Genomic DNA, 141,828 nt, shown 5'->3' on the forward strand with positions numbered 1-141,828 from the left:
GCCGTGCCAAGGGGCACCAAGTGCCTTTTGTAAAAAGAGGGCGACTAAATTACCACCTCATTGACAGGGGGATTGTGCGATAGATCTCCAGGTTAACGCTGCGCTTCCCAGGAGTCACGTGTACCCCTTGTCACAGGAGGAGACGGCGGCTATGGAGACATATGTCACGGAATCCCTGGGACAGGGGTACATTCGGCCCTCCATCTCACCCGCCTCCTCGAGTTTCTTTTTTGTGAAGAAAAAGGAGGGAGGTCTGCGTCCGTGCATTGATTACAGAGGTCTAAACGCTATCACGGTGGGATTTAGTTACCCACTACCTCTCATCGCTACGGCGGTGGAATCATTTCACGGAGCACAGTTCTTCACAAAACTGGATCTCAGGAGCGCGTATAATCTGGTGTGTATCAAGAAGGGAGACGAGTGGAAAACCGCCTTTAGTACCACATCAGGCCATTATGAGTACCTCGTCATGCCGTATGGGTTGAAAAATGCTCCAGCCGTCTTTCAATCCTTTGTTGACGAAATTCTCAGGGACCTGCACGGGCTGGGCGTGATTGTCTATATCGATGACATTCTGATATATTCCGCCACCCGCTCCGCGCATGTGTCCCTGGTGCGCAAGGTGCTTGGTAGACTGCTGGAGCATGACCTATACGTTAAGGCTGAGAAGTGTGAGTTTTCCAAACGAGCCGTCTCCTTTCTGGGTTATCGCATTTCCACCACGGGGGTGGTGATGGAGTGTAACCGCGTTAAGGCCGTGCGTAATTGGCCGACTCCAACCACGGTGAAGGAAGTGCAGCGGTTCTTAGGCTTTGCCAATTATTACCGGAGGTTTATCCGGGGTTTTGGCCAGGTAGCGGCTCCCATTACCTCACTGCTGAAGGGGGGGCCGGTGCGTTTGCGATGGTCGACGGAGGCGGACGGAGCCTTCAAGAAGTTGAAGACGCTGTTGACCGACGCACCCGTGTTGGCGCACCCGGACCCGTCTTTAGCATTCGTAGTGGAGGTGGACGCATCCGAGGCTGGGGTGGGTGCCGTGCTATCACAGCGCTCGGGTACGCCATCGAAACTCCGCCCCTGCGCTTTCTTTTCGAAGAAGCTCAGTTCGGCGGAGCGTAACTACGATGTGGGGGACAGGGAGTTGCTAGCGGTGGTCAAAGCCCTGAGGGTGTGGCGACACTGGCTTGAGGGGGCTAAGCACCCCTTTCTCATCTGGACCGACCACCGAAACCTGGAGTACATCCGGGCAGCGAGGAGACTGAATCCACATCAGGCAAGGTGGGCCATGTTCTTCGCCCGGTTTAGGTTCACCATTTCCTATAGACCGGGTTCCCTGAATACTAAAGCCGACGCGCTGTCCCGTCTCTATGACACGGAGGACCGGCCCATCGATCCAACTCCCATCATTCCAGCATCTAGGCTGGTGGCACCGGTGGTATGGGAGTTGGACGCGGACATCGAGCGGGCATTGGTGTTGGAACCTGCGCCTGCGCAGGTGCCCGTGGGGCACATGTATGTGCCGCTCGGTGTTCGTAATCGTCTGATTCGGTGGGCGCACACGCTACCCACTGCCGGTCATCCTGGTGTGGCGAGGACAGTGCGGAGTCTAAGGGGGAAGTACTGGTGGCCCACCTTGGCTAAGGACGTGAGGTCTTATGTCTCCTCCTGTTCAGTGTGCGCCCAGAGTAAGGCTCCTAGGCATCTACCGAGAGGGAAGTTACAGCCCCTCCCCGTTCCACAACGACCATGGTCGCACCTGTCCATCGACTTCTTGACAGATCTTCCCCCCTCTCAGGGGAACACTGCGATTCTGGTGGTTGTGGATCGGTTCTCTAAGTCCTGCCGTCTCCTCCCATTGCCCGGTCTCCCTACGGCCCTGCAGACTGCGGAGGCCCTATTCACCCACGTCTTCCGGCACTACGGGGTGCCGGAGGACATTGTCTCTGATCGAGGTTCCCAGTTCACATCCAGGGTCTGGAGAGCGTTTATGGAGCGGCTGGGGGTCTCGGTCAGTTTGACCTCCGGTTATCACCCCGAGAGCAATGGGCAGGCGGAGAGGGTGAACCAGGAAGTGGGCAGGTTCCTGAGGTCGTATTGCCAGGACCGGCCAGGGGAGTGGGCGAGGTATATTCCCTGGGCTGAGTTAGCCCAGAACTCACTTCGCCACTCCTTTACTAACATGTCACCCTTTCAGTGTGTGTTAGGTTACCAGCCGGTCCTGGCACCATGGCACTGGAGCCAGACCAAGGCTCCTGCGGTGGAGGACTGGGTACAGCATTCCAAGGAGACCTGGAGAGCCGTCCAGGACTCACTAAAGGAGGCCAGTGCGCGGCAGAAGAGGAGTGCTGACCGCCACCGCAGTGAGGCGCCCGTGTTTGCACTGGGAGACAGGGTCTGGCTCTCGACCCGGAACCTGCCCCTCCGCGTGCCCTGCCGGAAGCTGGGGCCGCAGTGTGTGGGGCCCTTCAAAGTCCTGAGGAGGATAAACGAGGTGTGTTATCGGTTGCAACTCCCTTCCTATTACCGTATTAACCCCTCGTTTCATGTGTCTCTCCTCAGGCCGGTGGTAGCTGGTCCCCTGCAAGAACGTGAGGTGCCGGAGGTCCCTCCGCCCCCTCTGGACATCGGGGGTCCCCGGTGTACAGCATACGGGCCATTCTGGACTCGAGACGCCGGGCGAGGGGCCTGCAGTACCTTGTGGACTGGGAGGGGTACGGCCCGGAGGAGAGGTGCTGGGTGCCGGCGGAGGACGTCTTGGACCCATCTATGTTGAGGGATTTTCATCGCCTCCGTCCGGATCGCCCTGCGCCTCGCCCTCCGGGTCGAGCTCGAGGCCGGTGTCGGCGCGCTGCGGGAGCCGCGCGTCAGGAGGGGGGTACTGTCACGATTCCCACCGACGGTGGCGCCCCCTCCTGCTCAGGTGGCGCTCGGCGGTCGTCGTCACCGGCCTATTAGCTGCCACCGATCCCCTTTTTGTTTTTCACTTTCTTTGGTTTTGGGCACCTGTGGCCAATTAGCTATTAGAGGGGGTATTTAGTTTAGCTGGCCCGTCCGTTGTTTGTGCGGGATTAATTTTGTTCATTGACGACGTGTTGTTCGTCGGCTTTGCCTTGTCGCCTATTTGTAATTATTCCCTATGTTTGGGAACTTTTGTTTATCTCCAGTGTTATTAAAAACACCGCTACCCTGTGTTCGCTGCTTCCTGCACCTCATTCCTCCTACACGACTACCGAAGCCATTACAACCATGCTCAAAGGGATACACAATGTCTGCTTTTTTATTTTTACCCATCTACCAATAGGTGCCCTTCTTTGCGAGGCATTGGAAAACCTGGGTTGAATACTTATTAACTCAAGACATTTCAGCTTTTCAGTTTTTATTCATTTGTAAACATTTCTAAAAACATATTCTGGGGTAATGTGTATAGGCCAATGACCTTTTTTTTTTTTTTTTTACATTTGATCAATTGTAAATTCAAGCTGTAACACAACAAAATGTGGAAAAGTCAAGGGGTGTGTAAACTTCCTGAAGGCACTGTACACAATAATACATGTGAATATGTTCATATTGTAAGAGTAGATTAGCATTTACAGATGAACCAATATTTATATGTGTTGAGTATTAGGCTACTGTACAGAGAATGTTACTCACACAGACTGGAGTTTGAAATAGACCTGACATGCTTTTAAGGCCAAGGTTTATATATCAAACACCTCTTAGGATTTATAGCTGGCCCTCTCTGTAAAGAGCAGTGTGATTTTCTCAGTGTTGCTCACAGGTGATATTAAACAGAAACTCTTTCCTGAGAAGGGAATACAAGGTCCTGAAGACATCACGCTGGTGTCTGCCATTTGAAACAGACTGAGGCAGAGAGGCCTAATGCAGCCAAGCTTTAAAATTCCTTTCACTCCCACCCAGAGGATGATCTCACTGGAGAGCAATGCAGCGCACAGCTTGGAGTCAAAATCCTAAACATACAACAGAGGAAATCGATCCGTTCCAACATTATATAATCTGTGCAGCCGATAAAACAAACAATAGCTTCAATTCATAGTACATTGGGTAAAGCTATGTTTTTAGGTTCAAGGGCAAAATACAACAACAACAAAAGTATATTTTATGTGTTGTAGTTAGTGGGGCATAATGCTTGCAATAGTCCATACTATTCATTGAGTTCACGTCACCTGAACAAAGGTATTCACCTCATCATGTATCTGTCTGACCAACAGGGGGCCAATGAGGTAGGTGAGATGAGGTGGTTGAGAGGGACGCTGAGGTCAGTGTTCAGCCACCTGGCCCTGGTTCAAGAGAGTTACTTAGTAGTGACAGTTATAAACAGTAATCAAGAAGAAGGATGGGCAGTGGGCACAGCACTGGATTATTGGGAATCTATTTCCTGGAAGGTCTTACCTTCTTGTTGGGTGTCCACTCAAGTCTTCAAGTCCTTGAAAAGCTTTAGTTAGTCAGCAATTTCAAAATCATTCACACACACGCACGCACGCACGCACACACACACACACACACACACACACACACACACACACACACACACACACACACACACACACACACACACACACACACACACACACCTCTTTATACTATTTATTTATGTTAACAAGCCCACTGTGGTTTGTGTGTTGTAATTCTCTTTCAGGCAAATTAGATTTATTAGTGCTTTTCCCTGTGCCTACCTGTATGTCAGTAATTAAATAGACTAGCCCTGTTAAATTCCTCAATCCTGTTATTTAATGCCCATTCTTACTGAAATTAACTTAAATAGAGTTTCAGGCAATGCCTTGCTGTGGGTTTTGCAGTTTTTTTTGTGGCTGGTGTGACTGGTGCCAATTTGGAGATGGGCACCACTCCTAGGACCAAAGTTTGGGTTATGAGAGTTGTTGTGACATTATTTTCAGAATCAAAGACACAAATGGTGAATGGGCTGTTGTTATATGGAAACAATCGCACAACTTGTTGCAAACGAAATGTATGTAGCCTACAGTATATGTGTCATTACCAGTTGGCTGAAATGATAATTAATATCAACCCAAAAATAAACCAAAACCTTCAATAGCGTTCTTGAAATATTTATTGATGAATAACACATTTGAGTTCACATAAGTCATTTTTTCCAAAAAGAAAATGCATTACTTTCCTATTCTGTCTATTGCCGGTAGATCATCCGTTTTGAATCCAAAGAATCCATGTTAGCGCAGCACAAAATGGGTTAAATGTTACGTTGTAGCGGGTGGTATTATCACTCCAGAGTCCAGGCTATAAAACGCGTATTTGAAGAAAGAACAAAGAATCAGAACCTATATAAGAGCCCACAAGAAGCTGCGCCGTCACTCTTCGGCTGAAGAGAGAGCTGAAGAAAGAGCTGTCCACGGGTCCAGAAGGTGATGATAATGATGCAGACTTCTGTCCTATCTTGCGTCTTTACGCTGCAATGCCTCCGAAGCATGCATTGTTCGCCAGTGCCCGAAGCAATCAGGTACAAAGCGACGCCGGTGAGTGCAGAATACTTTAGTTGTATTACTTTTTCTTTGTTTGATAATATCGTTCAGCAGACACAAATAGCTTGATAGTGTAATTACTGGAAGTTTCATCGGTGTTGCAAGTCACTGCTAACTATTATTCGTGCATTCCCAATTCACCTGCTATTTCAAATCATGCACACATGAGAGTGCAGAAGTTTTCTTAGTTGTGAATCTCAGTTTTCCAGACTTTCTCGAATGTTCAGTGTGCTATACCCACACTGCGGTGTGCTTGCATACAGTTATGATTGTGCTTTGCCCTGGTTGGCCGACACCAACCTGCTAAATGTTTAAAACCCATCTGTCAAAACAGATCATTTTGTAGATGTTATGCTCAATATTATTAGAAGGGCTCTATGTCAATACTTAGTGTTAAGATGATGAACCTGTGCAGTGGACAAAGTGTCATATCTTTCTAAGATGACGATATGAAATGAGTATATTACAACATAATATTTTAAAGGGGCAATCAGCAGTTGCTACATCCATTTTTGGATTTATACAGTTGTGATATGTATCCATTGATTTTTGAAGAATATAATTTATAAATGACTTATGAGTTTAGATTAAGGTACCCGATCAAACCCTAAAATATAAGCTTTTTACCGAAACAGGGCTGGGAGACGCTTTATTATTGTTTCAATTGCTGATTTGCCCTTTAAACACTGCCTCATTAATCCTAAACAAAAATATTTATCTGTCAAACACATAACCTTCCCAGGATGGGACTAAGTCTAAGCAATGTGGCATTTAGAAACTTCACAGAGCCACTGCCACAACATCAACACTGACATCAAAAATGCTTTTATTTTCAACCTTCATGCAATGTTAATTGATCTGATATGTAACATCTGTGCTACCATGGCACAACTGAAAGTCCTGCAGGGTCTGGGCGTGTGGTAAATAGAGAAGGTAATTGAGTTCTTGTCTCCGCAGGGCAGGAAACGATAATAACTGGTCTGTAAAGACATTTTGTCAACAACTCTGTGAATGAGAGGATAAAGAGGGAAGCTCCACATTGCCATTGGGGGTGTTTTATTGTCCAAATTGATGTTTTAGATTATATATTGCTGATAACTTGCAATATTAGCCTACTGCCTCAATGACAGAGATTATCAGCTTCTTGATGAAAACTGGAAAAAATGCAAACTCATTCATTTGAGAATGTCTGAGGTAGCCTACTGTAAACCAACTGTATGAAGGACCAAGTATGACAAACGTCCCCTCACTGCCATGGAGGAAAAGTTGTTAGTTTAGTTTCTACTCTCTTCCTTTACCGAAATGACTTGCACCATACAAATAATAATTAATTGTTATGTCTAGTTGTTAACTGAACTGGAAAGCCTAATCTGTAGTTTTGTCAATTTGTTTCCCATTGTTGACAAAAGAGTTAGTGATTATACAAGCAGGGACAAGTTTCTCTGTATCTGGGTCAGGAAACACAGCGCCTGTTTGCTCTCACAGGGAAAATGGAGGGAAAATAATACGATGGGCTTCAATGTTTGGATATCCCTTTGTGAATAAAAGCCATGTCCCTTGTTTTTTCTTCCTGTTTTGCTCCATTAGTTCTGTCCTCTGGCCAAACTGACTGCCAGACACCCATGAGACTGGAAGTGACATCAGAGATTACTAGCCTCAGTTCCCATAGCATCCACCTATTGAATTAAGTCACAGCAGGTGACACAAAACCCAGTTAATGTGTGATCAGGTCATGCAAGGTGAGGGTGGCATTATCCCCCTGATTCTCTGCTCAGCAGACAGAGAATCTGGAAGCCTGAGGTCTCAGGGGAGGAAGTTTGTTTGCCAGGATAGATAAGAGAGCACTTTAAGAACCCAGGAGATTTGTAACCTATCTTCCATTGCCTGGTGTTACTGATTGTGGCTGATGTATTGGACTAAGGAGGATAAGGAGGCAGATACCATGGCATGTGTTGATAATGGTGCATCTATCTTTTACCTCATCAGTTGAATCTTCTATCCTGTTATAGTGAAACAGTTTGTCTGTATTTACTCAGTAGTATACATACCCTCTCCAAATCAAGACCATATCTGATGCATTGTGTAAACATTACCAAGTTGCTCCGTTTGCAGACAATGTCCTCTAGTAGTGTTCCTATATGAAAGGGTTTAAGTGTCCTCCTTTTTACAAATTCTTACAAGAACTGACAGAATGTCCACATGTTATAATGTCTAGGCTTTAGGATACTTGTGTACTTGTACAGACATGTTGAGTTGTGCTCTTTGAATACCACTCTGTCACTCCACTGCAGTGACTCACAGATCTTGTCATCACTGTAACCAGAAGCTAGATGTGTCCATACATGTAATGGATCCCCCTCCCAAAACACTTTGGTTCACAACCACAATGATAAAACATCCTGAGTCACCTAGAGGCCTCTTTTGGAGGGTGAACTACTTCATAAATGGCATCTTGCACAGTCAGCAGGACTGAAGATGATGGACTACCTGCGTCTCCCAGGGCTTAGCTGAGAAACATTGTGCCAGAGACTCCAATAAGGATATCCTCTGTCTGCTCTCAGATGATGTGAGAACACGCAAGCCGGCTGTAGACAAGTCAATATTGTCTGGGGAACTCTGCTCCTCCAATGGCTCTACTACCCAGAGTGGTCATCTAGGAATCTCAAGCCACTGTTGTTGAGTCCCGGCCAGAGCAGTGAAAGCACAGAAGACACCACTGAACACCACGTATTGGGTATACACAACATATGCACAAATGTAAATATGTGTCCAGACTGTCTGCTCAGTGGACATACATGCAGAAGAGCATATGCAGTACATGCCGTAAATGTAAACAAAGACAGGCAATTTAAGGACGGTCAAAGCTTTCATAAGTTCATGGTTCAACCCCTGTGACACCATGGAAGTGAACTTTGGCCATTACCATGTTGCAATCTGAGGGGAGGAGCTGTGCTTTCTCTCACCTCAGGGGCTAGACTGATCCATTTGACAGATGGGAGGGAGTTATTGTCAGCAACTTGTCAACAGCACTAATTTCTCTTCTCATTTCCCTTTTTGAAATATGTTGAGTGCACACTCCTTCTGCTTCTTAGCCACGCTTTACAACACACTGTAGACAGCCCAGACTCCCATTCTCATGCAGTTAGGTATACATCTTATTGCCAAACTAGATTATAGTGCAAGCCCAAGATCCATATATTAGGGTTAAATTACAAAGTGAAATGCAGGCGGAATGACTGAGAGTTCTGCTGCCTAGTGTTTCTTCCTTGATCGGGGCACATAACTCAGGGTAAGGCCCTCTCGTTTTGAGGTCTGGAGCACATTCCACGAATCCTGCTGGGCATTGTTCCCATTATCCCACAACTCCACAACACTAAAGCCTCACAAAGCAGTAGGCTACCAGAGGGAGGGCTGGCTTGACACAATGACAGAATGATTAGGACTTATGTCTGATTATCGTTCATCTAGAATACGCTACACTCTTAGAAAAATATTTGCTATCTAGAACCTTAAAGGGTTATTCGGCTGTCCCCATAGGACAGCGATCATCAACTAGATTCAGCCGCGGGCCGATTTTTTCTGGAGCGGATGGTAGGAGGGCTTGAACATAATTACAAATATTTTGTAGACTGCAAATTGACCGCAAGAAGCCCAAACAGATATAATGTTAGACTAAAACATAATCATTTCAAACCTTGCTTACATTTGTATACTGTCACATGTCTCTCTATTATGCATGGGAATTCTTAAATTAAAATCACTTGGAGCTTATTTCCTGTTGTTTTTACAGTCTTTTATGTCCAACAATGAAATTCCACAATGATTATTATTATTTTTTTACTCAGAAAACTTGGGGGGCCTAATAAAACCACCCGGCCCGCACGCCGCCAGTTGGGGAACCCTGCCATAGGAGAACCCTTTTGGGTTCCATGTACAACTCTTTCCACAGGGGGTTCTATATGGAACCCAAAGGGGTTCTACCTGAAACCAAAAAGGGTTTAACCTGGAACCAAAAAGGGTTCTCGTATGGGCACAGCAGGAGAACCCTTTTGGAGTGTAGAATACGCTACATCCTCGTGTTCTTAGTGCATTAAGAAATCCAACGTGTTTTAGGTAGCAGTGTCAGAGGAAATGTAAAGACTTTTGTGATCATGAGAGCACCCCAATGCTTCCTGAATTGCAAAGCTGTAAAAGGCCTTGAATTGTACAACTTCAAAAAGCCATGGAGACGCTGTGCCACTGACAGTTCTCCTCTCTGTAATTTATGCTTGAGGTAGGAGGTGATGAGCAAAGTAATTTCCTCTGGGTTCTGCAGGGGGATATTTACTGTAATAATTCCTATGTGTAATGATAACTGACAGTAAAGTAAGCTACAAGCCCACTCCAAGTCAACAAGGGAAAACACTCTCTGACGGGCAATTTTTGTTTGTTTACTTATTTCCAGTTATTGTTGACCTCTCATACTCCAACTCTCAGAGATACTAGCAATCATGTTAAAGGGAAACTTCAAATTTTTTCAACTTCATATTCATAATCTCCAGCACCACCCCAATATCAACATATGTGAAAATGGTGCGTTTCTAGTAGTAAAATAGAATGAGAAAGATAAGTGTTTCCAATGACATCATCGGTGTGCATCATGTGATTTTTACCAACCGAGGAGTAGGCATTGCCTACTAATTGCCTACTAATTGTCTACTAATATTTCTCTATCTATTTTACTACAAAACATAGGAATGCACCATTTTCAAATATGTTGATGTTAGGGTGGTGCTGGAGATGATGAATGTGAAGTAGAATGTTTTTTACATTTCTCTTTAAGGCAATGTCAGTGCATGCATGGATTCCAAAAAAGTGCAATGCATTGGGATACATATTTGCACCAAATCTATTGTTTTCTAATGCGTTTTAATTAAAGATGTTCATCCTTATAAGTGACACTTTTGTAAACATGTTTTCTAATAAATGTTGCTCATGATCCTGCTGTTTCAAAGGGATGGCTCCAGAGGTTTGATCTCCACGACCTAAAGAAGAGAGGAAGAGTGGCCCATCCTCAGGACACACTCAAAGACACAGCCTTGGCCATAGGAGACCCTGTAAGAGCAGCACTGGTAACTAACAACACTGAGGAGTCTAACCGCCCCCGGTGTGGCGTCCCTGACTACCCCATACTGAAGGATGTCATCTACACGGGGAGACAGAGGCAGAAACGCTTTGTCCTGTTTGGGGGGCGCTTGGAGAAAACTGACCTCACCTACAAGTAAGGATAATAATATTATTATTATTATTGTTATTATTATTATTATTATTATAGCATAACCACACTCATGTACAGCTTGTGTTCAATGAAAAGGAGTAACCTATTATGGTATTACTTTTCCTCCTTCTGAGACTCACTGTATGGATTGTCTGGGCTGGGCTGTCTGTCGACTGGCTGCTGCCTCTTTGTCTGTGTCTACTCTGGTTCCTCTCATTGTGGTTGTTCTTTATCAAAATGCAATGGAATTTAAGAAGCCGTTCAGAGAGAGGAGAGGGGAAGCCATGATGGGCTAATGAGACTTTACAGATTAAGTAAACGGGAAGGAACAGGACTATGATACACTATTATTTTACAGAGCCTGAGGGTCTATGTAACAGCACACTTATCTGTTGATTTGATGGTTAGATATCAAATGAGAGGGAGGTTCTAGGTATGCAACAAGGCTGGTGGTCTCTGGTGTGTTTCTACAGGCTACAGTGTGTGTGTGTGTGTGTGTGTGTGTGTGTGTGTGTGTGTGTGTGTGTGTGTGTGTGTGTGTGTGTGTGTGTGTGTGTGTGTGTGTGTGTGTGTGTGTGTGTGTGCACGTGTGCGTGTGCACGTGTGCACGTGTGCATGGAGTTTACGTTCTCTGATTTATATCTGTTTATAACTATACATCTTTCTTCCTCAGAGTGGTTCGTTTCCCCTGGCAGATGAGTGAAGACAAAGTGCGGCGTGTCCTGCTGGAAGCCCTGAGAGTGTGGAGTGAGGTCACACCCCTCACATTCACTGAGGTCAGCAGTGGAAAGGCTGACATTGTCATTGACTTCACTAGGTATGCATGTGTGTACATTATGTGTATTCAAATGTCAGATTTTAAGTTACTGCTCAGCCAGCACTTTCCTGCTATGGATCTCTACTGTAGTTACTGGCATGGAGATAACCTGCCCTGCTATGGATCTCTACTGTAGTTACTGGCATGGAGATAACCTGCCCTGATATGGATCTCTTCTGTAGTTACTGGCATGGAGATAACCTGCCCTCATATGGATCTCTACTGTAGTTACTGGCATGGAGATAACCTGCCCTGCTATGGATCTCTACTGTAGTTACTGGCATGGAGATAACCTGCCCTGATATGGATATCTTCTGTAGTTACTGGCATGGAGATAACCTGCCCTTTGACGGCCCTGGGGGCATTCTAGCCCATGCCTTCTTCCCCAAGACCCACAGGGAGGGCGACATCCATTTTGACTATGATGAGGCGTGGTCCCTTGGCAACTACATGGGTGAGTGTTTTCTTGGCAGGGAACATGCAGGAAATATGGAGAGTTGATTTACATAGAGCTCTATGTAAAATGAGTAAAGTCAGGAGGTATTTCTACGGTTGTAGTGTATTATCCCTGGAGGTGTGACCCTCGCCCTGACTCTACTGCAGGCACAGACCTCCTCCAAGTGGCTGCTCATGAGTTCGGGCATGTTCTTGGCCTGCAGCACTCCCAGGAACCGGGCGCAGTGATGTCCCCCTATTACAGCTTCTCCTATCCCCTGGAGCTGAGCGAGGATGACAAGCTGGGGATCCAATACCTGTATGGTACTCGTCCACATGTCCAGCCCCCATCTCCACCCCAACCACTGCCACAAATCACCACAGATACCAATGAGATCATTAGTATTATTGTGAGTGTGAATCTCGCCATATTTTTCTTTGGAGGTGCTACACAGGCAAATAATCACAATATAAGACACACAATACAACTGAGATACTAGCCACACACGAATAAACGTGACATGACAGTATGGAAATTGCACTACACTCTTAGAAAAAATGGTTTCAGAAGGATTCTTCGGCTGTCCCCAGAGGAGAACCCTTTTTGGTTCCAGGTATAACTCTTTTGGGTTCCATGTAGAACCCGCTGTGGAAAGGATTCTATATGGAAACCAAAAGGGTTCTACCTGGAAGTAAAAAGGGTTCTTCAAAGGGTTCTCCTATGGGGACAACTGAACAACCCTTATTGGTTCTAGATAGCACAGTTTCTTCTAAGAGTCTAGTGGTCCTCTTTCTGTCTCCAGCCTGACGCATGCCAGACAGACTTCGATGCTGTGTCTATGATTCGCGGAGAGCTGTTTTTCTTTAAGTCACGCTATGTGTGGCGCATTCGGGAGGGGCGGCTGGAGGCGGGCTACCCCGCGCTGGCGTCCCGCCATTGGAGGGGGATTCCAGAGAGCATTGATGCAGCCTTTGAAGACCAATCAGGGAATATCTGGTTCTTTCAAGGTGGGTGACAGCGATATTGTTCTGTGGTTAGTTATATTTTATAAGTGTAGGATTAGGTAAGCCCCAAGTTGAAAACAAACAGGTTAACATACATGTAGGCAGACAAGCAGGAAAACAACTGCATTATAGCTTTATTAACTTTTTGGTTAGCCAGAAAAGTGTTCTTCTGCAACTTTAAGTAGGGCATGTCAAGAGTGACAAGAGTGTTGATTAGCCAAGAGTTATGGAAACTATGAAAACATAACCCAGACCCCAGCAGGGGCATCTACATTATGAAGTTTTCTCTCTCTCTCTCTCTCTCTCTCTCTCTCTCTCTCTCTCTCTCCTCTCTCTCTCTCTCTCTCTCTTTCTCTCTTTCTCTCTCTCGCTATTGCAGGTCAAAGCTACTGGGTGTTTGATGCAGAGAGACAGATCACAGGGCCAGACTCTGTGCAGAGCCTCGGCCTGTCAGTCTCTCACATCCAGGCAGCTCTGCGCTGGGGCCAGGACAACAACTACAACACCTACTTATTCAAGTCAGGCAGCTACTGGAGGTTTAGCCCCAAGGAGAACCGCGTCGACTCTATCTACCCTCGCAACATGCAGGACTGGCGCGGCATCCCCAGTGATGTAGACGCAGCCTTCAAGGACCAATATGGTAATATTATGAGTGAATCACCTAATCACCTCAATTTGGGAGTGAGTCCGACATTGAAAAGTTAGATCATAGGATAATTATTGAATTGTATTGATGAATAGATTTTTTTCCCATTGACAGGCTATGCCCACTTTATCAGAGGGAGGCAGTACTGGAAGTTTGATCCTGTGGAGATGAATTCACTACAGGGGTATCCTCGCTATTTTCACATGGACTTCTTTGGTTGCAGAAATGTATGAATATCATTATGTGATAATGCTCTCAAGATCAAATTCAAGTCCAAGTCAAGTCCAACCATGCTCTCGTCCTTATGGTCCTTTCAAATACAACATTATAATGTTGTGCATTTTGGGGAACAAGACCATTTTGCGTAACAAGACCAGAGACAAATTATTTAGGTGAAGACTTTATTACTTCACTTGAGTGATTTCCACAAAATGTTTGCTATTCCTCAAATATGTTTTTGTTTACTCATTATCTTAACACTGAATGGACGAGATCCTTTTTTCTTCTCAGGAAAACACAAATTCAAATGTTTCCTCAGAGTTTGGACTTCATGTGCAGCTATATAGTTGTATTTATTTGTTGCTGGGTTGGGTTTTACTCTCTGGTGCTATCTAGAACCTTAAAGGGTTCTTTGGCTGTCCCCATAGGAGAACCCTTGTTGGTTCCAGGTAGAACCCTTTTGGTTCCAAGTAGAACCATTTTGGATTTAATGTAGAACCCTTTGCAAGAGTGTACGGTCAGAAGAGGCGTTGGTAAAGACGGTGGGCTGAGAAGACAGTGCCATCTGCAGGAGGTTAGTAACTGTATCGTGATGTCTAATTTACTCCAGAGATGTTGCAGTTTGTTTTCTTCTTAAAGGGAAATATGTTTAAGGCACTGCAATTTTCTATGAAGTCTTTTTTTCTTTTTCTTTTTACTAACTAAGGTGCTAAATCTGGAAATCACTGACAATCAGGGACACTTTTTGTCCTCTAAAGTTATGAACACTTACTCACAGTCTTACTTGTATGACATCAAGTATGCTATCACGGTCACATTTATGTTCTCTTTAAGATAGCTGTGCTTAATTCAATAATGGTCCATCCATGGTGCTCTCAGTCAGTCCAAAGGGATGGAATGTTCCATCCTTGCTGCTGCATCATGTGAATCTAAGCCATGAGGATAAGTTACTTTTTGGAAGGGCCATTCATTGCATTTTGTAAGTGCAGGGCACTGATATGTTTGTTCTTCTTAGCCAGGACGCAGCCTGAGATCCTCTGGTAGGGCACTATTGACCATTCCAAAATCTAGTGTAGGTTGAAAACGAAAGGAGACTGGGCGTTTTCCATTAGGGCCCCTAGCCTTTGAAATGGTCTTCCAGAGGAGACGAGGCTGCAGATTCAGTGGCTCTTTTTAAATCCCTGCTGAAGACACACTTTTATAAAGATGCTTTTAATGTACGATTTAAATGATTTTAATTAGCTATTCTTTCTCCTGTATTTGTTTCTTTGTTAGTACTTTTATTTTATTATTTTATGATGTGAAGCACTTTGTTACCTGTATTGAAAAGCGCTGTACAAATACAGTTATTATTAGTATTAGTATTATTATATCTGCTTTACTGTAAAATATGTATTTGTGATATTTTTGTCATTGTGTTTGACAGCCAATAGCTGCAGCCTGGCAGTGGCAGATCTCTTCTAACGTTTTGGGTGTTGACTATAGAGCTCAGAATCATTTCAAGACATAATTGTCCTTTAATTAAAATAGCCATTACTGTTCTGATTACATACCTTTATGTTTTAACATGTTTTTCTACTCAAATGTCACATTTACTATGCAAATACAAAAATATTAATAATGCACTGCGTTTTGGAACAAATAAAATATTTAATCTTGAGTACATTGTGCATTTTTGTGAATCAGATAAATAAATAGATGGATAGATAGATATATAGTCTGATTGGCTAATATAAGTAGGGGCGTGCCATGACTATTATAATGTCGCTTTCGTGTTGCTCTGTTAAAGGTGCATCGCTGTTGTACCCGGACCTAACGGATCAACAAATGTATCAAGCGTCATAGGCAAAAACTAGTATCTTCTGACCATGGCTCACAGCTTCACTCAAGAATATTTCCAGATTCCTTCCGTTACCAGAGCGTACACTACAGCTTGCGTTTTGACTACAGCAGCGGTGGTAAGCGACTGACGAGTGGCATCTATTTTTCAGCAGGCTTGCAGTAAACAGCACGCCGACTGTGCACTGGATGTTTTGGCGTGTTTGGTTAGAGAAATAATATACAGATACTCAAAGATGAGAGAAAACAAATCAAGGGACATAACACATTTTCACTATACGTTATTTAAAGGTATACCATATTGAAACATTTTAACTGTTTCTGCTGATGAATTCATACATTCAATGTATTATCTTTCTTTGGGGTTGTAGCAATTGGAGGTAATCACCCCATTTCAGCTTTATTTCAACCCAGACCTTATCATTAGAAGATACCAGGTAAGAGATAACCTCTGTTAATAAACACAACGTATACCTCATACTTAATGGGATAGTAAACACAAATTACAAAATTATACATTAGGTTTCCTTACCCTCTAAGCAGTCTATACTCTTAGAAAAAAAGGAGCTATCTAGAACTTAAAAGGGTTCTTCAACTGTCCACATAGGATAGCCCTTTTGAAGAACCCTTTGAGTTCCAGTTAGAATCCTTTTGGGGTCCGTGTATAAATCCCTTTCCACAGAGGGTTCTACCTGGAACCAAAAAGGGTTATCCTATGGGGACAGACAAATAACCCTTTTGGAACCCTTTTTTCTAAGAGTGTATGGACAAGGTATGACAGCAATCTGTGTTTTGGATTAGTTTCCCTGTCATAACTTGTCCATAGACTACTTATAGGATAAGGAAACCAATGTGTACTTTTGTAATTTGGGTGAACTATCCATTTAATATTACTTGCGTTTTCCCTCTCTGTTTTGCAGATATGGCGGCTGATCACCAACTTCCTCTTTTTCGGCTCACTTGGATTCAGTTTTTTGTTCAACATCATCTTTCTGTATCTTTTGTCGGGACATCTTAAAAGAAAAACGATTAATCTAAAACTCTATTTAGTTTTTACAAAAGATGTTAGAAAGAAAACATACAACATTTGTCATCCTGAACTCAAAACAAATGGAATATTCCTAGTTCATTTGTGAACCCCTGGCTCCCTCTTACCCATGTCTATTGTTTTGTTTTGGAGTTATTGCGGTTCCTTCCCTTTACCAGACAAACAGGTATCGTTATTGTCGTATGCTGGAGGAAGGGTCTTTCCGAGGCCGCACTGCAGATTTCGTATATATGTTCCTGTTTGGGGGTGTCCTCATGACTGTATCCTTTACATTACAACTGACACAATGTACCTAATGCACCGAGGTATTCAAGTAAAAAATGGCATCCAGCAGTTTCCTGTTCTGTCACAGCTGTAGCCATACTGTGCATTCCTGAAGAATAATATATTGTAGTCTCCAGTTGTTTTTCCAGTTAATAACCTCCTTCTATTGTGCAATGTTCTAGGTCAAATTGTATTAGTATGTTTTTGTATTGTGATGGGCAGCAATACATTTTATGGGTTGCCATGTGTTTTGAGCAAAGAGAAATTACATGTCTATTCACCTGGTATAATCTCAGGTTGGCATATTACAGGTGTAGCTTATGTTTCTACTGGTGTCTTTAACTTGAAGGTCTACACAGCTGTTTGGGCTCTTTGCCAACCTATTCTTCCTGGGCCAGGCATTCACCATCATGCTGGTGTATGTGTGGAGTAGAAGGAATCCTTACATACGCATGAACTTCTTCGGCCTTCTGAACTTCCAGGCACCGTTTCTGCCCTGGGTGCTCATGGGATTCTCATTGCTGCTTGGCAATTCCATTGTCGTTGACCTTCTAGGTACAGTATGTTATGTGTCTCACACATACTCTGAGATGGCAGTGAGGAACAATATGGGTTTTCCCCTACTTTAACCAAGCTGTCAGTCTACAGTGTTTATCTCTTGTATCTACAGAGCATAGGCTCAAATATGTCCAGACAAACAATAAGGATGTGTCCCCCTGGACACTGTTGTCAGTTCCTGTATGTTTAACAAAGAGGTCAGTCATTGCCAGGCCTATTTATTTTGTGAAGTCATGTCATTAACTGTAAATGCTACTGGTTTGCTCCTCCACCTCAGGAATCGGAGTAGGACACATCTACTACTTTCTGGAAGATGTGTTTCCAAACCAGCCTGGAGGCAGGAAGCTGCTGATGACACCAGAACTTCTGTGAGTATCAATATCACTAGTGTTGTTGACTAGTGACTCTGCCCTTTTCTCAAGTTACATTTGGGCTCTGGCCCCTGAAAGTGTCCCTCAGTGTCTGATGTTTCAAAGCGATGTCAGTTGATGCACATTGCACACTTGTTTGTTGTTGTTGCAGTCGAACCGTGTTTGACACCCCAGAGGAAGACCCCAGCTACTTCCCACTCCCTGAGGAGCAGGCTGGAGAGTTTTGGCAGGACCAAGGTGGAGACGGAGGGGAGCCCAATGACCAGGGGCAGTAGCATGGGGACCATCTAACCCCATATAAACCCAAGATATACTCCCAGCCCCACCGAAGAAACCAGGAGCCATCCAGCTGTAGAGGGTTTACTCCTCAGAGGGATGTGGATGAAGAGCGCAGCAACGTACCATCTGTACAGTTGTGTGTCCACTGGGAGCCACCGTAGTGAGTTTATGTTGCAGACTTCTCTTTCACCGAGTGTTGTAACTAGAAATGTCAAATGCAATCAGAGGCCAATGAGCATCGCAACCTTTCCATCACCACATGCATTTCTGGCTGTGGTACTAATGGCACACAACCATTTGCCATTTCAAACAGAATCACACCTTTTAAATACAGGTGCAAACTAAATTCTTGCCTCGTCTGTTATTGACCTGCTGCTCGACTCATTCATAAATCTGCCGACTATCTGGAATCCTGTTACCGAGGGAACCTGCACCGTCTGCACTTTCCAACTATTGCCTTTGTGCGTGAAGCACTGCTGCCAAATAGAAATAGCTTAGCACGCCACCAACAACTGGGTTGTGCCGGGTGTTGTAAGCGTGAACAAAGCATGCAAAACAGCCCAACTACTATGTAATAAGGCGGCAAACTTATTTTTCCTCCCTAAATTAGTTAAATAACCTTTCATTTGATTGTATGGTCACTATGATTTAATGCAATTTACAAAGACATAACACTTATCAAAAGCAATCAAGATCATTTCACTTTTATTTTTGTAAGAATTATTAAAATGTACAAAAAGACAACAAATACAACATAACAGAATATATTGTCTGAGTTTTCCTGTGTTTTGTCACTCCTCTGTGGGTGGGTAGAAGAGTCAGTGGTCAAAGTGGGAACAGGTTCACCACACAGGGGAAGGGGAGGGAGCACATTGTAGGGGGTGTTTGTGGTGGAGCTTTGCTCAAATAAACACATGGAGGGGTGGAGGGGATGTAGGCTGTGGAGAGCTGAGGTGATCGGTGAAGAGGAGGACCTGCTCTGGTAAACAGGCTGAAGCAATGCCTGTATTAATGCTGTTAGCATAGCAAGTCCCAACACTCTCGTACTTCATCAAATGGCCTACTGTCGGTCTTGTTAAAGGAGCAAGACATTCCGCTTGCATCAACTACCACGTGTTTGCCAGTCGTCTCATGCGCCTGCAATGCAAATGTACACAGAGAGTCAATATCAGTAACGACACAAGAAACACATTTACCAAACTTTCAAACTCTGCGTTTAGACAGGCAGCCCAAATCTGATCTTTTGTTCACTAATTGGTCAATGACAAGAAGCTGCCGCATGTGGAAAATTGGTCTCGTTTCAGCTTGTTCTTGATATCCGGTATTGTTTTGACTGGATGCCTATGCTAATATGGCTAAAATTTGCTTGCGAGCTCACCAACAACTAACGATGTATTTGAGAGACAAGTGCTCATTTATTGAAAATATTCATTTACACAGACATTGGAAACAAAATATAGTTTACATGTTGTCAACAATCTAAGCCCACCCCGTCTGTTTTGCCAGTCGCTGGTTTTGTTGCTAAACAACCAACCCGTCTATAGATCATGAAGTATATTTTTAGGACAGTAGTCCAACGTGGCACCACCCACCGAGTGTTTCGATCCTGGTCCCTGATCTTCTTCTCCATCTCTGCGTCTGTCAGTGTCTCCAGCAGTGGGCACCACTGGTCAGCTTCACCTGTGTTCCGGATGGCTATCTCTACCGTAGGCAGCGGGTTCTCACTGCACAGAGACAAAGAGCCACAACAAATTACTTGCACAACCATGAGACACAGCCAAACAGGAAAATAGCATGTTGCTGAAAGGGATATTTTAGGATAGGAGCCCAACAGAAGCAGAGGTCAGTGTTACTGTCTGGGGAGTTACTTTTCACCCAATTCATACATTGCTTCACAAACAGACTCTACAAAGTCAAGAACGTCTATTACATTTCACCCAAATACAAAAACTATTGGAGATAGATCAATCCTCTTACCAGCTCAGCTTTAAGTATTTGCTATACATACAGTACTCATTCAAGGGTTTTTCTTTATTTTACTATTTTCTACATTGTAAAATAATAGTGAAGACATCAACTATGAAATAACACATATGGAATCATGTAGTAACCCAAAAAAGTGTTAAATAAAAATGTATTTTGATATGTTTAAGATTCTTCAACGTAGCCACCCTTTGCTTTGACAGCTTTGCACACTCTTGGCGTTCTCTCAACCAGCTTCATGATGAATGCTTTTCCAACAGTCTTGAAGGAGTACCCACATATGCTGAGCACTTGTTGGCTGGTTTTCCTTCACTCTGCGGTCCAACTCATCCCAAATCATCTCAATTTGTTTGAGGTCGGGTGATTGTGGAGGCCAGGTCATTTGATGCAGCACTCCATCACTCTCCTTCTTGGTCAAATAGCCCTTACACAGCCTAGAGGTGTGTTTTGGGTAATTGTCCTGTTGAAAAACAAAATTATAGTCCCACTAAGCCCAAACCAGATGGGATGACGTTTGCTGCAGAATGCTGTGGTAGCCATGCTGGATAAGTGTGCCTTGAATTCTAAATAAATCACTGACAGTGTCACCAGCAAAGCACCCCCACACCATCACACCTCCTCCATGCTTCATGGTGGGACCTACACATGCGGAGATCATCCGTTCACCTACTCTGCGTCTCACAAAGACACGGCGGTTGGAACCAAAACTCTCAAATTTGGACTCATCAAACCAAAAGATCGGTGGAAATCTGTCCAATGTCCATTGCTCGTGTTTCTTGGACCAAGCAAGTCTCTTCTTCTTACTGATGTCCTTTAGTAGTGGGTTCTTTGCAGCAATTCGATCATGAAGTCCTGACTCACACCGTCTCCTCTGAACAGTTGATGTTCAGATGTGTCTGTTACTTGAACTCTGAAGCATTTATTTGGGCTTCAATCTGAGGTGCAGTTAACCTATTGAACATCTCCTCTGCAGCAAAGGTAACTCTGGGTCTTCCTCTCCTGTGACAGTCCTCATGAGAGCCAGTTTCATCATAGTGCTTGATGGATTTTGCAACTGCACTTGAAGAAACTTTCAAATGTCTTAATGTTCCGTATTGACTGACCTTCATGTCTTAATGATGGACTGTCATTTCTCTTTGCTTATTTGAGTTCTTCTTGCCATAATATGGATTTGGTCTTTTACCAAATAGGGCTATGTTCTGTATACCACCCCTACCTTGGGTGGCTACTTTGAAGAACCTCAAATATAAAATATATTTAGATTTTTTAACACTTTTTTGGTTACTACATTATTCCATGTGTTATTTCATAGTTTTAATGTCTTCACTATTATTCTACAATGTGGAAAATAGTAAAAATAAAGAAAAACCCTTGAATGAGTAGGTATCTCCAAACTTTTGACTGGTACTGTATGTTAGAGACCCGTTCCGTATAGACTCGGTTGGATCCAGACCCGGTCCAATCCCAGTGAGGGAAGCAACATAAAAGCCAATTTTTAAGCTACTTTATTATCCGGAGCTGAGCGATTAGATACCTCCTAACTTATTTTACCACACACGGAGGCTCTATGACTGTAGTGCCGCTTTGATGACTTATGATTGGCGGACAACAACAAGCTACACGTCACTCGTGAAAAGCAAGAGCAACAACATAAATGTAATTCTCTCTTTCTTTACTGCAGCAGTTGTGTTCAGGTCTGTACGGGTCCTTAAAGGGAAACACGTTATGATTGTCACGGGTCTCAGGTATGTGTAATTATATCAGATTGGACCCAGACCTGTGAGAAAATGTAGAATTCGGGTCCCGGATCGGGTCTTGGGTGTGAAGACCAATCTGTATATATTACCTGAAAGCGTATGTCCTCTGGTGCCAACTAAGTTGTCCTCGGATGCTGTAAGCAATGGTGGTGACAAACTCTCCCCCTAGGCCCAGCTCCGAGCACAGTTTCAGGGCAAACTTCTCTGGGGAGTTCTCCCTTTCTGACATATCCCACTCAAACTGGTCCACGAGCGAGATGTTTCCAACGTGGATGTTTAGCTTATGGTAAAGATAAGAAATCATGTTTTAACTAATCAGTTAAAGGTCCATTATGTGATTTCAGATAAAAATGCGAGTTATAGATCTGCCATTCTCATTGAAAGCAAGTCTGATACGCGGCATGACCTTTGTGATAGTTCTATGATTCCCCTCCGTAAGTTTTAAATTAGCTTCTTTATACTTTCGTTTTTTTTTTACATCGGGTTCAAACCGATAAATACAATATTTTTGGTTATTCTAAATATATTTCACAGCAATTTAGATAGTATAATGATTCTCTACACTATAAATTTATTGTTGTGTCAAACTAAAATCAGCTGAACGTTTTTGAAACCAGGAAGTGGTGGTACTATTTATACAAATTGCACCTTTTAATTATCAGACACAGTCTAAGTTCTGTAACTCTGGTCTCACCACATTGTTGCACACACAGTAAGTTAACATGACAATCTTGGTTGTACCTTGACGATGACCCTCTGGTCAGTCTGTTCATCCAGGATGCTGTCTGTGGGATAGGACTCTATCTGCTGGCGGATGGCTGAGGCGATGGCCGGGACAAAGGCCAAGGGGTTCAGGTCCAGGTCGTCACACAGGATCTCCGCAAACATTTCAGGAGTCATGAGCTTCTCTGAGGAACAACAGCATGTACGACATGAGAACTTGAACTAGGACTGAGAAGAAAAGGTGGTTGGGCAGAAGATGACAAGAACGTTGTCATGTTTAAATCATTTTGTTCTAGAAAACTAAAGAGATATAAAGGGATTCAAATACCATCGTTATGGACACCAGTTTAAGACTGAGAGCTACAATGCAATCCTACCGTTCATATTCCAGGTGAAAGCATCCCTAAGCTTCTGCCCCTCTATCTCCATGTCCAGTCGGATTGGAACCAGCACCTCAGACTGGGTGGCATTCTCATGGATCACTGCAGGATCATGGTCATCAAAGCTGTGCATGGAAGATAGAACAGTAACACAAGTCACACATTTGAAAAATTGTTTCAAACAGTTTTGTTTACATTATGATTGACTATGATAGGCCTTTACATCAGAGTTCATCTGTTCTGACAGCAGTTTAGATTTTAATCAGGCTCACCAGAGAGGGAAGGTCCTCTTCTTGTCTCGGCCTAAGCGGCTGCGGTTGATAGTGGTGGAGCAGGGGACAGCATCCAGGTGATGAGAACTGTTGGGTAGCGTGGGGACCCACTGACTATTCCTCTTACCCTTCTGCTCCCTGTTGGCAAGACCAGACACAGTGACACATAAAGACAATATATGAAACAAGATTTATTGACTACAATACCTAGACCATCAAGGACCAGGCAAACCATTTATGAGAGAATGCTGATGACAATACCTGAGGTAAGCTGGGGGCTCTGTGCTGATGGAGATAGCTTTGTACTTCTCATCGTTTCCTTCGAAGATCTCCTCAACCTCTGATGCCTTCAGAAGGGTCACACTGGTAGCTAAGGTTGTGTAACCATGATCTGATAGTAGTGAAAAAAGTGCTTAACAATTAACCACATTACAAGAGTATGTCTTCGTTATCCCATGTTATCGTTTCATGGTAATTAACTAACTAGCTTAGTTACTAACCGTGTGATGATTCCACTATTTTCTTCCGCTCCTCCACTGATGCCAGTTTCCTCCATAGTGATGGGTATCTCTTATACAAGGAACCTCTGAACATACGCAGGTAATTTCCTACCTAAAATCAAAAACGGCAAATTGAGAAAACGTAAGGGCTTACTAGCTATAGCTAATTTACGAGGGTAGCATCTGTTACTGTTATCGACAAGCTAGCTACTGTTAGCTGCTATCTCTCGCCTCGGCTAGTTGCTAATGTTACCTCCGGTAATTATCAAGCAAACGCACCAAACCGTCGTAACTAACGTTGGTTATACTATAGCTAAATTACACTAAATGACTCATCTTAAAATATACTATAACCAAAGAAAATACTAACCTCTGACCCAATCATATAATAATCCCCATCTTCTTCAAGCTGAAATTTGACAGGTTTTTGTCCAAATGTCTTACTAAGCGCCATATTGGAAATGTAACAACAAAGATCAGCGCGGATGAGCATGCGCATTGTGTAAAAAACTAACTGGCGCTGCGAAATGACGTCAGTATAATGGCTTCCTTATCTAACTTCCTTTGCTTGTCTCCTTTCCTTCGTGGCCAGTCTGAAGCACCAGAGAGGACATTTTACATTTGTACATTTTAGTCATTTAGCAGACGCTCTTATCCAGAGCGACTTACAGTAGTGAATGCATACATTTCCTTTTTTTTTTTCCCCATACTGGTCCCCCATGGGAATCAAACCCACAACCCTGGCGTTGCAAACACCATGCTCTACCAACTGAGCCACATGGGACATAAAGAATTCTGTAGTCCAGTACTGATAAAATACTGTAGCCTATTATGTGCATCATCTTAGATGCTTTCCTGTGAATATTCTTCTATTGCTTTCATTTATTGTGTTGGCTGTAAGTTAATACCATGGGGTGAGCGTTACTAGCTATCATATCTGCCAAGGAAGGAGCCATCTTCTCACCTCACTTGAACTAAATTACACCAAAAACGTTAAATAAATGAGTATTTACTTTTGTAAACTTAAGTGTTTATTTGTATTTACATGAATATATAATAATCTATAATTACACAAGAGAGGAAATAATATACAATGCATAACAAAATCTTTCTGTACAAACCAATAAATAATGCCAGGTCAACAAAGACATAAACAAAGACAATTCCATATAGTATGACATCTCAATATTTTGTTAATTCATTAGGAATAGAAAAACATGAGAGACAAGACACTGCAAACACACAAAGGTTTTAACTCAGTTATAATGGCAAAGGCGACAGATACTGCAAATCTGCAGAGGACCAGTCATTCCAGGCCAAGCAAAGCAAGCTCCAGTAATTATGAATAACACCACAAAACAATCAGTCAAGTGGAAGTAAACACAGCCACTTATGTAAAGCATAAATTATACTGAACCCATTCTTTGAAAAGAACCAAAGGACTGTTACTATTTAGGGAAGTGGTGCAGTTTCTCCAAGGGTAACCAGTAGTAACCGCACTGCCACCTAGGCTTGAACAGTGTATCTGAGGTTCTTAGAATGATGTTGTAGTGTTCAGAACATAACACTCAGAAATGGTAAACTCCCCTAGAAAATTCAAGTGATAGAGAAATGAAACAAATATTGTCTTTTGAGAGTGACAGGCCCCCTCATCTCTTTGGCACATATAGTGGTAATCCAGTTGTCTCCTTTTCTCCATGCCCTGAACACATTTCTACCACCACATGGACCTCTATCTATTCTCTGTCAGGGTTGACTTTTACTATTTCATTGTGTCATAATGGAGAGCGAGACAGAGAGAGAAGGGTCGTAATTCCTCTGCTCAGACGCTGCTGATGCATGACAGATCTTACAACGCTTAGATGGGTATTTTATGTGTCAGCTAACCAAATCATATGTTATAGCAATCTGGTTCCCAACTGCACAGCCAATGATGTGGCACGCAACCATTGATTGATACATGCAACGTCTGAGCAGAGGAACACAACCAATGTGTGTTCACAGTGTTCAGCATAGAAGGGAGCCAATCAGAGTGATCGGCAAAGACCCAATCACAGTGTAAGTAGCAAATTACAGTGACAAAGCACAGCAGAGACAACCAATCATTATGCTATGTATGTCCCAAAAGAACAGCCTCTTCTCCGCCCCTTCCAGGCCATGCATACAAGAGGTCTGGATAATCCCCATCACAGGGGAGTTTCCACCATATTGCTTTCCCCTACCTCTATGGTTCTATCATGGTCATCAAGGAAAGGACCGTTTTAAAAAGCCATTTAAAGGGGTTGGGACCAGCATGCAGCACTGAGCAATAAAGGCATGTAATGTCAGTGAAATGACAAACAACTTTTTGTCTGTATTTTCCATGACAAAAAACAACCACTGGCATGCTTGTAAGAATCTCAGAGTTTGTGTCATTACTCTCACTCTGTCTTTAAGATTGTAAGTAAGAAGAAGCTGGTGTGGGCTAGTGCACTGCTTTTTGTTGTGAGGCGAGGACTGTTACCTCCTCTTGCATGCATGGAGCAGAAATTGGGCAGCCATAAGGAGAATCATTGGCAGTTACAGATTATACATGATACCACTATCCCACTGTTAGTACAAAGATGTAAACCATTGTTTTCCATACAGAGATAGTCCAGTAGGGACGGGTGGTATGAAATGCTGTCATCGGAGAGTCCTAACGTCATGCCTGTCCTCACCACCAAAAACGTTTGTAAAAAAATAAGGTGAATTATTGACCTTTTATAAAATGTACATTTAGCAGCTGCATAGCAAAGTAAAGAGTACCAAACAAATAGCCTAACTGTAATGGTAACATCATCAAACATAAAGGTCCATTGCAAAGTAATGCTGATATTATACTGTGTTGGTATTTTGTAAATATCTATCACTCCTCACTGTTTATCTGTTTTTTGTTTTACACCAACCCTCCGTAATCTTTGAAATGTTTCTATTGAGCATATTGAGCCCCACTGCAATGTCCTTCTTCCTTGTCCTGGTTATAACTCAATAAAACAAGATGTATGTCTCTTAACAGAGTGTATACTCCCCACACCTTGTTTTCTCTGAAATGATCACACACCTTGACCCATATTCAATATGGCAGTATCTGCATTCAACTCTTCAAACTTACAATGGACCACCTTTCCATCTATTCACAGTGGAAAAGTGCCACACTCCACCAGGATAGCACATCGGGTCTCTTTGTCCAGGTCTCTCTTGAAAATGTATTTTATCTCACGAGACTAACTTGGCTTAATAAATCTGGCCATCATTGTTCTCTGTGCCTTCCTCTATGCTCCTCAGTACAACATTTACCAACACCACTCTAATCACCACACAGTCAGAGAGAGTTTATAACGTGGCCATATGTACGCTATACACTCTCTATGATATTCCCTTTGTAAACACCACTGACACAAACTTAGGCACGAAGGGATAGGGACAGCACATTGTTAAGCTCCCCTTCATCAAGGCCTGAGCCAAGAAGACATCAGTCTGATACCGGTAATTGCTTTTCCTGCTTTGCTGCCTGCTTGTGATGCATGCAGACATGATTTGTTGTTGTTTTCCACTGGGCTCCGTCTCTAGTGTAGTTCTTAGATCCTTTAGCTTAGGTGGATTTAGAGGGCCTTAATCCATCAGACTGACAGCGAGCTGGGACACTCGTCCTCAGAAGATGCCTTTGGCGATTTTTAGGCCCTTCTGCTTCATGCGGGGCAGCGTGGAGCTGGCTACACTCTTGGCCCGGCCTTTCTTGGACAAGCCACGTTTCTTCAGCACAAAGTCATAGTTGGCGGTAGAGTTCATGGCATAGAAAACGTTGGCATTGTTTGGGATCCGCAGCTCTATGGTGAGAGGAGAGGTATATATTGTTAGTAAAAACATTTGTTTTTCATTTAAGTAATGAATAAATTAGGACACTATACAAGATGAATGGATTAGAGTCAGTCAGTTGTAAGAACAACACATTAATATACTATTAATGACAATCTATTTGAATTAAAATTAAAAGTATATTTTTTGGGAAAATGAAAATATGATATTACCTTTTTCTTCTGAGATTTTCTGCATCAACTCATAGTCCTCCGTTTTCTCTCGCTCCAGGTTGTGTTTCACCATGGCTTTGCTGATGACTGCTGGTGTCTTGTCCTGACTGGTCACCTGCAACAGGAGATGAACAATACCTTTTTTTGTTGACATTTAAAACTGATTTGCCTCTTCTCTGGCTCAGACATTGTTAATTGAATCAACCACCCACTGCTAACAATTTACATTTTGAATCTATTCATCTATATTAGCTTTCTCCTCCTCCTCTCCCTCTGTCTTACCAGGATGCTCTTGTACATGTTGCCGTTGTCCACGTCTAGGCTGACTCTGATGATGCAGCAGTCATCCACCTGCTGGTTGTAGAGGGGCAGTGAGAGTGTAGAGTAGCAGGACACGGCTGAGACGGACCGCTTGTGGGAGCGGGAGGCACCTGGGAGAGGAGTGGTGGAGGACACAGAGGAGGACGAGGCGCTGCTGGAGCCCGAACCAGAACCCATCCCTGAGGTGTCTAGAGAAGACAGGGAGGTGGACTCCCAAAACTAGAGCAAGCGAGAGAGAGAGAGAGAGAGAGAGGAGAGAGAGAGAGAGAGAATGATTCCAACCATTTACAGTCCACAGAACAAACTCCTGTGTCTGCTATAAACAAATAGAATGTGGAATATGACAGTATATGAGTATGAATATGAGAATGAGAAACGGTTTGTAATATGATGAGAGTGCAGCATTAGTGTAAGGATCCCAGTGATATTCTGGGACTGGGAGAGGGGAAGTAGTGAGAGAGACAGTTAGAACAGAAAAACCCCAGTGATGAGAGAGATGGAAAGAGAAGGCTGGTGAGTGAAAGTACCGTGGAGTTGGGCTCACGAGTCTGGCTTTCTTTCCCCAAAGCAGAGACGGAATGTTTTACTGAGGATGTAGAGGTCTATAGAGGGAATCAGAGCCACAGTCAGCCACAAGTCAGACAGGTAAAGTAAGTACATGGGTCAGTGTCAATTCACATGGCCCTTATCACATAGCCCTTATCATCAACATGGCCCTTACAGAAGATGAATTCGAAGACATTGAAATGTCAGGACTGAAATTGCTGCAGTGATGCAGGAATTTCAGTATCTCAGGAAGAAAGAAAATCAAGGTGGATGTATGTGGCATGAATCATGATGAGATGCTTCTCTGGTGGGAGTGTTCTCCTCCCCCATGTGACCCTGGCCCTTCCTCCTTCTCACCTTTCTCTCGTGGGCATCCGGAGAGTCAGACAGGAAGCTGGCGTTGACATCTTCCAGGTCAGAGCCACTGGAGCCAGCTGAGGTGACGCTGAGGGTGTCCCCACTATCACCTCCCCCTCTCTGGTACGGTCTGATGTGGGACTGGTCAAACAACTTGGAATGGGAGCTTCCTGCACTGCTGCAGCTGGCCTCAGTTAACTGGCGACTGGAGAAAAAGGGAAACACATGGAGACGTATGCGAACAGGGCCCCATAAAAACATCATGAACTGTACACAGTGAAAAACTGTATGCTCAAAATAAAAATGTAATTATTATTAATTTGCAACTATAATAAACATAGGCATAGTGTGAAAAGTTATCTATACAATATGGGTCTTACTCGCTCCAGCGTTTCATGATGCCGCCGTTTTTCTTGGCTCTGGTAGTATTGCTGGATGACTCTGACAGTGGTTCAATCTCACAGGACAGAGTGTAGCTATGGGAAAAAGGCATGGAAATAACAACACTGTATGCCCATACATTTCATTATTTTAATTTACATTTCATAAAAATCTTTAGGCCTCTCCTCACCTCTCTGCCTCACTGAGTCTCTCCACTCCTGAGAACCACTCCCTGAAGAAGCTGTCCTGGGTGAAACTGTAGTTGTTGGATGCCAGCTGCAGCAGCTTAATCTGAGCTATCACCTCAAACTCCTGTAGAGAAGGGGCGGGGAGTGAGTCTCCAGCCAATCATAGCCACAATGCCGGCGATGTCTCCCTGTTTATCAACGCCTATTTATCAGTAGCATGTAAGAATTTAATTTACCTTTCGTCGCTTCTCAAAGTTGATGAGTCCACTCTGGAATAGAGAACAAATAATAATTAGATGTGAACAGAGACTAAACAAGTAGACTGAAGAGGCTACATGATCCAGAGATAGATAGAGATAGACTCTCACCTCTGTGTAATCTTTCATAGCTGTGTCCATCATGACCAGGTCAGTGAGGAAGGTGCCCAGGTAAGGAATGGTCCCCTGCATCACCCCCTATGACAGAGACATAGTCAGAGAGAAGTTTGATAAGAGCGCAGTGACCACAGGCTCCATGAGCAATAACAATGCTCTCATTTCACCACTAGATGGTGCTATGAACCCAATAACAGCACTCAAGTATACCTGGCATAAAGTGGGTGAAGTTGGTATTTCATGATAAATTATTTAACTCAAAAAAGATCTAGACTCACCAAGTCTCTCTGCTGTTGGTGTCTCCTCTGCGCTCGTTTAGGGTTGATTTCCAGGGTGGCAAATTTGGAGGTGCCCTCCTGCAGAGAGAGAGGATACTCTGGTTTTACAAAACAATCCCTAGAACAGTGCAAAAACTAGTTTGAAACACAACTAGTAATGGCCATGATTACACTTTCAGAAGAGTAGACATACAGGGCTAAACTAATTCACTAATGTATGGCTGAGAGGGTGCAGGAAGGGCTACAGCTGAGTTAGCTCTAATGTTTCTGTGAATGATACAAAACAGGGAAATTCTTTACCCAACCTAACCAGAGTTTGCAGTCCTACACAGGCCTGGTTGGGCTGGCCCAGATAGATTAAGCAATAGTGGAATGTAGGAAAAGAGGTAAGTGGGACAACGCCTTGGAATTTCCCTTACAGACTCATGCATCATCAGGGTGGGGCTCTTTTCTGTACCTGCCATCTGCCTACGACATCAGCTGGGATTCCCTCTGAGCAAGCACAGGTTTCCTCAACTCATAGCCAAAAACCCCAAGCTTCAATATTAGGGCCAATTCAAATACCTGTCTTAAAGCCTAGGAATGTGGATAGCCATTCCTGTTGGAGAAACCCTCTGCTTTTTGCAGTCATATTTCACTATTTAACCAGTGAAAGAATATGCTGCAAGTTAAAGAGTAACTTGTGCAAAATTGGCATAACAACGGCGAGGGCACTTCCTATTTCTTTGTGCAGGAATGTATTCAGGTGAGCAGATTAAATATGTTTCTCTTGGAGGATTCAGATATAACCAAACATGTTGTCTGCTATCTAATCCTATGTGGTCTTAATCAAAGAGAATCTGATCTGTCTCTAGTCCTGACAGAAGCACTGAGCCTCATGTTGAACGAGTAAAATATTCATGACTACTGCCACAGCCTACATTGCTGGTGACACACTTCTACAGGCATGCAGTTACGCATATCAAGTCCTCTCAAACCACACTCACACTGATACTTGCACTTGTGGATCTCATACATTTTAGAGAGAACACTACAAGATAAGATTCTATACTGTGTTGTACAACTCATGATGAAGGATGAGTGAGCTAGCATCTGAGAGGAGACAAGGTGTTAGCTAGCTTGTCTATTTATGTTCTGGTTGCTATGGAGACCCCGCTGTATAGATCGAGAGGAGAGTCTATAGAGCAGTAACGGGTCAGCCAGCCATATTTCCTGTCAACTACTAGTTTTCAAAACCACTTTTCACATACCCACTTCCTGTTTTCAAACGCAGTTCATATCTTAAAGATCTATTAGCTGCTGAGTAACATTCAGGTCAATTATGCGCACAATGGTCTCCAACACAACACATTCAATATAAGAGGCAGGTGGAAAAAGCCAAAACTAACACAGGGACATTTTTACACACACATAGAGTAACGTGTGGGACGACATGTAGGTCATTTGTACCAACTATTGTCTCCACATCCACTTACACATATTGGGCAGGAGGAAAAGGTCTACACAAACACAGACACATTGTACCACATACACAACAGCCCACAGTAGTTTGTACAAACCCATTACACAGATTCCAGGCTCCTGTAAGTTACATTCAGGAGTATGGTTTTTCCCTCTGATCATTGACCCACCTTGACCAGCAGCTCTCGGCTTAGAGAGTAGTTGTTGTCATCTGAGAAGATCTCTGACAGCTCACGGAAGGTGCGGAAATTCTCTCTGTTGGCAGAATGAAGTCAAAAGGTGAACCTTACATCTCAGGGGCAAAGACAAACATAAACTACCACTGCAAAAGACCTCCAAATAACAACAAAATGTTAACTTCTACCATCAACCCAACCAAAGACCCACGGCACTAATGATGTTTTTCTTGAACATGTAACCTGGCCATGAAAACTCCCTGGTCCAATTTATAATCCAATAGTAAACCCTCCAAACCGAGGCCTCAGTCACTGATCCCGTCTCACCTGGACACCTCATCCCATGTCCTCTTGAGTCGGTGGAGAGAGTTACACTGCAGGCCAGAGAGGATAGCTCGCAGGGACGAGAAGTTCTTGAGGATACGACATTCCTAAACACAGCAGAAAGAACCCACAGAGTGAGAAAAACAGCATGACCAATCATCCACAACTGAAACTAACTGCTGAGTGATTGACCCAGAGAGTGGGTCTGATGCCTTACCCTGGCCACCTCTATCCAGCGCTCCACCAGTCTAGCCCGCTGGGTGGGTTTCAGACAGGGGTTGCTCAGGCAGGTGGTGATGACACAGTTGGTGACACAGTTGAACTGGGCCACTGTGGCCCGAATGGTGGGGGCCAGGTGTTCCTTCCCCTTCTTATCCCGCTGGGACCAGATGCCCCCCAGGCAATGGTAAGGGACCACCTTCTTGAACAGATCCTACAGGGTGAGGTCAGAGGTGGGTGTAAGGGTGAGTAAGGGTGAGCACAAAGCACAACGCAAGAGCAGCTAAAATTGAAGTTACTTGAAATCGAGCAGTTAATTAAAATTGTGGGGGGGGGGGGGGGGTGTCTCACCGCATCCATGAGTGTGAACTGCTCGGCAACCATGATGGGGTCAAAGAACAAGAAGTTCAGGGCAGGAAGCTCGTCTTCAAAGCCACTCTCTTCCTGCGTGGCGAAGGGACAGCCAATGTGCTCCACTGTAAAGAAAACACAGATGAGCTAATAATCAGACTGCCTAAAGTACTGTCTATAGTTCAGTACAGGCCCTTAACACTTCAAGCATAAACAGCATCCCCATCATGTCTGATATCACTGAGACACAGACAAGCCCCAGTTGAACCCTATCCTGGCTCTCACCGTCGAGGTCGGGCTCACACTGCTGCCTGCGGTGCAAGAGGGCCAGCAGGTTGCGCGCGCGGCGCTCCAGGTCGGAGCCAGGGAAGTGGTGGTGCAGGTAGGACATCAGGTGGTGTAGACAGCTATACTGTGGAGGGCTCCAGAAGTCCTCTGAGTACTGGTCCAGCCACGCTCCCAGGATGGACGACACAGTGCTGCAGGACACAAGCCAGTAGGGAAGAGGCAGGGAATGAGGAGACGTACAGATGACAGAGAGGGAAGAGTGTATGGTACAGTACATGTGTGTACACTGTGCACACAAAAAACAAACATCAAAATGATTGATAATGCTGGTCTCCCCAGACACTTACTTTCTGAGCTCTGTGCTGTCATCCTGAGTGTGTCTGTGTACATCTATCCCAGGTTGGTTCTGTAGATTGGCATACCTAAGACATGAAGGACACATCTGTCAGCATTACACTGTGCATAGTATGTTTTTGCATTTATGTGCTTACGTGTGTACACATGCATGTGCGGTTCTAGCTTCATGGCCGTCTCTGTACCTGTTGAGTAGGAGGTCCAGCACCTCCTTGGTGGTGGCGAAGGAGCGGTAGGTGCAGAGGAAGATGGTGACGTAGGTGGAGTCCTTGCCCCTGAACGCAGACACCATGTATTCCACCAGCCTCTCCAGCGTACCAGCCTTTATGGTGCGTACTTTACACGTCTCATACAGGCTGAGAGCAGAGTCTGTCTCCACGCCCAGCCATCGCTGTCCCTTACTGGCCGACTGGTGCAACTGTACCTTCCTCAGGGTGATGGTGAAGACTGCCCCCTCTTCCACCTCCTCTCCGATCTCCTGTGTCGAGTTCTACAGGAAAAATAAGACAAAGAGATGTAAGGGTCTGTCTGAAAAACATATACAAACATCGGCCCTTCCCTCCCTCCCTACATGTGTGGCTATGAATAACAATACTGTTACATCAAACAGAGGTTGCTAGATACACAGCCCAACAACACAGGCTAAAGCCCATGCTTTACAAACAAGGAATTAACACAAGCTGCTTCCTCAATGAAAGAGGGGTCTGTACCAAACAGTTCGTGGTTGTTGGTTGTTGTCACCATTCCTTTTTTCTCCAGCTCTCCAACACAAAATGATATGGACAGTAATGGTATATTCGAGGACTTTACAGTGAGCATCCCAGCCACTTGACCCAGAAAGCCAAACAACATCGGTTTGACGACTGCTGCTTCCTCAGTGGGGTAGTGGTATGTACACTAATCAAGCATGACACAGGCATCACTCATACACCTACTTATGCATCTGTAGCACATTATTCATCAGAACCTTTTGGTAGCTAGATATACAGCAGCACCTCCAAAATACTTTCGCTGTTAGTCATAGCCTACTCTCACCTTCAATCACACAGCCACTCTGTTTTGCTTGGTTTCCATGGAGCTGAGCAGAGATTCAAATCCAGTTTGAGTGCTATATTACTAACACTCTATTTTAGAACAGAGGAGTTTACTGTACGTGGTTATAAATCATTTGTAACATGTTTGTATGGCTGTGTTTGAAAGCAGGCGCTGAGCACACAGGCCTTGGACTTCACAGTGAGAGTAGCCCTTATCAGCTGAGCACACAGATACTGCTGGCCTATCAATCTAAACCCAATGGAACACAGCCCTGTTCTTGACATAAGGCCAATCTTTCTCTCTCTATGTTAATGGCACAAGGCCTAAGACAACTCAAATCAGACCTATTCAGATCCACCAGTTCTTGAATTAAAAAAAATCTAATTATATATAAGATTATATATAGATTAAAGGGTTGTAGATAACATTTGGACTGTGTGTGAATGTATACTGTGGTGACCTGTGGCAGCCTGTGGCCTGGCCATGCCACACAGGACCTATTTACAACTGTGGAAAGTCAGGGAACTCTCAGAGGCTTTCAGAGACCAGGTTACCATGGAAACCAGGGGGAACTCCCAAAGACCCAAAGGAACAGGGCATAAGTAGGGCCAGGAAACAGACATACATGCGAGAACGGCTTCCCCCATTAAGCCTTGACCAGTCATATCCCTCTCTGCCTGAATCATAGCTTAGTCATCAGACAGAGATTGCATGGGGAGCCCTGGTAACACATACACAATAGTAGTATGCCTTTCATGGTCTTAATTCCACGTGTCTGTAGTTCTCACGCAAAAATAGACACCGACAAACACACATACACATACAATATACAACATTTGATTCAGGTAAACTAAAAAATAACTTTGTCACCAACCATCTTGTTGACAGACTTTTATTATTCTGGTTAATATTATGTGAGTACTCGACTCATTCATATGATGATTTTATCAAGTGTAGAAATTCTACTTCAGTAGATGTTTTATTAAGTGTTGGATCTTAAGTTGATTTTATCAACAACAACAAAAAAGTGTTTTATTTATTTCACCTTTATTTAACCAAGTAGGCCAGTTGAGAACAAGTTATCATGTACAACTGCGACACGGCCAAGATAAAGCAAAGCTGTGCGACAAAAAACAACAACACAGAGTATGGGATAAACAAAAGTACAGTCAATAACAATAGAAAACTCTATATACAGTGTGTGCAAATGGAGTAAGGAGGTAAGGCAATAAATAGACCATAGTAGCGAAGTAATTACAATTCAGCAAATTAACACTGGAGTGATAGATGTGCAGATGATGATGTACAAGTAGAAATACTGGCGTACAAAATAGCAAAAAATAAATAAAAACAATATGGGGATGAGGTAGGTAGTTGGATGGGCTATTTACAGATGGGCTATGTACAGCTGCAACGATCGCTAAGCTGCTCAGATAGCTGATGCTTAAAGTTAGTGAAGTAGATATAAGTCTCCAAAGTCAGCGATTTTTGCAATTCGTTCCAGTCATTGGTAGCAGAGAACTGGAAGGAAAGGCGGCCAAAGGAGGTGTTGGCTTTGGGGATGACCAGTGAGATATACCTGCTGGAGCGCATGCTACGGGTGGGTGTTGTTATGGTGACCAGTGAGCTGAGATAAGGCGGAGCTTTACTTAGCAAAGACTTATAGATGACCTGGAGCCAGTGGGTCTGGTGACGAATATGTAGCGAGGGGCAGCCGACGAGAGCATACAGGTCGCAGTGGTGGGTGGTATATGGGGCTTTGGTGACAAACCGGATGGCACTGTGATAGACTGCATCCAGTTTGCTGAGTAGAGTGTTGGAGACTATTTTGTAAATGACATCGCCGAAGTCGAGGATCGGTAGGATAGTCAGTTTTACGAGGGTATGTTTGGCAGCGTGAGTGAAGGAGGCTTTGTTGCGAAATAGGAAGCCGATTCTAGATTTCATTTTGGATTGGAGATGCTTAATATGAGTCTGGAAGGAGAGTTTACAGTCTAGCCAGACACCTAGGTATTTGTAGTTGTCCACATATTCTGAGTTAGAACAGTCCAGAGTAGTGATGCTAGTCGGGCAGGCGGGTGCGGGCAGCGATCGGTTGAAGAGCATGCATATAGTTTTACTAGCGTTTAAGAGCAGTTGGAGGCCACGGAAGGAGTGTTGTATGGCATTGAAGCTTGTTTGGAGGATTGTTAACACAGTGTCCAAAGAAGGGCCAGATGTATACAGAATGTTGTCGTCTGCGTAGAGGTGGATCAAGGAATCACCCGCAGCAAGAGCGACATCATTGATATTTAGAGAGAAAAGAGTCGGCCCAAGAATTTGACCCTGTGGCACCCCCATAGAGACTGCCAGAGGTCCGGACAACAGGCCCTCCGATTTGACACACTGAACTCTATCTGAGAAGTAGTTGGTGAACCAGGCGAGGCAGTCATTTGAGAAACCAAGGCTGTTGAGTCTGCTGATAACTGTTGAGTCTGCCGATAATTGTTGATAGGCCTACTTGAGTAGATGTTTTATTAAGTGTTGGATCTTAAGGTGATTTTATCAAGTGTTGATAGGGCTACTTGAGTAGATGTTTTATTAAGTGTTGGATCTTAAGGTGATTTTATCAAGTGTTGATAGGGCTACTTGAGTAGATGTTTTATTAAATGTTGGATCTTAAGGTGATTTTATCAAGTGTTGTACTTGAGCACACACTAATAGTGGCACCATACATTCTAATAAATAAACTTCCTTATTATGAAAATAAAAACCAAGACATTGACAAACAGGTCCTGCGCTTTCATGAGAGAGTGATGATTAAGCGAGATACTAGACAATAGTGGGAAATCCCTATAAGGAAGAAAGGAAAGGAGCCTCACACAAGGAAGAACTAAAGTCCACCAAGTCATGCAGTTTATCAGAAAGCGAAATTCAACTGGAAAGTCCGTCAAAAACGAAGGAATAAAAACTAGCCTGTAATGGACTGGCTGAGGACCTCTCCGTAACCACAACAACTACACCATTTGAATGGGTTCCGTTTCACAAGATCACTTTTTATGCAAGACTGCATCAGAATAAAAACTTCTATGGGGAACTTCCTCTATCAAAGCATGTCAACAATGAGTGGGCATATTAATGGTCTCATCTATGTATTGTACATCCCATCCATAAAAAGAATCTATCTGGAACATGTGTTAGATTCAGTCAGTTAGAAGGCTTATGAATAGCATGTACAGAAGCTGTAGCCACAATGACCACATTAACAAAGCACTGATCTTTGGACTCTGAGCTTGTGTCAACAGAGACATCCATCCTTCAGTCATCAGTGGACAGATGATCAGTTCTATATATGTGCCTGAATAGACAATGTCACATGGCACAATAACAGCTAATGCAAATGCACATAGTATCGCTATAACCATCTACTTTTCATAATTGTATTTCAGTAGTGTGTTGATAGCGTTGGCTATTTGGAAACTGTTGGCCAATTCACAACTGGTTTGATAATAATCACAATCTCCTCCAGCTGTTCAGGGAAGGCCACATAGAAAGTCCCCACCAGAAAGAGATGCTCCAAAATAGAGTACACAGCACAAACAATACACAACACAAACAATAGTGAAGTCCAACAGTGGCCCTCCAGCACAGGCAGCAGCTTCCTCTCACACACAACGACTGTAGAATGCCAATGAGATCGTGGACCGCTTAGGATCCCTTTATCTGGAGCAGAATTGTAACTTTAAACCAAAAATATACGCAAACTTTGCAGAAAATGTCCCATAGGCATCAATTTATGATTTGCACAAAACTTAGTAATGCAAGTGTAAACTGATTGAGCTTTTAGTAATTAGGAATGCAAGAGTGCATTATCTTCTTGACTTCCACATTCTCTTTTGAGTGCCACACTGTAAGATTTATTTTTTATATGTGAATTTAGATCAGGAGCTGTATCCACTAAACTTAGATTTTGAGTAGTCAGACAAACCTAATAAGTCCAAGACTACCACTTATTTGGTATTATTAAGTCTAGAGAATTTGGAATAAAGTTATTTTCCATGCTTCAGGCCGAAACATTCCACCCACTGTCTGTTTCTCTCATTCAACCTCCCTGAACCTCAGTGCTCAGTGCTCTCACTCACTCTCTCTCTTTCTAGCCCTCGCAGTTCTTTCTCTCCCTCTTTCTATCCCTCGCTCTTCTTTCTTTCTCCATTTTAATGATCTACAACAACAAAAGCTCTTCTGTGTCTGTTTCTACAAATCCACCTCCAGTTTCTTGTTACAGGACTCAGTTAAGAAGCTTCCGCCTGCAGTCTTCAGGATAAGATCCAACAAACAAAGGTCTCCTTAACATCAGCAAGACGTTTCTAGACCATTTCCAAACACACACCCCCCCCCCCCACACACACACACACAAAACAACAACAAAGTATGTAATTCACTAGTTAGAGGGAGAGTATGATTTGCTATTGACATATTTCTTTGACAAAATAATATGTCCAATATGCTCACAACCGCATAAGTGGAAATACACTTTAATTCCTAATATTTCCTAATATTTTCATTATTGCATGATTAACAATAAAACGTTTTGATCTGAACAGGCTTTTGGTCCTTCGTATTTTATCAAGGAGAATTTGTGCCAGTTCCACCAGTTTAATCTCTTGGATTGCCCTAATAAACTCATACCCCTAAATAAACTATTAGCTATAGAGTGCAGTACTTTATCATCATAACAGTGTATTTGTAACGAGTTCGCTGAGAGTCGGGAAGCAAGTTCAGGGAGTGAGTAGTTAAATAAATAAAATGAACACAAAACACAAACAACGCACCGACATGAAAACAGAGTCAATAACACCTGAGGAAAGAGCCAAGGGGAGTGACACATATAGGGAAGATAATCAAGGAGGTGATGGAGTCCAGGTGAGTGTCATGAGGCGCAGGGGCGCGAGACGATGGCGACAGGTGTGCGGGATAATCAGCAGCCTGATGACCTAGAGGCCGGAGAGGGAGTATACGTGACAATATTAGCTAGATGACTACGCTTCATGGCTATTGGAATAGGGCCTGAGGACACACGTATAGAGTGATGACAGAGTGGATCCTCCTCACTGCCCTTGGTGGTACCACTACCAGTCATTTAATCTTTCAGAAGACAGAGTGACCATAACACTATCAATCTTATGTCAACAAGCCTGTGACACAGCACTACTGAGATAGACCAAATGATGCTATATCTACAGTCTCTTACTGCTTCAGATCAAGGATAGCTGTCGTGGGGTTACAGGGGCCCTAAAGCGATCAATGACCATTGGCAGAAGTGTCACATTAATTGCAGTGTCCTGAGTTTCTTTATACACAACTGAACCATTGAATCCCAATACTGTACATCACCATACATCCTCAGCTGAAGGAGAAGAATGGCTGTGATTGTAGAGGCAGCTCCTAGCCCAATGAAAGAGGGGGATTAAGCATCAAGTAATTGTGTTACTAGAGAGGATTAGATTAGAGGAGAGAGCGAGAGAGAAATGTAGGAGTGGAGCCTGAATTGCCCTCTCTAAGCATGTGACATGTATAAATGAAGGAAACATACTGTCTTTAATAATAAAAAAATCGAATAAAAAATACAAATAACATCGTCTGAGTTCCAGCCTTTAGTTTCGCAAGCTTGGTGAAAATAAAGGCATATTTTATTCTTCAGAAGGTTAGTGAACATATTTAAAACATTGACAGACAGTGGTGTTATTGAAAACACACACACATACACATACAGGGTGTGCATAAGAATGCACTTTCCCAGAATTACCGATGTTTTGCCTGGCAAATCTTGATCTGATGTAACAACTAACCGAATAGCCAAGCCAACATCAACTCACTTACTTACTTTTCCAACATTCAAAGTCACTGTATCAATTGCGCTCTTGCCCTCATCTGATTCCATGTGATCGAAGGAGGCATTATGTAAGGCCAACCAATTTGATTAGTCATCCACATTGCCTTATTTGCTGCAACGTCTCAGTGAATGACAACTGCTAAAGGAACCGACCCACTTTATAATATGTGCTGAAGTATATGTGCTTCTTTACTCTTTCCCCACATGCCTATAAGGCCAATACTGAGCATCAGCAGATAGTAAATTAAAACCAACATATTCCACTCTTTGGACCTTCCTAGATAATTGAAATGTGTCCTTATGCAATGGGTAGTAGGCTACAGGACACTCCGGACACATTTCTAGAGAGCATGATACCAACCATATAAAAACTCTGCCACATCACTATGAACTTCAGTAGGCCTAAATTCTTTACATTTCAATAAGACACAAATCACTAGGCAACTATCACACCAAATGTTCAGTTTAGTGACACACTAGCTATAGGACATAAGCCTAAAATACTGTCTCAGTATTGATGGAGAATTCTTTACGCACAGTTCACCAACTTACCTCAAATAGTGGTAGGTCAGGGTCCAAATGTGTGAAACTGTTAAGGACCACCGGGCTTTCGTCCTCGCCAACCTCCAGCTTTACGCCATCCCAAATATTGCGCACCTTCCATGTTCCAGCATCGAACATCTCATCGAGGTATCCCGAGTTGATGCTTTGCGCATCAGAGCACATCCCCATAAAGTGGACCATTAGTAACGGATACGATTATGGCAGTCAATAGATGTGACAACCTTTCTTTGTCGTATATCCATAGTTACGTCTGCTGATAGGCTACAATACATTTCATTTTACCAGAGGACCACACAGTAAAACGTGAAGTACAGAGACGAAGCTGGCTACTGTAGAGTGCTAAAGGCAGGCGCCTCGACCTACTGTACTTAGAAATGCATGACTCATTGCGGAATGTTACTCATAGCTCCTCCTCCTTTCTTACGGTACTCGTCCCTCTGTCAATGTTGTTACTATTAGGTCGCTGTGGAAACCGTTTCCAGATAAGGTATGTTCAAGACTGAAATATTGGTCCTGTTAAAACGTTTCCAATGCAGATATCCATACAGACAAGAGGTATTAGACATCACCCCAGTAGAAACAGAAAAAGGATAGAAAAAACTAAAGCGTAGGCTATAATCCACTAAAACCTTAGAATAAATCTAATGAATAAAAAAACGCATCTGTGTTACAATTGGATGGACCATAGTCAGTGAACCACCGTGAGGGCAATTCCCTGGGAATTAGTGAGTAGAACAGCATACTTAAACGCTGGGGTATTATAATATATATATATATATATATATATATATATATATATATATATATATATATATATATATATATATATATATATATACGTTCATATACAGCAAACACATAACAATAATAATAACAATAAACATTACCGAACACGAGCTCTTTAATCTCACCCCCTCAGCCACTCTCAGCCCATCCCACCTATCACCGTAGACCGCCCTCGTTTGATGTCCATGTGCCATATATTTTTGAATTGTGATGTTGTACATTCATTTTGAACCTTTCTAATCGCATAGTATCCACAGATTGTGAGCTAAAGATGAAAACCTTTCCAACGAGTGTTATTATATAATTGATCGATTGACTGTGGTTTTCCAAATCCCCCAACACTGTTTGTAAGGTTCATTTTAAGTGAATGTTTTTTAACCATTCCTGAACCTGTGACCAGAAACAAGCTACATAGGGGCATTACCAGAATAAATGATTTAGTGATTCTGTCTCTTGCAAGCAAAATCTACAGAGCTGAGATGGTTGTATGCCCATATATATATAGCATTCTGTTGGTGGCAAGAATTTTGTATAATAATTGAAATGGAAAAACTCGGAAGTGTCGAAATTAGTTTTTGTATCAGTTCATATACCATATGCCACGGAATCGAAAATCTCTTTACATTTCTTTTGCAACCTTTATGGCACAGCTGTCAACATCTTTGTCCTCAAATGAAACTGTTATATTTTTCTATTTATGCCTATCCATTTCAGCCAATTTATATCTTTAATATATGGCAGACAAGTTCCCTACCTTCTTCCACTTCCCTCCTCCATTTTTGTGGTAATTCTGCAATCAGTTGGTTGTAATTTTGGATTGAGCAGACATTCCCATAAACACTGAATAAAAATAGTGTCTGTGACATAACTCCACCATTTCTATTAATAATATCTTTAATAAATACAATACCATCTTTCCATAAAGAATGTTTTTTTTTTTACAATCAATATATTCGAATTTAAGCATAATATTTGTTATGTATTTTCTGGAGGATTAAATTGAAATTGTAACCAGCTTTGTATGGCTTGTTTAAGAAATGGAGATACTTTAAAATACGTTTAATTTTCAATTAGTCGGAAATGAGAAGTTGTAATCTGTATAAAGGCAAAAAGGCCATTTTTGAAGACAGGATGAGCCTTTCTTGGGTATTATTACTGCTCAATTATTATTTTTCCTATTACCTGGAGGTGAGGCGTCAACTATAGCATTCAATACTTTTCGCATTTTTGAAAACAGCTGCTTATATCACAAGGATGACACGTTTGCAGTTCAAACGAATGGTATCATTGGTGTTATTTATGTCTCTTATATTCTGTGGATGAGTGCCCATGTCATCTCCAACATTGACTGGACAGACCATTTTGCTGGTATTTCTCTTGAGTGACACTCCCCTCTACTGGTCAGAATTGGAACACACTTGGAACCTCTTGAGAACCAAGCTTTACCACAAGACATTGCAAAATACAATATTCAACAACATAGAAAGAAAAAAAGAAAAACAGGTGTGAATGTGAATTGGTTCATTCGCATCTGCTTCAACAACAGGGTGTGTTTTCCCCAATACATTCCTGAGCCCTCATTTTCTCCCCTTTCCCAGCATTCAGCAGCACAAAATACAGATTCCCAGTGCTGCTACGCTTCAAATTCACAAATCTCTCCCTGAACAGCTGTATGGGATGAGGAGATACAGAAAGACAGAGAAATAGAGAGAGAGAGAGAGAGAGAGAGAGAGAGAGAGAGAGAGAGAGAGAGATGGAAATGGAAAGTTGTCAGCCTGTAGGTGCAAGCAGTTGGTGGCAATCAATGCAATGTAATTACTCTGCTACCTTTTACCCTGCGATGATTTAACAACAGTCCACCCTATTCCATTTGTCAGGCTTCCTTCTGGAATCAACAAATAACAGTGTTGTTCTACTATGGCTCTGGCAAATACCCCAACATGATTTACTACTCTCTCAGGAGAGGGACTTCATCCACACACGCACGCACACATACAAAACACACAAACTTTGCACACTCTACCTTAATTGAAATCATGTGAGTTTTCTGACATTTTCAGCCAACCAACACACTCAACCCAGTGACCACAATTCCTGAGGTTGCCATGGCAAAAAGGTTCCCATTATCCATAATTCAACAAGAATTAGCAAGCATAAATGAATCCACCTTGAAAGGCTTGCATTGTCATCAGCAAATCTACATGGTGGTATCTGTTGACTAGGAAACTTGAATGATTTCGCTGCAATCTGCTGCTCATCAAATTGCTGTTGGGCAACTCCATGGTAACAGAATGATGGCACCAACAGCAAAAACCTTCAATCTGTTACCAAACTTTGCATCTGCACTGTTCTTTAAGTAAATGTGTTTTTGTCAAATGTTCAGTGCAAATTCTAAAACATTGTCATTGTGCACAGAATTCGATGGTTTATTTAACTTTGTAATCATTGGTTTTTGCTTGGTATAAATTTGAATGTGAAAAATCTTTGTCTCAGCATCAATCTGTTACTGTGGAATTGCCCTGTTGCCGATAATTCTAAGATCCACAGCTTCAGACCTGTGCCATAGTGGGTCAGGGCCAGGCAACACAGGCCATGGTGTTTTCAGTCGCAGGTCAGTGTTACATGAGTTCAGTCCTTGACCGCTCGTCTCATGACAAGCCCCTGTGAGCTAACAGACCCAGAGAGACAGGTCTCACCATATAACAACAGGCCTTTATATCACCAGACAGACTGTTTTAACCATGAATCATGTGCAAGCTATTCAGAAGAAAGAAAAATAATGCTAGTTGATCACAACAATTCTCTGCGTGAGTTAATTGAGAGGAGACCCTGGCCTTAACCTTTTCCTTTTTATGACACTTGTCATTGTGTTTTTGGCCACTGGGCTCACCTCAGGTTGTGCAATTGTACTATCTGTTACTACTAACCTATAACTACAAAATACAGAAGTATGAGCATATCGGACTTACAGTGCCTTCAGAAAGTATTCATACCTCTTGACTTATTCCACATTTTGTTGTGTTACAACCTGAATTCAAAATAGATTAAATATATGTTTTTTCTCACCCACCTACACACAAAACCACATAACAACAAAGTAAAAATATGTTTTTAGAATTTTTCACAGATTTATTGAAAATCAAAATGAAATATCTCATTTGTATTCACACCCCTGAATCAATCAAAACACGTTAGAATCACCTTTGCCAGTGATTACAGCTGTCAGTCTTTCTAGTTAAGTCTCTAAGAGCTTTTCACACCTGGATTGTATAATATTTGTACATTATTCTTAAAAAAATTATTCAAGCGCCGTCAAGTTGGTTGTTGATCATTGCTAGGCATCCATTTTCAAGCTGATTTAAATCAAAACTGTAACTAGGCCACTCAGGAACATTCAATGTCGTCTTGGTAAGCAACTCCAGTGTATTTCACCTTGTGTTTTAGGTTATTGTCCTGCTGAAACGTGAACTTGTCTCCCAGTGTCTGTTGGAAAGCAGACTAAACCAGGTTTTTCTCTAGGATTTTGCCTGTGCTTAGCTCTATTCCGTTTCTTTTTAGCCTAAAAATGTTTCCTAGTCGATGACAAGCATACCCATAACATGATGCAGCCACCACCATGCTTGAAAATATGAAGAGTGGTACTCAGTGATGTGTTGTGTTGGATTTGCCCCAAACATAACGCTTTGTATTCAGGACATACATATATATTTTTGCAGTTTTACTTTAGTGCCTTATTGTAAACAGGATGCATGTTTTGGAATATTTTGTATTTTTTATTCTGTACAGTCTTCCTTCTTTTCACTCTGTCAGTTAGGTTAGTATTGTGGAGTAACTATGTTGTTGACCCATCCTCAATTTTCTCCAATCACAGCCATTAAACTCTGTAACTGTTTTAAAGTCACCATTGGCCTCATGGTGAGATCCCTAAAAACATAATTCCACTTTGACATTATGGGGTATTGTGTGTAGTCCAGTGACACAAAATCTCAATTTAATCAATTTTAAATGCAGGCTGTAACACAACAAAATGTGGAAAAAGTCAAGGTGTGAATACTTTCTTTAGACACTGTAGAATAGAGTCAACAAAGCCAAGCTATTGGATAATATGCCACTGTCAAATGTGAGGAACACACACATATGCACACACGCACATGCTCAGGCTCAATAAAAGCATGTATAACATGGTAAAAGAAGCTAAGTAAAAAAATATCAGATATCAAAGAAACTCACATTTCCCGGCGTAATATTAAGTGTATCAGAGTTGATGCCTACCTGTCTGTCTACCTCTCTGTGTCTCACAGTAATGAAGGCAGCCTGGCACATAGACTGAGTCCTACAGCAGCCTCCACTCCTCAGCAGTCCACAGGTCCACTGAGCCCACATCACTGCTTCCCTCAGAACCAGGAGATAACACTGGAGATGAAACCGGAACGGGACGAGCAGGGCTCAGAGTTCACCCTCCCCTCGCTCCCCACCCCAGTCACAGATTGGGTGACCACTTCAGGCCCACCCCAGTGGGTGTTTACTTAAACAGCTGTGTCAACACGCACAGAACAATAAAACATTAACTTCTACTCAAAAATAATAGGGATTCCAAAAAGCCTGTTAATAGCTTGTAAGAGTGAATACACTGTCCCTATGTTCAGCTGCACAAACCTTAACAAACTTTGCACTTTATTTCTCTGAACAGAAAAGGAAAATGAAATCACTGGCATCATGTTACCCTGAAATTCCCAGGGGTATTCCCATTCAACTAACGTTGTGACTCACTCATTTGTGAGGCAAGATCTATACAAAAGCTATTAGGCCTAACAAAATATGATTATGACAATTCTATATTGGCATCAGAAAATCAACTAATGGATTGACAAATGTAGACATGTTAGATTTCAGCTAAACCGAAAGCAAAAATGGTCAGCATAAGCAGTTAAACCAAAAGTAGTGCCACTGCCAACACAAGTACAGCTTCTTTATGCTGGAGTACGTATAGTTCGAACTATAAGTTACAGGTGTTTTTGTGGTGAATCTCTGATAAAGGTTACAGAGCCTAGTTTTATGGGGCGTTATGCGAACTAGAAGCTGAACAAAAAAGTCCACTAAGTCACAGAGCTATAGCTCTTAGAGGAACTTCCCCCTGACAGACAGAGAGGTGGCTCCTAAAGAAACCTTCCATTCAAACACAGTGAAATAACTCCAGCGAACCACAGCCCTCCTGACAGAAAGAGGCTGCTCTTATGAACGGCTGGATTTATTGCTTGCCATTATTTCAAGCAGCTGCTAGCCCATTCTGAGGCACTCCTAGCTCATAGGTCTTTGTATTTAAAAATCCTTTTACAATACCAACTGCTCTGCAGCCAACTGAGAACCATTTGAAAAGCAATCACTCTTAGGCAGTTGAACAATACCTTGAGGAGACAGCCTATCTAATAACAGGGGAAAACATGGTCTTTCTGACATGGTTTGGGGTGTCGGCATGCTTCACAGCCGAAACAGTTCGGAAGAGTTTGTGCATATATTATGACGACTTTTGTGATGTTTGTTTGTTTTGGACTTCGGTAAGTTTTTTTTCCGGTTGTTCAGGCACACAAAAAAATTTCTTGAGGCAAGCCGAAGTTGTTAGCTGAAGTCTACGCCCCTTCGTCAGTGATTGGTCAACAGTAGGGATCCTTCAGGAAAGTCTTTGTTGTCATTCAACAAGAAATTACTCCTTTTCGTGCCCATTTTTTAATTTAGAAATACTCCACCAAACATTTTTAAGAGTGCCAGAGGGAACACAACGTTTTTCTTTAAAACGCCCCCAGTGCAACGATTCTGTTTTCCAATTGTTTTTTTTCTACAGGTCATTGTAAATACACTCTAGACCAGCAGCTACCACAGGGACCTAGTACAACAAAAACAACTTCCTCTATCATTAAGTGTAAGAGAGTGTGAGACAGAAGAGTACAGCTGGAGCAGAACAGCTGACACAATGAAACACACAGAGATGCACCTGTCACAGTCAGAAGGAACTAGAGAGCAGATCACATAGTCTATTTCCAAACTCAGTGAATAACAACAACACAAAACCATCAGCAAGTATTACCATATTTATAACTATGTAATAAACAATAAAAACACATCCACATTCAACAGTGGGCATGATCAAACATGTATGAGAAAAAAAGCAGAAGTGAATGACATCCCAGGGGAATGGTTGCCTAACTAAACTGTGAATGTGTTCCAGACACACTGAACAGCTGAACCCCACTCCGGTGGTAGCATACTGTAGCATACAATCACAACCCTCTCTCAATCACAACCCTCTCTCTCACCCATAAACACACACACAGCCAAAGAGACTGCGACTGCCTCAAATTACAACAGATGAGCTCTTTCTTACCAGATCATCCAGTATGTTGACAGGGAAATCAAACATACACATCTTGACTGGCTGAGCCAGGGCTTTGTGAAAGCTGGAGAGGGACTTGGTCTCCATGCTGCTAATTTCACTCCCAGAGACAGAACACAGAGGGTTGAGGCTCCTGCAGCAACAGATCGCTACTCTCCCTTTCGCTTTAACTCTCACTCTGCATCAATGACATACACACACAAACAAACGGGAACTTCGGGCTGCTGCTGACAGAAACACCACCACTGCAGACTGGAAGGAACCCCTCCGCTCCCTCATCTGTTTCTTCTAGCCTCTCTCTCTCTCGCTCTCCCACCCTCTCTCCCTCCCCCTCTCACTCTCTTTTCAGCTGCACAGAGTGTTTCTCACAAGGGAATGTCTGTGTTCTCAGCAGCTGCCCTAGCCGCTGTCTTCTATTTCATCCTGCTGTAGGTAGAACCCCTCAGCATTCAGCAGCACATTCAAACATTAGTGGCTGATTTTCCTTCCTCAGTAGCATTGTAATGTTGTTCGCACACCTTTTCACACGGACCACAGCCTACAGAAGTATGCAGAAGGCAGAGAAAAAAAGTAATGTGAAATGCAGCAGGTATGCTCATTTCCCTCTCCTCTCTGACTGTGCTGCAGTGTAGTCAATGTTAACACTGGAGGTGCTGAAAAAACAACACATCCAGGTAAAACAAGAGAAAATAGCTCTGGGGCAAATCCATGTCGCTATGTCGGCTGCTGTCAAGGCAAAATTAGAAGTGTTTGTTTGGCTGAAAGTGATACATTAGAGGTGGAATGTGTCCACACTCAGTCCACACATCTTTCTGCATGAAGTACTGCTCCTGTAAATGCCCCAGCTACCCTCTCTAGTAGCTCACTAGGACTTCAAACAGAGAGCAGAACTCAAATGAATCACAGACATGATACTGCATTTAGGTCACACAGCTTTTAGCTCAAATGGCTAAAGACTAAAGTTGTTTTTTTTACAAGATTAGACAAATAAGTTGTTTCTCCTATGAAAAAAGCACGTATAGACTTTGTACATTTTGATTTAAAACACCCTGTTTCATAATTTACAAGAGTGAGTGTTTCACAGTAGCTGTTTTGAAATGTAAGTTTCAAAAGCATCTACATGTAGTACTAGCGTACTGAGAAGAGACCAATGAGAAGTGAGAAGAGACCAATTTGTAATCTAAACCAAATCAAACCCTAATTCGTAGATTGGGTGCAATTTAACATTGTCTATAGGTAGACAGATAAGTGGGCAGTGAAAAGAGTATGTGTCCTCTATGTTCAATAGAATGAGGGTTGAGACACTGAAAACTGTTTTCAGATGCAGTGGCTGTCCCACACTGCCTGCATAATGTAGAACAGTAGTTGTCAGGGAAACTGTAAGGCAAATATGTCCCCTCATAGGGCTAAATCGTGTGGCCAATGCGATGGCTGCATGCATGCGAGTCTTGCCTCACTGCCACAGCCAGGACAGGAAGCTGGTTGTGGCATAGGCTACACGTCCACTTCCTGTAGACAAAGGCAGGACAGGGTGGTGCACAGCACACTCAGAACCCACACCATGCAGACAACAAGGTGAGTTTGTTCTGCTTAAAAGTATAATAGTCTCTGCCACCGGGCATCATCTATTTGTTATTAATAACATCATCTTTGCTCTCCAATTTCAGCATGTTGTAAACACAAAACGTCTTTGCTCTTCAATTTCAGCATGTTGTAAACACAAAACGTCTTTGCTCTTCAATTTCAGCATGTTGCAAACACAAAACGTCTTTGCTCTTCAATTTCAGCATGTTGTAAAGACAAAACGTCTTTGGTGATATCCAAATAGTTTTATGGAACTTCCATGTCGGCTACTAGTTAGCCAGACTACATAAAAGGGATCGTTACTAACAGGACCCAAACTGTAGTTGGCCAACCTTCTTGATAGCCACTCTAGCACAGGTGGGATACAATGGGATTTGCAAAATATCTTGCAAAACAAACCACTTTCCAAATGTCACTCTTTTGTTGGGTCTTTTGCCCATTCATCAGCAAAGATAAAAACAGCATATGCTCGCCATACCTGTGCATCCCTACTTCCTGGTCACCTGTGTGCCAATATACATGTGACCAATGACCTAACATATAGTGTCCTCTAGTGTACAAATGATGTAGAATATACAAAGACAGAAACTATGGACAACATAACACACAACAACCACATACAATGCATTCGGAAAGTATTCAGATCCCTTTACTTTTTCAAAATGTTGTTATGTTACAGCCTTGTTCTAAAATGGATTCAATTGTTTTTTTTCCCCCTCATTCATCAATCTACACACAATACCCCATAATGACAAAGCAAAAAAAAATATTTAATTGCTAATTTATTAAAAATAAAAACGGAAATATCAGATTTACATAAGTATTCAGATTCTCCCATTCTTCTCTGAAGATCCTCTCAAGCTCTGTTAGGTTGGATGGGGAGCGTAACTGCACAGCTATTTTCAGGCCTCTCCAGAGATGTTCGATCGGGTTCAAGCCCGGTCTCTAGCTGGGCCACTCAAGGACATTCAGAGACTTGTCCCGAAGCTACTCCAGTGCTGTCTTGGCTGTATGCTTAGGGTCGTTGTCCTGTTGGAAGGTGAACCTTCGCCCCAGTCTGAGGTCCTGAGCACTCTGGAGCAGGTTTTCATCAAGGATATTTCTGTATTTTGCTCCGTTCATCTTTCCCTGACGAGTCTCCCAGTCCCTGCCACTGAAAAACATCCTCACAGCATGATGCTGCCACCACCAAGCTTCCCCGTAGGGATGGTGCCAGGTTCCCTCCAGAAGTGATGCTTAGCATTCAGGCCAAAGAGCTCAATCTTGGTTTCATCAGACAAGAGAATCCTGAGATGGTTGTCCATCTGGAAGGTTCTCCCATCTCCACAGAGGAAATCTGGAGCACTGTCAGAGTGAACATCAGGTTCTTGGTCACCTGCCTGACCAAGGCCCTTCTCCCCCGATTGCTCAGTTTAGTTCAGCTCTAGGAAGAGTCTTGGTGGTTCCAAACTTCTTCCATTTAAGAATGATGGAGGCCACTGTGTCCTTGGGGACCTTCAATGCTGCAGAATTTTTGTTGGTACCCTTCCCCAGATCTGTCAACTGTGGGACCTTATATAGACAGGTGTGTGCCTTTCCAAATCATGTCCAATCAATTGAATTTACCACAGGTGGACTCCAATCAAGTTGTAGAAACATCTCCAGGATGATCAATGGAAACAGAATTCACCTGAGCTCAATTTCGAAACTCATATAGCAAAGGGTCTGAATACTTATGTAAATAGGTATGTTTGTTTTTTAAGTTTTATACATTTGCCAAAATAAAAAAATAAACTGTTTTTGCTTTGTCATTATGGGGCATTGTGTGTAGATTGATGAAAAAAATGATATATTTAATCAACTTTAGAATAAGGCTGTAACGTAACAAAATGTGGAAAAAGTCAAGGGGTCTGAATACTTTCTGAATGCACTGTAAGTAGGCTGAAATGGCTCCTACAGTAGTAATGGCATAGCCTTTATACTATTGGAACAATGACAGCTTGCAAAGTAAGGTTACACACAAAGGCATTGTATCATAATTTAACTCACATTGCAACTCATTCTGATGATTAAAGGGCAGGGCGAAAAATATATAGAAGGATTTTAAGGTGCCTCTTCTGCCTTGTGCACAGAAAACTAAGGCGTGTGATAAAAAAATCCCAGATTCCTGTCACATTCCATAAAGTAGAAGGAGCCATATGTGTGCAGTGAGGCCAGTCTATTAGAGAGGAGGCCTGCTTTTTTCTATTCAGAATCAGAAATGAGCTCATATGCCACATCAAAACTGCTTAAAGTCATACAACAATGAAGAGCAAATGCATGAAGAAGATCGATCGTCTACAGTTTTGAAGTCAGGGAAGGAGAAAGACCGAGATCAAAAATGAACAGAGCCATCATTTCATGCCTTTTTAGGCATGTTTACCCCCCCCCACCAGACACAGACAGACACACACAAGCACACAGACACGTGCACATAAAAAAACAAACTTTGTGAAGCAGTTCATGATAGGTTTATGTACAAAGGAAGACCTGTGTTCCAGGAGTGACGCAGAGAGCAACATCCTGCAAAACCTCTCCCCGCCTGAAAACTCATGGTCAACAGGTGATGTTACCATGGTAACCCCAGATATTTCCTCTCACATATGTATAATATATCAAAATCCAGAGAGAGCAAACAAGTCCATTTCAAAGGCTGTTGGAGAGTTTGTTGTTTTTTGGGGAGGCTTTCTTTGCTTTCTTTATAGCCCAAAATCTGAGTTTAACAATGGGAGGTCACCCTCCCTCAGACGCTGAAGGCCAGAGGGCCTGATCCAAAAAGGATATTTCCTAGAGAACTTCACTTCCTTGCCAAGAATATCATTGTGTTTATTGTTAATTCTTATCAATGCACAGCCTGTTATAAAAACAACAAACAGAGATTTAAATATTAGGCGTCATGCCCTTTATCTTTTAATCAGAAAAGTGTGCATGTGTGTATGTCATTAAATGTGAAGGCAGCCTACACAGGGGCCTTTGTTGGAAACACACAGCCTGAGAAAGGACCGGTTATACTATAGACTAAATATGTATTGAACAGGGCCTTTGTTGGAAACACAGACAGAAACACACATGATGAAGACATTGGAAATGCAAAGAGACTCCAGAAAGTGTTGTATGTGTATGCACACGTGCATGGGTTTTCCTGTCTGTCTGTGTGTTTGTGTGTGTGTGTGTGTGAGAGAGAGAGAGAGAGAGAGAGAGAGAGAGAGAAAGAGAGAGAAAGAAAGCATGAGTGTATAAGTGAGTGAGAGAGATTCACAGAGAGAGAGAGTTTATGTGTTTCACATTCCGACCATATCTAAGGAAGCTGACTAACAGATGCTGTTGCAATGATGGATGTGAGATAATGATGTTTATTCATGCACCGGCGACGAGGGGATGATATTTCACCTTCAGCATAGTAGACCATAGGGAGAATTATCCACACATCCAAGAAAGGCATAAACATATTTGGGGTCATGGGCATGCTGACAAATTACGATTCACATGCATTCAGATTAGGGGTTTATTCAGTGAGGTTTCAGATGAAAATACTCCACCATGATCAAAATAATAATATGATGTATTATTTATTATGTGTGTCGACGCAACACTACAACACCGTGACAGCTAGTGCACCTCACATAATGAACGTTACCCCAGGTGACTGTAGTATACCTGTTTTTCCAGCATTATCATCCTCTCAATTTCATGACCTTCTTCAAATGTCTTCTCGTGCACGTTCAGAATAGATTCTCATTTCTTCTGTTCCGGCATCCAGCATTTTGATTATCCACAGTTCGTGTACCAAATCAGCGAATGGTATCCTTATGGAAATGTCCTCAGTGAGTTCAGCACCACCTTGAGTTGATGTGTAGTACGATACTGTAATAGTTTATTCAGCTATTAGTCTAAACTTCACAATCCATTGCAATCGATCTGCATTTAATTTCTAGGTCATCCTCTATCTTCATTCTCAAACCTCCCCCTGCAACCACGGGGGGCGTAGAATGCGCATTGGTCTGATTTGAACAATTTCATGATGCCATTTCTTTCTTTGGAATTGTTCATTTAATCCAGCCACAATAGTAATACAAACACTAGTCATTTAATGCCTGATCCTATCATTTTACTTTGGTGTACATCGCATCAAGCAGTGATGCGTTATGTCGACTGATGCTCAAAATAAACTTTTAAGCAAATATGATTTACAGCTGTGCGACTCACATTTTTTTAAATGTCAAATCTTTCAAATCCAGCTCGTGACCAGTCAAGAAAAAAATAGGAATTTACAGTATGCGTTAGCTCAAGCGTATAGAAAGTGTATGCTCTTGAACATCCCACCAAAACGCATTACCAAGAGCGCAAATGCAGCGTTGATACGATGTACTTGAACAAGTCCCAACGCACAGAATTGTGGGAATTTATGTAAAATTAAGATGGCAGCCGCCTGTGCGAGAACTCTCGGTAAGGTCGGCTGGCACATTTTGGAGTCGCCACCATGTCGTGCTGGGAATATTGCCTCCCTGATTCCAAGGGTCCCGCTACATGGATCGAGCAGGGCCTACAGAACAGGTGGTGCAGGATTCCGTTCCAAACTGCTCTTTAGCACACCTCTGCGCGGTGGCAGGGTCCTGGGGTGTGCGTTCCTGTTTGGAGGGGGGCTTGGCTTGTATCAAACAATAAAGCTCTCCGTCCAACATCACCTTGCTGAAGAAGATGTCAAGGTAATAATACTGGGCAAGAATATTAGATGTGAAAAATATTTTCATTACTTGCCATGTATACCCGAAGCAAAGTAATCTTATGTTTGTTAGCTAACAACCTCTGTGGTGTGCTTTTGTCAAGTAGCTTACCCAATGCTACATCCTCAAATGTGCCAAATTTTGCGATCTAAATGTATATGTAACGTTAATGAATGAAATTGACTTTTAACTGACTTCTCTGTCTTTCTCAGCCTTCTGTTGGTGACCTGAAGTTGACCCTGTATCAGTACAAGACTTGCCCGTTCTGCAGTAAAGTGAGAGCTTTCCTAGACTACCATGGGCTTCCATATGAGATTGTGGAGGTCAACCCCGTCATGAGGAAGGAAATCAAGTGGTCAACTTACAGAAAAGTGCCAATTGTGATGGTGAATGATGATGTGGTAAGATGGGACACAGACACTCTGCATGACTTGGTATTATAGTTACAACGTACAGGTGTGTATGGGATGATGGGAAAACTTGTCAGGTGTTCTCTCTCTCCCCTTCTGTGCTCTTGACTCATCAGCAACTGAATGACTCCTCATTAATAATCAGTGCCTTGAAGACACAGTTGGTGAGCAAGTAAGTAACTACATCTATGAAAAGAGTTCTTGTGTTTTCTTTTACATGAAGTGGTCTGATTTCTCTATCTCCCCCTGCAGGGATAAAACTATCTCAGAAATTCTGCGCTGTTACCCAGAGATGAAGGCTGTCAATGAGAAGGGGAAAGAGGTGATCGAGTTCAACAACAAGTACTGGGTGATGGTGAATGAAGCTGAAGGTCAGACGATGTACCCCGAGAAAGATTCCAGAAAGTAGGTGAACACATTGGGTGCCAAATTACTGCAGACCATATAATGACCAAGAACCACTCTGTACATGGATCATTCATGAAAATACATGTATGTCTGTCCAGATCTCTCTAAAGGTGTACATACATCACTACTCTTTTTAGATTATGAGATTGCTTCTTCCAGTTACAGATAGGCCAGCGCACATCAAGAAACTGACTATTAGAACTGCCAAATCCCCATGGGTAGATGATGAATTAAAAAACTATATGGCTGAGAGGGATAAGGCATAGAAAATAAGTCTGACAACTCCCAGATTAGCAAATGTAGGCATCACATGCAAACAACAAACGCTAAGCCTTCATATTCATGCATAATGGACCAAATAAGGTCCTTCCGCTGCCCAAGAATGGCAAAGCACCCTTAAAATGGTTCAAACAGCCGACCAATCAGCCTGTTACCGGTGCTTAGCAAACGTTTCGAAAAGTCGTGTTTGACCAAATACAATATTTTACATAAAACAAATGAAGACTTTCAGCATGCTTATAGGGAAAGGCACCTAATAACATGCCCGGCACTGACAAATGACTGATGATTCGCTGAAAGAAATGAATAAAAAGAAGATTGTGGGAGCAGTTTCGTTAAATTTCAGTGCAGCTTTTGATATCATTGATCATAACCTATTGCTGAAAACTGAGGTGTTATGGATTTACATTCTCTGCCTTATCATTGATTGAGAGTTACCTATTTACACTGAACAAAAATATAAACGCAACATATAAAGTGTTCCATGAGCTGAAATAAAAGTTGCCTGAAATTTTCCATATGCACGAAAAGCTTATTTCTCAGAAATGGTGTGCACATTTGTTTACATCCCTGTTAGTGAGCATTTCTCCTTTGCCAAGATAATCCATCCACCTGACAGGTGTGGCATATCAAGAAGCTGATTAAACAGCATGATCATTACACAGGTGCTTCGGTGGGGACAATAAAACGTCACTAAAATGTGCAGTTTTGTCACACAACACAATGCTACATATGTTTCAAGTTTTGAGGGAGCACGTAATTGGCATGCTGACTGCAGGAATATCCTCCACAGCTGTTGCCAGAGAATTTAATGTTAATTTCTCTATCATAAGCCTCCAACGTCGTTTTAGAGAATTTGGCAGTACGTCCAACCGGCCTCACCACCGCAGATCACCACACCAGCCCAGGACCTCCACATCCAACTCATTTACCTGCGGGATCGTCTGAGACCAGCCACCCGGACAGCTAATGAAACGGTGGGTTTGCACAACTGAAGAATTTCTGCACAAACTGTCATAAACAGTCTCTGGGAAGCTCATCTGCATGCTCGTTGTCCTCACCAGGGTCTTGACCTGACTGCAGTTCGGCATCGTAACCGACTTCAGTGGGCAAATGCTCTTCACGGATGAATCCCGGTTTCAACTGTACCGGGCAGATGGCAGACAGTGTGTATGGTGTTGTGTGGCTGACTGTTTGCTGATGTCAACATTATGAACAGAGGGCCCCATGGTGGGGTTATGGTATAGGCCGGCATAATCTACGGACAATGAACACAATTGCAATTTATCAATGGCAATCTGAATGCACAGAGTTACCGTTATGAGATCCTGAGGCCCATTGACGTGCCATTCATCCTCCTCCAACACCTCATGTTTCAGCATGATAATGCACTGTCCCATGTCGCAAAGATCTGTACACAATTCCTGGTGGCTGAAGATGTCCCAGTTCTTCCATGGCCAGCATACTCATTGAGCATGTTTGGGATGCTCTGGATCAAGGTGTACGACATCGTGTTCCAGTTCCCGCCAAATCCAGCAACTTCGCACAGCCATTGAAAGGAGTGGGACAACATTCAGCAGCCTGATCAACTCTATTTGAATGAGATGTAAACTGCAGCTCAGTAAATTCTTAGAAATTGTTGCATATTGTGTTTATTTTTATTCAGTGTATTAATGGATGTCTCTAATGGAATTCGGTTGAGGGGTGTACCAAATTTTTCCTAATGACCTTCCACTGACCTTTGAATAAAGCCTGTGTCTATATATGCTGATGACTCAACTGTGTACACGTCAGCTACGACAGTCAAATAAATGACACCCTTAACATAGAGCTCCAGTCAGTTTTAGAATGGTACTAAATATAAAAAAAAATAAAAGCATCGTTTTTGGGACAAATCACTCTCAACCCTAAGCCTCATCTAGATCTATTACTGAATAATGTGTCGATTCAGCAAGTTGAGGAGACTAATCTTCTGGGTGTAACACTAGATAGCAAGCTGCCATGGTCAAAACATATACTGTAGACTCAATGGTTGCTAAAATGGGAAGAAATATGTCCATGATAAGGTGTTGCTCTGCTTTCTTGACATCTAAATCAACCAGACAGGTCCCACAGGCCCTAGTTTTGTCACAGCTGGACTACTGCCCGGTGGTGCGGCAAAGAAGGACATTGCAGTTGGTCCAGAACAGAGCAGCCTGTATTGTACTTACTGTAGATGTACACAGAGGGAGAATGTCAGTGGTATTCATGTCAATCTCTCCTGGCTCAAAGTTGAGAGATTTGACTGCATCACGATTGGTCTTTGTGTGAGGTGTTGATGGGTTAAATGTACCGAACTGTCTGCACATAGTTCAGACACTCATCGGTACCACACAAGACATGCAGCCAGAGGTCTCTTCACAGTTCCCAGGTCCAGAACAGAGGCTGGGAAACACACAGTATTAAGTAGAGCCATAACTACATGGAACTCTCTGCCACCCCAGGTAATTCAAGCTAGCAATACAACCAGATAAAATAACATCTTATGGCAGACATTTTTATATACAAAAGTATGTGGACATCCCTTCAAATTAGTAGATCGGGCTATTTTAGCCACACCCGTTACTGACAGATGTATAAAATCAAGCACACCGCTATGCAATCTCCATAGACAAACATTGTCAGTAGAATGGCCTTACTGAAGAGCTCAGTGACTTACAATGTGGCACCGTCATCGGATGCCATCTCTCCAACAAGCCAGTTTGTCAAATTTCCGACCAGATAGAGCTGCCCTGGTCAATTGTAAGTGCTGTTATTGTGAAGTGGAAACATCTAGGAGCAACACCGGTTCAGCTGTGAAGTGGTAGGACACACAAACTCAGACAATGGGACCGTCAAGTGCTGACGAGCTTAACACACAAAAACTGTCCTCGGTTGCAACACTCACTACCGAGTTGCAAACTGCTTTTGGAAGCAACGCCAACACAAGAACTGCTCGTCGGGAGCTTCATGAAATGGGTTTCCATGGCCGAGCAGCCGTACACAAGCCTAAGATTACCATATGCAATGCCAAGCGTCAGCTGGAGTGGTGTAAAGCTCGCCGCCATTGGACTCTGGAGCAGTGGAAACGCGTTCTCTGGAGTGATGAATCACGCTTCACCATCTGGCATGTCCGACAGACGAATCTGGGTTTGGCGGATGCTAGGAGAATGCTACCTGCCCCAATGCATAGTGCCAACTAAAGTTTGGTGGAGGAGGAATAATGGTCTGGGGCTGTTTTTCATGGTTCGGGTTAGGCCCCTTTTGTTCCAGTGAAGGGAAATCTTAATGCTACAGCATACAATGACATTCTAGGGGATTTTGTGCTTCCAACTTTGTGGCAACAGTTTGGGGAAGGCCCTTTCTCCTGTTTCAGTATAACAATGCCCCCATGCACAAAGCGAGGTCCATACAGAAATGGTTTGGCAAGAACTGTGTGGAAGAACTTGACTGGCCTGCACAGAGCACTCAACCCTATCGAACGTCGACTGCTAGCCTGGCCTAATCGCCCAACATCAGTGCCCGACCTCACTAATGCTCTTGTGGCTGAATGGAAGCAAGTACCTGCTGTAATGTTCTAACATCTAGTGGAACTCCCAGAAGAGTGGAGGCTGTTATAGCAGCAAAGGGGGACCAACTCCATATTAATGCCCATGATTTTGTAATGAGATATTCGACGAGCAGGTGTCCACATACTTACGGTCATGTAGTGTATTTTGTATTGTGTTATGTATTTTACTTGTGTTTTGTTTCCTGTTTGGACCCCAGGAAGAGTAGTAATTGGGAATGCTAATAAAATACTAAATGTCAAGCATCAGTTAGGCTTAAATGTTCCTTTCTCTTATTCTCTTTCCCTTCAATCTGCTTTAGGGAGGAGATCAAATGGCGTAAGTGGGCAGATGATTGGCTGGTGCACCTGATCTCACCCAATGTTTACCGGACCACTGGAGAGGCCCTGGCCTCCTTTGACTATATCGTCCGTGAGGGCAAGTTTGGCACTTATGAGGGATTCTTTGCAAAGTATGTTGGAGCAGCTGCCATGTTTGTCATCTCAAAAAGACTGAAAAGTAGGTGGGTGCCCCAATAAAAAAAGATATTTAAAGAAAGATGATCTGCTCTATAAGGTTTTGTACATGTATACGGTTTTTGTAAATAGTTCTTGAATAAGTGGATTTTTCTGATAACCAGCCAATGTTTGGTGATAAGCTCTGTTTTATATTAAACACCTCTATCCTGCAGACACAACCTGCAGGATGACGTGAGACAGGATCTGTACAAGGCAGTCAATGAGTGGGTGGTGGCCATTGGCAAGAAGAGGAAGTTCATGGGTGGAGACCAGCCCAATCTGGCTGACCTGGTAAGAGCACCACATGTCATGTGAAGTATTATCTTAGACTTCTATAACTTGTATTTTCTTCTTTCTTATGCAGTTTAGCTGATGAGACTTTTGTTTGGCTTTTTGTTTACTATAGACAAATAGTAAATAGACAGTGTTTGCTAATTATGTCCACGACTCTCTCTCTGCAGGCAGTGTATGGGATCCTGAGAGTGATGGAGGGTCTTGAGGCCTGGGATGACATGATGGAGAACACCAAGGTGAAGAACTGGTACAGACGAATGGAGAAAGCTACAGAAAGCCACAAGGGTCAAACTGACCCTGCTCTAAATATTGACCAGCACTAGGAGATCTGATTCAATAGCACTTCCAGCCCTTACTTAATCAGGAGATGTCAGGAGATGTGAAGAGTGATTGCATTAAGGAGAGATGGGTGAAAAAAATGCTATACATTTGTCCTAAGGATCTTGTCCTCCTGTAATTCACAGAAATTGACTTCTCTAGCTAATATGGGTTAGGCAAAAGGCCAACCTCTTGATTTATTTCCTGTGAAAATGCACCCAAATGATCTGTGTTAATTTGCTTGAATAAACTGGCAGCAGCAAGCCGTTTAGTTGTAGATCCTTGGTTACTGTGGCATTCTGTCTACCTGGTGTCCCACAGTGTCAAGGCTGCAGTGACATGTGCACTGAGTATACTAAACATTAAGAACACCTGCTCTTTCCATGAGTCTGACCAGGTGAAAGCTATGAACCTTATTGTCACTTGGTAAATCCACTTCAATAGGGAGGAGACAGGTTAAATAATTTTTAAGCCTTGGGACAATTCAGGCATGGATTGTGTATGTGTGCCATTCAGAGGGTGAATGGGCTAGACACAATATTTAAGTGCCTTTGAATGGGGTATGGTAGGTGCCAGGCGCACTGGTTTGTGTCAAGAACTGCAACACTGTTGTGTTTTTCACACTCAACAGTTTCCTGTCTATATCAAGAATGGTCCACCACCCAACTTGACACAACTGAGGTAATCATTGGCGTCGACATGGGCCAGCATCCCTGTGGAACTCTTTCGATACCTTGTAGAGTCCATGCCCTGGTGAATTGAGGCCATTTTGAGGGCTAAAGGGGAGTCGACATTATGTGTTCCTAATGTTTGGTATACTCAGTGTATATAACATAAGTAAAACCAAATTAGCAGCTTTAAATTTACATTGCATCTGTGTAAACATTGTCAAATACCTCCTACACACAGTCTTAGCATTTTGGATTACATTTTTTCCCCCCATTCTATTTTACAATTTACTTGAAGGTTAAAATGATTTCACAAGCTAACATGGCTTATTTTAATTAGCTACATCTGATAATCAATATATTCTTTTGTTCAGGGTTTGAATTCCCCTAAGAAAATGCACAGTAATCCTGTTTCAGGATTCTCTTTTATCTGTTAACTTCTTGACTGATGCTAATTCTTCCTCATTGTTGTTCTTGAGGGTTCCAGTCATAGCCAGATGAATTACATTATTCTTATCAACTATGCAGGGTGTAAGAAGTGAAATGATTGTTATAATTTGGCAGCATCTGTTGGACAAACTGGTACCCAAACTCCTAACCAATTTAAAAACACCCCAATGATGTGCATACATGTACAAATGTTCAATAAAAATAAGTAAACTGATAATGTATCATGTTTTCATTCAGGAACACTACATTGTTCTATTTTGCAAGATATGGCTATAACATTTCATACTTTACAAGTTACACAAGTATTCTCTCTATAATTATTTGGTTCAGCACCAACTGAGAAATAGTGGTATGTATGTATATACACTATAAAAACATGAGAATATAACTATGTCTATGAACAAATGTTGGTGGATTACCTTCCATTATCTACGACAACACTGACTATATGACTTGAATAGTGGATGTCATGATTGTTACTGGTTCTAAAAGTAATCAACAAATAAGAACAGAAAGTCAAGGTAAAGGAAGTCGCATTCCCAAAACCTTAATGGACAGAAATCCATCCAATAAGTTGAAATCTACAAGTAATGCAATATGACTTTGGCGAACCCAAAGATTATCACTGCAGTGAATGAGAAAAAAGGAAACAATATGACAGGAAAAAAAACCTTGAACCATACTGATAATGGAATTTATATGTTTAAAGTAATGACTAAAGAATTTCATCATAAATTTGTAATATGATGTGTGTAGTTTTAGTCAGAATTAGAACCAGGACCTTTTGCTCCTTTTTAGTATGTAAGCAGGGTGCAAGTGTGAAACAAATGATAAGAGGAGCTATTGATAGACTGTCTCCACCCATGGAGTGGAGAAACTGTTAGGCTTGCAGAAGATTATTACATTTACATTTTAGTCATTTAGCAGATGCTCTTATCCAGTGCGACTTAGTGAATGCATACATTTCATACATTTTTTTTTCTTCCATACTGGTCCCCCGTGGGAATCAAACCCACAACCCTGGCGTTGCAAACACCATGCTCTACCAACTGAGCTACACGGGACCCCATGTGGCTCAGTTGCATGTTGCAGATTAAAGAAACAATATATCTGTGTAGTGTAAAAACACCGACTGTCTGAGCAAGGCGTAGCTTAAGATTTGAACTTGTTTATGTGTGAGTTATAAAGACTGTGTTTGCATTTTGATTTCAGAACGTTCTCGTGAATAAACTGTACATTTGCATAAACTGAGTCTTTGCCTAATTATTATTAAACCCAGGGTCTTACAAACCTTGGGGATTGGTCAAAGCTTATTGATTGTAAGTTATTATCATTGGGATTGAAAATTCTCGTGACACATACACAGCAAGAAGCCACATTAACTACCTTGATAATGATCTTCTCAACAAGGGTAAGGAACAATGACTCAGTAAGTTTAGCACCAAGATTAACCATTTTATCCAATGTTGCATTCATGATACTGGCCATGATAAATGCAAATTTAGTTTTGGCATACTATACAGTGCATTCGGAAAAGTATTCAGACCCCTTGACTTTTTCCACATTTTGTTACGTTACAGCCTTATTCTAAAATGGATTAAATAAAAAAAACTAAGCAAATTTGAGGAAAACACTACCCAAGTTTTACCAACACATTGACTGTAGCACTCACACTGAGAAAACAGACCACTGCTAGTCAGATTTTCAAAATGCCTACAGGGTCCTCCCCCATCCTCCCTTCGGCAAATCTGACCACGACTCAATTTTGCTCCTCCCTTCCTATAGGTAGAAAGTCAAATAGGAAGTACCCGTGCTAAGGACTATTCAACGCTGGTCTGACCAATCGGAATCCATGCTTCAAGATTGTTTTGATCACGTGGACTGGGGTATGTTCCGGGTAGCCTCCTCGACGTATACACTGACACGCTTTATCAGGAAATGTATAGGAGATGTTATACCCCCTGTGACTATTAAAACCTACCCTAACCAGAAACTGTGGATAGATGGCAGCAATCGCACAAAACTGAAAGCGCAAACTACCACATTTAACCATGGCAAGGTGACTGGGAATATGGCCGAATACAAACAGTGTAGTTATTCCCCTCGTAAGGCAATCAAACAGACAAAATGTCAGTATAGAGAAAGCAGAGTTGCAATTCAACGGCTCAGACACGAGACATATGTGGCAGGGTCTACAGACTATCATGGACTACAAAGGGAAAACCAGCCACGTTGCGGACACCGACGTCTTTCTTCCGGACAAGCTAAACACCTTCGTCCACTTTGAGGATAACACTGTGCCACCGACACGGCCCGCTACCAAGGACTGTGGGCTCTCCTTCTCCGTGGCCGACACGTGTAAGACATTTAAGCCTGTTAACCCTACCGGCCCAGACGGAATCCCAAGCCGCGTCCTCAGATCATGCCCAGACCAGCTGGCTGGAGTGTTTACAGACATATTCAATCTCTCCCTATCCCAGTCTGCTGTCCGCACTTGCTTCAAGATGTCCACCATTGTTCCTGTACCCAAGAAAGCAAAGGTAACTGAACTAAATTACTATCGCCCTGTAGCATTCATTTCTGTCATCATGAAGTGTTTTGAGAGGCTAGTTAAGGACCACCCTCTACCTTACCTGACACCCTAGACTCACTTCAATTTGCTTACCGCCCCAATAGATACACAGACGATGCAATCGCCATTGCACTGCCCTATCCCATCTGGACAAAAGGAATATCTATGTAAGAATGCTGTTCATTGACTCTAGCTCAGCATTCAACACCATAGTACCCTCCAAGCTTGTCATTAAGCTCGAGGCCCTGGGTCTGAACCCCGCCCTGTGCAACTGGGTCCTGTACTTCCTGACAGGCCGCCCCAAGGTGGTGAAGGTAGGAAACACCTCCACTTCGCTGATCCTCAACACAGGGGCCCCACAACTCCAACTCAATCAACAAGTTTGCAGACGACACAACACATCACTGACGATCTGAAATGGTCCACCCAAACAGACAGTGTGGTGAAGAAGGGGCAACAGCTGGACACCCTAGAAAAAGGGGCAACAGTGCCTCTTCAACCTCAGGAGGCTGAAGAAATGTGGCTTGGCACCTTAAACACTCACAAACTTTTACAGATGCACAATTGAAAGCATCCTGTCGGGCTGTATCACCGCCTGGTACGGCAACTGCACTGCCCGCAACCACAGGACTCTCCAGAGGGTGGTGCGGTCTGCTCAATGCATCACCAGGGGCAAACTACCTTCTCTCCAGGACACCTACAGCACCCAATGTCACAGGAAGGCCAAAAAGATCATCATGGACAACAACCACCCGTGCCACTGCCTGTTCACCCCGCTATCATCCAGATGGCGAGGTCAGTACAGGTGCATCAAAGCTGGAACCGAGAGACTGAAAAACAGCTTCTATCTCAAGGCCATCAGACTGTTAAATAGCCATCACTAGGCGGCTTCCACCCAGTTACGTAACCCTGCACCTTAGAGGCTGCTGCCCCATATACATAGACTTGAAATCACTGGCCACTTTAATAATGTTTAATATTTTTGCTTTACTCATCTCATACGTATATACTGTATTCTATTGTACTGTATTTTAGTCTATGTCACTCCAACATTCCTCATCCTAATATTTATATATTTCTTAATTCCATTATTTTACTTTTAGGTTTGTGTGTATTGTTGTGAATTGTTAGATATTACTGTACTGTTGGAGCTAGAAACACAAGCATTTCACTACACCCGCAATAACATCTGCTAAACATGTGTATGTGACCAATCAAATTTGATTTGATTAAACATTAGGCACTGTATGGAAGACACATTCTATTGTAAAGAGACAATACAGACCAATAGTCCTGTGTCTCCACCAGTTCAAATTCAAGGTCATGTGAACTCCCCACAAACTTCTCGGCCAGTTTGTAGCTGACCAAGTCCATGCCGTTATGCTGTTGGGAGGTGGACACAGACTTCCCTCCAGACACCACCGATTGCCCAGACAACAGCTTGTCAATCTTGTCAAAAATGTCGCTGAGCTTGGAATCTGGGTATTTGACAAACATGCCGGAGACAATATCAATCTCACATGTTATAGCAATGTTTACCTTTTTTTCACTGTACCATAGATATGCCAGGGCGGCAGGGTAGCCTAGTGGTTAGAGCATTGGGCTAGTAACCGAAAGGTTGCAAGTTCAAATCCCCAAGCTGACAAGGTACAAATCTGTTGTTCTGCCCCTTGAACAAGACAGTTAACCCACTGTTCCTAGACCGTCATTGAAAATAAGAATTTGTTCTTAACTGACTTGCCTAGGTAAAAAAAAACATTTGCTCTGATCACTGTCCATAACGCACAGACGCACTTGAGATCTGGCTGACAGGGATGGCGGTTGCCTTCTGGAGCTTCATTCTTACCTTCTTTTTCTGAAACATAAAAAAAACAAAGCAATAGGAATGTTGCCATTAATCTTTCATGCAGCTTTTAATGTGAAGGTGTATCATAAAGTGGGTACTGCAAGTGGGTACTCCTATAACGGCATTTCACACAAAACTAAAACATTCCTGACTTTCCTTTTATCCATCCATTTATCCTCCCTCTTCTTATAACGGCATTTCTCATTCATGCGGGATCAACCAACTTGGATATCTTTAGAGTTGTTCAGGCCTTCAAAAGACTACGCACATTGGTTAGCTGAGACCTGGAGCTCTTGGTACCACTGGTTAGCTGAGACCTGGAGCTCTTGGTACCAATGGTTAGCTGAGACCTGGAGCTCTTGGTACCACTGGTTAGCTGAGACCTGGAGCTCTTGGTACCACTGGTTAGCTGAGACCTGGAGCTCTTGGTACCACTGGTTAGCTGAGACCTGGAGCTCTTGGTACCACTGGTTAGCTGAGACCTGGAGCTCTTGGTACCACTGGTTAGCTGAGGCCTGGAGCTCTTGATACCACTCTGCTCAGCTTTATTCTGCAGGCCTTTGGGAAGAACAGAGCTTTTTATTTTTTATTTTATTTTACCCCTTTTTCCTCCCCAATTGCGTGATATCCAATTGGTAGTTACAGTCTTGTACCATCACTGCAACTCCCGTACGGACTCGGGGGAGGCGAAGGTCAAGATACACTGCTCGCTTAACCCGGAAGCCAGACACACCAATGTGTCGGAGGAAACACCGTACAAGTGGTGACCGAAGTCAGCTTGCAGCAGTGGTGGAAAAAGTACCCAATTGTCATACTTGAGTAAAAGTAAAGATACCTTAATAGAAAATGACTCAAGTGAAAGACACCCAGTAAAATCTTACTTGAATAAAAGTATAAAAGTATTTGGTTTTAAATATACTTAAGTATAAGTATAAATAATTTCAAATTCCTTATATTAAGCAAATCAGGTGGCACCATTTTCTTGTTTTTTTTTATTTACGGATAGCCAGGGACATGCTGCAACCCTCAGACATAATTTACAAATGAAGCATGTATTTAGTGAGTCTGTCACATCAGAGGCAGTAGGGACGACCAGCAATGTTCTCTTGATAATTGTGTGAATTAGATCATTTTCCTATCCTGCTAAGCATTCAAAATGTAACGAGTACTTTTCGGTGTCAGGGAAAATGTATGGAGTAAAAAGTACATAATTTTCGTTAGAAATGTAATGAAGTAAAAGTATAAAGTTGTCAAAAATATAAATATTGAAGTAAAGTACAGGTACCCCAAAAAACTACTTAAGTAGTACTTTCAAGAATTTTTACTGAAGTACTTTACATCACTGGCTTGCAGGCACCTGGCCCGCCACAAGGAGTCGCGGCCCGCCACCCGGCCGGCCAAACCCTCCCCTAACCCGGATGACGCTGGGCTAATTGTGCGCTGTCTCATGGGTCTCCCGGTCACGGCCGGCTGTGAGACAGCCTGGGATCAAATCAGGGTCTGTAGTGACGCCTTAGACCGCTGCACCACTCGGCAGAACAGTGCTTTTAAACCGATTGTTCAATTCCTAACCTTTCACTCATTTGTATCCAAACTATAACATTCCTGACTTTCCTTTTATCCATCCATTTATCCTCCCTCTCCTTACCCTTATTCTGTGCTTTCTCTTTGGCTGACAGAGCTGCATTCTTCTTCTGCTCCTCCTGCTGGGCCTGCAGCTCTGCCAACTTCCTGCGCTACTCTTCCCCTCCCGCTCCTTCTTCCTCATCGCCTGGGCAGCCGCCTCCTGCATCACCCGGATGAGTGACCTTATTTCATGCAGTGCCCGCTCTGCCACCGTCATGTCCTCCACACTGGAGAACTCCCCTTACACAAGCACACAGCCACTTACACATATTGACCAGAGCAGGGACATAAAACAGGATCGCAACAATGGAGATGTTTACTTTCCCCCATACTCTGATGAAAAACCATGATGCAAGAGTTCCACCATTTGACATGTGGTGCTATAATGTCTATTGAAAGTGCAATTTAGGCCATTCAAGACTCATGCCATTATAGATGAATGAAGAATAGGATCTCACTGACCTCAGCTGTCGTGCGCACCACCTCCGACACTTGGGAGCATAGATGGTTGGCGCGGGTGCTATAGGATGTGAGACCAGGGGTGGGGTCTGATTGGGTGGGTGCGGCCAGCTCCAGGAGCTGATTGAGTTGCAGTATCTCTTCCTGGATGGCGTTGAGAGCACGCAGTCTCTCCCTGCCCTCCAGCACTCTACCTCTCAAACTCCGTCTCCCGCAAACGCTGCTGCTCCTCCTCCCGCAGGCACAGGTTCAGGATCTGTGGAGGAGGTTTTTCCATCTTTATCTGAACACTATTGTTTTACATTTTGCTTTCTGAATTTGTAGTAGTTAAACTTTCAAAACCTTTAATCTGTTTTTGTGCTCTTCTTACAACTTCTCTTGACGCCCAAGGCTTTTTTGTGTTCTTTTAAACAAGCGAAAGACAAGCAGCAAATGAAGATTGACACGTAACACATTTTCAGTCCTGTCACAGGGACAGAAGCCTATTGGTAGGTGAAAAGGAGACCATTTTTTGAGGTAAAACAAGCAGTGCTTACTCTGTGTTCATCATGTCCCTCATACCCTGGTACTCCTGCCTCTGCTTCAGCTCCATCAACTCCTCAAAGCGTTTGAGCTGCTCTGACTCACAACTCGCCACTGATCCCCAGCATCTCCTGCAGCTCCTGCCTCAGACTCAGTTCCATCTGCACCAGAACATTCAAGGCTCTAGATTAGGTATGAAATGCCAACATAACATAACGCCATGATGGCTCCCACATATATAGTAAACAAACAGTGTTGGAGACAATATGTAACATGTGACATTTAGAAAAGGATTATTGCACGTCAATGAGCAGTATTTCTGAAGTTTGACTATGGTACGAAAGCTAGCATAAATTTGTCCAACATTAAAGCTAACGTTAGCTGAGCCGTCACTGAAATCCTTTTTGACTGAAACAATGCTCCTAACCAACTAGCTTAGGGTTGCACATCTTGGGGAATATTCAGAGGTGGAAACTTTCTGTGGGAATTAACAGGAATATATGGGAATTAACCATAAACCATTTAACTTATCATAAGTAGAAATAATTGCAAATGATTAAATCCTTCTAATAGAGGTTAAAAAAAACTATTTAGGTACGAATTGAACTTTAATTAAATGAGTTGACTTGCCACATGGGATGGTTTCACTGAACAACAAAAGAAAGGGAATACTGAATGATCCCCAATGATCTATCGCATCTCCCAAAAACGTTTTCAACATACATCTGTAAAATGATAGTCTAGAAACTAAAGCTTTGGTTGTCTTCCTGTCAGTCTTCTCCCTGGACCTCCTCAATGTCCACCTCTTGAACATCAGACTCTGAGGCCTCATCTTCACTGTCACTTTCCAACCTTGTTGAGGATGGCTCGTTGTCAGGCTCAAAAAGCCAAAAATTTGCCCAGATGGCCACCAATTTTTCAACCCTTGTATTGTTCAGCCTGTTGCGTGCTTTGATGTGTGTGTTCCCAAACAAGGACAAGTTGCACTCTGAGGCGTCTTATGTTGGTGGGATTGATGTTGATGGCTGAAGTTGCTATCGATAAGGTGTCCGATTCATCATTTTCACCTTGAATAGAAGTAGAGGGACTTTTGTCAGAGGTTGCTTGTTGTGAGCGCTGAGGGAACTTTATGCACTTGGCTAAATGATTCTGCATCTTTGTTGCATTCTTCACATATGATTTGGCACAGTATTTGCAAATGCACACAGCTTTTCCTTCTACATTAGCTGCAGTGAAATGTCTCCACACATCAGATAGTGCCCGTGGCATTTTCCTGTAAAGATTAGGAAAATAATGAGTAAAAAAAAATAATAATACAATTCCATGTACAGATAAATAGTTAAGCAGTTTGATTAAACAACTCCTTTGTAAGATAAACGTTTTCAAATGAAACATGTATGGAAACAGGTGAATTAACACTCCTCATTTAGCAGGCTCATGCAAGCTAAAACCCACATGGTAGCAAAAACTAACTGGCAGAAATTGTTAACAAGTTAGAAATGATTTAAACACACTTTGCTGTAGGCTACTACTTACTAGTTAACAAGAAAAGTATGTATGTCAAATAAAATAAATTCACCCCACCCAGTATTGTAATCAAAACTTACCAGAAAGCATGTAGTCATTGGCTCAGATAGTGAGGTAGTGTGGGCTCAATTTGCATGTCATTAGTGTGCAAGATCTTGAGAATCATCTGTACATGTGATGGAAGAGTGCACGGCATCATGTGATGGAAAAATGCACGGTGCAATGAGAGGGTTGCAATTCCATTGAATTGGGGATAGTTTAACCAAAATATGCCACAAGACCTAGAATTGCCGTATGTGTATCCCACAAAATAGTTTCACTGTTATAACCTAACTTTTTTGATGAATTTAAACAAAATTCCCCAAATTCTAGGGCTTAACTTCCCATGGAAAATTCCAGAAATTTACCAGAAAAATTCTGGAAATTTACCGGAAAGTTTCCGACCCTTTGCAACCCTAAACCAGCTACCTACTTAGTGCTGCACACACAACATTGAATCTCCCATCAAAAGATAGCTTGCAAGCTACAGTAGTTACTGGTGCTAATTCTTACATTATGAGTTTTCATGAAGCAGCTGTTCTTCTGCCACACCTAATCATTGCAGTAGTATCCCGAGTCAGCTGCTGACTGTGCTCAGCAGACCCAACAATACGACCACAGAGAAACATGCTGACCTTAATTGTGGGGATGCATGTCTACAACTTCAGGGTAATTAAAACAGGCTAAGAAAGCTTTTCATGCCAGTAAGCTTGCTAAATATAACAGTTAGCTACACAGCTGATCAAGTCACTGCACTGGTAACCAACATCCTTGCACAGAATTTGTGCAAGCCATAGTCACTGGTTTGTTTGTTGTTTATTTTCTCACAATTGCAAACTGTTAAATCACTGTCATAACGTTTTGTAATCATTTAGATCGCTAATTATTCTGCCCATTTAATGGATAGTGAATGGCGGATGCTCAATATTCAAGGTTGGGTAGGTTACTTTCTAAATGTAATCCGTTACAGTTACCTGTCCAAAATTGTAATCAGTAACGTAACTCTTGGATTTTCCAAACTCAGTAACGTAAACTGATTACATTCAGTTACTTTTAGATTACTTTCTTCTTAAGAGGCATTAGAAGAAGACAAAAATGTCACTTACCAATTGAACGACATCTATTGCAGGATAAATCAATGTTAAAGATTAAATAGCTGGCCATATATGGATGTTAACTTTACTTTATGGGTTGGTTATGTAGGCTTTTTCTAACCCATCGCTTTCTACTACATACAATAATAATAATAATATGAATAAATTATATCTTTACATTAAAAACCAAAGTCTATCAGAACTCCAGTCATTACAATACATGTTAGACACCTTGATCTTCAAGAAAAGGACTTGGAAATATTTTATCTGAGCATGTCCCCAAAACGAAGGACTTATTAGCCAGCCCTACTCTGTTGTTTATGATTTTGTTGTCATGTAGGACTGATTGGGCTCATTGATTAGAGTTGAAAAATAAATGCTGCACTAATGGAATGGCATGCTTTGAGCCCTACTGAAAAGTGCTATTTACATGTGAAAAATGAATGACATATGCTGCATTTGCTATAGGCCTATTGTTTACCTTTTAGTTGGTGTCATGACTTCCGCCGAAGTCGGTCCCTCTCCTAGTTCGGGCAGCGTTTGGCGGTCGACGTCACCGGCCTTCTAGCCATCGGCGATCCACCTTTAATTTTCCATTGGTTTTGTTTTGTCTTCCCTCACACCCTCTGTTCCCCCCCATGTCCTTGTCCGGAATTGTTTCTTGTAGTGCTTGTGTACGTTATGCTGGTGGATACCGGGTTTTGTTTGACCCATTCATTGATTGTTCTGTTTATGATGGTTTTTATGTTTATTAAACGACAACGTTGTAAATCAGTTTTTGCTCTCCTGCGCCTGACATCTCTGCCGCCAGTACGCACCCTGTTACAGAATTCCAGACCAAACCTATGGAGTCAGCAGGAGCAGGTACCCCGGGTATAGGGGTGGAGGAGCGCGTCCGGGAGCACGCAGCAATGCTCCACCATCTTGGCACTGCCATGGCCCGCGTTGTCCAGACAATGGACCGCTGAGAGACAGGTAGTTCTCCCATCGCCTCCACCAGCACAACCGAGGTCTCCACTAAGCACTCCTCCTTCTCCTGGTCCCAGTGGGATTCGCCTCTCCTTGCCCCAGGAATACGATGGGAGGACTGCGAACTGCCAGGGGTTCCTATTACAACTGGACTTGTACCTGGCAACCGTCCACCCAGCTCCTTCGGGCCGTGAGAGAGTGTCCGCCCTCGTCTCGTGCCTCACCGGGAATGCCCTGGAGTGGGCCAACACCGTGTGGAGAGAGGGAGATGCGGCGTTGGACCAATTTGAGGAGTTCACCCGCCCCGGTGAGCGCCTCTTCCATCTGAGGCAGGGGACGAGGAGCGCACAGGAGTTTGCCTTGCAGTTTCGGACCCTGGCTGCCGGTGCGGGATGGAACGACAGGGCCCTGATCGACCATTATCGCTGCAGTCTGCACGAGGACATCCATCGGGAGTTGGCCTGCAGAGACACCACCCTCACGTTCGACCAATTGGTGGATCTGTCCATCCGGCTGGACAACCTGCTGGCTACCCACAGACGTTCAGATCGGGGTCTGTTGGTTCCATCCCCATGCACCCCCTCTCCGATACCCATTGAGCTGGGAGGGGCGGTATGCAGGGAGACCGGAGGGGGTTCCAGCTCGTGCACCATCTGTGGCCGGGTTGGTTCCTCTAGGTATCGAGGCAGCAGGCAGGGCGCTCTGGCGTCACCCCAGGTGAGCCGGGCACCATTCTCACCCAGAGCCCTCTGTTGCACATATGTTTGTATGTCACTTTCCCTGAGTTTTCCCCGCATTCGGCGCTCGTCGATTCAGGCGCGGCTGGGAATTTTATTGATAGAGCATTCGCCCATAGTTTAGCGATCCCCATTTTTCCTGTGGCTGTGCCCTTCCCCGTTCACGCATTAGATAGTCGACCATTAGGGCCAGGGTTGATTAGGGAGGTCACTGCTCCTCTGGGCATGGTGACGCAGGGGGGTCACAAGGAGAGAATTAGTCTCTTCCTTATTGACTCTCCTGCGTTTCCCGTGGTGCTAGGCCTACCCTGGTTAGCTTGTCATAACCCCACTGTTTCTTGGCCACAGAGTGCTCTCACGAGGTGGTCGCGAGAGTGCTCGGGGAGGTGTTTAGGGGTTTTCGTTGGTGCTACTACGGTGGAGAGTCCAGACCAGGTGTCCATCGTGTGCATTCCCCCTGAATATGCCGATATGCCTCTCGCCTTCTCCAAAAAGAATGCGATTCAATTACCACTCCATCAACGGGGCGATTGTGCGATAAATCTCCTGGTAGACGCTGCACTTCCCAGGAGTCACGTGTATCCCCTCTCACAGGCGGAGACGGAGGCTATGGAAACATATGTCTCTGAATCCCTGCATCAGGGGTACATTCGGTCCTCTACTTCACCCGCCTCCTCAAGTTTCTTTTTGTGAAGAAGGAGGGAGGTCCCGGTGTTTGCACCGGAGGACCGGGTCTGGCTCTCGACCCAAAACCTGCCCCTCCGCCTGCCCTCCTGGGTCCGCGGTTTGTGGGGCCATTTAAAGTCCTGAGGAGAGTGAACGAGGTTTGTTATAGGTTACAACTTCCACCCGATTACCGTATTAACCCCTCGTTCCATGTGTCTCTCCTCAGGCCGGTGGTGGCTGGTCCGCTCCAGGAGTCTGAGGTGCGGGAGGTGCGGGGGGGGGGGGGGGGGGGGCTGGCATACTCCATTCGCTCCATACTGGATTCGAGGCGCCGGGCGAGGGGCCTTTAGTATCTCGTGGAGTGGGAGGGGTACGGTCCGGAGGAGAGGTGCTGGGTTCCGGTCGAGGACGTGTTGGACCCTTCAATGCTGCAGGAGTTCCATCGTCTTCGTCCGGATCGCCCTGCGTCTCGCCTTCCGGGTCGTCCCCAAGGCCGGTGTCGGCGCGCTGCTGGAGCCGCGCGTCAAGTGGGGGGTACTGTCACAACTTCCGCCGAAGTCGCTCCCTCTCCTAGTTCGGGCGGCGTTCGGCGGTCGACGTCACCGGCCTTGTAGCCACCACCGATCCACCTTTCATTTTCTGTTGGTTTTGTCTTGTCTTCCCTCAAACCTGGTTTCAATTCCATCAATTACATGTTGTGTATTTAACCCTCTGTTCCCCCCCCATGTCCTTGTCTGGAATTGTTTCTTGTAGTGCTTGTGTACGTTATGCTGGTGGATACCGGGTTTTGTTTGACCCATTCATTGATTTTTCTGTTTACGGTGGTTTTTATGTTTATTAAACGACGCCGTTGTAAATCAGTTTTTGCTCTGCTGCGCCTGACTTCTCTGCCGCCAGTACGAACCCCGTTACAGTTGGTGACACTTTGATATCTTGATAATATGCAGCTGTTTAAAGGGCAAATACACAGATGAAACAATAACAAAACGGCCGTCCCGCCTCTGTTTTGATAAAAAAGCTGAGGGATGGATAAACGTAACCACTCTCAGATTAATAGACAGACTTACAGGATGTATGCAAGGACTGACCATCCATTATATAAAAAATATTGTTTTAACCATGTTATGAGGCTATACATTTTTAGTTTACAGACAAACAAGCTCATATTTTGGGTTCTCATGGAGTGTGACAGTTAAACCAAGCTCATGAGGCATTTATAAGTTATATTCTTCAAGAATCAATGAATATATATAATTTATAAGGGCTCCCGAATGGCGCAGCAGTCCCTGCAACCCTACATCTCAGTGCTAGAGGCATCACTACAGACCCTGGTTCGATTCCAGGCTGTATCACAACCTTGCCGTGATTGGGGGTCCCATAGGGCGGCACACAATTGGTCCAGCATCGTCTGGGTTTGGCCGGGGTAGGTCGTCATTGTAAATAAGAATTTGTTCTTAACTGACTTGACTAGTTAAAAAGGTTAAATAAATAAGTAAAAAATGGATGTAGCAACTACAGATTACCCCTTTAAGTCTATCAAAAGTGTGAGTTTGTCCATTAGGCCTATGATTTTTTTTTTTATCAGCATGAATTACATTGAACAATAAAAGCATCACTTTTATTCCATAGGCTGGGATCTGCACTATGTAACTGTTACAAGAGCGCATTTTTCACTGGCTAGCCAATGGTTTCAAAAACAATGATTGATAGGCAGCTTAGACTTCTTGAATTCAACCATTATTGGGGTCAACCATTGTTGGGTTCAAATACACATTTAGATTTGTGAACAGCCATCCACAACAACCACAACCTGTAAGGCGCACATAGCTAAATGAGAGAGCAGCAGTGTGATTCACATCAATGTGCTATGTAGATATCAATAATAAGTGATATCCGTATCGCCGTAGACTACACCACTGCTGTCAAGCCCATTTCTGCTCTTTTCCCGCGATCCATCAAACAGATTTGGTGTGTCACCATAGTTGTCTCTGATTTATGGTCAGACTCACTCACATTGACCAAATTTGAACGTCTTTTTTCAATGCTGATTTGAATGTCATTGAGAAAACAGAGATTCATTTTTTTTCCCGCAAACATCCTTCCTGAATTTCAAAAGTAATCCTCAGAGTAATCTAGTTTTTCAAAAGTATCTGTAATCTGATTACAATATTTTGCTGGTAACGCAACTGATTACAGTTAGTTTTTTTTTGTAATCCCTTACATGTAACGGATTACATGTAATCCATTACTCCCCAACAGTCAATATTAGAATCATATAACCTACAGGCTCTCTAACCTACAGGCTCACTAAAAAGTTGGGTAAACAATACTACCTTGTGGATATTTAGTGTCAAATTTCGAGTAGCTGAAGGACAAACCGCACAGACAACCGGTAGAGTACGTTTAAATGTAATTTGAATCAACATTCTGGCTTGTAAGGAGCATTGGACACACCTACTCATTCAAGGGTTTTTCTTTATTTTTACTATTTTCTACATTGTATAATAATAGTGAAGACATTATAAAATAACACATATAGAATCATGTAGTAACCAATTTTTTTTGGAACAAATCAAAATATATTTTATATTTGAGATTCTTCAAAGTAGCCACCCTTTGCCTTGATGACAGCTTTGCAAACACTTGGCATTCTCTTAACCAGCTTCACCTGGAATGCTTTTCCAACAGTCTTGAAGGAGTTCCCACATATGCTGAGCACTTGTTGGCTGCTTTTCCTTCACTCTGCGGTCCAACTCATCCCCAACCATCTCAATTGGGTTGAGGTCGGGTGATTGTGGAGGCCAGGTCATCTGACGCAACACTCCATCACTCTCCTTCTTGGTCAAATAGCCCTTACACAGCCTGGAGGTGTGTTGGGTCATTGTCTTGTTGAAAAACAATGATAGTCCCACTAAGCGCAAACCAGATGGAATTGTGTATCACTGCAGAATGCTGTGGTAGCCATGCTGGTTAAGTGTGCCTTGAATTCTAAATAAATCACCAACAGTGTCACCAGCAAAGCACCCCCACACCACCTCCTCCATGCTTCACGGTGGGAACCACACATTAAATCAAATTTTATTGGTCACATACATGTGTTTGCAAGATTTTATTGCGGGTGTAGCGAAATGCTTGTGTTTCTAGCTCCAACAGTGCAGTAATATTTAACAAGTAATATCTAACAATTTCACAGCAATACACACAATAATAAGTAAAGGAATGGAATTAAGAATATATACATATTTGGACGAGCAATGTCAGAGCAGCATAGACTAAGATATAGTACAATAGAATACAATACAGTATATACATATGAGATGAGCAATGCAAAATATGTAAACATTATTAAAGTGACTAGTGTTCCATTATTAAAGTAGCCAGTGATTTCAAGTCTATGTATATAGGGCAGCAGCCTCTAATGTGTTAGTGATGGCTATTTAACAGTCTGATGGCCTTGAGATAGACTGGAAAAACAGCTTCTCTCTGTCCCAGCTTTGATGCACCTGTACTGACCTCGCCTTCTGGATGATAGCGGGGTGAACAGGCAGTGGCTCAGGTGATTGTTGTCCTTGATGATCTTTTGGCCTTCCTGTGACATTGGGTGCTGTAGGTGTCCTGGAGGGCACGTAATTTGCCCCTGGTGATGCGTTGGGCAGACCGCACCACCCTCTGGAAAGCCCTGTGGTTGCGGGCAGTAAGGTACCAGGCGGTGATACAGCCCAAAAGGATGCTCTCAATTGTCTGTAAAAGTTTGAGGGTTTTAGGTGCCAAGCCAAATTTCTTCAGCGTCCTGAGTTTGAAGAGGCGCTATTGCGCCTGTCTGTGTGGGTGGACCATTTCAGTTTGTCAGTGATGTGTATGCCGAAGAACTTGAAGCTTTCCACCTGTTCCACTGCGGTTTCGTCGATGTGGATAGGGGGGTGCTTCCTCTGCTATTTCCTGAAGTCCACGATCAGCTCCTTTGTTTTGTTGATGTTGAGTGAGAGGTTATTTTCCTGGCACCACACTCTCAGGGCCCTCACCTCCTCCATGTAGGCTGTCTCGTCATTGTTGGTAATCAGCCCTACTACTGTTGTGTCGTCTGCAAACTTGATGATTGAGTTGGATGCGTGCGTGGCCACGCAGTCATGGGTGAACAGAGAGTACAGGATGGGGCTGAGAACGCACCCTTGTGGGGCCCCCAGTGTTGAGGATCAGCGAAGTGGAGGTGTTGTTTTCCTACATTCACAACCTGGAGTCGGTCTGTCAGGATGTCCAGGACACAGTTGCATAGGGCGGTGTTCAGACCCAGGGCCTCAAGCTTAATGATGATTTTGGAGGGTAATATGGTGTTAAATGCTGAGCATAGTCAATGAACAGCATTCTTACATAGGTATTCCTCTTGTCCAGATGGGATAAGGCAGTGTGCAGTGCGATGGCGATTGCATCGTCTGTGGATCAATTGGGTCGTTAAGCAATTTGATGTGGGTCTAGGGTGTCAGGTAAGGTGATATGATCCTTGACTAGTCTCTCAAAACACTTCATGATGATAGAAGTGAGTGCATCAGGGCGATAGTCATTTAGTTCAGTTACCTTTGCTTTCTTGAGCACAGGAACAATGGTGGCTATCTTGAAGCATGTGGGGACAGCAGAATGGGATAGGGAGAGATTGAATATGTCCGTAAACACTCCAGCCAGCTGGTCTGCGCATGCTTTGATGACACGGCTAGAGATGCCTTGGCCGGCAGCCTTTGAAGAGGGTTAAACCAAGGCCGCAAACCTTTTAAAGGGTTAATAAATTGTGTTATGATAAACTGTAAGGTCTCCTCTTCTAGGAGACCTCTGTGTGTGCATTAACACCTGTTTTGAGTGTTGTGCCCTTCAGACACTATCAGGAGAAGGAAAACTACAGTACGTTCATACTCCTCCTGTCTGGGCCCCACCGTGGTTATCTGGTTTCCTGAGAACACAAGGCTACCGCAGGCCTGATGAAAACAGCCACCTGTCAGAAGATGCTTGGACTCGTTCACCTTGTTATGACTCTATACTTGTGATGAAAGGTCAAGGTTCAGTCAAACCCACTTCTGAGCTTTTAATTGCTGATAAGATGGTTGCTGCTGTCAGGGGGAGGTTAGATTTATTAAAATGTTGTTGCCAGGGTAACTCACGCAAGGAGGACTGGGAGAGGCTATATGAGTTACAGGATGTCTTAGACATTTTGCAGAACCTGTGGAGAGCTATCATACACTGTACTCTGTACCAACTTCTGCCTATAATTGAATTACTAAAGGATCATTTTAATACTTAAACAGAGTCTGTATTTCCTTTCCATTACTAATGTATGTTTGATAATTATATAGACCTGATCATTTGTTGAAGAAATTGACCAACACCTTGCGAAGGTTAACATGCTTAAATGTCTTACTCACTTTGGCCACAGAGAAGGAGAGCCCACAGTCCTTGGTAGCGGGCCGCGTCGGTAGCACTGTGTTATCCTCAAAGCGGGTGAAGGTGTTTAGCTTGTCCGGAAGCAAGACGTCGGTCTCGGCAACGTGACTGGTTTTCCCTTTGTAGTCCGTGAATGTCTGTAGACCCTGCCACATACGTCTCGTGTCTGAGCCATTATATTGCGACTCCACTTTGGCTCTATACTAACGTTTCGCCTGTTTGATTGCCTTACGGAGGGAATAACTACACTGTTTGTATTCAGCCATATTCCCAGTCACCTTGCCATGGTTAAAGGTGGTGGTTCGCGAATTCAGTTTTGCGCGAATTCTGCCATCTACCCTTGATTTCTGGTTAGGTTAGGTTTTAATAGTCACAGTGGGTACAACATCTCCTATACACTTCCTGATAAACTCAAGTCACTCAAGTCAAACTCAGTGTATTCGTCAATGGTATTCTGAGGCTACCCAGAACATAACCCAGTTCGCATGATCAAAACAATCTTGAAGCGTGGATTCCGATTGGTCAAACCAGCGTTGAATAGTCCTTAGCACGGGTACTTCCTGATTGAATTTCTGCCTATAGGAAGGGAGGAGCAAAATGGAGTCATGATCAGATTTTCCAAAGGGAGGGCGGGGAGGGCCTTGTAGGTATCCCGGTAGTTGGAGTAGCAGTGGTCGAGTGTTTTAGCAGCGTGAGTACTACAGTCAACTGTTAATATAACTTCGGTAGCGTTTTCCTCAAATTTGCTCTGTTAAAATCCCCAGCTACAATAAATGCGGCCTCAGGATATGTGGTTTCCAGTTTGCATAAAGTCCAGTGAAGTTATTTGAGGGCCGTTGTTGTATCGGCTTGAGGGGGAATATACACGTCTGTCACTATAACCGAAGAGAATTCTCTTGGGAGGTAATACGGTCGGCATTTGATTGTGAGGTATTCTAGGTCGGGTGAACAAAAGCACTTGAGTTCCTGTATGTTATCACAATCACACCATGAGTAGTTAATCATGAAACATACACCCCCACACTTCTTCCCGGAGTGATATTAATTCCTGTCTGCACGATGAACTGTGACCCAACTGGCTGTATGGACAAAGACAGTATATCCCAAGAGAGCCATGTCACCGTGAAACAGAATATGTTACAATCCCTGATGTCTCTCTGGAAGGAAATCCTTGCCTTGAGCTCGTCTACTTTATTATCCAGAGATTGAACATTAGCGAGTAATATACACGTAAGTGGTGCGTGTGCGCCTCCTGAGTCGGAAAAAGTAAGATAGTCGTATTCCTGGCTGTAATGCTGGTGAATTACCGCTGCTCCGATATGCGAAAGTTCTTCCCGGCTGTATGTAATAACACAAAAACATTTATAGGCTAATAATGTAAGAAATAACACATAAAAAACAAAATACTGCAAAGTTGCCTTGGGGCTAGAAGCACGGCTGCCCTTTCTATCGGTGCCATTTTCCACAAAGTGCAGAGATCATCTGTTCACCTACTCTGCATCTAACAAAGACAAGGCGATTGGAACCAAAAATCTCAAATTTGGACTCAGACCAAAGGACAGATTTCCACTGGTCTAATTTCCATTGCTCGTGTTTCTTGGCCCAAGCAAGTCTTGAAATTTTCCAGATTGACTGACCATGTCTTAAAGTAATGATGGACGGTCATTTCTCTTTGCTTATTTGAGCTGTTCTTGCCATAATATGGACTTGGTATTTTACCAAATAGGGCCATCTTCTGTAAACCACCCCTACCTTGTCACAACACAACTGATTGGCTCAAACGCATTAAGTTAAGAAATTCCACAAATTAACAATGCACACCTGTTCATTGAAATGCATTCCAGGTGACGACCTCATGAAGCTGTCATCGAGGCAAAGGTTGGCTACTTTGAAGAATCTCAAATATAAAATACAATCATTTTGATTTGTTCTTTTTTGGTTACTACATGATTCCATGTGTGTTATTTCATAGTTTTGATGTCTTCACTATTATTCTACAATGTAGAAAATAGTACAAATAAAGTAAAACCCTTGAATGAGTAGGTGTCCAAAATTTTGACTGGTACTGTATATACCAATTAATTGTTTATTACAGCCAGATTAATCAGACTAGCCATGAGCCAACTATACTGATCATCTTCCAATGTTGTTTAAGTAAAAACACAACTTTTACAATAACTGTGAACCAGTAGGTGAACCAGTAGCTAGAATGCTAGGTAGTGGTCACATTCATTACCTCCCCTCTTTCGGGCCAATCTGGGTTGTATTTCTGTCTTCCTTTTGATGAGTTTTTCAAGGCCTCCAATGTATCCCATTGTAAACATTCAACAGGCATGTCGGCGTGTAAATAAACACACAATCGACACTGAGAAATCGGTGATGCCGTGATTAACTTGTCAGCGGCTTGCTTAATGGGCTTGCTGCATACGGTGCCGCCTAAAGTAAAACTCTGAAGTGCTCAATTTCCGTCTATTTCGAGTTCAGATACAACAATGGTTCCGCGTCAAGGGACCAAACAGTTACAAAGCTACTTTGACCTCATAATGCATACAATTAAATCAAAACATATATATTTTTTAATGTATCTAAGGAAAATACTTGGGAAAAACACTGGATAAGTACCGGTATTTCGTTTTTTATACATGTTGTGAGTTTGTTGTTTGTGTAAGAGTGAAACATGTCTGATAGTCCATTTTCACTTTAAGATTTTATCATAGTTTTGATAAACAATATACAGTACATGTATACTGAAAATAACAAATAGATCATTGGTACACAACTCATACAATATAAGGCTAACACTATTCAATCAGATTGGTAAGTGTGTGTGTAGAGAGCTTGATAGCACAGAGTCACCAAACACATTACTATATGAAGCTTTGAGAAACTGAACATAATTCTGCAGGCTGTGATTGGTAGAGTCAGATTGTTCCAGTCTCGCTTTCATGTTCTTCAACTGATTCTGGAATCGTCGCTCCATCTGCAAAGAAAAAAACAGACACATTAATTCAGTTTGACACAGTTAACATCATACCTTATTATGGTGTTCAGATTTTGTAGTTTGTATAAAGTCGTGGCCAAAAGTTGAGAATGAGACAAATATTAATTTTCACAAGGTTTGCGGCTTCAGTGTCTTTAGATATTTTTGTCAGATGTTACTATGGAGTACTGAAGTATAATTACATTGATTTCATAAGTGTCAAAGGCTTTTATTGACAATTACATGAAGTTGATGCAAAGAGTGTGAGTGTGTTGACCCTTCTTTTTCAAGACCTCTGCAATCCGCCCTGGCATGCTGTCAATTAACTTCTGGGCCACATCCTAACTGATGGCAGCCCATTCTTACATAATCAATGCTTGGAGTTTGTCAGATTTTTATTTTTTTTTGGTTTGTCCACCGGCCTCTTGAGGATTGACCACAAGTTCTCAATGGGATTAAGGTCTGGGGAGTTTCCTGGCCATGGACCCAAAATATTGATGTTTTGTTCCCCGAGCCACTTGGTTATCAATTTTGCCTTATGGCAAGGTGCTCCATCATGCTGGAAAAGGCATTGTTCGTCACCAAACTGTTCCTGGATGGTTGGGAGAAGTTGCTCTCGGAGGATGTGTTGGTACCATTCTTTATTCAAGGCTGTGTTCTTAGGCAAAATTGTGAGTGAGCCCACTCCCTTGGCTGAGAAGCAACCCCACACATGAATGGTCTCAGGATGCTTTACTGTTGGCATGACACAGGACTGATGGTAGCGCTCACCTTGTCTTCTCCGGACAAGCTTTTTTCCAGATGCCCTAAACAATCGGAAAGGGGATTCATCAGAGAAAATGACTTTACCCCAGTCCTCAGCAGTCCAATCCCTGTACCCTTTGCAGAATATCAGTCTGTCCCTGATGTGTTTCCTGGAGAGAAGTGGCTTCTTCCCTTCTTGACACCAGGCCATCCACCAAAAGTCTTCACCTCACTGTGCGTGCAGATGCACTCACACCTGCCTGCTGCCATTCCTGAGCAAGCTCTGTACTGGTGGTGCCCCGATCCCGCAGCTGAATCAACTTTAGGAGACGGTCCTGGTGCTTGCTGGACTTTCTTGGGCGCCCTGAAGCCTTCTTCACAACAATTGAACCGCTCTCCTTGAAGTTCTTGATGATCTGATAAATGGTTGATTTAGGTGCAATCTTACTGGCAGCAATATCCTTGCCTGTGAAGCCCTTTTTGTGCAAAGCAATGATGACGGCACGTGTTTCCTTGCAGCTAACCATGATTGACAGAGGAAGAACAATGATTCCAAGCACCACCCTCCTTTTGAAGCTTCTAGTCTGTTATTCGAACTCAATCAGCATGACAGAGTGATCTTCAGCCTTGTCCTCGTCAACACTCACACCTGTGTTAACGAGAGAATCACTGACATGATGTCAGCTGGTCCTTTTGTGGCAGGGCTGAAATGCAGTGGAAATGTTTTTGGGGGATTCAGTTCATTTGCATAGCAAAGAGGGACTTTGCAATTAATTGCAATTCATCTGATCACTCTTCATAACATTCTGGAGTATATGCAAATAGCCATCATACAAACTGAGGCAGCAGACTGTGAAAATGAATATTTGTGTCATTCTCAAAACTTTTGGCCTCGACTGTAGATATACAGTATTTTGGGGTATTTTATTAGGATCCCCATTAGCTGTTGCGATAGCAGCAGTGGTGTAAAGTACTTAAGTAAAAATACTTTAAAAGTACTACTTATGTAGTTTTTGGGGGTATCTGTACTTTACTATTTATATTTAGGCCTACTTCACTTCATTCCTAAATAAAATAATGTACTTTTTACTCCATACATTTTCCCTGACACCCAAAAGTTACATTTTGAATGCTTAACAGGATAGGAAAATGGTCAAATTCACACGCTTATCAAAGGAACATCCCTGGTCATCCTTACTTTCTCTGATCTGGCGGAGTCACTAAACACAAATGCTTTGTTTGTAAATATGTCTGTATTGGAGGGTATCCCTGGCTCTCCGCAAATAAATAAAAATCAGAAAACGGTGCCGACTGGTTTGCTTAATTTGAAAGGATTCATACTTTTGATACTTAAGTATATTTAAAACCAAATACTTTTATACTTTTACTCAAGTAGTATTTTACTGGGTGACTTTCACTTTTACTTGAGTCATTTTCTATTAAGGTATCTTTACTTTTACTCATGTATGACAATTGGGTACTTTTTCCACCACTGGAAAGCAGCAGCAACTCTTCCTATTTCCACACAAAACATGACATAATACAGAACATTAATAGACAACAACAGCTCAAGGACTGAGCTACACAGTATTCCTGTCCCTTGCAATTGATTGGGAAGTTGGAACAAATATTTAAAAAAAGATATTGGATATATGATGTATAACACATAGATAACTCTATAAAACTAGGTCATTGGGTTAAAATGTCTCACTCACATCCTCTTTGCTTCTGCGTAACTGACTGAGCTCTGTCCTTCTGAGGCCCAGTTGGCTCTCCAGGTCCAGAGCCTTGGTCTGGATGGACCTCTCTTTGAATAAAGCCCGCTCCAGGCTCTGATCCGCCTAAAAGTCCAACCAAAATGAGAATCAATCTGTGACACTCAATCCGTTGACACTCAGAATAACATTAACAAAACTAAATAATCTTGAGACTGAAACAGAAACTGAAAGACTGCAGAGGTATTTAAGTGATGTTCAGGAGTAAGACAGACCTGTCTCTGTCCATCCTCGAAGGCCTGCTCCAGCTGCTTGGAGAGGATGCTGCACTCCCAGGCCCGCTCCTCCAGCTGTTTCTGGGTGCTGTGGATGGTCTCCTCCCACTTGCCAATTAGATGGACCATATCTCTGTTCTGCAAGTTTGCCTCCTCCAGTTTCCTGGGGAGGGAAGGAACAGTCCAGACATTGACCAGCAGAAACATGTAGGATGTCTTGTGGACCTGAGTGTGATCATTGTCCATAGGGACACCAAATAGGGATCTCTGCCTCAGGTATTGATATGACTTACCTCTCTATACTCTCTATCTTCTGCTGCAGATTTTTGTGCTCCTCCACCAGAAGAAAATTATTGTCTTGAAAAGTCTCCACCCAACATCCCTGTTGTTCCACCTACACACAGACACTCTTCTTATTCAAACACAGATCAGAATCAATCTGTGAACAGACAACTGTCCATTTACAGTATGTGTGCATACCTTGTGTCTGAGTTCAGACAGGGCATTGTTTTGCTCAGTGTTTCTCCTCTCCTGAGTCTGTGTCTCTTCCTGGGCCACTCTCAACTGCAGCTCAGAACGCTTCAGCCTCTCAGGCAGAGGCTCCAGCTCTTTCAGACGCCCCAGCAGCTGCCTCCTGACCTGCTCAATCTCCCTCTCCAGGTCAGCCTTCATCCCTTGTGCGTGTTTCTCAGAGATGTCTAGCTTTAAGCAGTACTCCTCTGACTCTAATCGAGCCCTCTGAACCTGCAGCACATGGTCACTTATCTATTCAAAATCTATGCTACAGACTGGATAGCATGCAGCATGTACAGTATTTATTGCTGGATTATAACACCTTGGCTTCTCATAAGGTTGAAGTACAGCCCACACTCTGGTGTGCTGATCAACTGTACCTTGCGCTTATAGGTTTCCAACTGGCTCTCTAGCTTCTTGACTGAACTCTTCAGCTGCTGGGCTTCAGACTGGGACTGCATCAGGGTCTCCTGTGCAGCAGACAGGGTGGTCTCAAGAAGAAGATGCACAAATAACTAAACAACTCTCCAGACATTAAAAGTTATAGAAGGTTTTATCTTCAATCCTTATTATGTCTAATATTCTTCAGTTTATTACACTCGATGACTGGTAGTGAAGAAAAACAGATGTTTACCTTCAGTTTCTGATTCTGTAGTTTGTTGGAGGAGTTGTCAGAGGTGAGGCGGTGCAGCTGGTCCAGGAGCCCCTCCCTCTCTGGATGGCCTTTCTCCTCCACAGTGTGGATCTGTGCAGTCAGCTCACTCACCTGGCTGCACAGACAAGACAGCAGAGCACATAATGAAGAAATCAAAAAGGAAGAAATGAGAAACACTTAAAAGGCTTTAGACAACTTTTTACAAGATCATTTGCCAAAGACAAACTGTTACAGAGTGAAAGTTTTTGAACCGTTCATAACAAACAGTCACAATTACTCACTTCTTGAGAACAGCGATTTCCATTTCAAGCTGGCTCTTAACAGTCACCTCTTTCGAGTGGCGGGTACACCAGCTCTCAGCTGAGGTAAGGGCCTCTGCCAACTCAGTCTCCTGAATGATGGCACACAAATACATAGGGAAGTGTGACTCTTGGGCCCAGACCTGGAGCCAAAGATAAAGTAACTAAGGGGGCAGTTGAAATCAATGAGGGGGTACAATTTAACAGGGTTCATGCATTAGAATTACATTTAATTCTACTTATATCACACTATACCACAATAAACAAAGTTCAAATGCAGAGACTCGGAGACCATTGAGCGCTTTTGAAGAGACAGATTGGCTACGAGATCTCGTGCCAATCTCCGCTGCGCTGTATCAGCACAATGGATAGCGCCCTACACACTAAAGCAAGGCCTATTTGGCAATGGATATAGGCTACAAGATAGATAGGGTAATTCACCTATTACAAACAGCCTATGTGAACGCCGCCGTACACACAGCTGTCTTACCAAAGTAATGCAAACTAAATGCTGAAAGTAGTAGCCTAGTTATTCATGCAAAACTAAAATACTGAATAGCAGTTTTGCTTAGAATACTGACAACTGTGAATGCGAATGAGTGAATGCGAACAGAACAGTGGTAGGCCTACTATAGGCCTAGAAATTAAATATCAGATTGATAAAGACATGACACAATCTATATTTAGGCAAGTTACATTAACAGTAAAAAAATAAATTAAAAAAAAGCAGTAACCAAAAGGCGAAAGCAAATAGCCTACAGCCTACTACAGTAAGATGAAGCCATGCACAGCTGTCTTGCCAAATAAATAGGCCAGCTTAAAACATGGAAAATCATGCAGCTCATGCGTTCAGTAACACGTTGCGATACGGAAAAATACACTTCTGTGGATCAAACTCGACCCAACCACGTAATCAATTAAGCAATGCCAGCCTACTATAAACACGTTTTCAATACGTACATTTCCATTTATAACCATGAAAAGCAATAGCCTACATTCTATTTCTATGGTTATCCATTTCTATGATGAAACATATCGATATGTAGCTATATGCAGGGGCGTCATTTGGGTTCTTGCATTGGAATTATATTGAATTCTGCTTATACCACAATAAACATAAAGGTTCAAATGCCAAGACATTTGAGTGCTTTTGACCAAGAAGTGACATGTTGGCGCAAAATCTCATTTTATGCTATTTTTATATAAGGAGATTAAACTAAAACTGAAGTGGCACAGGTTTCAGAGGGGGCCAAGTCCCCTTTTGCCCCCTCGTTGAACCGGGCCCGCTTAGATTGCTTGTTAATGTAAGTATACATGTACTCCTCCCATTTAATAATATTCACAGCATATAATAATATTCACCCAACACCACGTGTCAACCCATGAGAACAGCCTGAGGACCAGTGAGTGTCTGACCTTCTCCAGCAGCTGTGCAGAGAGATGTCTGGCTGAATCCTCACTGTGCTCTGCCCTCTGCCTCTGGTTGGCCAGCTTCAGACTCTCTTTGTCCTCTTTACGCTGTCGCTTCAGCTGCTCCAGCAGGGCCTGTATCTCCTCCTTCTGCTGCTCCTGGGTCTGCTCCATCACCTACACACCACACAAGGAAGGGAGATAACAGGAAGCAATGGAGAGAGACGATTGTTGTGGTCAGATGTTCCAGAGTCTATACTTTAAAGACCCACTCCAGCCTCCCTAGAACCTCATTTATCACCTGATTTACTTAACAAATGGCTCAATAGGTGGTCCAGGTGTCCTCTGACATGGCACAAGTGTCTTCAATTGCTCCTCTATTGGTCTGGCAAGCAAGGGGGAGGCCGATGACATTAGAGAGCATCATCAGACCAACTCTTTGAATTGCCCCCAAGGACCAAAAAATAACAGACTCTATTAATTCTGTGGCCTATAAACCTTGGTACCCACTTTACTCCGGCCGGCCTGGCGGTCATTTTCAGTCTCTTTGCTGCGTAACTGAACCATAAGCTGGCTGCAGGTTGACTCCAGAACTTTAGACAGCTCTCCTGTGGTCTTCACAATGTCCTGTATGGAGGATATGGAATGATGAATATTGATAAGATGCTATTTGTGAGCACTGGTGGCAGGTAGCCTAGTGGTTAGAGTGTTACGCCATTAACCAAAAGGTTGCTGGTTCAAATCCCAGAGCATTTTCCATTTACATACACGTATAAATGACACACTTGTACATGACAAAAATAAGTTCCCACCTATTTGATATATTATTTATATTTCTATAAATAAATAATGATCTTTATGATCTCGCTCCGCATCAAATGCAAACGATTGAGAATCTAGAGAACTAGAGACAATGATGTACCTTTTCAGAATCCAACCGTACTGCAAGCTGGGTGGCTTCCTTCTCTTTGTTGTTGAGTTTTGCAGCAAGATGCTGAAAGCCAGAAAAACAGAAACAACATTCTTAATGTCATCTATGACCATGGATATGCACCACACAGACTGAAAGGAAACCAATATAAAGGGAAATGTAACAGATAAAAGCACATGGTGATAAACACAGGAACATGGTGATGCATACACACAATTTTTTCTGCTTCTGTGTCCGCCAGTCTCTTCAGTAGGCCTTGCCTTTGCTCTGACGTCCTCAATGATTCTATCTATCAATAAATACATCAACAAAAATATAAGACCACAATTCTAATTGTCATTTTAGATATTCTTTCAAAGCAACTGTCCTCGTCAGTCTGAGCAAGTCAATGTATTGGGGAAAGTACCTCTCGCTCATGGCACTCCCTGAGGAGTTCTCGAAGAGTGCGGTTTGTGCTGTCAAATGTTTCTATCTTCTTTGTCAGCAACTCCTGCTGCCTACCAAGCAGGGCAGCGTCCACCTTGGACAACCGCTTATCCTAGCAAGGAGAAAGGGCAGTCTTAAAGAACATTAAAAAAAAGTTCATATTTAATATTTAACAGGGTCACTTGTATCAAATTCACCTTTTTCACACCACCCATGGACTCATTCAGGGCTGTCAACTGTGTGACCAATGCCACCCCGTCAAACTCCGCTTCTACCAGCTTTCTCAGTAGCATGCATCTTTCCCCGTGTAGAGTCCCCGAAAAAGCACTGCACGGAATGGAAAGGTTAAAACCATGCTGTTCCTAAACTGCCTCACACAATTTTTAAGTTGTCTTGTAAACATTAAATAGTTCAGATGTATTTTCATTCTATTCTATTGGCTACTCAATCTAATACTGATAATCCTATGCTTGATGACTAAATGTCCTTATGATATTACAGGTGGAGTCCACACCTGTTGTAGCCTGTTTCGCCCCTCTTCCGTAGGGAGTGTTGGATGGAGATCTTCTTTCGTTCTCTGAGGTCCAGCTCTTTGGTGGCATCCAGCAGCTCCTCCTCCTGCTCGTCGATGACACGCTGGCAAGCGCTCAGACACTCTGACTGGTACTCCATCATACGCTCCTTCTTCCACAGCCTCACCTGATCACCAAAAGCAGACAGAAACACACACACACACACACATCTTTGTTTACTGGACACAATCACGCAACAAACAAGAGGGATGAACATGATATTGCTGAATTCCAGTGAGATCGTGGCTATGTATTGTAATGAAGCAGTAAATATTTTTGGCCTTCCTGTGACATCGGGTGCTGTAGGTGTCCAGGAGGGCAGGTAGTTTGCCCCCGGTGATGCGTTGGGCAGACCTCACCACCTTCTGGAAAGCTCTGCAGTTGCGGGCGGTGCAGTTGTCGTACCAGGCGGTGATACAGCCCGACAAGATGCTCTCAATTGTGCATCTGTAAAGGTTTGTGAGGGTTTTAAGGGCCAAGACAAAATTCTTCAGCCTCTTGAGGTTGAAGAGGCATTGTTGCGCCTTCTTCACCACACTGTCTGTGTGGGTGGACCATTTCAGATCGTCGGTGATGTGTATGCCGAGGAACTTGAAGCTTTCCACCTTCTCCACTGCGGTCCTGTCGATGTGGATAGTGGGGTGTTCCCTCTGCGGTTTCCTGAAGTCCACAATCAGCTACTTTGTTTTGTTGATGTTGAGTGAGAGGTTATTTTCCTGGCACCACTCTCCCAGGGCCCTCACCTCCTCCCTGTAGGCTGGCTCGTCATTGTTGGCAGTAAAGCCTACTACTGTTGTGCCTTCTGCAAACTTGATGATTGAGTTGGAGGTGTGCGTGGCCACGCAGACTCACAGCAGTAATCAGCACTAAAGGTGAATCTACAAAGTATGTACTTAGTGGTGTGAATACTTATGTAAATTAGATATTTCTGTATTTCATTTTCAATACATTTGCAAAAATGTCAAAAAACTTCTTTCACTTTGTCATTATGGGACATTGTATGTAGATGGGTGAGAAAAAAATGATTTAATACATTTTTTTTTCTGCCTGTAACAACAAAATGTGGAAGAAGTCAAGGGGTATGAATTCTTTCTGAAGGCACTGTACATACGTCATTCTTTGGAGAACCAACATCCATCATGAGTCCATCAATCTTCCTCCTATATTTGTTACACTGGCTATGTATCCTCTGCTCTTGTTTATCCTCATCAGACAGGTCAGTCAACTGAAGTGGGGACAGGGAAGGGTTAGCCTGTGATACAGGTGTGATCTCCAGACAGTACAAAGGCCCCTGAGAGACATGAAAATCAACATTGGTAGTATATCTAATGATATCATGTAAGATATTATATCTGTGGGAAGTGAGAAATAATGTATCTTTGTCAATGTGAAATGTAAGGAATGTCAATAGCATTGGATGAAAATGTATCTGTGAGGAGCAAATAACAGTTCCAGGACCTCCCACTTGTATGCGTCATCCCGAGTGGAGGTTCTTCCTGGGGCCGGCACCCAGGGGGCCCGGGACCTCGCTCTGGCACGCAGGTTCCCAATATCCCCTTTGATTTGCACCTCTTTAATCTTCATCTGCAAAGAGAGCAGTGGTTGACTGACAGCAACTGTTGAGGCAGTCAAGGGAAGCCTATTTCTGGTATAGGCCTACTTTATTTCAAAGGTTGAGTAAGTGTATCACTTCATTGACTAAACATTTACTAACCTGTGGGGTCTTTGCATTTGCAGTACAGCTCTTCTGACTCTTCAGGTGTACATGTACAGGTGTGGTCTCTGGCACGTGAACGTGCAATGGTGGGGAAGAATCACGCGTTTTCATTATTTACCAATAATCAGTTCATCTAGAAATTGGAGCACATAATAGAACAGAATTTGCTCTAGCTGCCAGAAAGTCATACACCAGAGACAATAATACCACGACATAGCCGAGTAAAGTCAACTCCATTTGGTCAAGTTCAGTTTACTCAGCTAACCACGACAAGAACAGTAAAGGCATCATGTTCACGACTAGCTCCGACCAGCAACTATCCATTTAAATGAACATGTATTTGAAAAATGTTGACTTTATATTTTACTGTCAAAATTGTTAATTGAAATGTCTAGTTCACGAGATCACAACATGCATGACCAGCATGCTAACCTTAAATATAAGATGTTCATAAACGTGCTCTACAGTTTGCTGAAGCCCTTAGACTTTTGTTTACCTACTGAATCTCTGCTGACGGGACAGGTTCCGGTCATCTCGTACGCAATTGGCTCGTTCATAACCGATTTGTAGACACCTGTCTGATTGGAGAGCATTCGTTGAACCCACGTTCGAGTTTACGTTGCCAGTAGTAACAGGACGTCCTGTTCAACACGTAATATTTCCGTGAAATGCCCACCTCCTACCTGTAGACGGCGCAATGCGAGAAGGGATTAATTCGATCTAGACGGTCCGTGTAAACATTACGTGGTTTTCCAGTTAATGTGGGAGGTTTTCAAACGAACCAAATTTGAGATGTCTATAAATATATGAATCGGCTGTAAGGAAGCGCCATTTCCGACTACTCTCGTGTTTCTTCCGAACTCGCTCGTTCCTGATTTGCATCTAGGCGCAAAATATATGATAGATTTGCATGATTGCACACATAGAATGATACACAAGTATAAATATGCGATTCGAGTTGCTACATTGTTGCCAACAATGGCGGTCAGAGTGAGACCGCTGTGGGGAATTCGGCTACAAACACTTCTGTTTTTCACTGCATTTCTGTGCGATTTTAAACTCGTCGAATCCTGTGTTGGAGAAGAAGTCGGTGACTTGTTACTCTGCAGGTCCTGTGGACATGAATTGGCTATTGAGAAAGATGCCAACTTTATCCACAGTCGACTTGCGCTCTCTTATAGAAATGATACGGTTGTTGGAGAAAGAAGAGTGCCCGTCCAGCGGTTCGAAAACCCACAGGGCTACCAGTTTGAAGTCATGACTTTCAGAAAAGCAGACGTTGTCAAGCACTGGCCCGCGGACAAACATTTCACCTGGTATCCTGGATATGCCTGGACAGTGGCTACATGTCCGCGATGTAACGCACACCTTGGTGGGTTGGGAATTATATATTTTGATTCCGTGTCTCATCCATTAAACGTGTCTGGCAAGTGGGTCTATTCTAACCTTAGGCAACAATTTCAAAATCAAATGGCTCTACCTTATGCTGTTTTGTAATAATGTAATTCTCCCCCCCAGGTTGGGCCTTTCAACCCATTGAATGGCCAAAGACTTTAACCAAAGGGGCATTTGAGGAATCGGAGGAGACATTTGTGGCCTTGGTTACTAATCGATTGTTACAAGAAAAATTTGCATCAACACTACTGACTCCGAAATCATTCAGAAGTTGACATCTACTGCAATCAAAGCTACAAATTATACCTGGCTGTAAAAACTATTTTTTTGCATTTCATAATAAAAAATAGCAATAATACAGCATGTAGTATTTCCTGTGATTGCAATACACAAAGTACGCACTTTTGAGAGCGATACTGTTACTGACAGTTTAACATACCTGTCCAATACTGCAAGCCTACCACAATTCTAGATGTAGCCAGACAGTTATAATTTAGTTCTTGGCTCTAGATAACTAATTGAACTACAATTGACTACTATGGTTGGTTAGATGAGACATTCGTGTACACATTAAGTTTTATTGTAACAAAGAAACTTGTACACTAAGTTTAAAACATTTTTTTTTTTCCCCAGCAGAAAATAAAATGGTGATTAGATGCAAATTCCATGAGATAACAAGGTCATTTTCCATGAAGCAGTGGGGGCCCAAATTTACAAGCATTTTTTTTAACGTTTTGTTTTGTTTATTAAAAATGTCATTTCAAATCTCGCGGATGTCTGTAAAACAATACAATGAAAATCAAAAAAACAAACCCATAGTAATGGCCTCAAAATGCCCACCCTCCCCAACACCCTAAGATGTCTCTCTACCCTACCCCAGCATTGACCACAAACATTGCAAGAACTGATAGGAATGAGCTAGTACTTTATCTGTTGACTTTTAACCACATAGGGGATTTTTTTTTTTTAGGGATCTACTCCCAACTGAACAGAAGTATAAAAACTGGAGGGGCCCACTAGTGCCAAGTCAATGCACCATGGCTTTTGTTAATTTAAATCGCACAACCTTTAACAGGAAGAACAATTTATAGAAATTGCCATTCATTTAACTACAAGATGGCGTGCTTAATCTAATGTAGTAGTCCCCCCGAATGTGGGAATTGTGGTTTGACAATTCAAAGGCAGGAATTTGCCATTGGTTTTAGAGGAGACAAAAACAAAACATGGCACAGACAGGAGAGGCTTCAGAATGAGGAAATGAAGCACAAAATAAAAGTAAAAAAATCTTGCTCCTAAATATGGGTGGATAACCAAATGGGGGGGAAATAGCAAAGGGTATTGGTAGATTATTTAACTCTCCGGTTTAGTCATCTTCTCCATCATCCTAAACAAAAGGAAAGAAAAATCAATACTGTGCAAACAAATTTCACTATTCAATATAGTGAATTGAGCAAATTAATTATTTAGGGCATACCTCCCCATCATCTCCGTCATCCTCCTCTTCATCTTCCTCCCCATCATCTTCATCACCCTCCTCATCAATGTCCTCAAGACCTTCCTCATCGTCATCATCATCTTCACCTTCACCCTCCTCATCATCCATGTCAGGAACCTGCCAATCAAATTAGCCAACCTTTTAACTATACATCCTTTGTCTACATAGCAGACTTAAATCCCCTTGGTGACATTTAGACAATAGATTAGACGTTTAATAGTCACATGTACAGGGTTGCTGTTGTAATTACAGGGTAGAGTGGCAAACAAACTCAGAGCTCCAACAACGCAGGTCAAAGTGAAAGAAAAACAAAAAAATAGCATACATATTAACACTAACAGTACTAAACAATCAAAATGACACATCCAAAGAATTAACAATACAGTAGGTAGCACAACGGGCATAAAAGTCCCATTCAAAGTAAAGAGAACATTGATAAGAGGGAGGTGTTAGGCCGTGGAGACCACTCACCAGGTAGTACTGCAGGGGGTTTGGCCAGATGTCATCCTTGATAACCTCTCCCAGCTCATCTGCCCCAGCATCTGAGTGATCAGTGAACCAGGTGAAGAAGCTCTCTGGCTCTTCATGTTGCCTCTTCTTGCCGGCTTTGTTCTGTGTCTGGCTGGAGCGCTTTGTCAGGTCCTTCAGAGACAACGTCACAGGGATTACAAACCAACTTATTTTTGTTTGTTTTAAAGCAATGAGGTTAATTGCATAGCAAAACAAATGAAATACTGACCACAACTACCTGGCATGAAAACCAAAAGGCTCTGATCACCAAGGTACATACAACATTCAGGTAGTGTTTCACCATTACGTTGAACAGACTTTTTAAAGAAAGTGACACACTGGTTTCTGCCAAATGCCATGCATTAATAGACTGCAGTATTACCAAGCATTTGAAAATACTAACGTCAAATACCTTTCCTGATTTCCATTTGATTTCTGTTGACTTTGAGGATGGGTCTCCACTCTCGTTCAGATGGAACTCTTTGGAAAGGACTTTGTTTTCAAAGTATGGATTTTCGTCGTAATACTGGAACACACGTCAATTTAATTGAGTACAGTTTAAGGTACGCTATAAAGTCCAGACATTAATGCAATATCCTGGCAATCATTATCACTTACAAAATCTATTCTGTAGCCTGATTTGATATCTTCAAACTCTGTAACCTCCACCCTGGTCAGATAGTGAAGTGCCTCCTCATCTTCCTCCCCAAGAAGAGCAGAAACTGTAGGGACAAACAAGAAAACAAAGTCAGAATCTGAATATTCTAGGTTCCAGTGGTAGAATCCTGTGAGAGCCCAAAGGGATGTGCTGAAGCTCACCTTGTGGATGGTTGACGAATGTGGTGACCCAGAAGTTGGGGATTTTAGCAATCAGTTCTGATCTCTTCTGAAAGAACGGCTGACGGAGTTTATTGTATTTCTGTTCTACTTTCAATATCTCCTCACTCGCTTGCTCGTTCAGTCTGGAGAAAAGAGATTGCACATCAAGCACCATTACACAGTTAAACGCTTTAGTTTTTCTGATACATACATATACATTTTAACTTGACTGGCTTACCTGTCAATTTCGTTTTGAACTTCGTCGATGTGTTCAATAGCTTCCTGTTGCTCTTTTTCTATTAGAAAAAAATTCAATAATGTCAGAAAATATTGAAGACCATCGGTGCAGTACATTGGTGTTCACTAGACGTCAAAATGAAAGAGTAACTACCAACTTCCTGCGCACTAACAACAAAGAATTAAAGCTGTAACTTAACTGTAGCAAACAAAGTTACGAACTAATGGTTTTGAAATTGACCCTCAACAAGCGGCTGCTCTCAGGACCATTGATGGAAAATCATTGCAAACGGTTGCATGAGCTAATCACTAACGATTTGCAATCTTTAAAGGGGTGAACATTTTGCGGAAATATGATATAAATCTTAACCAACAAGTTAATTGCAATGCGTGATATTTAGCAGCACCTTTTTGTAACTAGCGATTTCATAGCAGCTTGCAAACGGCGTTTCCTGCTGGCTAGTGAGGATGGCCGCGTGGTTTAAATGTGGGACTCCGCACACTACACTATCTGCCTCCTTCCCCAACACTGTCTAATAGCTAGGTAAGTGCGCATTGTATCGAGACTATGACCAAGTTACACAAATAACCCTCCATTGTTAAATCCGTTAAACTCTTCCAATGGGCTACTTCTCAAACTGTGGTTCACTAGATGGTAGTTAACTACCGTTAGCCATGTTGCCAATTTCACATTCGCAAACTAGCTACCTACGGCTTGCTTCATCATGGCGGATATGCACAACAACAAAGTAACACTAGGCCACGGTTATTTCATTCAACATAGAAAACACATTACTCCTCAGTCAACTGCACAAATACACAGTTTATTATTAAAAAAAAATTTGCAATTGTATTTATAGTAGCAACGACTAGACTTGAGAACAAAAATACTTAACAGGACATGCATTGATTAGACAATTAGTTAGCCAGTTAGGAAATGTTGCTAGCTAGGTAACATGGCCTCCATCACCGGTCTAACGTAGTAACGTTAACAGCTAGAGACAGAACTAACTACGCACTCACGACAGACAATACTGACTGCACCCAAAACCGGCCAGATTCATAGTGAAAAGCCCACAGAGGACAAATTACGGTTTGTGAACTATTTTACTTTAAAGTAGTAGATTTTGGTATAACTAATAAAGGAAGTGAAAATGGCGGTGAACTGGAGGCCGCCATTCCTTACCGGAGGTCTCGTCCGCTCCGTCATGGTTTGAGTTCAGCTCCTTTTTACTCACTTTTGCCGCCGGTGCCGACATTTTTTTCGCAAGCTGTGAATAACAGACTTCGGGAAAGAATACTGAATTTGGTTTTGTATTCTCCCCGAACAGGAGATTAGTATTTCTAAGTACGATGTCGGTGTGCTATAACAACGTGTGCAGCGCTCCTCCACACAATATAATGCGAGGAAGTCAAGCACATTTAGACACTCCACCAAGAAGCTCTAGCCCGCTCACGCGCTCCCTTTCATTACGAACGCGCCTCAGCAAATGGAACCGATTGGGCTCCGCCTCTCGAGAACAAGTATGCATGCTGGGTTCTAGTGTTGCTGTCTCATAGGTGAGATTAACTTCGAAAAGGCGGGATTTTACATCAACAACGTCTTTGTAAAATGTTGAATTAATTTACATAATCACGTACATTCAAATTATCACAGCTAACAGTTTCACTTTAAAATAGGTCTATTTATTTTGTCGTCGCATTTGCCCTCCTACCGTACCCTGCTGCAAAGGGAAATGTATTTGTTTCAGGTTATGTGGACATATACTTTAAAAAGAACATATATAACCCCTGCAAAAATCTTGGTGTCCTTGGTAATGCGTTTTTTAAATAGGCCTAAAAGGAAAATATAAAATAGTTTACATCACTGCATCATTGTGTCAGTATTGTGTCATTACCACCACGACAAGCAAATTACATAATAATGTTTTTTCAAACGTTTGTGTACTTGGTTACCATGGATATGAATAGCGACAGTGGATGGATGTCATGGAGGGAGACTCACATGACCAAATAGGATATAATTTCATCAAATTATGTAAAAAAATGTAAATTGTTTTAATTATGTGTATATAGGACACATTGTATGCTAGCAGTTCAACTGGAGTTAGCATGCTAGAATCCCAGCTATTTATAACCAAATACTGTAGAAATGTAATTCCCACCACAGGTCATTACCACCACATAATGAACTGTGATGGTAAGGACAGAATGTGATGGTAATGACAAAATGTATTAGTTCATACGTTTTTACTTACATTAAGACCTGAAAAGACACACAAACTACACATATTATCATGGTTAAATTGAAATTGAATACTTATTTGCTAAATAAGACCATTACATTTTGTATTATGTTAGGATGATTGAGGGATTTTGATGTCTATTTATGTGACTTACTATGGTTACTGACAAGGACATACACTATATTTGCAAAAGTATGTGGACACCCCTTCAAATTAGTGGATTCGGCTATTTCACCAACACCTGTTGCTGAAAGGTGTATAAAATAGAGCACACAGCCATGCAATCTCCATAGACAAAATTGGCAGTAGAATGGCCCGTACTGAAGAGCTCAGTGACTTTCAACTGGTACCGTCATAGGATGCCACCGTTCCAACTAGTCAGTTCGTCAAATTTCTACCCTGCTAGAGCTGCCCCCGGTTAACTGTAAGTGCTGTTATTATGAAGTGGAAACATCTAGGAGCAACAACGGCTCAGTCGCCAAGTGATAGACCACAGAGGGCTGAAGCGCGTAAAAAGTGTGTCTTCGGTTGCGATACTCACTACCAAGTTCCAAACTGCCTCTGGAAGCAAGGTCAGCACAATAACTGTTCGTCGAAGGCTTCATGAAATGGGTTTCCATGGCAGAGCAGCCGCACACAAGCATAAGATCACCATTCGCAATGCCAAGCGTCTGCTGGAGTAGTGTAAAGCTAGCTGCCATTGGACTCTGGAGCGTTCTCTGGAGTGATGAATCACGCTTCATCATCTGGCAGTCCGACGGACGAATCTGAGTTCGGCGGATGCCATGAGAACGCTACCTGCCCAAATGCATAGAGCCAACTGTAAAGTTTGATAGAGGAGGAATAATGGTCTGGAGCTGTTTTTCATGATTCCGTCTAGGCCCAGTGAAGGGAAACCTTAACGTTACAGAACACAATGACATACAGAAATGGTTTGTCGAGATCGGGGTGGAAGAACTTGACCGACCTGCAAAGAACCCTGACATCAACCTCATTGAACACCTTTGGGATGAATTGGACCGCAGACTGCGAGCCAAGCCTAATCGCCCAACATCAGTGCCCGACCTCTCTAATGCTCTTGTGGCTGAATGGAGGAAGGTCCCTGCAGCAATGTTCCAACATCTAGTGGAAAGCCTTCCAAGAAGAATGGAGGCTGTTATAACAGTAAAGGGGTGACCAACTCCATGTTAATGCCCATGATTTCGGAATGAAATGTTCGAAGAGCAGGTGTCCGCATACTTTGGTTCATGTAGTGTATATTAACAAAATCAAACAAGATCCTTTAAGATACCAGGAGTATCTTTTAAGAAACAAAAAGAAAGATACCTGTAAGGGGTGCGTACTGGCAGCAGAGAAGTCAGATGCAGGAGAGCAAAAACTGTGGTTCCAATGGCTCAGTTTAATAATAAAAACCCACCGGATTACAGAACAATAAGAAATGGGTACATAACCCGACGCACACCAGAACATAACGTGCGCAAGCACTTACAAACAAACAATACTGGACAAGGACATGTGGGGAACAGAGGGTTAAATACACAACATGTAATTGATGGGATTGAAACCAGGTGTGTGGGAAGACAAGACAAAACAAATGGAGAATGAAAGGTGGATCGGCGATGGCTAGAAGACCGGTGACGTCGACCGCCGAACGCTGCCCGAACAAGGAGAGGGACCGACTTCGGAGGACATCGTGCAATACCTCAAGAGAAAATAAAGTGTTGAACTGAAATCCATCTCACAACTTTCCCAGCGAGAAAAAATTAAAAAAAGGAGGCCATAGGAAATAAACCAAAGAAACAGAAGATCAACTACCAGAAAATAGTGGTTATGGAGTCATACCTGTCAAGGAACACACCACCACACTCACCTGAAGTCTTACAGCTTCAGAATGATGACCTAACTGCCCCTCAAATGACTCCACATCTATGTGATTGTTTTGGCCCATAGACCGTAATAATTCAATAAACAGAAGCAGACAAAGCACAACCTCCACTTCCACCTGCTCAGCACCGCAGCCATCTCCTAGCTCAATACAGCCCATTGCAGACATACATGAGGGACTTTCCACAATAAGTTGGGTGAATTTTGGCCCATTCCTCCTGACAGAGCTGGTGTAACTGAGTCAGGTTTGTAGGCCTCCTTGCTCGCACACGCTTTTTCAGTTCTGCCCACAAATTTTCTATATGATTGAGGTCAGGGCTTTGTGATGGCCACTCCAATACCTTGACTTTATTGTCCTTAAGCCATTTTGCCACAACTTTTGAAGTATGCTTGGGGTCGTTGTCCATTTGGAAGATCCGTTTGCGACCAAGCTTTAACTTCCTGACTGATGTCTTGAGATGTTGCTTCAATATATCCACATCATTTTCCTGCTTCATAATGCCATCTATTTTGTGAAGTGCACCAGTACCTCCTGCAGCAAAGCACCCCCACAACATGATGCTGCCACCCCCATGCTTTACGGTTGGGATGGTGTTCTTCGGCTTGCAAGCGTCCCCCTTTTTCTTCCAAACATAACAATGGTCATTATGGCCAAACAGTTTTATTTTTGTTTCATCAGACCAGAGGATATTTACGACAATGCTAAGTCATTACAACAATGCTAAGTCGTTACCATCACGGTACATATTTATGAGGAAAAGTTGTGTTAAATTACAATTGATATTGATGATTTTTCCCATATGTGAACCTTCATTTCTAAAATAATGTAAAAAATTGATATTTTGATGTGGTAAATACATGTTCCTGAGTATCATCATGGCATATATGGACATTTAGACATGATGAATACATATAATTAAGAAAACCTCAAAATAGTAAAAAAATACATGATCTAAAAAAAAATTGAAATGTTATATTAACAATTTCTGTAATTTTCTTTTCAACTAAAATAGCAAATCTTATGACGTGGTGGTAGTGACATTTTCCCTCTGGTATTTGGGGAAACCAATAAAAATCGTTATATTCTTAAATAGAATGGTCTCAGCCACTATTAGATCTTGTTTCCAGACAGAGTGAAGAAAATATTCAGATAGATAAAAAGCAGTTCAAGAGGTTTCATTTTAAATAACATTTAACATCCAAAAGTGCCCGTATTTGCAAAATCAACCATATAGTCACCTGATTTGATGGCCCCTAAAAAAAATATTTTGGTCCCTGGCTGCCTTGCCAACGTTTAGCTGAACATAGTAATTCCTTGCTCGTTCTTACATCTGTCACCCAGTGCTTATCCCACACTTCTCCTAGCATAGTGTAAAAATTATAACATTAAGCTATTTTATAAGTGCACATATTTTTACAATTATTACACTGCATGCATCCCATTTAAAACTGGACTTAAAGACATGTCCTTCTGCATAAAGAGCTGCAGCTGACTCCCAGGAGCATTTGATGTATGTCCCAGGCGCTCCCCCATGCTGGAATGGGTTTAGAAAGACTCTAGCTGGATACTCTCTGCCTGTCCTGTGGAGAGCGTCTCTGTGTTTGTCTTTGGTTGGTGACAGAGAGGAACATGTGGTTCTGCACTGGCCAATGCTGAGCCTGGACAGGGACATCAGCACTCACAGACTAACAGCAGTGTTGGCACAGCAGAGGGATCCCTGCCACCCCTGCAGGAAGCCTACACAGGAAAAACACAGTGAGAGAGAGAGAGAGAGAGAGAGAGAGAGGGAGGGGTGAGAGAGTGATTAGTAACAGAAAGAAGAGGAGAACAGGATGCAGTGGAAGAGGGATTTTGCAGAGCAGTCAGCAGAGAGGCGAAAACAAACACAAGGAAAGACTGCTGTGTGACCAGATTCACAAGATGTAAAGCAGCTTCAGGAGGAACCCTGCCTGCTTGTTTGCCACTGATGCTCTCTGCAATAACAACAGTAGAGGACTTGTTGTGTTTTCAAGGATAGTGAAGGTGGAGAGGTGCAATGTGAGAAGCCCTCCTGTGGCCAAGAGGATGACAAATTAGCCCTTATTCAGCAAGGAGAGACAGGAGTGCTCCGAGGTTAGTGAAGTGCATGGTCATACTACTGTTTTCACCTGGTTTAGGCATGTTTGTATTATTATTTTAGCTCATACATCCATTTTTTCAGATTGGACACGGGCAGAGCTGAGACTTACACAGATGCTTCTTGTTTTTCAGTTTCTCATTCACCACTATTTTATGAGTCAGACAGACTATCAGAGTATTTCTTTCCTTGGATCAATAAACATGGATCAGGTTTTGTTCAGGTGTACTGTACTGGACTGGGTGTGTTTCCGCATCATTGTGTTGGTGTTATTATCACTTTCCAGGATCTGGAGATGCTGTCTACAGCTCAGCAGATGCTGCAGGACAGCCGTTCCAAGATCGAGCTGATCCGAATGCAGATTATCAAAGTCACCCAGACTGGTGTTGGGGATGGGAGCAGCAACCATGACAGCACCAATCATGGAGGTCAGAGCTTTATGGTACAGTTTAGTTAGGTGATCATGGTTACAGTATACAGTTAACTCAATCCACATCTTTGCACAGAATTTAAAATGCTATCAGGATTGAACTGCCATCAGATAGGTTACTGCCTTGTATCTTACTATAATTTGTTAGGTACAGTGCATTCGAAAAGTATTCAGACCCCTTTACTTTTTCCACATTTTGTTACGTTACAGCCTTATTCTAAAATTGATTAAGTAAATGTTTTTACTCATCAATCTACACACAATACCCCATAATGACAAAGTGATAACAGGTTATTATTAAAAATAAAAAACAGAAATACCTTATTTACATAAGTATTCAGATCCTTTGCTATGAGACTCGAAATTGAGCTCAGGTGCATCCTGTTTCCATTGATCAACCTTGAGATGTTTCTACAACTTGATTGGAGTCCACCTGTGGTAAATTAAATTGATTGGACATGATTTGGAAAGACACATATCTGTCTATATAAGGCTCCACAGCTGACAGAGCCAAAACCAAGCCATGAGGTCTAAAGGAATGGTCTGTAGAGATAGGATTGTGTCGAGGCATAGACCTGCGGAAGAGGACAGAATATTTTCCCCAAGAACATAGTGGCCTCCTTCATTCTTAAGTGGAAGTAGTTTGGAACCACCAAGACTTCCTAGAGCTGGCCGCCCAGGCAAACTGAGCAATCGGGGGAGAAGGGAGGTGACCAAGAACCCGATGGTCACTCTGACAGAGCTCCACAGTTTCTCTGTGGAGATGGGAGAACCTTCCAAAAGGACAACCATTTCTTCAGCGCCAATCAGGCCTTTACAGTATTAGTGGCCAGATGGAAGCCATTCCTCAGTAAAAGGCACATGACAGCCCACTTGCACTTTACCAAAAGGCACCTAAAAGACTCTCAGACAATGAGAAACAAGATTCTTTGGTCTGATGAAACCAAGATTGAATGCCAAGCGTCACGTCTGGAGGAAACAAGGCACCGCTCATCACCTGACCAATACCATCCCTATGGTGAAGCATGATGGTGGCAGCATCATGCTGTGGGAATGTTTTTCAGCGGCAGGGTATGGTAGACTAGTCAGGATCCAGAGAAAGATGAACAGAGAAAAGTACAGAGAGATCCTTGATGAAAACCTGCTCCAGAGCGCTCAGGACCTCAGACTGGGGTGAAGGTTCACCTTCCAACAGGACAATGACCCTAAGCACACAGCCAAGACAACGCAGGAATGGCTTCGGGACAAGTCTCTCAATGTCCTTGAGTGGCCCAGCCAGAGCCCGGACTTGAACCTGATCGAACATCTCCGGAGAGACCTAACAATAGCTGTGCCATGATGCTCCCCATCCAACCTGGCAGAGCTTGAGAGGACCTGTAGAGAAAAATGAGAGAACTCCCCAAATACAGGTGTGCCAAGCCTGTAGCATCATACCCAAGAAGACACAAGGCTGTAATGCTGCCAAAGGTGCTTCAACAAAGTACTCAATAAAGGGTCTGAATACTTATTGTAAATGTGATATTTCAGTGTTTTATTTTTTATTAATTTGCAATCATTTCTAAAAGCCTGTTTTTGCTTTGTCATTTTGGGATATTGTGTGTAGATTAATGAGGAAAAAAACTATTTAATACATTTTAGAATAATGCTGTAACATAACAAAATGTGGAAAAAGCAAAGATGTCTGAATACTTTCCGATGCTCTGTAGTTCCAGTGTTTGTTTTGCTCGCTATTTTATATGCTGGTACAGTGAGGGAAAAAAGTATTTGATCCCCTGCTGATTTTGTACGTTTGCCCAATGACAAAGAAATGATCAGTCTATAATTTTAATGGTAGGTTTATTTGAACACTGCGAGACAGAATAACAACAAAAAAATCCTGAAAAACGCATGTCAAAAATGTTATAAAATGATTTGCATTTTAATGTGGGAAATAAGTATTTGACCCCTCTGCAAAACATGACTTAGTACTTGGTGGCAAAACCCTTGTTGGCAATCACAGAGGTCAGACATTTCTTGTAGTTGGCCACCAGGTTTGCACACATCTCAGGAGGGAATTTGTCCCACTCCTCTTTGCAGATCTTCTCCAAGTCATTAAGGTTTCAAGGCTGACGTTTGGCAACTCGAACCTTCAGCTCCCTCCACAGATTTTCTATGGGATTAAGGTCTGGAGACTGGTTGGCCACTCCAGGACCTTAATGTGCTTCTTCTTGAGCCACTCCTTTGTTGCCTTGGCCGTGTGTTTTGGGTCATTGTCATGCTGGAATACCCATCCACGACCCATTTTCAATGCCCTGACTGAGGGAAGGAGGTTCTCACCCAAGATTTGACGGTACATGGCCCCGTCCATCGTCCCTTTGATGCGGTGAAGTTGTCCTGTCCCCTTAGCAGAAAAACACCCCCAAAGCATAATGTTTCCACCTCCATGTTTGACGGTGGGGATGGTGTTCTTGGGGTCATAGGCAGCATTCCTCCTCCTCCAAACACGGCGAGTTGAGTTGATGCCAAAGAGCTCCATTTTGGTCTCATCTGACCACAACACTTTCACCCAGTTGTCCTCTGAATCATTCAGATGTTCATTGGCAAACTTCAGACGGGCATGTATATGTGCTTTCTTGAGCAGGGGGGCCTTGCGGGCGCTGCAGGATTTCAGTCCTTCACGGCGTCGTGTGTTACCAATTGTTTTCTTGGTGACTATGGTCCCAGCTGCCTTGAGATCATTGACAAGATCCTCCCGTGTAGTTCTGGGCTGATTCCTCACCGTTCTCATGATCATTGCAACTCCATGAGGTGAGATCTTGCATGGAGCCCCAGGCCGAGGGAGATTGACAGTTCTTTTGTGTTTCTTCCATTTGCGAATAATCGCACCAACTGTTGTCACCTTCTCACCAAACTGCTTGGCGATGGTCTTGTAGCCCATTCCAGCATTGTGTAGGTCTACAATCTTGTCCCTGACATCCTTGGAGAGCTCTTTGGTCTTGGCCATGGTGGAGAGTTTGGAATCTGATTGATTGATTGCTTCTGTGGACAGGTGTCTTTTATACAGGTAATAAACTGAGATTAGGAGCACTCCCTTTAAGAGTGTGCTCCTAATCTCAGCTCGTTACCTGTATAAAAGACAACTGGGAGCCAGACATTTTTCTGATTGAGAGGGGGTCAAATACTTATTTCCCTCATTAAAATGCAAATCAATTTATAACATTTTTGACATGCGTTTTTCAGGTTTATTTTGTTGTTATTCTGTCTCTCACTGTTCAAATAAACCTACCATTAAAATTATAGACTGATCATTTCTTTGTCATTGGGCAAACGTACAAAATCAGCAGGGGATCAAATACTTTTTTCCCTCACTGTATGATTATTAAAAATGTAAGACCACTGAAAATGACAACTGTATTATCTGTGTGAGGATATATCATAATGCTTTCTCTTTGCAGTCTAAGTCTTAACTTGGCCTGTTTTCTCATGCATCATTGATCCAGAAGGAAGTACCCCAGTGGGTGTAAATCCCCTGGACATCCATGTGGCTGAGTTAAAACACTATGTCCAGAGAGAGACAGAGGTGGTGAAGGTGGCCAGGGATGTGGTGAAGCAGCTTGAGGAGCTGCCATCCCAGGACCAATTGGCCCTGGCTGAGGTGGGCTAGCTAGGATGTATCTATAAACTATTATTGTTTTACAATTCTATTTAAAAACATTCTAAAAACAACCTACAAAATTAGTATAATTTCAGAGGGACTAATTGAATATTTTGTACAATTAGTTAGTTTGAGAGTGGAAATAGTCTTGGTTAGAACATTTGTTTTTGTGCCTGTGCTATGCATGTATGAGAAAATGCATAAATCTCTCTACCAGGCCCGGTCCCGTGTGCAAGACTCTTCTCAGAAGCTAGATCTTCTGCGACTTTCTCTGGAGCACCGCCTGGGGGAGTCATCTCAGGAGGCTCTCCGGGAGCCTGTCACCAAACAGGGGCTCCCTACAGTATCCCCACCCCCCGAGGGACAACAGCAAAATTGCCTACTTTGCTCCTTCCCCTCCTCCACCTCCTCATCCTTTCTCAAGCCGGCCTCCCTAACAGGTAACTACTCTCTTCAAACCTTACAGGTATTGTATGTCTGTTTATGGAAGCAGAATGATAATGTTTATTTTAAGGCCTGTTCTCCTGATACATGTAATATTTTACAGGCACACTTGAGGTCATGCTTCTGGGATGTGAGGACTTGCTGAAATCACTGCCAGGACGAGGCCAAATAACCAGTGGATCGTCTTCTCCGGATAGCCCACCAGATTTCACTGTCAACAGCCAACCTGATCACACAGAAAACCTCTCCTGTAAGTCCCCATATAAAGGACCTTAGCCCTACTCAACTCTTTAGTGTTAGATTCAACATCCACTACCTCCTCTTCTGCAGGGGAGTGTACTGCGTCTGTATCGTATTAGGGTTAGTGCCCAGAGGGCCAGTGACTTTGTGTTGAAGCTGTGGTTGTTGCATTTGAATATCCCAAGTACTGTACCTGTAGAACCATCTCTCCTAAATGTTATTGTAGTCATGGAAGTACAGTATAGGACAGTAATATCAGACTTTCTGTCTGGCAGTGGAGATAAGTGCAGTGTTGAAACTGGATAACAGAGTGGTGGGTCGCACCCATTGGAGACCTTTGAGCAAGCAGGCCTGGAGACAAAGCTTCAGTATCCAACTGGAGCGGGTAAGTAGTGTCAATGGAGTGGGAAATTGATACAACCAGTTGAAGTGGAAGAGGTGACTGGTTGAGGCAGAGTTCTTTTAACTGAACACCAGGAGGAACCATTGTACTTCACATAACTGGTTGTATGGGAACTCTATGGAATTGTTGTACATAGTCTGAAATTGTCTGTATTGGTAAAATACCATATCATTTCCCAGTTGGGAGATTGCACATGTATTTCATCTTTGTGCCCCCACAGTCTCGGGAGCTGGAGATTGGGATCTTCTGGCAAGACTGGAGGGTGATGTGTGCAGTCAAGTACCTGCGCCTGGAAGAGTTCCTGGACAACCAACAACATACCCTGTGTTTGTGCCTGGAGCCCCAGGGAACACTCTTCACTGAGGTCTGATTCCTTTATATTTCTGAATGTGAGATGGCTTCGCCAGAGTTCGGTCTATCAACCAGATACCCATATGTAACAAGCTACTTGTTTTTCTGGTGGCTTTGCAGATTACGTTTGTCAACCCTGTGATTGAGCGCCAACCCAAACTAAGGCGTCAGAGGTGCATTTTCACAAAAGAGAAAGGTACTGTATGTAACCTGTCTGCGGTCACAGATCAAATAGACCTACTCATGTTACTGTTGATGATAAGTGTTGATGGGTGTTCCTGTCCCTCCACTCAGGGAAGAACTTCCTTCGTGCTGCCCAGATGAACATGAACTTTGCCACATGGGGTCATCTGATGATGAGTGTCCTGCCTCAATGTTCCTTTACCACTTTGAGTCCGTCTACTTCCTCTGATGGTGTGGTCAACCCCCCACCTTCTACCAATAAGGCCACTCGGTCAACCCCCCTACTGCCAGGGTGAGAAAGAACACAGTGCTGCCCATGGAAACACAATTAAGAACTTAGTAGAAACAGTAAAATAAGTATTTAGTGTAGTGTATTTATAAGAATATTTGGTTATGGGAGTATATGTAATATCTTTATCATTGCATGATTTCCCTGAATATATGACCATCACTGTGTTTCTCTATATCTGCAGTGAAGTGCCGGTGATTAGTCTTAACATAAGTGAGGAGCGTTTAGCATTTAAAACATTTAGCGTTGACCAAGGAAGAAACATCCCCAACACGGTGTCAACAGCACAGAAAACACCACCTATGCCTACTCTGACAGAAAAAGAGGTGAACACCCATACCAGCTCCACTAAACATAAAATGGTGGTTCCAGTCTATTGTCATCTTGTTAAAGTAAACTGCATATAGTGCATTGGTAGACTTGCTATTTGAATAAATGACTGGCCTTGATTTCTTCATGATTCTACCTTCGTAGCATATCTGTCTGTCTCTTTTCAGTCCTCCATTGAAAACTACACAGAGAGAACAAGGATGCAGATGGAAGATTTCAAATGTATCTCTGTCCTGGGAAGAGGACACTTTGGAAAGGTCCAGACTTTTTTGCCAACACGACATTATATTACAGTACTATATGATTTTGCACAACCTACTGCTTCATGTACGCCAATGTTCACCCTATCCAGGTACTTCTAGCTGAGTTTAAGAAGACAGGAAAACTCTATGCCATTAAAGCCTTGAAGAAGAGGGATATTGTAACCCGTGATGAAGTGGACAGGTTAATGTTCTTTATTGGGACATATACCATACAATGAATAGGCTTGCTCACCTTACCCACAGATAATAACTTATTTACAGTAAGAAATGCTCTTTCTGATGCCTTCACAGTCTTATGTGTGAGAGGAGGATCTTCGAGATGATCAACGCATCGAGGCACCCTTTCCTGGTCAACCTGCACGGCTGTTTCCAGACCAGTGAGCATGTTTGTTTTGTCATGGAGTACTCACCAGGAGGAGACCTCATGATTCACATCCATAATAACGTCTTCTCTGAGTTGCAGACCAGGTGAGTTTTACCCGACAAGCACGCACACATACACACATACACACACACACACACACACACACACACACACACACACACACACCACACACACACACACACACACACACACACACACACACACACACACACATGCACGTGCCATTAAAAAACTATTTGGACAGTGAAAATGTGTGTTTTCTTTGTGTTACAGGTTCTACTCAGCCTGTGTTTTGCTGGGTCTAGAGTTCCTGCATCTGAATAAGATAGTTTATCGGTGAGTCGTGTCTATGAGTCATATTAACCAGCACTTAATACAGCTCTGGCTGCAGCTTATTTAATTTGCATGTGTTTTTCATAGAGATTTGAAGTTAGACAACTTGCTGATGGATGCAGACGGATTTGTTAAAATCACAGACTTTGGACTTTGTAAAGAAGGTAAAATTATGGTTTATTATATCTTACGACAGGGTTTGTGGTTATGTGTGGAAATTACATATGACAAATTGTATGTGTGTGAGCATTTAGTTAAATGCTGCTCCATCTGTTGTTGTACTGGCAGGGATGGGGCATGGCGACCGGACATCAACATTCTGTGGAACCCCAGAGTTCCTGGCACCTGAGGTGCTTACTGATGATAACTACACACGAGCTGTGGACTGGTGGGGCATGGGCGTCCTTATCTTTGAGATGCTTGTGGGAGAAGTAAGTCATCAACAGACCAGAAACACACTCCATAAAACACAGTCATAGATTTTTGTAAACAACAACAACAACAACAACAAAAACAGTCACAAATCAATAATAACAGCACAAATACACAGAAATGTAATGCTTTATAGTTTCAATGACTGGTGGTCGTATATCAGAATAAAGGCTTCCCTCTCTCCATTTTGTGCCAGTCTCCATTCCCAGGAGAAGATGAAGAGGAGGTGTTTGACAGCATAGTTAATGATGATGTTCAGTATCCTGGATGCCTCTCTCCAGACTCCATCTCCATCATTCAAAAGGTAACAACCTCCCCTTTCTCTGCTCATTCTGTCTCTCATATTTTTTATATATTCGGAAACCGTTCGGAAACCGTTCAGAAATACTTTTGTTATGAAAATATCAGTGTTTGTTTTTAACCATCCCCCTGTCTGTACATGCTGATCCCTAATCAAACCCCTCCTCCCTGCAGCTTCTTAAGAGGAATCCAGAGAAAAGGCTGGGAGCCGGAGAAGGGGACGCAAATGAAGTCAAGGGAGAGAAATTCTTCAAGGTAATTTAGTTCAAATCAAATAATTTTCAATCAATGCTTTTAGATATACTGTAAATGCATCAACCTTATATTTGACATGCTTGTAGGAAAATAACTTATATTTTGCAATTTAACCTATATGTACTGTATCTATTTGACAAACAGACTATAGACTGGGATGCACTGCTAGCTAAAAAAGTGAAACCTCCGTTCCTGCCAAAAATTAAGGAGTCTGTGGATGTCAGTAACTTTGACAGCGAGTTCACGAGTCTCCAGCCGATCCTGTCACCTCCTCCTGTGTCCTGCAGCCTCTCCCCTGAGCAGCAGGAGGCCTTCGCAGATTTTGACTTCTCAGCCCTGCATGGATGAAGCAATCAGAGACCAGGGTTGCATCCAGCTCATGAAACGGTTGCATGAACAGTTCCATAGCACAACCTTTTCATAACTGACAATAACTGAATGTAGCTCGCCCCAATGGTACATGTAGATGAGGCGGACTGTCCTCACTGCCATCAAAAGCCATCATCAACAAACCTAACCATGCAGGATATGGGATATCTGCAGGTGGAAAGTAATTTGAATGCAACCCTGGTATTTCTGTGCAATGAATTCGTCTGACGGCCAGGTTCTATGACTGTTTCATTGTTTATAGTACCCAGTGATATCCAAACATTAACACTAGTGTGTAATGCTCTGGATTTCACTCAAATAAATTGGCTGCCATCTATGAAACATAATGGATTTGATGAGAGGTCTAATGTGGACAGAATTTGAGCATGCTTTGTGGCCTTTGCTTATTTTGCTATTATCAGATAACTGTTCCCTTCAGAGAGGTACACGCTGCCATTTCTATGCATCACTGTGAGAGGCTTTGCCCACTGCCTTGACTGAGCAAATGAAAAAGGCTGTTTATTCCTGTTACAATATGTCTTTTCAAAATGTTGTTCTGTGTGAAGATGAAAAATGCCATGTTCTCATACCTGGGTCCAGTCATTCCCTACCAATGTGTTTAACTACTAACTCCTACTAACATATCTACCTTCTACCTACCAGCCAATTTATTATTTTTAGTGTGACTAAAATGTGCATGGCACACTTGTTGTGAACTTAGTTTTATGTAGACATTTTCATGAGAGAAGCCATTAAATAAGGTAGCCATATTTATGAATAAACCAATATTGTGGGATTGAGCACTTAATGCAATAACGAGTGAGATTGTGAAGTGAGAGGCTGATAGTTGATTATGATAGAAATAGTATTTATTTTGCTAATAAAACGGTTCAATAGTTGCTGCTAATAATTATGCATTACTGTATGAATGTATGTGGATTACAACAAAGAAATGTAAATGAGAAAAATGCATATTCGTTGAAATCATTAGTTTTATTGTGTTGTCTATGTCAATAAATACAAAAATATGAATACATTATTTCCAATTAATGAAAGAGTGAAAAGTTTTATCAAAGAATACAGGTAAAAATTCTAACGTTTCAACATATTATAAAACAGAGTACTAAAGTTAATGCATAACATTTTTGATCAACACCTTTCAATATTACAGTACATCATTAGTTCAACATGGCAAAATAGCATACTCAATGACTCACGATAAACTGTCACTCAGTTAAACAAAACAATAAAAAAAATACCTAGAACCATGTATTACATAAATATCAAAACATTAGGCAACTTCAACTTTGCAAAAAATCTAAATGATGGGGAAGCAGAATGGAAGGCCTACGAGGTGCCACGACCCTGGCTTAATCCTATAGCCTGGTATGGGCATGTGGTCTGTAGAGTGAGGTCAGACGTGATTGTGGCTCCCTCTGTAGTACACCTGCTCCCACACCACAGTTCGGCACATGCAGAAGAAGTCCCACAGATTACAGAGAATGCCACGATCAAAGGGGTTCTCCTCGTCACTGTAGCTCTTCAGGTAGGAGATCCGGTGGCGGGACATGAACTCCCAGGTGGTGGAGTTGATGGAGATCAGAAAGAGGTGGCAGCCCAGGAGCAGGACCACCACCAAGGACAACACACCTACAACACACAGCGATGCCAGCAGAAACCCATTCACAATGAGCCACAGTTTCCAAGTGTCAGAAGAATGGAAACCTGACCTGAAAGACAGAGTACATCAAATTATATTGACATCAATAATACAACAAGGGAACTATTGTGTATGTGGGACAAATAGTATTTCATCTACATCGCAATAATAATACCTCATAGCTACTTTCATCAGGTTAAATCACCTACACTCACCAAGCAATCTGCAGTGCCCAGAGTAGAGCAAGCAGCTGAACAGCCAGATAGATGATGAAACAGCGGTGGTTTCTCTCACCCACACAATTCTCTATCCACGGACAGTGATGGTCAAACCGCCGCACACAATGTTTGCAGGCCTGGCAGTGCTTAGCTCTCATGGGCTGCTGCTTGAGACAAAGAGGAGAGAACAAGGAGTCATACATACTAACAACAACATAGCACACCCCCAATATGTCATCTCATCTGTGATCCAAGATTATAGTTATAAGTTATTAATGATCTAACTGCAACTGGATGGTATTCTACCTGCTGTCCTACCTGTAGCAGACAGTAGCCACACCGGCGCAGGCGAGGTATGGGGTTTTGAGGGATCATCTCCTCCAATTCTTCACCTGAGCCCTGGCCATACTCACACATTCAAAGGCAAAAATAGTGTAATATCAGTATGGAATACATCTTATCAAAAGGGGTTTTGGGGCAGGGTTGATGGGGGTTAAGGCTCACCTTAACACTGTCAGAAAGAACAAAGCCCGGGTCCATCAGAGAGACAGTGAAATACAGCATCACTGACAGCAGGACCAGCAAGGAAAACACTACAGGCTGCATCAACTCTCCATTCTCCCTTTGTCTTCGGAGATCTTAACAGGCAAGATATAAACTCACTTAAACACCACATAAATCCAACACGTGGAAGGTTGTGTTGTTAAAATTACTATTGTATTCGCTGTGACTAAAATATATGGCTGAGAGCAACTACTTTATCTAGCCTGCAAGCTATCAATAGTATTGTTGTCGTAATGTGACAGTCTCCAGTCTGTGTTGCCTGGTAAGCTAACGTTAGCGAACTAAATGGCTAATCAATATGGTTCGCCTCGAAGAGAAGCTAACTTACCGGTGTCATGTAAGAATAGTATCAGTGTAATAACCCATGTTAGGATGACATGTGCGGTCCTAATTAGAAAACCAGATCGAAACACGTTTTTAAACATCGTTGCATGATTGAACGAACACTAGCTAGCAAAGTCACCCAGCTAGTTTTATTTGCGACTTCCTGTTTTGGTACTGCATGTCGTTGGTGTCAAACGTAGTACTGAAATCAATGGGGGGGGGGGGGGGGGGGGGGAAGGGTGGTGTCAATTCTAAAATCGGAATCGTTTTAATAAAAGACCCTTATTGAATATCCAGCCACAAGGGTACACACGTAAGGAGTCAAGAAATACACGTGAATATTATACAATACTTTTAATTTATTTGCTCAAAGAACATTGTACAAAATGGTTCATAAAAAAAATGTTTAATAATTAAATTATTATTTACAAAAGTTGAAGTGAATTCCCAGTTTCAATCTAAAGTTAATGCAAAACACTCAAAAGTGTCTCCAGTATGAATTAAAGTGCATTAGTATTGCTCATCGATCTTCTCAAAGCGCTAAAATCATGTTTGGTTTTAGGTATAAAGACATTGATTAAGTGTCCTGACAACCAAGACTCTCCTGTCCTTCACTTGAGCTCAAATACAGAGATTTGCACTCAACACAGAAGTAATTATTGTGCAGTTCCATAATAAACAACTAAATGTAAACGGACAAACTATTACAGTTATATATTAAGTGAAAAATATGCAGGATGGACTCAAGCAATAATTTATTGCATGGTTTCCATTGAAAACATTTACAAATACATGCTCTTCAACATTGCATAAGAAGCCAATGTGATCTTATTTTGCAAACACACCCACAATACTTGTACATATGTCTCTTCAGTTAGTTATCCATAACAATCAAACCTATGAACATAAAGACAGTTAGTGCTGTGTTCTGAACAAAAAACAGACATGCCATTCTTAACTGTCATACCCAGACAATAAAAAAAAATAAATAAATGGCAGTGTGAATAAATTGTCTATCTGCACCAAGTGAGAAGGGGAAATAATCACCACGCGCTTTTTCCCAATTCCTTATATTCATGGAACATTAACAAATATATCAGGCAAATGTGGGGGGGCAAACCAATAACTACTCAGAAAAACCATTAATGCTAAGGAAAATGTCTGAATACATCATGTTAGTCAAAAACATTTGTTGTGCATTGGGCATAACTGAAGTAGTTTCTGCTTAATGAGTCTGGTGTAGTTTGCACTGTTGCATAGCCTAATTTACTGAGTGAAACCAAAGAGAGACAGGAACATTCTTACAGAGGCACTAAACCACAAACTGGCAACAGCAAGAATTGGTCCCCAATTATAGAGTTGCTAACCAACATTCATTGTCAAATTCTGGTAATAACTCAACAATTGATCTTCTAAAATAAACAATTAAATAATAGTAGAAATAGCAATATTGAGGGACGCCGCCCCCCTCCATTTCAGCTCACAGAGTTGATACCTTTTCTTTTCATTCTATTGTCCCTTGTTCTACTCCATCTTCTGGCATTCACAGAATGAGATGATTCCTTAGCCTCAACTTGGAGGGATCACACACACACACACAGCTTTCAAAGCTGAACAATTCAGATGTCGTGAGTCACCTTCTCATCGCGACTTAACTCCCAGCGACATCTTCAGGTTCTCATACACCACATAGCTGATGCTGACAGCTGGAATGACCTTCAGGAAGTTAGGGGCCAGGCCCCTGTAGAGGCCAGTGGCCCCTTCTGTCTGAATGATTTGTTTGAAGAGCCCTGACATTGTCATCTGTGGGCTGCCCTCCATCATGGCTATAGGAGAGACATGGCACACGGTCAGCATTAGAGCCAAAGATGAATACAAAGGAACAGCAAACCTGGTAGTTATTTATAACTGCATCTCAATAAAATAAGGAAGATTTAATATATTTGAAATAATTTAAGCAGTGTAAATTAGGTGTAGTGTTGAAGGTCTCACCTTGTGCCTGCATGCGGGTCCTGACCAGGGCTAGGGGGTAACTGGCCAGCTGACCACAGGAGCTGGAGACTGTGCCACAGCCAAGCAGAACTAACACTCCCGGGTCAGTACTTTTGGTACCACACTTTTCTAACCATGAGTTCTTCAATGTCTGTGGAAAAAAGAACAGTCAGAGAATTCCAAATGGAGCATATAATGCAGTGAAAACAGCTCTGTAAAGTCATATCCGGGTCTCTTCTTACCTCATACACAGCCAGGTCGATTCCAGCGTAGGGGATGATGCCCATCATGTTGGGGATAAAGCCCTTGTAAAAGGCACCCAGTCCCTCTCTCCTGAAGATTTTCTTTGCACAGTCAGAGATGCCAGAGTACTGACCTGTCTTTCGCAAGGCAAGCCGTGTTTTCAGAACCTTGTGTTCAGAAATGAAAGACTATGAAAATCTAGCAGGTGGCATGTAATCAGATTGAAAACATTGGCAATACTAACTTATTTGCAAATCAATCATGCATTTTTGTCCTTTCTATCCGGACAACAATAATAGATGTAATCATTCCAGGTCTATGCTAGGGGGGGATGATTGATGGCTGCTCACCTCCATGGGGTAGATGGTGCTCTGAGCGATGACTCCAGCCATAGATCCAGCAACAAAACGCTCCAGGATGCCAAGTGTCTCCTTATCACTGCCAATCAAACGCTTGATCTGTGCCAGAGAGTGTTTCAGTTGAAAAGGAGAGAAAATAAGATGGGGCAGACACTGGTTAGAACATGAACTTGGTCCTCACATCAGAAATTGAGATTAAGGAATTATAGTAATGGTTTATATATCATTTTTTATAATAGAAATAGAAATTCTCTAAATTAAGAAAATGATATAGGAGCAAATACCTGCTCATAAGCCATGAACTTAAGGGCTGTTTCAGGTGCAATTTTGACGATGTTCATTCCGTTCCCTCTCCACAGCGACCTCATCCCACCTTCTTTGATCATCTGGGTGAGCCCACTCATGATGCACATGTTGTTGCTACTGGAACCATGGACCTGACAAATAAAGAATATCAATGTTTATCATACAGAAGTCACATGAACAATAACACAATTAGGGCTGTATTCTGAATTGAGATCTGTGCGCTTAACTCAAATGTTCATGCACGTCTTCCATTGACGACAATTAATGATTTACATGAAAGTCGGGCCTTTTATTCTGATAACATTTCTTCAGTTATCAGGCATAGGCATTGAGAATGGGAACATATTTGCTCAACGGGGGGGGGGGAATCAGTGTGGAACAAGTCAGTGTTCTGGTATCAGTTGTACCAACACAAAGATTACGCTAGACGACTTGTTCAAACAGACCCATTAACGCCAATCGGGTTACTGATCCCCACATTGCTATCACGTAAAAGCAGATCTAATCTCTCCTGATGCAGCCAATCACAACTCACCAGAGACGATGTGCTGGCTCTTAGCCACTAACATTGGTCAGCTGAATGAGCCGGTGGGAACGAACAGCCCCCAGGACTCTTGCCCTCTGTTCTGGCACTAATCTACGTACTCATTAAACCATGTATGGCTCTTAGGTAATCAATGAATAGGTAATTGAGGGCTAGGTGTACCATTACTTGGACTCAAACTGTTGTTGGGAATACAGGGCTGTCATACTATCTATTAAGACAGTAGATCAAGGGCTTCTTACCTGCATGAGTACTTTGAGTCGGTCTAAGGGGGCGGTGAATGTTCGGGACACTGCTCCTGCACCTCCGCCTGCAACCAGATGCCTCCACCACATTCCTGTCAGTTTTTCCTCTGTTGTGAAGTCATCAGGCACCATCAGATTCTCACCTACATCAAAGAGCTACAGAGAGCAGAAAGATATAGAACATGAGTATTACTTTACACTATTAGCTTCTCTTTTGGGCCAAAAGACATTGGAGTTATCTAAGAGCAGTTTGGAAGTATAAATATAGTCAAGCTATACAATTTTTTTTTTTAAAGGGGTGACTGGACATTTTTCAGTGTATGTGATTTCTAAGGCCCCATGTATACACAAACCTTTCATCTAGAGGTTGGGACAGGGAAGAGTGGTATTGACAGTGAAATGTGCAGTGTGTGTCTGCCCTCATCCCTCAAAACATAGGTCACCGGTCATGAGGCTTTAGGTCAGTGATTACTTCATGTTCTGTGTTAGGAAGCAAGTTGAATTCTGTTGTTTCCTGCTCTGTTATTTCTGGGACATTTCTTTGTAATCTGATATCAAACCAGAGAGAACATAAGGGCGCTTGTGCTTTGATGTCATGGTTCAGACTGCTGAGGGTATAGAATGGAGTGCATGTTCGCTTCTTGTAAAGCTGTCTATTACATAATGACAATGAGTCAGCCAGCGAGACTCCCCTCTCTAGACATAGCTTTGGGTACAAGTCCCTATAGAGGTGCCTTTGCAAAGCCCAAGTCAGAGTACAGGCTCTATCCCCCTGAAGCTTTACCATGCCAGAGATGAATCACCAGCTGAAAACTATTTCATGATCGCCAAGTTGATATTAAAATCATGTTATATAAGTGTGAGTAACACTACTGGCATGAGATGGTCAGGCCAAAGTGACTTGAGTGAATGCCGTGGGACATTTTCCTAGGTCTTTGTTTTAGGTGGTCATCCCATCTCCAAGCAATGCTTCTGAATACTTTTTCCCCCAGCTCGGCTTATAAATGTTGTTCTGTAGCTCTCGACACATAGGAAAGGTAAACAGGCTAAGATTTAGAGCTGGCTTTTCTTATTAAGACATACTGTATTTCATTACCCCACCCGCATGCTGCCCAAGAACACACTGTCCTGTGAAAGTGCTTCTGGATACCGAGGGGATCATTTGAGTGTCCTCTTAACACTTTACAAACGTAATAAACATTTTACACGAGGGATAATTAAAATTGTAATCAACATTTGATATACAAGGGGGTAATTCATGAATCATGTAAGTCATGACATTACATTGAGTGTTCCTGTCCTATTTAAACACTAATAAGACTTAATTGGTGACGCACGTCCATTCACAGTGTTAATCTATGTAATAGGATTAACATCCCCATTCACAATTTTGAACTTTCAGGGATTTTGTCAGTGGATACAGAGTGTACTCAAATTAATGTGAAATAGAATTGTTCCCTGCTTGGTGGATAGCTAGTTCACAGCCCCCGTCCTCCAACCCTCCTCACCGTGGAGTGTTTCCAGTAGAGGGTGATCTCAGGGATGTTGTTCTCTTTGGGCTGTAGCAGAGGGTCGTTGCTCCACTCATTCCAGTCGATGGTCATTGTGCCATTCTTATCCATGCTATTGACAAAATTGAAAACAAAACCATAAACTCTTGAGAATATGAATCAAACTGGTAACAAAAGATATACCGACAAGATTGACCAAAATCTTAAGGGAATACTGCTCCATCCTAATATCTTACCTTTGTAGGATCTTCTCGGCATGCTGTCGTGATATGTGAACACCAAGGTCCTGGAGTGACTCCATGATCTCCTTAGAATATATTTTACCTGAATCACAATGGAAGACGACAATTCATCACCAATCAGAATTCCACCTAAATCAGAACAAAACATTTGATTTGTAGGGTAGCTAAGGCATGTCCCCAAACTGTAACAGCTGATTTGTGGATAATTGCATACCAGCTCTCCTTCTGTCCAGGCTCTTGAAAACAAGTTTCAGGTCTTTCTCATGATCTTGCAAATAGTTCACAAATTCCTCGAAGACCATCTGCCCATCCAGGTCCTTATCTGCACTTTTCACTGCTTTCTGCAGATGCAAACAAAACCAAATGATCGACAACAGTGGCAAGGCACACTGACCTGCTTTCTATTATCAGACATTATAGAGGGGCCCATTGAAAATCAATCAACTGTAGTAAAGCCAAGACTGGGGGCTTTTCTGGATGGGGATAATACTAATGGAATGTATTGTAAGCACCTGGAAGGAGGGTAATGTGTGAATAATGTCATTCTCAATGGTGTCAACACCTTAATGTCCAGTCACGACAAACCATTTCAGCAATGTCTCTGAGAGGCAAAGACCACAAAGGTCATATGTTGAAAGCATGCTGACTCAAATCTAGGCTAACCTGTCCTACATTCACTGTCAAATGTGACATATGGCTGGATAGAATGAATGTACTCTATGGGAACACTGTCACATACTGTGGTTCAATACAGTAAATCAAATATCAACACCGGCCCTATTTTAGACTAGGTAGACAGGCTTAGTGTGAGTTTGCCGGATATAGATAGATGTCCCAGGCACTATTACCCAACCCTGAAGACATGAGGGCTCAAACCACAACGCCAAACTCTGCAAGCAACACCATGCCTTGCCTATGATAAGTGGGTCAAACAGTCTTGGGGGTCTTGAAGCTCCAGCCAAGTCTTGCATGCAGTTATTTAATCATTCCATCATCTTCCAGTGATTTCTTCAAGCTAATTTGCAACCCTGAATCCGATGGTTTAGGGCTCCAGGTCAATGATACTTGATTATATCAATAAGAGGGTCTTGCTGGCCAATAGTTTTAATTTGCAAGCCCTAGGAACCATCAATGTGTAGCCAAACAATAATAATCCATCTATGCACTATTTGATCTTTTGATGATAAATAGTTGAGTTATGCAATGAACTTTAACACCTTCATGAAGTAATTCATTTAAAAAATATATTGAGGAACATCATTATGTTTAACATTATGTTCAGATAGGAGCACTAAATTGCATGGGAGTACTGGGTAGGTGTAGAGTTTGAATAACCTTAGCGCGATCTGGGAAAGGTCCCAAAGAATCCGTTTATACTTTTCCTTTCGACAAACGCATAGCCCATTTATAAAATGTATTTATTAAAAAGTCATTTTAAACCCAACTGTAAACACACTGTTAACCTTATGCCCAACTTTAAATTAAGACCAAAAAGGAAATTTTAGTTATGAATTGTTACTTTATAGGCCATTTTGACTTTGACTGTGGTAACCGTGACAAACCGCGAGTACAGGAAGGGGTTTGTACTTCCAGGAAACTACGACAGTATGATCGTTACAAAAATGTGTAATTTTGAGGAATAGCCAAATCCAACACTCAAAATGTAAAACTTGATGTGAACCCCCCCGAAGCATAAAGACATGCAAGTAAAATAATATACTGCAAGTTTTACCTTTCTCCATTTCCGATAAGTAGAAAACTCTTGTGAAGGTAGAAACACACTCAATTTGAAGAGCGATTTCAACTCTGATGGTAGTCCATTGGACTCAAAATACTCGAATTCAGTCGCATCCGAATTCGGAACAGGCACATAAAGGCACAGGCCAAGCATATTTAAAGTAAAGGTAAACACGTTCCACAATAAATAAATAAATATCTAGTAAGTACACCAAAGACTGTTCAACTTCGCGTGTTCATACTAAAATGCCGGTAAGGAAGTGCGTCGTGTTATAGAAACCCATGAAACCACTCCCTTTTAAAAATAGATCTATTTCATTGGCTCCTACAATGCATTTTTTCCCCCCCACTCGGTAACGTAATTTGCTCGACCCACCACTGTATCATTCCATTGCGCCCTTTACGCAAGATCAAGGCCAATGACCCCGCCCCCCCCATAGAATAAATCCCTTTCCTGCTTCAAACTACTGTTTGTTATTCCTATATATGACCTACTTTTCTTGTTTCACCTAGTAAGCTATACATTTGGGAAAATATCTCATTTGGCCCTGTTTGGTCTCACTTGATATAAAGATTAGTCATGTCTTGATTGGAATTTGTGTGAGGCCAGTCGGCTATTTTGCAGTCTTCCACTGGGCTACATGATGATATACTGTACAGTGTGGCCAAAAGTTTTGAGAATGACACATTAATTTCCAAAGTTTGCTGCTTCAGTGTCTTTAGATATTTGTCAGATGTTACTATGGAATACTAAAGTATAATTACAAGCATTTCATAAGTGTCAAAGGCTTTTATTGACAATTACATTCAGTTGAAGCAAAGAGTCAATATTTGCAGTGTTGACTCTTCTTTTTCAAGACCTCTGCAATCCGCCCTGGCATGCTGTCAATTAACTTCTGGGCCACATCCTGACTGATGGCAGCCCCTTCTTGCATAATCAATGCTTGGAGTTTGTCAGAATTTGTGGGTTTTTGTTTGTCCACCCGCCTCTTGAGGGTTGACCACAAGTTCTCAATGGGATTAAGGTCTGAGGAGTTTCCTGGCCATGGACCCAACATATAGATGTTTTGTTCCCCGAGCCACTTAGTTATCACTTTTGCCTTATGGCAAGGTGCTCTATCATGCTGGAAAAGGCATTGTTCGTCACCAAACTGTTCCTGGATGGTTGGGAGAAGTTGCTCTCGGAGGATGTGTTGGTACCATTCTTTATTCATGGCTGTGTTCTTAGGCAAAATTGTGAGTGAGCCCACTCCCTTGACTGAGAAGCAACCCCACACATGAATGGTCTCAGGATGCTTTACTGTTGGCATGACACAGGACTGATGGTAGCTCTCACCTTGTCTTCTCCGGACAAGCTTTTTTCCGGATGCCCCAAACAATCGGAAAGAGGATTCATCAGAGACAATGACTTTACCCCAGTCCTCAGCAGTCCAATCCCTGTACCTTTTGCAGAATATCAGTCTGTCCCTGATGTTTTTCCTGGAGAGAAGTGGCTTCTTTACTGCCCTTCTTGACACCAGGCCATCCTCCAAAAGTCTTCGCCTCACTGTGCGTGGAGATGCACTCACACCTGCCTGCTGCCATTCCTGAGCAAGCTCTGTACTGGTGGTGCCAATATCCCGCAGCTGAATCAACTTTAGGAGACGATCCTGGCGCTTGCTGGACTTTCTTGGGCGCCCTGAAGCCTTCTTCACAACAATTGAACTGCTCTCCTTGAAGTTGTTGATGATCCGATAAATGGTTGATTTAGGTGCAATCTTACTGGCAGTAATATCCTTGCCTGTGAAGCCCTTTTTGAGCAAAGCAATGATGACGGCACATGTTTCCTTGTAGGTAACCATGATTGACAGAGGAAGAACAATGATTCCAAGCACCACCCTCCTTTTGAAGCTTCCAGTCTGTTATTCGAACTCAATCAGCATGACAGAGTGATCTCCAGCCTTGTCCTCGTCAACACTCACACCTGTGTTAACGAGAGAATCACTGACATGATGTCAGCTGGTCCTTTTGTGGCAGGGCTGAAATGCAGTGGAAATGTTTTTGGGGGATTCAGTTCATTTGCATGGCAAAGAGGGACTTTGCAATTAATTGCAATTCATCTGATGACTCTTCATAACATTCTGGAGTATATGCAAATTGCCATCATACAAACTGAGGCAGCAGACTTTGTGAAAATTAATATTTGTGTCATTCTCAAAACTTTTGGCCACGACTGATGTCATTTGAATTATTATTTTTTGAAAATATGAATCATTGTTTGTCATTCTCTATTGTCATTCAAAGTTGATGGATTCTACCAACAGACTGAATAATGGCAAATACATTCAAAGATGGCCTGAGTTCAACCAACATATCATAATAGCAACTTTCTGAGAATGTCCAGCTTATACAGAACAGACAAGCAGTTCCTTGAACCTGTATGTTCCTTGGATTATTATTCAGCCCGTTAGTAACAATGTTTACAACTCTAGGAATTCTGAGATAAGATGATAAAAGGAACGTCAAGTTATGTGTTGAATACCAATATTCTAGGAGGACTACATAGCAGAATTGATGCAGTAAATGGGCTGTGTGATAATTTGCTTTTCTCTCGCACTAAAGAGAATAAAAAGTAATCAACAGATTTAAAACTTTTAATATGTGCATTTTTATATTATTTTTTTACATGGGGGTTGTATGTCCTGCAAAGGTCTGCACTTGTCCCACCAGACACTAAAGAACATCATGAAGTTGTGTAGTAGAATGATGAAAACATGCCCAGATTTAAATGCCAGGGGACCAGCGCCAAGTACTATTTGCGTTTGAAAGTGTCATGTTGCATTTGAACCATTGTTGACATTTTGTTGGTGGTCCAGTCTGAGGGTATGCACAAATTATGGAGTGTGGAAGTAGAAAACACAGAGAGGTGCTGCAGATAATTAGCAGAGACAAGTGCAGGTAATTATATAAACAGTAATAACATGTTTTGCAGGATACGTTTTATGGAACCCATTGGTCTATTGACATGGGTAGCCCTTCCCTGCAGTCAGATTTCCTAGTGGCCTCATGGGTGGAATGTTAGTAATGTTAATTATGAAAAAATATTAATATTTTGTCAAACGGTTTTGTTATATTTCAGTCTTCTGTGATGTACAGTAGGTGGAAAAAGTATTTGATCCCCTGCTGATTTTGTACGTTTGCCCACTTAAAGAAATTATCGGTCTATAATTTTAATGGTAGGTTTATTTGAACAGTGAGAGACAGAATAACAACAAAAAAATCCAGAAAAACGCATGTCAAAAATGTTATAAAATTATTTGCATTTTAATGAGGGAAATAAGTATTTGACCCCTCTGCAAAACATGACTTAGTACTTGGTGGCAAAACCCTTGTTGGCAATCAGACGTCAGACGTTTATTGTAGTTGGTCACCAGGTTTGCACACATCTCAGGAGGGAATTTGTCCCACTCCCTTTTGCAGATCTTCTCCAAGTCATTAAGATTTCGAGGCTGACGTTTGGCAACTCGAACCTTCAGCTCCCTCCACAGATTTTCTATGGGATTAAGGTCTGGAGACTGGCTAGGCCACTCCAGGACCTTAATGTACTTCTTCTTGAGCCACTCCTTTGTTGCCTTGGCCGTGTGTTTTGGGTCATGGTCATGCTGGAATACCCATCCATGACCCATTTTCAATGCCCTGGCTGAGGGAAGCAGGTTCTCACCCAAGATTTGACGATACATGGCCCCGTCCATCGTCCCTTTGATGCGGTGAAGTTGTCCTGTCCCCTTAGCAGAAAAACACCCCCAAAGCATAATGTTTCCACCTCCATGTTTGACGGTGGAGATGGTGTTCTTGGGGTCATAGGCAGCATTCCTCCTCCTCCAGACACGGCGAGTTGAGTTGATGCCAAAGAGCTCCATTTTGGTCTCATCTCACCACAACACTTTCACCCAGTTGTCCTCTGAATCATTCAGATGTTCATTGGCAAACTTCAGACGGGCGTGTATATGTATTCTTGAGCAGGGGGACCTTGCGGGCGCTGCAGGATTTCAGTCCTTCACGGCGTAGTGTTTTACCAATTGTTTTCTTGGTGACTATGGTCCCAGCTGCCTTGAGATCATTGACAAGATCCTCCCGTGTAGTTATGGGCTGATTCCTCACCGTTCTCATGATCATTGCAACCCCACGAGGTGAGATCTTGCATGGAGCCCCAGGCCGAGGGATATTGACAGTTCTTTTGTGTTTCTTCCATTTGCGAATAATCGCACCAAATATTGCCACCTTCTCACCAAGCTGCTTGGCGATGGTCTTGTAGCCCATTCCAGCCGTGTGTAGGTCTACAATCTTGTCCCTGACATCCTTGGAGAGCTCTTTGGTCTTGGCCATGGTGGAGAGTTTGGAATCTGATTGATTGATTGCTTCTGTGGACAGGTGTCTTTTATACAGGTAATAAACTGAGATTAGGAGCACTCCATTTAAGAGTGGGCTCCTAATCTCAGCTCATTACCTGTATAAAAGACAACTGGGAGACAGAAATCTTTCTGATTGAGAGGGGGTCAAATACTTATTTCCCTCATTAAAATGCAAATCAATTAATTAACATTTTTGACATGCGTTTTTCTGGATATTTTTGTTGTTATTCTGTCTCTCACTGTTCAAATAAACCTACCATTAAAATTATAGACTGATCATTTCTTTGTCAGTGGGCAAACGTACAAAATCAGCAGGGGATCAAATACACTTTATATACAGTGGGGGAAAAAAGTAACATTGGGATGCAAACTCAAAATCGAACACATTTCAACTATATCTGATATGGTCCAGGTGTCTTGTTTTTTTTAAGCCCATAACCTTGTGTGTGTGAGGTGTATACTTCTGTTTCAAAGTAGATTTGTTTAAGACTACCAAGAAACACTGTGTGACCCTGATTTAGCCCACTGCTGTAAAAGGTTGTGTTTTCATTAAAAGACACCTCCCCCTCATAATCTGTACCCCAAAACAATTCTCAGTAAATGTAAATAGTACCATATGAAAAAGTGTAATGTAAATGTTTAAGTGTCAAACATGAGTTCTAATGAGAATTTATGTTCGGTAGTCTCAGTACATATTTACTATTCAAAGAACATAGCACCTCTTAGGCAATCAAATCTTTAGAGATTGCAATAACTCTGGGACAATAATTGTTCGGCACGAAAGCTTCAGGGATACCAATTTGGAGTTACAGGGCTTTTTGGCATACCTAGATTCCAGTGCAAGCCCAGTGCTAGCAGGACCTCATCACAATGAGCATTCCAATGAAACTGAAAAGGGCAGCCCTTTAATTGTTTAGCATCTCTCTGCCACCTGTAACTTCACAGGCATTTTAATAATTATTGTTTTAGCAAGGTGAAAGCAAATTGACCAACTTATAAGAATAATGTACACTACATGACCAAAAGTATGTGGACCCCTGCTCGTCGAACATCTCATTCCAAATCAAATTTTATTGGTCACATACACGTTATTGCGGGTGTAGCGAAATGTTTGTGTTTCTAGCTCCAACAGTGCAGTAATATCTAACAAATAATATCTAAACATTTCACAACAATACACACAAATCTAGGTAAAGGAATGGAATTCAGAATATATAAATATTTGGATGAGCAATGTTGGAGTGGCATAGACTAAAATACAGTAGAATAGAAAACAATACAGTATATACACCTTTGAGATTAATAATGTTGACATACTTTGCATTACTCAAGTGACTAGTGTTCCATTATTAAAGTGGCCAGTGATTTCAAGTCTATGTATATAGGGCAGCAGCCTCTAAGGTACTAGTGATGGCTTTTTAACAGTCTGATGGCCTTGAGATTAAAAAACAGCTTCTGTCTCTCAGTCCCAGCTTTGATGCACCTGTACTGACCTTTCCTTCTGGATGATAGCGGGGTGAACAGGCATTGGCTCAGGTGGTTGTTGTCCTTGATGATCTTTTTGGCCTTTCATGGGAATTAAAACCTCTTACATCTAGATGTTCCGCTAGCGGAACACCGCTCCAATATCCAATGATAGGGCGTGGTGCGAATTACAAATTCCTCGAAAATCCGAAAACTTCCATTTTTCAAACATATGACTATTTTACACCATTTTAAAGACAAGACTCTCCTTTATCTAACCACACTGTCCGATTTCAAAAAGGCTTTACAACGAAAGCAAAACATTAGATTATGTCAGGAGAGTACCCAGCCAGAAATAATCAGACACCCATTTTTCAAGCTAGCATATAATGTCACAAAAACCAAAACCACAGCTAAATTCAGCACTAACCTTTGATGATCTTCATCAGATGACACTCCTAGGACATGTTATACAATACATGCATGTTTTGTTCAATCAAGTTAATATTTATATAAAAAAACTGCTTTTTACATTAGCATGTGACGTTCAGAACTAGCATTCCCACCGAACACTTCCGGTGAATTTACTAAATTACTCACGATAAACGTTCACAAAAAACATAACAATTATTTAAAGAATTATAGATACAGAACTCCTTTATGCAATCGCGGTGTCCGATTTTAAAATAGCTTTTCGGTGAAAGCACATTTTGCAATATTCTGAGTAGATAGCCCGGCCATCACAGGCTAGCTATTTTGACACCCACCAAGTTTGGTACTCACCAAACTCAGATTTACTATAAGAAAAATTGGATTACCTTTGCTGTTCTTCATCAGAATGCACTCCCAGGACTTCTACTTCAACAACAAATGTTGGTTTGGTTCCAAATAATCCATAGTTATATCCAAATAGCAGCGTTTTGTTTGTGCGTTCAAGACACTATCCGAAGGGTAATGAAGGGTGACGCGCCGACGCAAATCGTGACAAAAAATTTCAAAATATTCCATTACCGTACTTCGAAGCATGTCAAACGCTGTTTAAAATCAATTTTTATGCGATTTTCCTCGTAAAATAGCGATAATATTCCGACCGGGAGACGTTGTTTTCATTCAAAGACTGAAAATGTAAAATGGACTCTTCACGTGCACGCGCGCGCCCGTCTCATTGTTCTCAGATCGACCACTATCCAAATGCGCTACTGTTTTTCAGCCAGGGACTGCAGAGTCATCATTCAACGTTCTGGCGCCTTCTGAGAGCCTATGGGAGCCTTAGAAAGTGTCACGTTACAGCAGAGATCCTCTGTTTTCAATAAAGAGGCTAAAGAAGGCCAAGAAATGGTCAGAGAGGGCACTTCCTGTTTGGAATCTTCTCAGGTTTTGGCCTGCCATATGAGTTCTGTTATACTCACAGACACCATTCAAACAGTTTTAGAAACTGTAGGGTGTTTTCTATCCAAATCAAACAATTATATGCATATTCTAGTTTCTGGGCAGGAGTAATAAACAGATTAAATCGGGTACGTTTTTTATCCGGCCGTGAAAATACTGCCCCCTATCTATAACAGGTTAATATGGAGGTGGTCCTCCCTTTGCTGCTATAACAGCCCCTACTCTTCTGGGAAGGCTTTCCACTAGATGTTGGAACATTGCTGCAGGGACTTGCTTCCATTCAAACAAAAGCATTAGTGAGGTTGGGCACTGATGTTTGGCGATTAGACTTGGCTTTAGTCAGCGTTCTAATTCATCCCAAAGGTGTTCGATGGAGTTGAGGTCAAGTATCTGTGCAGGCCAGGCAAGTTCTTCCACTCCGATCGCGACAAACTATTTCTGTATGGACCTCGCTTTGTGCATGGGGGCATTGTCATGCTGAAACAGGAAATGGCCTTCCCCAAACTGCTGCAACAAAGTTGGAAGCACAGAATAGTCTAGAATGTCATTGTATGCTGTAATGTTAAGATTTCCCTTCAGTAGAACTAAGGGGCCTAACCCGAACCATGAAAAACAGCCCCAGACCATGTCATTGTATGCTGTCATTGTATGTCATTGTATGCTGTAATGTTAAGATTTCCCTTCAGTAGAACTAAGGGGCCTAACCCGAACCATGAAAAACAGCCCCAGACCATGTCATTGTATGCTGTAATGTTAAGATTTCCCTTCAGTAGAACTAAGGGGCCTAACCCGAACCATGAAAAACAGCCCCAGACCATTATTCCTCCTCCACCAAACTTTACACTTGGCACTATGCAGGTAGCGTACTCCTGACATCCACCAAACCCAGATCCGTCTGTCGGACTGCCAGATGGCGAAGTGTGATTCATCACTCCAGAGAACGCGTTTCCACTGATCCAGAGTCCAATGGCAGCGAGCTTTACACCACTCCAGCTGACGCTTGGCATTGCGCATGGTGATCTTAGGCTTGTGTGCGGCTGGTCGGCCATGGAAACCGATTTCAAGAAGCTCCCGACAAACAGTTCTTGTGCAGACGTTGCTTCAAGAGGCAGTTTGGAACTCGGTAGTGAGTGTTGCAACCGAGGACAGATGATTTTTACGCGCTTCAGCACTCGGTGGTCCCGTTCTGTGAGCTTGTGTGGCCTACAGTACCACTTCGTGGCTGAGCCGTTGTTGCTCCTAGACGTTTCCACTTCACGATAACAGCACTTACAGTTGACCGGGGCCGCTCTAGCAGGGCAGAAATTTGACTTGTTGGAAAGGTGGTATCATATGACGGTGCCACATTGAAAGTCACAGTGCTCTTCAGAAAGGCCATTCTACTGCCAGTGTTTGTCTATGTAGATTGCATGGCTATGTGCTCGGTTTTATACATCTGTCAGCAACGGGTGTGGCTGAAATAGCCAAATCCTCTAATTTGAAGGGGTTGTCCACATACTGTATCTCATTATGTTCAGTAATATCACTTGAAATGTACGTCAAGTGATTCAAATATTACAGGGTGCAAGTGCAACCATGATTCCGTGTACAGGACACTTAAACTATGATGACACTGTCTGATAAAAAAAACGTGGTCTTTGGCACAGTTTGTAAGTCTCAACATTCTGTCCTAGAACACCACAGAATGTGCCGGTTTCAAATCAATTTCTCTCCCCCACCAGAACTGAAGTAGAATATATTTTAAATGTAACCACTCAGATACAAATGCAACTTTGAAACATGTAGACATGCTAGAGGAAACAAGAAAATGTCCATGACAAAGGTAATTGTAGCCCTAAAATAATTCCCTTTTATTTGTAGAATCATGTTTTCAAAAGTGGTAATCTTTGCAAACACTATTCTAATACAAAAGGATGATTATACTTTGAAGCAGTTATTGCACCCATAGCACATATTTCAACTTAGATTTGAATGAACACAGAAAGCCCCAGTTAGTGTTGGGATTAAGACATGAAAAGAGAGCAAGGATTTTAGTCCAAGCAGGCCATGTTGTAGGCCTATTTATCTATTTTGATACCTCTATCACTCTCCTGTGGCATGGTCTTGTTATGACATGTAGCAATAGCAGTTTGAAAGTAAGTATTGACCTGTGTCTGTATATAGTCAAACAAATTATTGAATAAATAAAATACATTAGCTATAAAAAAAAACAATGTTTCCCATATGACATATCCGGATTTACAGAATGACAGAGGGAGAAAGTTCAATAACTAAAACCTGTCTAAGCATAATGAGAAGAACATGTGTGTTTTAGAGGTTGGTTTATACACACACACACACTTACTTCCGACTAGCTTGGAAAGACAGTACCGTGCAGTATCGAAGAGCCCTCACTGCTGCTCGATCATCCTATTTTTCCAACTTAATTGAGGAAAATAAGAACAATCCGAAATTTCTTTTTGATACTGTCGCAAAGCTAACTAAAAAGCAGCCTTCGCAAATGGAGGATGGCTTTCACTTCAGCAGTAATAAATTTATGAACTTCTTTGAGGAAAAGATCATGATCATTAGAAAGCAAATTACAGACTCCTCTATAAATCTGGGTATTCCTCCAAAGCTCCATTGTCCTGAGTCTATACAACTCTGCCAGGACCTAGGATCAAGGGAGATACTAAAGTGTTTTAGTACTATATCTCTTGACGCAATGATGAAAATAATCATGGCCTCCAAACCCTCAAGCTGCATACTGGACCCTATTCCAACTAAACTACTGAAAGAGCTGCTTCCTGTGCTTGGCCCTCCTATGTTGAACATAATAAACGGCTCTCTATCCACCGGATGTGTACCAAGCTCACTAAAAGTGGCAGTAATAAAGCCTCTCTTGAAAAAGCCGAATCTTGATCCAGAAATTATAAAAAACTATCGGCCTATATCGAATCTTCCATTCCTCTCAAAAATTTTAGAAAAAGCTGTTGCACAGCAACTCACTGCCTTCCTGAAGACAAACAACGTATACGAAACGCTTCAGTCTGGTTTTAGACCCCATCATAGCACTGAGACTGCACTCGTGAAGGTGGTAAATGACCTTTTAATGACGTCAGACCGAGGCTCTGCATCTGTCCTCGTGCTCCTAGATCTTAGTGCCGCTTTTGATACCATCGATCACCACATTCTTTTGGAGAGATTGGAAACCCAAATTGGTCTACATGGACAAGTTCTGGCCTGGTTTAGATCTTATCTGTCGGAAAGATATCAGTTTGTCTCTGTGAATGGTTTGTCCTCTGACAAATCAATTGTAAATTTCGGTGTTCCTCAAGGTTCCGTTTTAGGACCACTATTGTTTTCACTATATATTTTACCTCTTGGGGATGTCATTCGAAAACATAATGTTAAATTTCACTGCTATGCGGACGACACACAGCTGTACATTTCAATGAAACATGGTGAAGCCCCAAAATTGCCCTCGCTAGAAGCCTGTGTTTCAGACATAAAGAAGTGGATGGCTGCAAACTTTCTACTTTTAAACTCGGACAAAACAGAGATGCTTGTTCTAGGTCCCAAGAAACAAAGAGATCTTCTGTTGAATCTGACAATTAATCTGGATGGTTGTACAGTCGTCTCAAATAAAACTGTGAAGGACCTCGGCGTTACTCTGGACCCTGATCTCTCTTTTGAAGAACATATCAAGACTGTTTCAAGGACAGCTTTTTTCCATCTACGTAACATTGCAAAAATCTGAAACTTTCTGTCCAAAAATGACGCAGAAAAATTAATCCATGCTTTTGTTACTTCTAGGCTGGACTACTGCAATGCTCTACTTTCCGGCTACCCGGATAAAGCACTAAACAAACTTCAGTTAGTGCTAAATACGGCTGCTAGAATCCTGACTAGAACCAAAAAATGTGATCATATTACTCCAGTGCTAGCCTCCCTACACTGGCTTCCTGTTAAGGCAAGGGCTGATTTCAAGGTTTTACTGCTAACCTACAAAGCATTACATGGGCTTGCTCCTACCTATCTTTCCGATTTGGTCCTGCCGTACATACCTACACGTACGCTACGGTCACAAGACGCAGGCCTCCTAATTGTCCCTAGAATTTCTAAGCAAACGGCTGGAGGTAGGGCTTTCTCCTATAGAGCTCCATTTTTATGGAATGGTCTGCCTACCAATGTGAAAGACGCAGACTCAGTCTCAACCTTTAAGTCTTTACTGAAGACTTATCTCTTCAGTAGGTCCTATGATTAAGTATAGTCTGGCCCAGGAGTGTGAAGGTGAACGGAAAGGCTGGAGCAACGAACCGCCCTTGCTGTCTCTGCCTTGCCGGTTCCCCTCTTTCCACTGGGATTCTCTGCCTCTAACCCTTTTACAGGGGCTGAGTCACTGGCCTACTGGTGTTCTTCCATGCCGTCCATGGGAGGGGTGCGTCACTTGAGTGGGTTGAGTCACTGACGTGGTCTTCCTGTCTGGGTTGGCGCCCCCCCCTTGGGTTGTGCCATGGCGGAGATCGTTGTGGGCTATACTCGGCCTTGTCTTAGGACGGTAAGTTGGTGGTTGGAGACATCCTTCTAGTGGTGTGGGGGCTGTGCTTTGGCAAAGTGGGTGGGGTTATATCCTGCCTGTTTGGCCCTGTCCGGGGGTATCATCGGATGGGGCCACAGTGTCTTCTGATCCCTCCTGTCTCAGCCTCCAGTATTTATGCTGCAGTAGTTTATGTGTCGGGGGGCTAGGGTCAGTCTGTTACATCTGGAGTATTTCTCTTGTCTTATCCGGTGTCCTGTGTGTATTTAAATATGCTCTCTCTAATTCTCTCTTTCTCTCTTTCTCTCTTTCTGTCTTTCTCTCGGAGGACCTGAGCCCTAGGACCATGCCTCAGGACTACCTGGTATGATGACTCCTTGCTGTCCCCAGTCCACCTGGCCGTGCTGCTGCTCCAGTTTCAACTGTTCTGCCTGCGGCTATGGAACCCTGACCTGTTCACCGGACGTGCTTGTTGCACCCTCGACAACTACTATGATTATTATTATTTGATCATGCTGGTCATTTATGAACATTTTAACATTTTAACATCTTGACCATGTTCTGTTATAATATCCACCCTGCACAGCCAGAAGAGGACTGGCCACCCCTCATAGCCTGGTTCCTCTCTAGGTTTCTTCCTAGGTTTTTGGCCTTTCTAGGGAGTTTTTCCTAGGGAGTTTTTCCTAGCCACCGTGCTTCTTTCACATGCTTTGCTTGCTGTTTGGGGTTTTAGGCTGGGTTTCTGTACAGCACTTTGAGAATATCAGCTGATGTACGAAGGGCTATATAAAAATAAATTTGATTTGATTTGATTTTGATTTACTTGAGTAAAAGTAAAGATACCTTAATAGAAAAATCACTCAAGTAAAAGTCACCCAGTAAAATACTGCATGAGTAAAAGTCTAAAAGTATTTGGTTTTAAATACTTAAGTATCAAAAGTAAATCCTCAAATGTTCTTAAGTATCAAAAGTAAAAGTAATATTAAATTCCTTATATTAAGCAAACCAGACAGAACAATTTTCATTTTATTTATGGTTAGCCAGGGGCACGCTCCTAAACTCAATTTACAAACAATGCATTTGTGTTTAGTGAGTCCCTCAGATAAGAGGCAGTAGATGATCAGGGATGTTCTCTTGGTAAGTGTGGGAATTTGACAATTTCTGTCCTGCTAAGCATTCAAAATGTAAAGAGAACTTTTTGGTGTCAGGGAAAATGTACGGAGTAAAAAGTACATGATTTTCTTTAGGAATGTAGTGAAGTAAAAGTTGTCAAAAATATAAATAGCAAGTAAAGTACAGATACCCCAAAAAACTACATAAGTAGTACTTTCAAGTATTTTCACTCAAGTACTTTACACAACTGATTAGACGTAGGCTACTGAGCGGATGTTTATAGTTACCGTCCTGAGACGTACCTCTCCACCTCTTATGCATAGCCACAAGGGGTCGTATTCACCTCGTCGATGGGAGCACCAGCCTACACAATCAGTGAGCGAAAGCATCCAGGGGCGGACCTAATTGAGCAATTTTTGTATTGGTTCGTAGTATACTAGAACCATACCCAATTTACTGTGTGGGTTACCGGTGGCATGTCAATTGCATTTTTTCCTAGCTTTAGCTTGCGATATGTGGAAAAGAGAGAAAATGTCATGATAAAAGAATTAGAGGCTGTTTGAACAGAAAAGTGCCTGAAAAATGTGGTTCTTGTTCTACATGGTATTGTACTCCAAGATTTCAAGACTGGTCAGTAGTCAGTCAAGAGCATTTGAGTCAGCATCGCATCAAGCACACAGAAGAAAAAGTTGTGAGGTGCCAATACACACTGGTCAGTCTCAAGGTATGTAACCAATGTTTTGTAATGGTAAGTCATATCAGATTGTTTCAGTGGGTTATAGTCACCACATCTGTTTCGAATTTAATAGGCTGAATAAATAGTGTAGGCTGTTTTAATCTCTAAACGTTGCCATCATCAGCTATATCGTTTTGTCATTGTTTACACGTCCATTACAATACCCTTCAATGGCTTTTTTTGCGAAAAAGAAGAAATTCAAGTTTCAGACACATTTGACATTGGAGGAGCTGACTGCTGTGCCTTTCGTGAATGGGGTATTGTTCTGCAAGCTGACATTGTTGGACGGTGGAGACTTTGTTGCAACTTCATCAAGGTAGAATGTTGCTTTGTGTTTGCTGTGCGAATGCCGCATGGCCAATATAGCAATCTATTACCAAACTGCAGTCATAATGTTAACTTTAAATGCCTCATACCACTCTTACCCCAGCATAACGTTGTTTTTACTGCATTGTTAGTAAACAATGTCTGTGTACAAATAATTTCAAAGTATGTCTAACATTTTTGGATTTATGTCAGTCATTGCTAGGGTTGCAAAATTCCAGGAACTTAAAATAAATTCCCTGTTTTACCCGAAATCCTGGTTGGAGGATAAGCAGAATGTCTGGAAACCTCCAACCAGGATTTCTGGAAAACCAGGACATTTTATTGAAAGTTCCTGGAATTGTGCAACCCTAGCATTACATCCTATTAAGAATTACAAAGGGAAACCCAGACGCGAGCTGCCCAGTGACGCGAGTTTACCAGATGAGCTAAATTCCTTTTATGCTCGCTTCGAGGCAAGCAACACTGAAACATGCATGAGAGCACCAGCTGTTCTGGATGACTGATAATGCTCTCAGTAGCCGATGTGAACTTAACCTTTAAACAGGTCAACAGGTCAACATTCACAAAGCTGCTGGGCCAGACGGATTACCAGGACGTATACTCAAAGCATGCATGGACCAATTGTCAAGTGTCGTCCCTGACCGAGTCTGTAATACCTACATGTTTCAAGCAGACCGACATAGTCCCTGTGCCCAAGGAAGCGAAGGTAACCTGCCTAAATGATTACCGCCCCGTGGCACTCACGTTGGTAGCCATGAAGTGCTTTGAAAGGCTGGTCATGGCTCACATCAACAGCATTCTCCCGGACACCCTAGCCCCACTCCAATTCACATACAGCCCCAACAGATCCACAGATTATGCAATCTCTATTGCACACCACACTGCCCTTTGTCACCTGGACAAAAGGAACACCTATGTGAGAATGCTGTTCATTGACTACAGCTCAGCATTCCCTCAAAGCTCATCACTAAGCTAAGGACGCTGGGACTAAACACCTCCCTCTGCAACTGGATCCTGGACTTCCTGACGGGCCACCCCCAGGTGGTAAGAGTAGGCAACAACACATCTGCCACACTGATCCTTAACACTGGGACCCCTCAGGGGTGTGTACTGTCATGACGTTGGCCTGTGGGTAAGGTTTATGACCCCCCCCCCCATAAATACCTTTCTCCCTTCCGCTCTCTGACCCTACTGAAGGACTTGAATAGCCTGTGTTAAATATAGAGAGTCTGGGAACATCAAACAAATGGGGAAAAGGAACCATATTTTGGTAATAAAACCAGTTGGAAATGTGCTTGGGAACGTAATGAGTATGTATGTCAGTTCGGTTGTCATCTGAGACATTATGACTGATGACAGGACGACATAAATGGTACCTGAGAAAGTATACACCCTCTAGTTATCAGAGTAACATGGAATTGTTATGCAATTGAAATGTTTGATATTGAAATTGTTTGTTAGGAGATTAAATGTAATTTTAGCTTCCAAATGAGAGAATTGGGTTTTCATAAGGAAAGTGCCCTGCTTGATCAGTGGCCCACCCCTGTGAAGAGACAGGGGTTATAAACGATGAAACACATCCTTCCCCCTCTCCACTATATAAGCCTTTGACGAAAAGATAACCACGTTGTTCCAGTACGTGAGGTCTGCAGCCTCTACGTTAGAAGAACACATGTCAAGTACAGAACTAAGCCAACCTCGGCGTGAGCTTTGGTGGCGAATGGTATGAACTTTGAGCTTACTTCCTAGCTGTTGAGTTACTAGCGGCCGCTGTAGACGTGGGCTAGGAAAGGACGGACGACGGATCCAGTCTAACAGACGGACGAAGATACCACCACGTATCCAATGTACCACCAGAGACATTCTTCCGAGGACAGGAAGATCTGTTGGCCAACACGGCCAGCATCTACGACCAACCTACCGAAGCGCAGCTCAGAGTAAATATTTATTGCATTTTCCTTTTCCAAATGGGCGGTAATTTAGTAATGCATAAGATAATGTATTTACGATAGCATAGCTGCTGTTTCTTTGTTCCTAAGTCTTCCCGCTCTTTCATTCAAGCCCAACCCCCTTTCCTTTGTGTAACCAGCCATGATACATGTTCCGTCCACCGGGACGTTTTCTGTATGACATCATTTGTATTCTGTGTATTTGTAATTCTGTGTGCTTAGTTTATTTAATAAATAAATTATTAAACCCCATTTTGTATTGCTGATTCAACTTGTTAGCCAGGGTTTGTGAAGATAGCCAAGAATTTACAACTTTCATTATGAGACTGAAAATAAGATAAGGGTTAATATTGACTGCTACCGATGTAAAATATTACTAAGTATTTTAAGAGTTTATTCGGAAGATAACGGCTCTATAAACGTTCTTCCGTGGTGCCCCGACTTTCTAGTTAATTACATTTACATGATTAGCTTAATCAGGTAATATTAATTACAGAGAAAGGATTTTATAGGTTAGCATGTCATATCACTTAATCCGGCATAGCCAAAGACACGACAGTACCTAGTCCCCTCCTGTATTCCTTGTTCACCCATGACTGCGTGGCCAACACCATCATTAAGTTTGCTGACAACACAAGTGGTAGGCCTGATCACTGACAACGATGATACGGCCTATAGGGAGGTCGTCAGAACTGGCAGTGTGGTGCCAGGACAGCAACCTCTCCCTTAATGTGAGCAAGACAAAGGAGCTGATCGTGAACTACAGGAAAAGGCGGGCCGAACAGGCCCCCATTAACATCGACGGGGCTGTAGTGGAGCAGGTCAAAGTATAGCCACTTAATTCTTGTTGCGGTCGTTCAGTGATGCAAACCACACTTTATGTAGCCCAAGATGTACTCTTAAGGAGTCTACCGTTACTACTTAAGGTCCAAGTACCTTGTATGTTATTTTTAGAGGTAGACTAGCTCTCGCAGCCAAGACAGCCAAATACTCCATCTAAACGTGAATCGATTCTCAATTGCGATACGGTTATAGAAACATAAAGCACTTTAATATCATATAAAAAATAATTTCATAAATGCAAAATATACACTTACTGTACACTTAACCGACTTGATCACAGTTGCAGCCGACAGTGTTTTTTGTTTCTGATGGCCTTCTTCCATTACACACAGGTGTTCGAAGCATGCTAGCTAGCTTATTAGCACAGGTGGTCCCTGTCTTCCCTAAACCCATGCTGTAACATGGAGATTTGGCCAGGTGGGGACAATAACCCTAAAAAAGTTGTATCAATTTGAACATGGGCTTACAAAACTGTAACGCAAGCTTCTCGTGTTAATGTTCAAACAAAACCGTACCGCAAGCTTCACGTGTTAATGTTCAAACAAAACTCCCTTGTACAGAAGACACCTTCGTCAAATTACTTAGTGCATTCGGAAAGTATTCAGACCTTGACATTTTCCACATTTTGTTACATTAGTCTTATTCTGAAATGGATTAGATATTTTTTTTCTCCCTCATCTAGACATTTCAAATTTACATAAGTATTCAGACCCTTTACTCAGCACTTTGTTGAAGCACCTTTGGCAGCAATTGCAGATTTGCGTCTTCCTGGGTATGACGCTACAAGCTTGGCACACCTGTATTTGGGGAGTTCCTCCCATTCTTGTCTGCAGATCCTCTCAAACTCTGTCAGATGGGGAGCGTCACTGCACAGCTATTTTCAGGTCTCTCCAGAGATGATAGAGTTCAAGTCCAGGCTCTGGCTGGGCCACTCAAGGACATTCAGAAAGAGTTCAATCTTGGTTTCATCACACCAGAGAATCTTGTTTCTCATGGTCTGAGTCCTTTAGGTAGCTTTTGGCAAACTCCAGGCAGGCTGTCATGTGCTTTTTTTACTGAGGAATGGCTTCCATCTGGCCACTCTAACATAAAGGCCTGATTTGGTGGAGTGCTGCAGAGATGATTCTCCCATATCCACCTAGGAACTCTGGAGCTCTGTCAGTGACCATCAGGTTCTTGGTCACATCCTTGAACAAGGCCCTTATCCCCCGATTGCACAGTTTGGCCGGGCGGCCAGCTCTAGGAAGAGTCTTGGTGGTTGCAACCTTCCATTTAAGAATGATGGAGGCCACTGTGTTCTTAGGGACCTTCAAAGCTGTTGAAATGTTTTGGGTCCCTTCCCCAGATCTGTGCCTCAACACAATTCTGTCTCAGAGCTCTCAGACAATTCCTTCGACCTCATGGCTTGGTTTTTGCTCTGACGTGCGCTGTCAACTGTGGGACCTTTATATAGACAGGTGTGTGCCTTTACAAATCATGTCCAATCAATTTAATTTACCACCGGTGGACTCCAATCAAGTTGTAGAAACATCACAAGGATGATCAATGGAAACAGGATGCACCTGAGCTCCATTTTTGAGTCTCATAGCAAAGGGTCTGAATACTTATGTAAATAAGGTATTTCATTTTTTTTATACATTTGCAAAAATGTCTAAATTTGATCAATTTTAGAATAAGGCTATAATGTAACAGAATGTGAAATGTGTAATGAACTGAGAGTCATGATTAAGGGCTAACATTTTTATGATGCTTTATATACAATTACATTGTTTGTATATCACGTCAAATAATAAACATCTACATTAAGTCTGGATTTCTTTATTAAAGATATAGTTGAGTGTTAACTGTCTATGGGTCCCAATTTACACGTGAAAAAAGTGAGCAAACTGCCCTTAATTGTAACATATCTGACAGACACCAATGAGAGTGGGAAGTTTTGAATACTGCAAGTCAGACTGGTTGAACAATTACCATTTTCTCAAAAGTATTGTTTGTTAATATTTGCATAGAGTGAGCACTGTGTATTTATTCTCTGGCGTGTTGTATTTCATACATGGGGTGCATGGAAATTTTGCAATGCACAAATAAGGACACACTGAAGATAAACAACTTGTGCAATATATATATGATACTGCTTTTAAACTTGGGTTTCAGAAATAATGAGTTACATTTCATGATTAATGTTTACGTTTTAGTGCAAGCAGTTCACAATGCAGAAATAGATATTGTTGAAACTGGGTGGTTTGCACCCCTTTCTACCCGATGTTACATATATGAAACATTGCATAACTATTGCAAGGAGTGTTGATTTGTTTTCTTCAGAAATGCTATTAGGGGTTTCCTTTGGCAGTCCTAACCACTGCTTAATGTTCACGCAAGTAAAACTGGGACAGGTTTCTAAGGGTCAAACTTCCTCCTCTGGTTTAGAACCTAGGTCATTGTTTACTTTAGTAATATAAATGGGAACACAAAATGATTCCGGTATTTGATCTGGGAGTGTTTGTTTTAGAGTAGGCTGGGGAGGAAAGGGATGCTCCTCTGGGGATTTCAGTGTTTGGTAGAGGGGTGTGTGACTTCACACACTGACCTAAAGATGAAAGGTAGCTGCACAAAAACAAGATTTAGGGGGACCTGTGTTATGTCTCTTGGATCTGAGGTCATCAGCATATTTGTCCTAGATGTCCAGAGAACACCCCCCCCCACTTTATTTTAATTTATAGGATTCATATAATATTCCAAAAATATAGTACTTAACATCTGATTTGGACCAAACTTCTAACAATGAATGAGACATGAGGAATCCAAAGAAATTGTCAAAAGCCACCCACATTTTTTTAAGATTTCCCCCACCATTCTTTTGGACTTTCCGATAGGCGCTCTGTAGAAAACCATATGATGCAGTAAGCCCTAATTGAACTTCTGAACTGTGTAGGGCCTTTGAAAGAGCACAAAAACAAACTAAATCATCATGATAACCCTTACTATGATTACTGTTCACCGGATGTTTTTCTCCTATGCCTGTTGTCATTGATAAACAGAGTTAAAAAGAATGTTGCCCTCCACTCCACTTCCCCTGCAATGATACAAGACCCGGGTGTGCTATGCACCCCTTTTAAGCCTCTTTTTGAGGATTATATAACAGATTGGATGGAGACAATTTATCTGCTTGAGTTATCTGGCAATTCTGTCTCTGGTTTATCTCTGTAACCCGAGTGCAGGAAACAAGGTCTACTCAGAAACACAGAGACTGATGGACCATTGGTGGTCCCAATGTCTTTGATAGAGATTGTGTGTTATCATAGGGCCTGGGGAGTACAGAACTCCCTTTGTTCTGTTGTTGCCTGAAATATACTGAACAAAAATATAAACGCAACATGCAATAATTTCAAATATTTTACTGAGTTACAGTTCGTATAAGGAGATCAGTCAATTGAAATAAATGAATTAGGCCCTAATCTATGGATTTCACATGACTGGCCAGGGGTGCAGCCATGGGTAGTCAGGCCCAGCCAATCAGAATACATTTTTCCCCACAAAAGGGTTTTATTAAAGACAGAAATACTTCTCAGCACCCCCTCTCAGGCGATCCCGCAGGTGGAGAAGCCGGATGTGGAGATCCTGGGCTGGTGTGGTTACACGTTGTCTGTGGTTGGGAGGCCTGTTGGACGCACTGCCAAATTCTCTAAAACGATGGTAGAGAAATGAGCAATTGCACGCTCCCTCAACTTGAGACATCTAGCGTTGTGTTCTGTGACAAAACTTCACATTTTAGTGGCCTTTTATTGTCCCCAGCACAAGCTGCACCTGTTTAATGATCATGCTGTTTAAACAGGCTAGGGTCTATTTTTCTCCACTTCCTGTCTGACTGATGTGTCCAAAGTAAACTGCTTGTTACTCAAGGATAACAAGCAGTTTAAGCCAGGATATGCATATATTTGGTACCATTGGATAGAAAACACTTTGAAGTTTGTCGAAATGTTAAAATAACATAACACAATTGATATGGTAGGAGAAAATCCAAAGAAAAACCAACCAGAATTTTCTTTTTGAGAGCCCATGCTCTTTCAATGGAAAGCTATGGGTCCTATGCAATTCCAGCTCCCAGATTGCAATTCCTATGGCTTCCACTAGATGTCAACAGTCTTTGTTCAAGATTTCAGGCTTGTTTCTTCCCAAACGAGGAAGAATTTAGTTTTGGTACTGGGAGTCAGAGTTGGAAATCAGTCTGTGCATGCACTTGCTAATTTTACTTTTCTATTGAACATACTTCTTTCTGTATGAAATATTATAGTTTAATTACATTTTAGGGTACCTGAGGATTAAATAAAACTGTATTTTGACTTGTTTTAGCAGTAGCTTTTTGGATTCCTTTCTCTGCATATTGAACGAGTGGATTACTCAAATCGATGGCGCCAACTAAACAGACTTTTTGGGATATAAAGAAGGATTTTATCTAACAAAACGACCATGCATGTTGTAGCTGGGACCCTTGGGATTGCAAATCAGAGGAAGATTTTCAAAAAGTAAGTGAATATTTAATCGCTATTTGTGATTTTATGAAGCCTGTGCTGGTTGAAAAATATTTTTATATGGGGTGCCGTCCTCAATCAATCGCATGGCATGCTTTCTCTTTAAAGCCTATTGTAAATCGGACAATGCAGTTAAATTA

General features: G+C 42.5%; 10 protein-coding genes and 1 pseudogene across 28 annotated transcripts in view; 4 read left to right on the top strand and 7 right to left on the bottom strand.

Annotated features, from left to right (window-relative positions):
- Positions 1-5,214: 5,214 nt before the first annotated feature.
- On the top strand, positions 5,215-18,600 carry derl3 (derlin 3). 2 transcript variants are annotated; one of them, XM_082968361.1, is made up of 15 exons: positions 5,215-5,510; positions 10,511-10,776; positions 11,447-11,590; positions 11,911-12,044; positions 12,194-12,435; positions 12,829-13,033; positions 13,410-13,670; positions 13,791-13,903; positions 15,752-15,853; positions 16,106-16,171; positions 16,655-16,728; positions 16,949-17,042; positions 17,406-17,601; positions 17,882-17,972; positions 18,127-18,600. In XM_082968361.1, exons 1-15 carry the CDS (start codon positions 5,403-5,405, stop codon positions 18,248-18,250), a joined length of 2,220 nt encoding a protein of 739 aa, XP_082824487.1. In that variant the 5' UTR covers positions 5,215-5,402; the 3' UTR covers positions 18,251-18,600. The 2 variants fall into 2 exon arrangements, with proteins under 2 accessions (XP_082824487.1, NP_001134187.1); NM_001140715.1 differs by lacking the exons at positions 5,215-5,510; positions 10,511-10,776; positions 11,447-11,590; ... (3 more) ...; positions 13,410-13,670; positions 13,791-13,903 and having other exon boundaries at positions 15,691-15,853; positions 18,127-18,590.
- Positions 18,601-18,942: 342 nt separating this feature from the next.
- On the bottom strand, positions 18,943-24,357 carry LOC106585458 (SWI/SNF-related matrix-associated actin-dependent regulator of chromatin subfamily B member 1). The gene is made up of 9 exons (XM_014171683.3): positions 24,240-24,357; positions 23,870-23,981; positions 23,631-23,760; positions 23,370-23,507; positions 23,095-23,222; positions 22,736-22,902; positions 22,084-22,274; positions 19,847-19,978; positions 18,943-19,391 (listed from the first exon to the last, which is right to left on the bottom strand). The coding sequence occupies exons 1-9, from the start codon at positions 24,321-24,323 to the stop codon at positions 19,361-19,363; spliced, it is 1,113 nt and encodes a 370-aa protein (XP_014027158.3). The 5' UTR covers positions 24,324-24,357; the 3' UTR covers positions 18,943-19,360.
- A 514-nt stretch (positions 24,358-24,871) lies between these two features.
- Positions 24,872-54,119, bottom strand: LOC106585456 (ral guanine nucleotide dissociation stimulator). 5 transcript variants are annotated; one of them, XM_014171680.3, is made up of 18 exons: positions 53,441-54,119; positions 33,722-34,026; positions 33,530-33,604; positions 33,180-33,373; positions 32,895-33,019; positions 32,542-32,757; positions 32,328-32,431; positions 31,995-32,079; positions 30,364-30,441; positions 30,080-30,166; positions 29,948-29,980; positions 29,714-29,835; positions 29,523-29,618; positions 29,143-29,347; positions 28,767-28,841; positions 28,201-28,458; positions 27,919-28,033; positions 24,872-27,717 (listed from the first exon to the last, which is right to left on the bottom strand). In XM_014171680.3, exons 1-18 carry the CDS (start codon positions 53,459-53,461, stop codon positions 27,542-27,544), a joined length of 2,370 nt encoding a protein of 789 aa, XP_014027155.1. In that variant the 5' UTR covers positions 53,462-54,119; the 3' UTR covers positions 24,872-27,541. The 5 variants fall into 5 exon arrangements, with proteins under 5 accessions (XP_014027155.1, XP_014027154.1, XP_014027153.1 ...); XM_014171679.3 differs by lacking the exon at positions 53,441-54,119 and adding an exon at positions 48,173-48,451; XM_014171678.3 differs by lacking the exon at positions 53,441-54,119 and adding an exon at positions 46,066-46,250.
- Positions 54,120-54,171: 52 nt separating this feature from the next.
- Positions 54,172-61,635, top strand: ptgesl (prostaglandin E synthase 2). The gene is made up of 7 exons (XM_014171682.3): positions 54,172-54,489; positions 54,720-54,908; positions 55,034-55,089; positions 55,170-55,322; positions 59,493-59,693; positions 59,862-59,979; positions 60,150-61,635. Exons 1-7 carry the CDS (start codon positions 54,202-54,204, stop codon positions 60,303-60,305), a joined length of 1,161 nt encoding a protein of 386 aa, XP_014027157.1. The 5' UTR covers positions 54,172-54,201; the 3' UTR covers positions 60,306-61,635.
- Positions 61,636-65,226: 3,591 nt separating this feature from the next.
- LOC106585306 (mRNA export factor GLE1-like) lies at positions 65,227-68,604 on the bottom strand (annotated as a pseudogene).
- A 12,845-nt stretch (positions 68,605-81,449) lies between these two features.
- On the bottom strand, positions 81,450-92,915 carry LOC106585452 (outer dense fiber protein 2). 9 transcript variants are annotated; one of them, XM_014171671.3, is made up of 19 exons: positions 91,640-92,915; positions 91,137-91,204; positions 90,881-91,006; positions 90,534-90,713; positions 89,365-89,549; positions 89,048-89,177; positions 88,831-88,962; positions 88,639-88,713; positions 88,416-88,487; positions 88,004-88,120; positions 87,500-87,670; positions 86,066-86,175; positions 85,764-85,899; positions 85,510-85,620; positions 85,097-85,360; positions 84,910-85,010; positions 84,617-84,779; positions 84,342-84,467; positions 81,450-81,882 (listed from the first exon to the last, which is right to left on the bottom strand). In XM_014171671.3, exons 3-19 carry the CDS (start codon positions 91,004-91,006, stop codon positions 81,712-81,714), a joined length of 2,370 nt encoding a protein of 789 aa, XP_014027146.3. In that variant the 5' UTR covers positions 91,137-91,204; positions 91,640-92,915; the 3' UTR covers positions 81,450-81,711. The 9 variants fall into 9 exon arrangements, with proteins under 9 accessions (XP_014027146.3, XP_014027143.3, XP_014027144.3 ...); XM_014171668.3 differs by having other exon boundaries at positions 91,137-91,272; XM_014171669.3 differs by having other exon boundaries at positions 90,534-90,647; positions 91,636-92,915.
- A 183-nt stretch (positions 92,916-93,098) lies between these two features.
- On the bottom strand, positions 93,099-97,096 carry LOC106585454 (protein SET). Its single transcript, XM_014171675.2, has 8 exons — positions 96,782-97,096; positions 95,597-95,654; positions 95,359-95,501; positions 95,158-95,261; positions 94,952-95,065; positions 94,501-94,671; positions 94,009-94,146; positions 93,099-93,918 (listed from the first exon to the last, which is right to left on the bottom strand). The coding sequence occupies exons 1-8, from the start codon at positions 96,852-96,854 to the stop codon at positions 93,898-93,900; spliced, it is 822 nt and encodes a 273-aa protein (XP_014027150.1). The 5' UTR covers positions 96,855-97,096; the 3' UTR covers positions 93,099-93,897.
- Positions 97,097-105,746: 8,650 nt separating this feature from the next.
- Positions 105,747-111,517, top strand: LOC106585453 (serine/threonine-protein kinase N2). The gene is made up of 17 exons (XM_014171673.3): positions 105,747-105,906; positions 106,124-106,346; positions 106,454-106,600; positions 106,866-106,975; positions 107,214-107,357; positions 107,465-107,540; positions 107,639-107,819; positions 108,001-108,142; positions 108,314-108,403; positions 108,499-108,590; positions 108,701-108,877; positions 109,068-109,130; positions 109,215-109,291; positions 109,416-109,558; positions 109,756-109,863; positions 110,034-110,114; positions 110,259-111,517. The coding sequence occupies exons 3-17, from the start codon at positions 106,468-106,470 to the stop codon at positions 110,460-110,462; spliced, it is 1,821 nt and encodes a 606-aa protein (XP_014027148.2). The 5' UTR covers positions 105,747-105,906; positions 106,124-106,346; positions 106,454-106,467; the 3' UTR covers positions 110,463-111,517.
- On the bottom strand, positions 111,458-113,439 carry zdh12 (Probable palmitoyltransferase ZDHHC12). 6 transcript variants are annotated; one of them, XM_014171382.3, is made up of 5 exons: positions 113,254-113,439; positions 112,866-112,999; positions 112,680-112,760; positions 112,359-112,525; positions 111,458-112,213 (listed from the first exon to the last, which is right to left on the bottom strand). In XM_014171382.3, the coding sequence occupies exons 1-5, from the start codon at positions 113,348-113,350 to the stop codon at positions 111,898-111,900; spliced, it is 795 nt and encodes a 264-aa protein (XP_014026857.1). In that variant the 5' UTR covers positions 113,351-113,439; the 3' UTR covers positions 111,458-111,897.
- Positions 113,440-113,588: 149 nt separating this feature from the next.
- On the bottom strand, positions 113,589-120,690 carry LOC106585451 (mitochondrial adenyl nucleotide antiporter SLC25A25-A). The gene is made up of 10 exons (XM_014171664.3): positions 120,424-120,690; positions 118,906-119,032; positions 118,686-118,773; positions 118,447-118,561; positions 116,936-117,094; positions 116,128-116,280; positions 115,835-115,942; positions 115,484-115,651; positions 115,242-115,392; positions 113,589-115,075 (listed from the first exon to the last, which is right to left on the bottom strand). The coding sequence occupies exons 1-10, from the start codon at positions 120,580-120,582 to the stop codon at positions 114,891-114,893; spliced, it is 1,413 nt and encodes a 470-aa protein (XP_014027139.1). The 5' UTR covers positions 120,583-120,690; the 3' UTR covers positions 113,589-114,890.
- A 12,410-nt stretch (positions 120,691-133,100) lies between these two features.
- LOC106585450 (early estrogen-induced gene 1 protein) overlaps positions 133,101-141,828 on the top strand; it is an 18,621-nt gene continuing 9,893 nt past the window's right edge. Inside the window, exon 1 of the mRNA XM_045707072.2 lies at positions 133,101-134,028. The gene's annotated coding sequence lies outside the window, so the exon portion shown is untranslated. The remainder of the gene's footprint in view (positions 134,029-141,828) is intronic.

This window comes from Salmo salar, chromosome 24, assembly GCF_965601325.2.
Source record: "Salmo salar chromosome 24, fSalSal1, whole genome shotgun sequence".
Classification (NCBI taxonomy): Eukaryota; Metazoa; Chordata; class Actinopteri; order Salmoniformes; family Salmonidae; genus Salmo; species Salmo salar.

Excerpts from the sequence above, each read along its gene's own strand:
- derl3 (XM_082968361.1), top strand. The coding sequence starts at position 5,403 with ATGATAATGATGCAGACTTCTGTCCTATCTTGCGTCTTTACGCTGCAA. Across the intron at positions 16,172-16,654 it reads TTATCATTAGAAGATACCAG|ATATGGCGGCTGATCACCAA; the intron begins GTAAGAGATAAC and ends TCTGTTTTGCAG. Across the intron at positions 16,729-16,948 it reads TTGTTCAACATCATCTTTCT|GTATCGTTATTGTCGTATGC; the intron begins GTATCTTTTGTC and ends CCAGACAAACAG.
- LOC106585458 (XM_014171683.3), bottom strand. The coding sequence starts at position 24,323 with ATGGCGCTTAGTAAGACATTTGGACAAAAACCTGTCAAATTTCAGCTT. Across the intron at positions 23,223-23,369 it reads AAGAGGACCTTCCCTCTCTG|CTTTGATGACCATGATCCTG; the intron begins GTGAGCCTGATT and ends TTCCATGCACAG. Across the intron at positions 22,275-22,735 it reads ACCAGAGGGTCATCGTCAAG|CTAAACATCCACGTTGGAAA; the intron begins GTACAACCAAGA and ends CTTTACCATAAG.
- LOC106585456 (XM_014171676.3), bottom strand. The coding sequence starts at position 41,187 with ATGGTCCACTTTATGGGGATGTGCTCTGATGCGCAAAGCATCAACTCG. Across the intron at positions 33,605-33,721 it reads CTGGACCTCCTACTCAACAG|GTATGCCAATCTACAGAACC; the intron begins GTACAGAGACGG and ends TTCATGTCTTAG. Across the intron at positions 32,080-32,327 it reads ACATGGGATGAGGTGTCCAG|AGAGAATTTCCGCACCTTCC; the intron begins GTGAGACGGGAT and ends TTCTGCCAACAG.
- ptgesl (XM_014171682.3), top strand. The coding sequence starts at position 54,202 with ATGGCAGCCGCCTGTGCGAGAACTCTCGGTAAGGTCGGCTGGCACATT. Across the intron at positions 55,323-59,492 it reads CCCGAGAAAGATTCCAGAAA|GGAGGAGATCAAATGGCGTA; the intron begins GTAGGTGAACAC and ends AATCTGCTTTAG. Across the intron at positions 59,694-59,861 it reads TCAAAAAGACTGAAAAGTAG|ACACAACCTGCAGGATGACG; the intron begins GTGGGTGCCCCA and ends TCTATCCTGCAG.
- LOC106585452 (XM_014171665.3), bottom strand. The coding sequence starts at position 91,732 with ATGCTCTCCAATCAGACAGGTGTCTACAAATCGGTTATGAACGAGCCA. Across the intron at positions 86,176-87,499 it reads CTGCACAGCTGCTGGAGAAG|GAGACTGAGTTGGCAGAGGC; the intron begins GTCAGACACTCA and ends GCCATCATTCAG. Across the intron at positions 81,883-84,341 it reads TACGCAGAAGCAAAGAGGAT|ATGGAGCGACGATTCCAGAA; the intron begins GTGAGTGAGACA and ends TTTTCTTTGCAG.
- LOC106585454 (XM_014171675.2), bottom strand. The coding sequence starts at position 96,854 with ATGTCGGCACCGGCGGCAAAAGTGAGTAAAAAGGAGCTGAACTCAAAC. Across the intron at positions 95,262-95,358 it reads ATTCGTCAACCATCCACAAG|TTTCTGCTCTTCTTGGGGAG; the intron begins GTGAGCTTCAGC and ends TTGTCCCTACAG. Across the intron at positions 93,919-94,008 it reads ATGACGGAGATGATGGGGAG|GATGATGGAGAAGATGACTA; the intron begins GTATGCCCTAAA and ends CCTTTTGTTTAG.
- LOC106585453 (XM_014171673.3), top strand. The coding sequence starts at position 106,468 with ATGCTTCTGGGATGTGAGGACTTGCTGAAATCACTGCCAGGACGAGGC. Across the intron at positions 108,404-108,498 it reads GAAGAGGACACTTTGGAAAG|GTACTTCTAGCTGAGTTTAA; the intron begins GTCCAGACTTTT and ends CACCCTATCCAG. Across the intron at positions 108,878-109,067 it reads TTCTCTGAGTTGCAGACCAG|GTTCTACTCAGCCTGTGTTT; the intron begins GTGAGTTTTACC and ends TTTGTGTTACAG.
- zdh12 (XM_014171379.3), bottom strand. The coding sequence starts at position 113,350 with ATGTTTAAAAACGTGTTTCGATCTGGTTTTCTAATTAGGACCGCACAT. Across the intron at positions 112,770-112,865 it reads TTCTTTCTGACAGTGTTAAG|TATGGCCAGGGCTCAGGTGA; the intron begins GTGAGCCTTAAC and ends TGAATGTGTGAG. Across the intron at positions 112,214-112,358 it reads TGGGCACTGCAGATTGCTTG|GTCAGGTTTCCATTCTTCTG; the intron begins GTGAGTGTAGGT and ends TCTGTCTTTCAG.
- LOC106585451 (XM_014171664.3), bottom strand. The coding sequence starts at position 120,582 with ATGCTTGGCCTGTGCCTTTATGTGCCTGTTCCGAATTCGGATGCGACT. Across the intron at positions 115,652-115,834 it reads GCACCATCTACCCCATGGAG|GTTCTGAAAACACGGCTTGC; the intron begins GTGAGCAGCCAT and ends TCTGAACACAAG. Across the intron at positions 115,076-115,241 it reads GACCCGCATGCAGGCACAAG|CCATGATGGAGGGCAGCCCA; the intron begins GTGAGACCTTCA and ends TCTCTCCTATAG.